The sequence below is a fragment of the Eulemur rufifrons genome, chromosome 4, assembly GCF_041146395.1.
Source record: "Eulemur rufifrons isolate Redbay chromosome 4, OSU_ERuf_1, whole genome shotgun sequence".
Lineage (NCBI taxonomy): Eukaryota > Metazoa > Chordata > Mammalia > Primates > Lemuridae > Eulemur > Eulemur rufifrons.
The window spans coordinates 77661604-77805782 of NC_090986.1; the positions used below are offsets into that span (position 1 = coordinate 77661604).

General features: G+C 40.9%; 1 protein-coding gene across 1 annotated transcript; it reads left to right on the top strand.

Annotated features, from left to right (window-relative positions):
- The first annotated feature begins 25862 nt into the window (after window positions 1–25862).
- Window positions 25863–107304, top strand: USP12 (ubiquitin specific peptidase 12). The gene is made up of 9 exons (XM_069467414.1): window positions 25863–26079; window positions 72931–73011; window positions 80854–81067; window positions 90399–90628; window positions 91246–91322; window positions 91440–91523; window positions 100888–101085; window positions 105134–105212; window positions 106292–107304. Exons 1-9 carry the CDS (start codon window positions 26032–26034, stop codon window positions 106391–106393), a joined length of 1113 nt encoding a protein of 370 aa, XP_069323515.1. The 5' UTR covers window positions 25863–26031; the 3' UTR covers window positions 106394–107304.
- Window positions 107305–144179: the final 36875 nt, after the last annotated feature.

Sequence of the window (144179 nt, forward strand, 5' to 3'; positions counted from 1 at the left end):
GGGCAAGGTGTAAGCATTGACTTTCACTTTTAGAAGGCGATATCCCAACAGGACCACTGGACCCTCAGGAACATCATGGGTGTGGCAGGCCCCTGGCCTTCCACCGGGTTGTCTCAACTCTTTGGCATCTGTGTGTTTTAGCAATGAAAGGTGTTTGCTCTTTCCTGGTCACCAGATTGAATTAGCATACTGCCATCAGTGTGATGGACCAGTGTGATTTTCTGTAGAATATCAAGACAAACAAGATTGTGTTATGACAGGGGGAGTTGACTTAGCCCTGAGGCAGGACAGGTAAGACATACTGCTGTCCTTGACACATGAAGGCACACTGCTTTTAATTAATTTTGCTGATAGAGAAAGAATTTTCTAGGTCATTAGCTGTAAACTAGGTACCAGAAAGTGTTCCTTTGGAGCAGCCAATCCACAGCAACCTGCTGCTGAGAGGAAACAGGGTTAACAGGTATGGCAACCTCACTTTGCTACTGCATTAGTCCAGGTTCTCCAGACACACAGAACTAGAACCAACAGGGTCTGTGTGTGCACGTGTGTGTATGTGATAGATAAATGAGAGGGGATTGATTAGGGGAATTTGCCCATGCATCATGGGGGCTGAGAAGTCCCACAACAGGCTGTCTGCAAGCCGGGGACCCTGGGATGCCAGTAACGTGACTCAAACCAAGTCCCAAAGCATCAGAAGCAGGGAAACGGATGGTGTAACTCTTGGTGGAAGGCTGCTGATATAAACCCAGGAGGCTGCTGATATAAATCCTGGAGTCCAAATGCCAGAAGGCCTGGAGTCTCCATGCCAAGGCAGGAAAAGAAGAGTGTGTCCCAGCTCCCAGAGAAAGAGACCAATTCATCTTTTCTGTTTTTGTTCTACCTGGGCCCCCAGCTGATTGCATGGTGCCCACCCATCCTAAGGCTGATCTGCCCTACTCAGTCCACTCGAGTTGCATGCTCATCTTTTCTGGAAACAGCTTCACTCTAGATGGTCCTTAATCCAGTCAAGTTTATACCTAAAATCAACCGTCATAGTTACCAACCTTCAGTCTCTTGCTGGTGGCCCCAATTAGTCAGGCCCAACGGAAAGCCAATCCTACAGTCAGCCCGTGGGACACAAAGCAGGGTGGAAAGGAGCAGATTGGATCTGGAGGTGCAAATGGAAACCACCCACCATGCTGGCACATGATAACACCGATCTCACTGGATGGATCACGGAGGGAACTTGGCAGACAAGGTACATGAGCATCTCCAGTAGAAGCCCTTTACAGACCAATCCCCTCATCCTTGGAAACACAAATAGCTGGAAAGGGAAAGTCTTCAGTGAGCAGGGTGTGTAGCTATCAGAGGCAGCTTGTTTGGGCCTCTCTTCCATTTGTCTATCCTGTACTATGAGTCAAAGGAAATTTACAGACCTGTCATGTGTCTGGCCACTCTGCCCTGCAGAGACCACAGATTTCACACTCTGTTCCTTCCGGCTGGAAGGCTTTTCCTCTCTCTTTTCTATTCTGACCACACACCTCCTCTTGCCCTAATATAATACCTGTTTGTTCTTCAGGCCTCAGTTTAGACAGCCTTTCCTTTATAGGTGTAATAAGAAATACTTTGGTCTTTGTCCTTGGAACCCTTGGAATTTCCTGAGTGACAAAAGGAATTTCCTTTTGTTATTCATCCTGAGCCCCTTTCCTAATACCTGAGTGTATGCAAATGCAGTGATTTAGGGAGGGGTTTCCACAGAGCCTCAGGATGGGGCCAGTCACCAGAAAGACCCCTGTGAATGGGGGATAAGAGGGTTGGAACTTTCAGCCCCACCCACCAACCTCAAGGAAAGGGGTGGGGCAGGAGATCAAATTCTATCAATATAAAAACTCCTGGCTGAGAAGATTACTTCCAGGTTACTGAGCACATACAGGTGCTGGGGAAGTGGAGCACCCTGAGAGGGCTTGGAAGCTCCAAGCCCTATCCCACATGCCTCCCCCACGCATCTCTTCATCTGGTTGTTTATCTGTAGCCTTGCAATAACCTTTACTTAAAAATAGTAAACATGTTTCCCTGAGTTCTGTGAGCTGCCCTAGCAAATGCATCAAACCCAAGGAGAGAGGGTAGTGGGAACCCCAATTTATAGCCATTAATCAGAGGTACAGATGACAGCCTCCTACTTGGGATTGGCACTGAAGTGGGGACGTAACCACAGCAGACCAATCTGGCTCAACTTTTATGTAACGAAGTTGTGAGTTGTTTTTAGTTGCCATTGACCCCCAGGTTGAAGGTCATATAATATGAGAATGCCCAGATTAACCAAGCATGCAACCATGTGCAGAACCTAAATGCTTGGACCCAGGAGTGGGGACTGAACTAAGAAGTGGACACCACATGGCAGGATCCAGTCAGATCATTGCTCCTGGCATCCACTCATTGCAAGATGCAATGAGATCAGGCCTCATTACCCTTTGTTTATAAAACCAGCCCAACTCTCTTGTTTGGTGACACTGCTTTGGGAACTAGCCCAGTATGCTCCTTAATTGTGGCAAGTAATAAAAAACCCCTTACTATAACCAACTTGTCTGTATCTATTGACTTGATATCCACCAAGGGAATGAACCCCTCTGTTGGAGGTAACAGGCAGTCCTGTGGAACTGAGCCCTCAACCTGTGGGATCTAACTCTGACTCCAGGTAGACAGTGTCAGAATTGAACTATTGTGGGACACCCAGCTGTTGTCCACTGGAGAATTGCTTGGTGTGTGGGGAAAACCCCCACACATCTGGTGTCGGAAGTGTTGTGAGAGTATTGTAGGAGAAAAGGGTGCATTTTCCACACCTATACAGGCCTTTTCCTTCCCACTAAATCTGGTTAGGGAGTCCCTCCTGTAGCACTTACCGCGCTAATACCATGCGTAGTTGTGTGTTCAACTGTCACTGCTTGTTTACTGCTCAAGAACATAAACTCTATAAGGCAAGAGACTGTGTCCACCTTGTTCCCACCCAGAGCTGAGCACAGATCCCAGTGACACAGGAAAGGATATAGAAAAACAGTATAAAGACTTGGGGGCCTTGAAAATAAGAAAGGCGCATGAATATAGTATTGAGGGAAAGAACAAAGAAACAAAGTAAAAGAAAACAAGAAAGGGCACCATCTATGCACAAGACATTTTGAACAATTTATAGAACACAGAAAGCAGATGGGATCATAGCAGAGCTGTAGCCCCAGCCTACCATGGAAGTAGTCGCTGTTTTTCCTGGCAGAGCTCTGGAGAAATTCCAAGACTTGGAGTCAGCGAGTTTGGAGAGAAGGAGTGATGAATGGAAGGCCTATCTATAGAAATGGCTCAGCCAGACTGTCCCTTCCCTTCATTAAATATTTGGAGCAGCTGCAGCCCTGTGAGCCCACCTCCAACTGTGTCTGGGACGGTCTCCTGGTGAAGGTGTGGGGGCCGAGGGGTGAGGCAGAACAGGCACTGAGGGACTTGGGACCCCCACAAGAAGAGGTCCATCCTTTCTTTTTGTAATTTCTTGGTAATAAGCAATTACCCCCCAGAGGATATTCTTATTTATTCTGGCAATTCTACGTGTAAACCCCTCCCAGGTCAGTGCTCCTAAGAGAAGGCTGCTGTGAGGAGGACACACGGACTTGCAGAGAGACTTTCACCCACCTTCTGTTCTGGTAGGGCAGGTGGGAGGCGGGTGAAGGAGAGGGCTTTTGGGTATAGGCTACCCATTTGCAAAGGAGACTCATGCAAGTTGCCTATAAAGATGAATATATTTCATCATTCACAAGCCATGTTAATCAAAGATCTTAAGACATTAAAAAAACAAACCTAATGTTGTGAAAGACCAATTTGAACAAATAGAATACACCATTTCAGAGAATGGGAGATAGATAATACAAGAACTAGCATCTAAAAAAAATTTTCTAATCTAAGCCCCGAAGACATGCCATTTATCTATTGAAAAAAGAACAGAAACAGATGGCCACGAAAAAAGAACACTCAAAAAATAAAAAATTCCCCAAAATTAAAAAGATGATTGCCAATGAAAACTCAAAATAGAGGTACTGAATGAAGTAGAAGATCACATAGTGGTCTAAAAGATGAGGACAAAGAGATATTTCAAAATAGGGAGCTATAATGAGGGAAAGTTAAAAAAAAAATAGAAGATTCAACATCAATCTAACAGCAGTTCCAGGAGGAGAGAATGGTGAATGAAGAAAAATAATTTAAAGAAATAAAGGATAATTTCCCTGAATTGGAGAAAAACTCAAGTGTTCATATGGAAAAAGACAACGAGTATCAAAGATAATGAATGGGAAAAAATATCACACTTAGACATATTCTGGTGAAATTTCCGAATGCCAAGTTTAAAAAGGAAAATGCTAAAGTTTTGCAGAGAGGAAAGAAACGCTTCTCATGTGAAAGTGAAGGACAAATTGGCATCAGATATATCTAAAGCAACATTGGTTCCTAAAAGGCAATGGAATCATGACTCCAAATTTATCAGGAAAAATGATTTCAACCAAGAAAACGACATCCAGTCAAACGAGCAAATGTGAGAATAAAATAAAAATCTTAAACATTCACAAAGTTTATCTCTACATGTTCTCTTTCTGAAAAATTAGCTGAGGATGTACTCCTTCCGAACTGAAAAGGAATCCAAGAAATAGGGAGACAAGGAATCCAAGAAACAAGGGAACGAACCTCGAAAACCATTGAAAAGAAACTGCAGGTGTCGTTTGTCAAACAGTCTTAGAAAGTTGTCAGTTTGTATTAAAACAGGAAGCAAAAGGACTCCGAGAAGAGTATCTTTAAGAAGAAAATTAATTTCATTATATACCTTGAATAATTTAATGACCAGGAAGTACTTAGTAAGTAACTACATACAAATTCACACATACGAAAGGAAATTAGAGGGAAAACAAATGCTTCGTAAGAAAGTCATGATCCAGTTATGAAGCTAACTAAAACATGACATGATTTTGAGCTATATATAGAATTAAAAAAAATATTCTATTGAACGATGGCACAGATTTAACACATGAACTGCCATGAGAGTTGTGTTTACCTCACTCTGGTTTTGATCCTGGGGCCGCGTGAAGCATATCTAAAATCTTGTTGTTCTTATTGTTACAATTAATACTGACAATTTAATTCTAAAAAGGTGGATTAAATGAATAGAAGTCAATAAATTTCATTTTTCTATTTATGTTTACCTTTAAATTACACCTGAAGTTTTTATTCTGTTTTCATAATAAAACACTGTAGCCCCAAGGAAAAGTTTCTGGGTTTTCTTGGTGCAGCAGTCAATGTGTTAATAATAACATAGAATACATCCCTTTTTCTATGGGTTCAGTCATATTACTCATTTCTGCAGTGAACCTATACACAAAGCACAAAAGACTTAATTATAGTTAAAGAGCAGAATGAAGGTGTCAGGCCAGTGGCAGAACTGAGCAGAAATAGGGGAGGGGAAGAGAGGTGGGAAGCCCTGTAGTTGCCCTGAAGTCCTTATCTTACAAAGCGCCTCTCAAGAGAGCTAAAAAGGGAGAGTGTTTCCCGCTGTGGCGAGGGATTGGAGAAGGGAATGGGGGAGAGAAACCTAATCTCTGGCTTCTACAGGAGTCTGGCTTTGGACTCTAGTCCTGGGTAGAGCAGCCCTAGCCATCAGCACCCAGGAGGAGCCAGACTCCAGATGACTACTGCCTGTGTGGGGACCCACAGCCTGGCTTCTGCTTCACTCTGCTTGCTCTTCCCGTTTCTGTTCTGTTTCTGGTTCTCCTAAGTAATTATCTTGTTTCTGAGCCATGCTATATCTTTTTTGTTTTCTCCTTGTACATTGGCTTGGCATTGCTTAGCATTTTCAGCAGATGAAATGTACCTTCCTGTGCCATCTTGACTGAAAAGCTTTTATATTACTTTACAATTTAAAAAAATGATTATCTTAAAATATAGAAAAGACATTGCTCTCTACTTGTAGGATCTCATCTGCAATATACTGACATTGTTTAGTTATTATATTCGACACATATGCAAAACCAGAACTTATCTTTCAAATCAATATAGAATCTCTTTTCTGAACTCCAAAACATAGTTATTCCATGAGGGAAACTGAGGCACGGAGGAGCCCATAGGTGTTCCGGTCGTTTACCCTCTGTCTGTGCCCTGTCCCTCCAATCTCTCAACCTTTGCTTCAGGGAGGAGCACATTCAAACGCGGCAGTGTTCCGCGATGCCAAGGTATAATCTCCACATGCCGTATTTTAACAGCCATCAGTCAGCGTATTTGTCTTGCAGGTCACCCTAAGTCATTCCTGTTCCCGTTTCCTTCTTTTCAGTTTCTGGCGGGGATGATCATCCTCCTGGTCATCCTCCTCCATCTCCCCCTCCCCTCCCTCCTCCGTGCCAGAGTCCCTAAGGCAGGAGATCATTATCCGGCCACCCTACAGCCTCTTTCCCCAGCTGACTCATGCCCTTAACAGTCGTCCTAGGTTTTATTGTTTTGAGCTATTAGTCATCTTGGTGGCTTTTCTTTGAAATCCTCCCCAAATGCCTTCCTGTTCCTTTAAGTTGGAGAGATCAGAATGGGAAGCGCACTCTGCCAAGCACTTCCAGGAGGGCTGAGGACATAATCCTGTTTATGATTCTATCAAACACAATAAAACAAACCATTGGCAATTGTGCCCTAATGAATAAATAAGCAAATAAATAAATCTTGGAGCTACCCTCATGTGTTTGAATATTATCTTTTTGTTTCTTGCTGAGAGCCAGTTTGCTATCCATGAGGCTGTGGCAAAGAATGCTATTTTCCTTTGTAATATCCATTCTCTCCTTTGTGCTAAAACCCTCACTTACTAGTTGGTCACATGACCACCCTGCATAAAGACTGTTTTCTAGCCTATCCATAGCTAGATGAGACCATGAGACCCAGTTCTGGCCAATGGAATGTTAATGGGAAGTGTTGGATATAACTGCTGAGAAGTATTCTTAAATGGTAAGATGCAGGCCCATTTTTGCACCTTCTCGCCGCCTGGAAGAGAGATCAGATGGCAGGAGTCAGGCAACCATCCAGGACCATGTGGCAGCTGGAGCAGGAGGAGAGAGCAGCGCAGTGAAAGAGCCTGGATCCAGATGATCATGTGTCCCTTACAGCAGCCCTGGGCTGCCTACTTTCTGGCTTATTTTATGGGTAAAAGAAATTAGTTTTTCTAAACATCTGGAGTTTTTGTGTGTATCTATGTGTATGAGGGTAGGGTGGTTATTTGATTATTTGATGTAGCTAAACCTAATCCTAACTGACTCAATGGCCCTTACAGTGTGTTTATAGATATTTTTTGTTTTGTTTTGTTTTGTTTTACTTGCACAGGATGTTACAGATGGGAAATGTCTAGCTGGTTATGCTTCTCTTTCCTTTGTGTATAGAATAGCTCAAGGATAACGAATGCTTATGATATACCAGGTATTTAATGCCCTGTCTCATTCAATCTTGACATAAACCTGTGATATTACTATTCTTTCCATTTTAAATGAGAGTAAACTAATGCTCTCAGGTAACGTGTTCAAGTTCACACAGTTGGTAAACAGCAGACCCAAGATTTGCATCTGGGCAGCCTGGCCCCAGAGCACCCCCTCTAGAGTAACTGCATAACTCTTCTTGAACTTTGATTCTAGTCCTCGAGGACCTGCCCCAAAGGTGTTAATAATAGCAACTATATTGAGTCCCTGCTATTTGCACGTGCTGCCCTGTACAGAAAGCAAATCCTAGAAAGGCTGTACTGCACCGAGCATGGGAGAGGATGTAGCTGACGTGGCAAGAGGCTGGAATGGTACCCAGCCTTTACACATTCTGAGCATTTTTCAGCAGGGCTGCTTACTGCAATTTTCTTCTCTTTTCACTGATGTATTTTGAAATTGTGAGTGATAGCTGAGTTCTTTTTGAAGTTCGGTAATCCAGACTCTTTTGTACTTTTGTCTAAATTATTCTCTCAAATTGCTTCATCTGGACCTTCCCTTTGCTTTATGTTGAGAATCTTTGGTGTCATAAAAATCTTATTCATCACATGCGTATGTTAATTCTGTAAAGTAGTTACAATGAGGTACATCTTGTCTTATTGACTCACGTCCAAACTCATTACAAGACAAAGAATATGAGGTATAACAAAAATACAGTAACTCATCAGCTCCAGGCTAACACCTGGATGTAATTATGCATGAGTTAAGTTACAAATAAAGTTAAATAATTAAAAGATTTTTTTAACTGTCACTTCTATGAACAGACTAACATTCAAAAAAAATCATCCCTTTTTAGACTAGAAAACTTTAGAAAATTCAATACTCAATATACTCAATAAACACTATTGATTGATGGCTCATGGAAACCACTGTTCTTATGTGTTCTCCTCACTCTTTAGCTGTTCTTCAACAGGAGAAAATACTTTTCCATTTCCATTTCAAACAATTAGTAGGGTGAATATGCAGTCCAAATTAGACTACCCCCCCCGAAAAATTATATTATAAAATTTTTATGGTCCTTTTATAATTCTTGAATATCAGCCTCACCATTCTTTTAATGGAGTCTTACAGATGAAAACATGACTTAAAACCTAGAATAAATCCTGCATATTATGAATTTTGCAAAATAGATTCTCTAGTTTGCCCAGCCATTTTTTCCCTCTGTTGATTCATTATAATAGCACAAATAACACCAGTTTCAGGATACAAGAACTACTTTTTCAAGGAAAATAAGTCATCCAAATAATAGACTTTGAACTACTCAGCTAGTTCTTGAATATAGAAGCAATATTGTTTCCATAGTACTATGAAGTATTATTAGGAGAAATAGTTAAACATAAAAGCAACTTAAAAAAGAAACAAACTCAATAGCTTTGATCACAAAACAATAAATAAATAAATAAAAATGAGCTTCTCTATGGCAAAAAATGTGGCATATAAAGAAGAAAAAGCATACTACAAAGTTGCAAACATTATTAAGACAGAAATATTTAGAGCTGACAGAAATAACTTTAAAAAGCCCTAACATAACAACAGAAGCCTGAGCAGAGATTAAAGATATATAATTAACAAAAAAGAGAAGGGAAAATTGCTAAGAAACATAAGAAAAGTTACTCTCACAAGCAATCAAAGAAATGCAGTTCATTGAATATAAGTGATATGAGTGGACATCCTTCTTTGTTCCTGATCTTGGGGGAAATCATTGGTCTGTGTTGCTCATAGTTGCTCTTTCTGTTTTTTGTTTTTGAGACAGGGTCTCTCTCTCTCTCTGTCTGGGCTAGAGTGCAGTGGTGTCATCTTAGCTCACTGCAACCTCAGGCTCCTGGGCTCAAGTGATACTCCTGCCCCAGCCTCCCCAGTAGCTGGAACTACAGGCACGCAACCATGCCTGGCTAATTTTTCTATTTTTTGTAGAGAAAGGGTCTCGTTCTTGCTCAGGCTGGTCTCGAACTCCTGGCCTCAAGCAATCCTCCCATCTCGACCTCCCAAAGTGCTATGATTACAGGTGTGAGCCACTGCACCCAGCCATAGATGCTCTTGATCACATTGAGAAAGCTCTTTTCTATTCCTAAATTCCTTTTTGTTCCCTATTTCTAAAATAATACACTATGTTGGCAACAATGCAACAAGACAGACACACTATACTCCCTGGTGGGAGTGTAATTTTGTACATTCTCTAGAAATCGATTTAGCAGTATGTATCAAATATTTTTGTGCTCTATTTTACATCAGTATTTTATTTCTAGGTATACAATGTTAAAAAAGTAATATGATATATAGTTAAAGATTTATGTATAAAGATATTCATCACAATGTTATTCATAATAGTGGCAAATTGAAACTAACATAAGGTCAATATTAGGAGAATGAGTAAGGTAATTATAGTCAAACATAAAAAAGAATAATATGCAACCATTCAATCTCTATTCATAAAGACTTTTTAATGCCATGGGAAAATGTTTATAAGTGGGAACAAAAAGGACTACAAAGATCAGATCTGGTTCAAGAACTTGAGAGCCAAGGAGGTGCGGGGGAAGGAGTTTCAGGCGATAGGTTTCCTTATCCTGAGTAGGGACACATGCTGGAACCAGATATTGGGGTGAAGAAAACTCAGGTAGGGTCACAAGACCAGAACTCTGGGTAAGGGCTGGAATAGGACAGGAAAAAAGAAAGAGAGAGGGTGATCAGTGAGGAAAGGCAGAACAGAGTCGATGAAGATCACGTGATCTTAACGTGAAAAACAAAACATTCTCCTTATGCAGACGTTCCCCCACGCTCAGTGCCACTGTGAGATCCAGCTCTGCAGAGCAGGCCCTTTTCTGTATGCAGAGAAAGAAGACAGGAAGGAAGGAACACCAAATGTTCACGGTGAATTTGTCTGAGTGGTGGATTATGGATGATTCCTTCCTCTGTATATCTTTTTATGCTTTCAGTTTTTAAAAATTCCTTGCACAAGTTCAGAAACATACCATCATGGAACAAGGTAAAAAAGAAGAAAAAGACTTCAAGGTATATCCTTTCACTCTACAGGCCAGTTCCCAGGTGCTTTATAAATGGACTTTCCCCTCAAGTCTTCTCAGGACGTTGCAAATTACCTACGCTGTCTTGAGAATTTCTCAAATACATGTTTTCTTAAACTTTTGGGTCAGGCTTGACAGTTGGTGGGTAATTTTTTTCTTTGATAACTACTCTTAATGTATTCATTCATTGATTCATTCATTCATACTCTGTTCTCATTAGACGTCAAGAGTATTACAAAGATAAATTCTCTCCACAAGTCTCATGCTCAAGTCCTTTCCGCGGTATGTCCTCCAGGAGCAGTGCAAGTGCAGCCAAGCAGGAGGAGAGAACATTCCTGCCTGAAGAGTTAAGGGCCGACTTCGCAGAGGAGACGACATTTGAACTTTCCCTTAAAGCAAATGGAATTCCAACAGGTAGAGAGAGGAGGATGCCATAATCTCCCTGAAGGCGGGAACTGTTAATGTTTCCCTGTTCGCTATTGATTAGCCCTGCTATTAGCATTGTCCCTGACATCTAGTAGATGTTCCACAAATATTTCTTTAATGAACGTTTGTGAGCAGGGTGGAGGCAAGAGACAGCATAACCAAACTCTCAGAGGCAGGGAAACAAGGTTTATTCATGCAAAAGCTAGTTGACTCTTGCAAAAGGATAAGCTGCAGGAAGACGCGAACATTGGACATTTGAACTAGAAAGCTATACTGAATCAAGGCCAAGGAATAGTCAGTAGGTAATCCTGATGGTGGACTGGAAATACCAATCTGGAATCGTTTTCAAAATCAATAGGATAGATCAAAGGTGAAGAAACCAATTATAAATCTTTTAAAAGGGAATTAGGGAAATGTGGACACGGGCCGGATATTTGAAAATGTGGAGGAATTATTGTTCATTTTGGTGTGATAAAAATATTTTGGTAATCTTTTAGAGAAGCACAAGAAAATATTTACCAAGAAAATAATCTGAAGTCTGAATTTTCTTCAAAATCGTCCTGGAGATCTTGGAGTAAGGGAACAGATTGAAACAAGCATGGCCTGTATTGCTAACCGCTAAGCTCAAGGGGTGGCAAAGGAACTTTCTGGGGAGATGGAAATGTTCTATATGTTCATTGGAGTGGCAGTTAAGGAAAAAAATATAAAAAATGTATTTTGATAAACATTTATTAAAAAGTTCATGCATTTTACTATATACAAATGTTATGTGGAAAAACTGGGTGATGGATAGACTGGGTTCATTTTACTATTGTCTTCAATATTTTTTATATGCTTGAAAATTTCCATAATATAAAGCAAAAAAAAGAAAAAAGAAAGAGAAGAAAGAAATTTGCTGTAGTATTGGAAGCAAAAAAATTACTTAAATTACAGTGGTGGCATGGAATAACAGGAGACAGATTAAGAGCGACACCTTTCAGGTTAAAACAGGCAAGAAACCCCCTAATTTGCATTGAGTGGGTTCTGCCTTGCTGGAGCACTAACACAGCATCACGGTATCGCAGAAAAGGGGATGGGTTGCTTCCACTCAGGCATTCAAAGGAGAGAGCACAAAAGAATTTGCTCCATTTTCTTTCTGATCCAGTTGTCATTTTCTCCAGCCAACTTCACTGTCAGCATCATCCAAATGCCCACTTGATATTCTCATCCATAAACTGGCTACTCCATCATCTCTCAAGGAAAAAACAGAGAAGAAATTTTCTTTGATGTGCTTTTGGTTATAGGATTGAGACTTTCTCAGACTACTGAATAATACACCAAGGAGGAAAGCTATTTAGCAGTTTCCAGGGCAGGGCTTAATCCTAAAGGATCTAGCAAGGAGATTAGTGTCCCTGGGTGTCTTGCTCCTATCAGAACTGTATCCACAGAGTAGATCATATTGCCATTTTCCAGTCTGTGATTTTCTGTTTTATTTTAATATTTAAATGGTAGCAATCTCTCTGGGCATATTTTTCTGCAGATTTGGTATTATGATGGGAAAAAAATCACGATTGCTTGATGCAAAAGTTAGGTAGCAGTGATGGTCGAAGAAAGTTTCCGAGACAAGGATCACCGGTCTTGACCGTGTACAAACATAAACAACAGGCTCTAACGTAGTGTGAGCAAGGGAGCCACTGGTCCAAGGTTTACGATAACACGCTGAATTACCAAATATATTCAAATGAGGTTAAACATGCTGTCACAGAGGTACGTTGACAAAGGTCAAAGAGCATTTTACTGGAGGCAGCCCCAACCTAGAGTGAATTGTTCCCCTAGTCTACCTCAAATGGACGTCATGACCCTAGCATCTGTTCCTTGCTACTTCTCTTTTAACAGAATGCTGCTTTGGGTCAGGATGGTCTTCATCCCTCACACAGCCTCCTGCCTACAGGAGAGCTGCCCCTTGCCCAAGCTCCAGCAGTCAGCCTGCTCAGTCAAAGCTCACCTGTTCCCTCACCAGGCATTTCTTCAGAAATTAACTTCTGTCTGTTTCCCCTACTTAAATATAAACTGCATGAGAATGTGGATGTTCATCTCCTTTGCCAGTGACCTAGCAAAGTGCCTGGCACATAGTTCTTACTTAATAACTATTTAATGGATTCATTTTTTCCATAACTCTTCAGCAAACATTAATGGAGCACCTACTACATGTCAGGGACTCTTCTGAGTGCTGGGATGCAAAGATATGTAAGACTCAAGAAATCTGGTGGGGAAGACAGACGTGTAGACAAATGCCCAACACACACCCTAGTAAACACTGTTCTAAGTTATGCATAAGAGGCTGAGAGGACACAGAAGGAGGTATCAATTTTCCCTGCAGGACTTGGGCAAGGCTTCCCAGACTTCAGACTTTGCAGCAGATCAGCAGGGTGAGTAGATTTGACAGGTGAAGGATTAATCTGACCACATAACTTGTTGCCCAAACCAGGACACTTTGGGGAGTGAAGGGGGGGGGAGTATTAATAATTATACCAGGCAACAGGTGTAAATAGAGATTAATAATTACACCAGGCAACAGGTGTAAACCAGGCCACACGATCACGCTCGGCAGCAGGAGCAATGCGGGCGAGGACAGAGGCTGGAGGAAGCACGTGGGAATGGCAGGAACTCCGGCGCGTTGGAGCGTGGAGCTAGCAGCCAGGCAGGCTGCGGGAGGGGCTGAGGCTGCAGCAGTGGGCGCAGGGCCAGTGCGCTGTCCTGGCAAAGAGCCTCAGCTTGGTCCCGGGCCAGGGGAGTACCATGGCCAGAGCGGCCAGAGCTCTGGCAGGCTTGTAGAGAAAGAACTGGAGGGGCACAGACTAGAGGGGAGAGGCCGGCAGAAGGCTGGTGCGGTGGTTATTGGGGGGATGATGGAGACCCCAAACTCAAGCAGTGTGGGGAAGGGGGTTCAGAAGAAAAGACATACCCCAGATACTCCCGAGGTGGATCTGACTGACCAGCAGGTGGGGAGGAGAAGGTGGGGGGGAAGTGAAGAAAGGGATAATGCTTAAGTCTCCAGCCTGGGTGACTGGTGGCATCAGCTCTTTGTCCCCATCTGTGGTGGCAGTAAAAATGACCTCAGCTGCTTGGCTGACTCTGACAGTTGTCCAGGAGCAGATATAGGAAACTGACTCTTGCAGGGGCCAAGTCAAAAGCTGAGTCACTAAATCCACAGGGTCAGCATAGATGGAAAAGAAGGAATCTGAGTGCCTGGGAGTGAGGGTCCAGGGTCGGGGGGAGAGCAGGGAAGTCTGAGGAGGAGAAGCCTGGTTTTATGCTGATTTCCGAGGCCGCTTTGTGCGTTTGCATCCTGTGCACCCAGAGTCATGATTCCGAGTGCAGCCGGGGGTGGCTGGATGGACACAAGGGAGTCAGGGAGCCACGACCCCCAGGGTGGGGGGCAGACTGGGGGGCAGAGGAGGCGGATCTGTAAGCAAAGCAAGGTCGTGGAAGCGATGGGTGTTGGGGTGCCCAGAGGAGGAAGGAGCTCAGTACACATGAACAAATCGGCATTCTGTTTTGTCTATTGAGTCCCTTGTGAGGTGTTTCTTTTTACATTATTTTTTTTATTGTGGTAAAATATGCATAACATAAAATTTATCATTTTAGCCATTTGTAAATGTACAATTCAGTGGCTTTAAATACATCCACAAAGTTGTGCAACTATCACCATTATCTGTACCCCAATTTTTTCATCATCCCCAATAGAAACTCTGTACCCACTAAACAATAACTTGCCATTCTCCCCTGCCCTCAGCCTCTGCTAACCTCTGTTCTACTTTCTATCTCTAGGAATTTGAATATTCTAGCTACCTCATGTAAGTAGAATCATACAATATTAGTCCTTTTGGGCCTGGCTTATTTTACTTAACAAAATGTTCTCCGGGTTCATCTATGTGGTAACGTGTATCAGAATTTTATTTCTTTTTAAGTCTGAAGAATATTCCATGGTGGTATATACCATGTGTTGTTTGTCCATTCATCCATCAGTGGACACTTGGGTTGCTTCCACCTTTTGATTATTGTGAATAACGCTGCTATAAGCATGGGTATACAAATATCTGTTTGATTCCCTGCATTCAAGTATTTTGAATATATACCCAGAAACAGAATTACCGGATCATATGGTAATTTCATGTTCAAGTTTTTGAGGAACTGCCACACTTTTTCCACAGTGCTGCACTGTATTATATTCCCACCAGCCATGTACAAGCATTCTAATTTCTCTACATCTTTGCTGGCACTTACTATTTTCTGGTTTTTTTTTTTTTTTTTTTTTATATAGCCGTCTTAGTAGGTCCTTGTGAGTTAAGAGTAAGATCATCTCCCTCATAGCAAACATGCTCTTTGATGAAGAAAATTGAGTTTCGGGTCTGATGAGTGAGGACTGGACTCTGGGCTCCATGACCCACTCTGTGAGGTCTTGTCTGAGCTGACCTCTCTCTAAGGCTGTGAGTACACACACCAGCAAAGAAATTTACGTGGGAGTTTATATCAATGAGTCTTACAAAACTTTTTACATATTATATGTTGGAAAATTTTTCAGTAGGGCACTAGTGATATTAAGTGGGAGAACTGAGAATAGACCCCCAAAGAGACACTTAATGTAGACCCTATTTCATCATTTTGCAAGGTGGCTCATAGCAGTGTTATGAATGGACCTAAGACAGGTGGCAGCATGGTTTCCAAAGGCCTGGGTGTGCCTGTCACACGATCTATAGCTTAAGGAGCAAAGACAGAGCCTCACGATGCTTCCATGTCATCCAGTCCTAACCAGATCCACAGCTACTGTATCAACGTGAAAACACAACAAGAAGCTACAAGGCTTGTAACCGGTGAACACTATTTTAATTTTATTTTGATTATAAAAGTAATGTCTTTCTTTCTCTATCTCTCTCTTTCTCCCTTCCTTCCTTCCTTCCCTCTCTCTCCCTCTCTCTCTCTCTCTCTCTCTCTCTTTGTTTCTTTGTTTCTTTCTTGTCTTGCTCTGTTTCCCTGGCTAGAGAGTACCGGCATTATCATAGCTCACTGTAACCTCAAATTCCTGGGCTCAAGCAATCCTCCTGTCTCAGCCTCCCAAATAGCTGGCACTACAGGTGTGAGCCACCACACCTGGCTAATTTTTCTATTTTTAGTAGAGACAGGGTCTTGCTCTTGCTCAGGCTGGTCTTGCACTCCTGACCTCAAGTGATCCTCCCGCCTCGGTCTCCCAGGGTGCTAGGATTACAGGTGCGAGCCACCATTCCCAACCAGTAATATATTTTCAGTGAGAAATGTTAAAAATGAAATACAAAGAAGAAAAGGAAAGCCTCTGTAACTATTCCCCAGAGATACTCATCATTAAGCATTTAATTTATAACCTTCCTAATTTTAGGTATAAAATTATACCTATTATCTTACATGTTACCTTGAAATGTGCTTTTCTTTTTTTTTTTTTAACTTAACAATAGATTAAGGATACCTTTCTGGGTCAGGACATATACACCTGTCTTAATCTTTTAGGGGCTTGGGTAATACTGGGCTTGGGTTGTGTGGACGCATCACATTTATTTAACCATTCGCTATGACAATCAGTGCTTCCAGGGAACATCCTTGAACATATTATCTTCATGTTCTTATGTGATAAGCTTAGATTTTAAAAGAATAACAAGACTTAGCAGTGTGATTTAGGAAATGATCTGTGAAAAATCTATTAAAGATACCTACCACTTTTACACGCTTTGGTGCTTCTGCGACACTGTGATGAGACACTGACCTCCAGTTTAAGAAGTAACTGACACGCTGAAAGGGTGAAGGTCTTTCCAGGCCTAGCTCTCTAACCCCTGTTAGTGCCCCAAACTGCCTCTCATCTTCCACTGAGGATTCATATCATAGGTCTTATTATTGTGATTATTATTATTATTTTTTTGAGACACAGTCTCGCTCTGTTGCTCCAGCTAGAGTGCCGTGGCGTCAGTCTAGCTCACAGCAACCTCAAACTCCTGGGCTCAAGCGATCCTCCTGCCTCAGCCTCCCAAGTAGCTGGGACTACAGGCATGTGCCACCATGCCCGACTAATTTTTTTTTCTATTTATTTTTAGTTGTCCAGCTAATTTCTTTCTATTTTTAGTAGAGACGGGGGTCTCGCTCTTTCTCAGGCTGGTCTCGAACTCCTCACCTCGAGTGATCCTCCCACCTCGGCCTCCCAGAGTGCTAGGATTATAGGCATGAGCTACCGCGCCTGGCCTATTATTTAACCATTTTTAAGTGACATTGAGTACATTTCACATTGTTGTGCAACTATTACCACCTTCCACCTCCAGAAGTGTTTTCATCTTGCAAAACTGAAACTCTGTACTCATTAAACAATAATTCCTCATTCCCCTCCCCCCCCAGCCCTGACAACCACCATTCTAATTTCTGTCTTTATGAATTTGACTATTCTAGGTACCTCATGTAGATTGAATCATATAGTATTTTTCATTTTATGACTGGCTTGTTTCATTTAGCATAATGTCCTCAAGGTTCATTCATGTGTAGGTTGGGTGATAATTTTGTTTCTTTTTAAAGCTGAATAATATTCCATTGTATGTTTATACTACATTTTGTTTATCCATTCATCTGTCTATGGACACATGGGTTGCGTTTCCACCTTTTGGTTATTGGTCTGGTGCCCAGACTAGAGTGTAGTGACGTGATCATAGCTCACTGCAACCTCCAATGCCTGGGGTCAACCTCCAACGCCTCAGCCTCCCCAAGTGCCAGGATTACAGGCCTGAGCCCCCACATCAAGCCCACAAGCTATTTTGACTGAATTATCTTGCTAAGAAGAGGAGAGGAAAAAGATTATGGGTGAACAGCTGTGCATTCCTTTTATCTCCTTTGTCCTGTCGGCCTGGTCTGGTGCTGAGAGCTTACGTGCAATATCCTATTTAATCCTTCCAACAAATTGACGAGGTGGGGGTTCTCACCAGTGCACGATGAGGAAACTGGAGCTGAGAGGCTTAAGTGCTGGTTCTGAATCACAAACTGAACATCTTGAGTCTCGGGGAGGGTGGAGGGCACTGGGAGATTCAGTCAAGCCTTCTGGCACCCTAAGCTTTACCCTGAAACCCTCTAGTAATTCAGGGTCAACCACTACTACTCTAGAGCTTTATAAACGTTTACTTTCCCATACTCATTTTTTTGTCATCTATTTCCTATTTCCCAGGAATGATTAACCACAGAATCCTTAAAATGAAGAAGTCCTTGCTGTTTACAGGCAGCAGAAGAGAGGAGGAGGTGGCCCTGAGGACATCATGCACCAGTCCGCCACAGGTTGGACAGAGAAGCAGCCCCGACTTGAGCTGTGAGAGATAGGTGTGCATTTCCCTGTTACCTGAAAGACCTACTTGAAGAAATTCTAGTAAATCTGTCATTTGTGTAAACTCAAGGTTTGTGCCAGGAGGCAGATATGTCTCTGCTCCCGTGTGCAATTTTTGTTTAAAAAAAAAAAGTAAATTTCAGTGCACAATATACCTGGCACAATCGACAAGAAGGAATCGGGGAAGGCTAAAGCAAATTCCCCTAAAAAATAGCCAAACAAACCAGAGAAGGTTGAGATGGAGAGAAGCTCAGAAGGACAAGTGTTCTTCCCCTGCTGAGGAAAAGGTGGCCCCTGCTCTGTGGGCAGGTGATGGGCTGGTGGTCACCGCATCTCTTTTCTGTTTGAGTCTTGAGGATGGAGCGCCAGAAACGTGAGAATAGAGAGAAATTTCTCAGTTCACTTCCCTTCCTCCCACATAACTTTTTCCTTCTGATGGCGGTGCTGGAAAGACAACGCAAGGCTAGCCCTCCTAAAGCAGGCAAAGGAATGCTCGCCCTTTCATTCACGGGGAAAGAGACTGTTGTCTTTCTTTACTAGGAGAGTCAGAGCCAATGAAGGCAGAGGATAAGAGCCCTGAGAGAGTCCTAAAGAAGGAGTGTTGGAGTTGGAGTGTGGATTCTACTTCGGCAGAGAGGAATCATATTTAACCTAGGCTCATGATAAGTTACTTTTAAAAAATAAAAGTTGGCTGGACACGGTGGCTCATGCCTGTAATCCTAGCACTCTGGGATGCTGAGGTGTGAAGATTGCTTGAGGTCAGGAGTTCGAGACCAGCGTGAGCAAGAGTGAGACCCCCCCCTGCCTCTACTAAAAATGAAAAAACTTAGCCGGACGTGGTGGCACACACCTGTAGTACCAGCTCCTTGGGGAACTGAGGCAGTAGGCTCGCTGGAGCCCAGGAGTTTGAGGTTACAGTGAGCTGGATTGTGCCATTGCATTCTAGCCCAGGCAACAGAGTGAGACTCTGTCTCAAAATAAATAAATACATAAAAAAGAAAAGAAAAAATTATAAATTATGCCTCATAATTTAAAAATAATGTCACATAAATTTGTCTTTTAAGTTTTAGAAACACTCAAATTTGCTTAGTTTTTGAAATAGTTATACATTCATCTGGTTCAAAACTCAAAAAAGTGTACAGTAAAAATTCCCTCTTGCACCTTGTCCCCCCCCTCCCATTTCTACTTCCTCAATTTCAGGAAATCACCAGTAACTGTTTTGTGTATCTGACAGGAGAGTTTGTTTATGCTAAATTTATTTTGGAAGTTTTGCTTTTGCTTAACATTGCAATGCTTAGCTATTTCAATAGAGTATTATTTCAAAAAGAAGAAGTGGAAGCCACGTCTACTTCTCTCAACTGAGGCCGCAGCTGGAGCATTACAGGAAACCCCCAGGGTGGCACACTACCCCTTGCTGGGTGCCCTGGGTGGGCTGAAGAAGCTCAAGTGGCAGAGAGGCCCTGTCGGGTGCTAAGATGCAAATTTGAATGTGAAAGTGACAGTAAAATCACAAGTTAAAGCCAAACTTTTACAATGCAAACTTCAAACATAACCTCTGGTAAAGCATATAGAAAAACTACTCTCAGAAATTTGAGAAATAGGAAGTAAAGAGAGCGCAGACACTATATTCATAGAAAAGACTTCAAGGCACAAGTAAAGAAAATCAGAGTTAGGATTGAGGATGTCAGACAAAGGTGCTGGAGGCTTTTTGGAGTCTAGAGGATGTTGCATTTTCTTGTGCTATTTTTTTTTTTTTCTGATGAACTTTCTCGTTAGAGTTGAACAAATGCTAAGGAGAAAATGGCAAACTGCAGCCTGAAGATGAGAGTCCGAGAAGCAGGCAGAATATCGTGTAGTGCTTGAGGAGCCTTCACATTTATGGTGTTGGTTGGAGAAGATAAGTTGCCTCTATGTATCAGAATTATTTTTATTTGCTTTGGAGTTGGAAGCATTTAAAGTGTAGGTATTTATCAGGTGCAGTTCACTCAGTAACAAGTATTTATCGAACACTAACTGTTCTTTCCCAGGCATTGGGAGCAGAGCCACGCAAATGGACACGCTCCTGGTTCTCATGAGTTCACACTCAGAAGAGGGGATCAGGTGTTAGCCCAGGTTTCCTTGAGAAGGTGACATGCGAGTTGAGGTCTGATGCTAGAAGGCTACAGTGCAAAAAAGGAAGGAAAGTGTTCCAGGGAGAAGGAACGGCCAATGCAAAGGCTCAGAGGTGCCACGGACTTGCTGGTGTTTTAGGAACAAAATGGAGGAACACAGTGGATGAAGGGAGAGTGGTGTGAGATAAAGCTGGAAAGATAGGGAGAGAAGGAGAAGGAGGAGGAGGAGGAAAAGAGAAGAAAAAAAGGAGGAAGAGCAGGAGGGAAGACTCTAGTATTGTGGTAGCATTTTTGATGACCTACAGAAGAAACAATGTGTCTTCTCTAAACCCTTGTAATAATATAAATTACACCCTTGGCACTTGTCTAATTTAAAGTTGTTTGTGTACATGTCCTCTTTCTTCAATTAGGTGGCAAACGTTTTGAGGGCAAGACTCTTGTTCCTTAAGTTTCTACCAGAAAGCCTTCACAAGTCAGAGGTACTCAGCTGATATTTACTGACTAAATAAATGGAATCCAGATATACTGTATCTTGCTGAATAGCTGAGCGACCTGAAGGCATCATGTTTGTGTCCAAGGTTGTCAATGTGTTTTACACTTTATGGGGCGTTCTCTCTCTCTCTCTTTCTCTCTCTCTCTCTCTCTTTGCCTCCCTCTTTCCACAGAAGAAAGAGTGGCTAATGAAAGCATTTGAAAAGGCATCCCTCTCTCAAGTTAAGCTCAGCAGCTTTTGAACTTGTTCTAAACACCTGAACTGATTGCCTTATCCTCACCAGCATCTTGTTCCTCTCCTCTAGGCAGACATTGCTTAATGAGGACTTAAGTAGACAAAGAAAATATTCTGGTCTGCATCTGTGTCCACCAGAAGACAAGGTTTCCTCCTCAGCAATGGATCTATTGGTTTGATGTCTCCTTGAAATTCTCTACCATGTTGAGTCTCAACAACAAATTGCAAGACTGGGATTCCAAACTGATATCATGAAGAAAACGGAACAAGTTTTATTTATTTATTTATTTTTTTAAGAGACAGGGTCTTGCTCTGTTGCCAAGCTGGAGTGCAGTGGTGTCATCATAACTCACTGCAGCCTCAAACTACTGGGCTCAAGCGATTCTCCCACCTCAGCCTCCCAAGGAACTGGGACTATAGGCACAGGACATCATGCTTAGCTAATTTTTAAAATCTTGTTTTGTCTTGCTATGCTGCCCAGGCTGGTCTTGAACTCTTGGCCTCAAGTGGTCCTCTCACCTCAGCCTCCCAAAGTGGTAGGATTATAGGCATGAGCCACTGTACCTGGCCTAGGAATAGGTTTTAAGATAGGCAAATTCCACCACTTATTACTGGTGGACAGGACAGTGGAGATCCCAGAGACCATAACATTTGCTGGGTCACTGTAGGTCAGTTTGTCTTCTTGATATTCCACTTAACTCCACAAACTCGCTGCAACACCCCCCAAGCTGCAGCTGTGGGCACATCCCCCTCTCCTTCCGGTTCGTGCTCCTGCAGACAGCTTTCCCTCTCCTGGGAGACCACATCCCCCCACCCCCCATCCTACTCGACCAGAGTGTGAAGCTGTCCTCAGCTTGTCCCACTTCCAGGCAGAGCCGGTTCCACCCTCCTCAGAGCTAACAGGACTTGGTTCTTCATTCTCTCAGCTCATTTTCCATAAAAATTACTTGACTATCCCAATGGACTGTGTCCTTCCTGAGGGCACAGATTTCTCTTATTCATCAGTAGATGATCAATAGATACTTGTTTTAATGAATGAACCCACATTTCACTTTTAAATAGAATATAACAGGGTTGTGCATTCAGCCCTCTTCTTTTAAACTTCTATTTAAATAATGACTAAGTTTTAGATATATTGGCTATGTGCTATCCTGCCCAGCATCTATCAGGCATGTGTCCATTGTGTTGATAACGCAGATTTACTCGTCTGAATGAGAAGTCTGCCTTGAAAAGTAAGTCACTGATTTGTTGATTCAAACTAATAAAAGAACATTACTGATTTGATTGACATCTACTGCTGGACCGCTGGGTGATATTAATTAATGCCACCAAGAAGGCTGATTCATTCAACTGTCAACAGGCCGGAAAGAGAAGGGGAGAGCCTCTGGGAGTGGATCCCAGCCCTGCTCTGGCGAGTAGTGCACTGATGAATGTCATACTCCCTCGTGAACAAAATAAGCATGAAATGACGGAGCTGCAAGGTCGGTGTAAGGGTTACATTGGAAAATGTATCTAAAGTACTAATAAGGTGACTGGCACATAGCAGGGGCTCATTAAATCTGAAGGAGCAAACCGGTGGCCTGAGGGCTGTATTGCCCACCCTGACTTTTAAAATGTTGACTTTGTTCATTCAAAGCTCTCCACTTCGTGTTGAGTGCTGGGCACTATTCTAAACACGTCTCCATGTTTTATTCTCCATCTTTTATCCTTGCAACATAATTACTACCCTTATTTTACAGGTGAGGAAGAGAAGACACATAAGTATTTGAGTGTATGTATTTTGCAGCTTAAACTTGTATGCAAGTCCCAAAGGAGTCAGTGCCTCTCAACCTCATCCTGCCAGAATCAAAATGAGGTACTTTTACAAAAGATGGTCAAGGCCAGGTGAGGGGGCTCACGCCTGTAATCCCAGCGCTTTGGGAGGCTGACATGGGAGGATCCTTGAGCCCAGAAGTTTGAGGTTACAGTGAGTTATGATGGTGCCACTGCACTCCAGGCTGGGTGACAGAGCAAAATCTGTCTCTAAAAACAAAAACAAACAAACAAAAAGCCAGTAGAGCAGAAAGGACACAGGTTTGGTGTCTGGAACCAAGTTTAAATCCTGGTTCCATATCTTACTAATTGCACAACCTTGGAAAAGTTATTTCTGTGCCTGGGTTTCTTCATCTAGAAAGTGAGGATAATCATAACACCTGCTTCTCTGGGTTGTTACGAGGGTTGGATAAAATACTTAGTGCATGGATAAATCCTCGATCCCTGTCATTATGAATGTCTATGACCCTTCTTTCTCTCCTCCCCACCACTTTCCTTCCTACCCCGTCACAGGCAAAGCTTCACTCACTTATGTGAGCTGCTGCAAAGCCACATGCCTTCAGGGAGAAGGGAGGTGGCAGAAATATATTAAGTGACCTGTGGTAAACTGGAGACAGGATGAATGATAGAAAATATGAGGTGGCTTGTAAGGGATTGGAAAGTGCAGGATTATGTGAAGGTATTCAAATGAAAACATTTTAAAATGCTATGCTAGCCAAATGAACTAAGGTTGGCCCTAGTTCATCTACTTGCTTAGTCTCTGGAGGTATCTGGGTATATTTTGCAGCTTACACATTCAGAAAGGCCCAAAAGGAGTCAGTTGTACACAAACTCATCTTTTGCTAGGCACAATGAAGCTCTTTGTAAGGCAGATACAGCTGCAGCTAAAAACAGTCCTCTAAAACCAGATTACCCTTTCTAAGCTCTGGGTGCAAGAGTGTGGAGTCTCAGCCAAATATAATCTCCAACTGCATTACATAGAATAAAGACCACCCTAGTACAACACCTAGCACATAGGAGAACCTTGTTGTTTGTGCCTCTCCAGTCGACTATAGGCATTGTGAGGCTCTGCAGTTAGGTTCTATAACATTACCTGTGAATTTAGATGGCTCTAACATCAACTAGACACAACTCCAGTTAATTCTACCAGCAATCCATTTTTAAGAGGCCTTGGTCTTATATAAACTTATGTGTAAGGCTGTGGCTTCTGTTCCTGTGACGAGCTGGGATATATATACAAGGAGGCATATTGGTGGGCAGTGTGGATGGAGGCAGGGCTCAAATTCTGGCACATCACACCTGTTTGCTGGAGCAGAATAGCAAGTGGAGAGGACAGGATGACAACAGACACTGTTCAAAATGGGCAAGACACATGGCGTTCAGGGGCATGGTGACACTGGGATGAGGCCCAGGAAGGGCCTACAGGTCTGAGAATGTAGAAGCTCACATGCGAACGGGGTGGGACACAGCAGGAAAGAATTCAGGTGGGTGACGCTGGCAAGTACACAGAGGGAAGTGGGTATCAGGGTGGAGAGGAAGGGGCCCCGGTTCCACCGAGGCAGGTGCCTGGAGAACCAGGCTGGCGACCATGGGACTTGGCTATATTCATTCTGCATTTTATTCCCCGAAGCAAGCTTATAATGGAATCACTATGGAAACAGAATTCATGTACCAGAAATCTATTTTTCACCTAAATTTTGCTTGAATGCTTTGCTTTGTTTTTCGAATGCTTTGAATCGGTGAGGTGAAGCATCCCTGAGTTTAGAGCTTTGTCTGAATTCAGACGCTCAGCCCAGAAAAGCACCCCATCACTGCTTTGCCAACCAAAAAGTCTCACGGGCTTTCTAATAGAATTTATGAAGTTATTCTACTGACTTGAACTACTTTTTCAGATGGGAAAAAATAACGCTGAGCCGCCAGACGTGAAGAACAGGGTGCAATGATGAATTTCATAAAAGTGGAAAAGAGGAACTATCCATCAAGCCAGCTAACACTGCTCAAATATTTCTCACGGGACATTTTCTCACTGGTGGGACTTCGTGTCTCCGGTAACATCATCATCACTGCTGGGCTGAGCTCGTCCTCACTTTGCAGCTCCCTGTACAGACATTTAGAAATATATTCTAAATTTACGGCCAACAGGCAGGCAGGATTCGCTCCTCTCCATTACTTGCCTTTCTTCTATAATTCAGAGTCAAACATATATAATTTGTCCTTTACCTCATTTTTATTTAATTACTTTGTGTGCTTCTAAGTTACGGTGTTTGACTCAGGTGAGTCACCCAACATATGCAAAAGAAACAAACCAAGTGCTTGGGACACATGCCCGGGATATCCTAATCGTACAGAAGAAGCAAGTTTCCTTCCACCCCACCCAGAGTTACCCCCCGTTTTCTGTTTCGGAAGCGGGGACTGGCTGTTCCTCCGCCCGTGGCAGGGCGCCGCGAGTCAGTTCCCGCCAGGAGTTACCCAGGTCCCCGCCGTCGCCCTCGCAGCGCCCGGGGCCTCCCCCACCCACGGCGCCCCCTCCGCAGCCAGCGCCTGCGACGCACCCGCTCTAGGACCGCGAGGGACGCGGGCAGGAGCTGCCGCCCGCCCCCGGCCCCGCCCCCGGCCGCGCGCGGGGTGGGGCCGGGCCCGAGCTCCTCACTCGCGCTCCCGGGCCGTGGGGGCGGGCGCCGCGGGGTGGGCGGGGCTGCGCGCGGGGCGGGGCCGCTGGGCAGTGCAGCTGCGGGCAGACCGTGCATTAGGGCCTCGGCGCAGCCGCTTCCCAGCCGCTGGGCGGGGTGCGCGGCGGGAGGCATCGCGGGCAGGCGCGGGCCCCGAGGCAGCGGCTGCGCCCTGCGCCGGGGCGGAGCCGGGGGCGGGCGGGCGGCCGGCAGGCGGGGGCTGGGGCCCGAGGCCGGGAGTGCCTGAGCGCCGGCGGCGACGACGGCAGCGGCAGCCCAGCAGGCCCGGTGCGTGGGTCCGCGGCGGCTCGGGGTCCGCCCGCGGGCTGCGGTGCGAGCGGGCGGCCCGGCTCCCCTCCTCCCCCGCCCGCCGCCGCCGTGATTGGGTGGAAGATGGCGCTGGGCGGATGGAAATCCTAATGACAGTCTCCAAATTCGCCTCCATCTGTACCATGGTAGGTGCTGCGGACGCCTGGCGGGGGCGGCCCGGGACCCCTCCGGCGGCGACACTGTGCTGGTTCCCGCCCCTCACCGCGGGGCTTGGCGCGGGGGCCGGCGGCGGGCGGGGGCGGCTGGACCGCGCGCGGGCCGGGAGCGCGGGGGATTAGCCGCCCCGGCGGCGGGGGAGGGGGAGGCGCCTGGCGGGCCGGGGCGGCGCGAGGTGGCAGTGAGGGGGCGACCGCACTGGACGTGGCGGGTGGCTTCGCTGCTCCAGCCTTCCCGCGGCGCGGGGCCGAGGGCCGAGGCGCGCCCGGCCTGTGGGGGCGCGGGGGTGGGCGCGTGCGGGCCGGAGCGCGGCCCCAGGCTGGGGTCGCGGGGCAGGGGACGCGGAGCGGCGCCGGCTGCATTTCCGTCTGGCCGTGCTCCGAGCGGGGAGGTGTCCCCGGGCAGGCGGGGGTCTGCGGGCAGGAAGGAAGGGTCTCGGACGGGGTGGGCTGGCGCTCATTCCTGCCCCAGGAGAGGACGGAAGTCAAGTGCAGATTTCCTCCTCGCGCCGCTGGCGAGGCCGAGTGCCCGACCCCGCGCTGGGGGAAAGGGGTGTGTGTAAGGGTGGAAACTTTAAATAAGTGCTGTTGAAATTTTCTCCATTTTCTACTCTCTCTCAAAGGCACGAGCTCTCTCGTTTCCAACCATGTGTCCAGGTGGCAGTCTTGTCACTGGGAATCCGCGTTAATCTTGAAAAGCAGCATTAGCTTTCCTGTCATTTGTTTACTTCAATACACCAGACACATCTGTGTGTGGCTTTTCCGTATGTCTGTGCAGGGACTGACTGCAAGGGCGATTGTGTTTGTTTTATTGGGCCTTTTAAATAAGGGAAAAGTGCTAATGCTCGTTGAAAGTCCCGAATTCAGCAAAACGTGGGCGCGTTTAAAACTTGGTGTTTCGTGCTTGGGCAAAAGGACCACAGTTTTCCACATGATGAGACAAATTAGTTTCATTAGCTTCTCATGAGCTTATCTATAGGGATCCTAATTTACGAGTCATCACCGAAAAAAGTTATTCTTTGCAACGTGGGCCTAGTGGTTATGTTACTAAAGACTTCTGAAATCTTCTGTTTCATGTCTCACTGGGCCCTTTAAAAAAATGCAACCGATTTCACATAGGAGATCCCCAAGCAAGCTTCCATCTAAGGGTGGTATATTTTATGTATTTTTCTTTAACGAGTGGTGAATCAGATCAGAAAGATGCTATGAAAGCACATTCTTTACTGCACGCTGGGGAACAGTATAAAACATGGCTGAAATCAGGTGGACTTAAAATCTATGGTCTTAAAGAAATCATACTGAAGGATGAATCATTGAAGAATTTATATCCCCAAATGGATGATTGTTCTTTCTCACAATTTACATTTTAGGAAAGCATTGGTATTAAAGGGACTACATTAAAACGATTTTCCGAGAATTCTTTGCGCTGTCTTCAGATATGCCAATTATTATCTTATTCAATCTCAAAAAATGTGATAATTAGGACTTTTACTGTGATAATTTTTCCATATTGCTGAGCTACACCCATCGTGGAGTCATAGTTCATTGTCAAAGTCTAAGGTTTCAGGAGTGGTTTGATGCTCTTTACTGTTGTTCATTCACTCAAGTATTGTATACATCTGGCATCTGGCACCGACTAAATGCTAGAGACTTGCTTAGTGCTGGGGATACGGTCGTGATCCAAACAGTCCCTGCTTTCATGGTGTTTACATTCCTATTGGTGGAGACAATGTTCAAATAAACATTAATAAATGTCTGCCAAAATAAGATTAGGACAGTGAGACATGGATTTGCCAAGGTCACACATTGAATATGTGGGATTCTGATCTCAAGGATGTCAGATGCTGAAGCTCTTTCTAGAGCATCCACTCAGGTGCATTCATTACATGTATTGTGTGTGTATTGGCAAATACAGAAAGCGCCTGGCCAAATGAGATTGTTCCAAAGGTACTATTATAATTGGGTGTGACTGTATTCATATTTGAATATGTTCTAGTGCATTCCCAAAATAGTGCTAAATATCTCAAAGTAATTTGCAGTCTTTTTAAAATTTTTTTGTACAGATGGTCTTGATATGTTGCCAAGGCTGGTCTGGAACTTTTGGCCTCAAGTGATCCTCCCACGTTGGTCTTCCAAAGTGCTGGGGTTACAGGCATAAGCCACCGCACTTGGCCTTTAGTCCTATTCTTTAAAGAAAGTTGCCATCCATCTTTCTGAGAATTACAAAATTGATGATGAAGAAAAACAAAGATACTTAACCTTTGTGCCTTTGTAGTTGCTGCTTTGCTAGGCTTGAAACACTTTCCCTGTCCTTGTCTGGCAGGTTTGTACCTGTCTCAAGCAGGTAGCCTTACTTGAATAAGCCTACCTCTGTCCAGCCTACCCTCTATCCTCCTCATGTAATTTCATTTTTGTAATCTCGGTGGTACTTAACCATTCCTATTATGTTGTAAAATTCCCCCTCTTCTCTTATTAGATTGTGAGGGCCTTAAGGAGAAGGGCGATCATTTATTTCTGCAGTTTGATCTGGAGCACTCACTTCTGCGTACAATGAACAAGTTTCTCAAAGTCATTCATTCCTCCTACCTGTGTCCTGCAGTGAATTTGGTGAAACATGAGAGTGGGGGTGTGTGAGTGTATTGTTGGAGAGAAGATGGGCTGGACTTAAAGAGAATGGTACTCCTGAGAGAATCAGCAGCTGTGAAAACATTTAGGATGAGTTGAAATTTTATTCTGTAAATACTGAAGTGTATGTATTTTTTTCATTTGTCAAAATAAGGTACCTGGGCAAATCTGTAATACCTTGATTGAGTTAAGTAACTTAAAAACAATTCTTTAGCTGTGTCTTATTTTAGATCACTATTGTTTTGCTTACATATGAAAATTAGTAAAATTTGTTTTTCTTAAGTTAGCATTATAGCCTGTTCCAAATGAGTGATTATGTTTAGATTGCAATGAATAAATTTCCAAAGGTACCTCTAGAAATGCTTTTTTTTGTTTGTCCATAAAATAATGCATTTTCAGTATCACATAGTATTTTGTTTTGCCTTTGAAGTAGTTTCAGACTTAAGGGCCTGGCAAAGAGTAGCTTCCTAATATTTAATATTAATAAGTGTGAAATAATGGGAAAAGTGGCAGAGTACATGTAGAGGGACTCTGTTTTGCAATTGAAGTGGAGGTCACAGAGCAGTATTTGGTGGCTAATCCTGGTGGTCTGGCATGGTTGCTACAAGGAGGCAGATACTACGTAACTGCTAGCTCCATAGATGTTAGCTCTGACTGTTACCATTATTGTCTCTGAAGGGATTGTTGGGAAGGGATTGTCCCAGAAGGGGATTGGGCAAAGGAGAAATTGCTGCAGGGCGTGGGTGGAGTTAGATCCTGGGATGGCACTGGCTTGGCTGCTTGCCCACCCGTAGTCACAAGGGGGTGAGATAGATCCGTTAGAACATGGTGTTAATGAGGCCAAGGCCACAAGTTAGGTGCTAAGTGAGTCTTGCAGGCTTTACTTCTGAGAAAGCCTGTGCCTAGCACAGCACCTTGATCATGGTCAACTTTAAACTACTTATTGAAGAAAAGGCATAGGTAAAGTTGGCTATTTGCTTTTTCTCATTGTCTGGGATTCACTGGGGGTCCAGGTTAGAGTATGTGTGGTCAGTGCGATTTATCGTTGCTCTGGGGAAAAAAAGGAACATGGGGGGAGGGTATCAAAGTCTATGCTTTGTTGGGGATGTGTGCATGTGTCATAATTTCTTTAGGTAGCCAGAATATTACATTAAATAATAAAATTCCTTGTTCCTTCTCAAGAAATAGGGTGGATATAATTCTTTTATTAATAAAATTGTTTTTATTAATATTTTATTAGTAAAAGTGCTTGTATGATAGCAGCATTCAAGTGTGAGTTGCTATTGTTTTATCTAATTTTTGCTGCATATACTATAAATGTTGACTTAAGAAGAAAGAAAGCCTGAAAAATAAGGGGTCTTCTATCATATAAATGATTGGTCAAGCGAAGGTTTGAGCTTAGTAGAGACAGGCCATTTAGAAGAAGTATTGTGAAAGTTTTATTTAAGCCTACTGATCTTTTGAATTTAGCTAAAATACATTTTGGACATTAAAAATGATACATTCTCATTGTAGAAAATCTGGAAAATATAGATAGCAAGAAGAATATAACTTATTTTACCTTCTAGAGCATATTTTGACATTTATAAAACTTGAGTTATATTCCCTAGATACAATTTTATGTTGTTTTCCCATAAGTGACCATCATGTTAGTTTTAAAATTTGCTCAATTTTAGGATAAACTTGGGGAGTTTAATGTTTTCAAATGATGAGATGCAAGATTAACTCGGTAATAGCTTACTAAGTTGTTGACGGGTTACGTGTTTAGTGATTATTAGAGGGTAAAGTTATATGGTTAGTAGAAATGGGATTTTATAAAAGATGGTGAGTTTATTCTAATATTAGGCACTTAGTTATCACAAAGGTAAGACTATTGGGGGTCCTGAAACTTTTAAAATGCTTACAAACTATAGTTTCAAATCCATATTCAGTTATGTATGGTGTGTATAAATATGGTCTTATGTGGCTTTGCTTACCTTCTGGTGGCTTTTTCCTTCCACCTTTGGCTGATTTTATAATAGATCTCAAAGTAGGTTAATTATCTACCCTACTGTGATCCATGTTGGCCAGTTTCAGCCAGACTTTATCACAACATATCTTGTTGTCTTATTTGATTCTAGGCTTTTGACCAAGTCCCCAAAGATAGAGTCTACCTCCTTTTGTCCCTTACTAAGTTCCTTTTTCCCTACCTTTGAAGTCATATTTTAGCTCTTCTGAAACTTTTACTGTCTCTGGAAAGATTATTTGTATACTTTGTATAATTCTTTTCCGTAAACCTTAATTTTTTAGATTGAAATGATCTAATTTTATTTTGGTTTCTCTTTTAGTAGCCCTATTACAGAAACTTAATATAGTATTTCATTATGTGTTTGACAGCATGGTATAATAAAAAGAACAGTTGTACTAGAAGGTAAATTTTAGTCTAGACTTTGACATTTAGATGTGTGTGTAAGGGAAAGTCTTTTAAAACTTTCTGGGTTGATTTTTCTCATCTGTGAAATAAAGGGATTGGACTAGACGATCTTTAATAAATATTCCTTATATAATTGTTTCCTTGTGAATAGAAAATTCTGATCCTTTGAGAGTTTATAAATGATTATTGATATTGTCATCATTTTGGGAGCTCTAGTCATGTTTTAAATAATATAAAGAGAATGGAATTTGACATAGTTAAATATGAATTTTGCCTAGTTTCCAAGTTTTTTTAATGTTGTAGAATTTATGGAAAATTACAGTCTGAAGTAAATATATATATATATATATATACACACATTTTTTTTTTTTTTTTTTTGAGACAGAGTCTCACTTTGTTGCCCAGGCTAGAGTGAGTGCCGTGGCATCAGCCTAGCTCACAGCAACTTCAAACTCCTGGGCTCAAGCGATCCTCCTGTCTCAGCCTCCCGAGTAGCTGGGACTACAGGCATGTGCCACCATGCCCGGCTAATTTTTCTATATATATATTTTTAGTTGTCCATATAATTTCTTTCTATTTTTAGTAGAGACGGAGGTCTCGCTCTTGCTCAGGCTGGTCTCGAACTCCTGACCTTGAGCAATCCACCCGCCTCGGCCTCCCAGAGTGCTAGGATTACAGGCGTGAGCCACCGCGCCCGGCCTGAAGTAAATATATTTTTATTTATAACCATTTACTAGAGGTTAGTGATATCACCATTTTAATCATTGACAGGCTAATTCTCAAAGCTGTTTACTCATTTTTGGCACTTTTTTCTTTGCCAATACCATTTTTTTAGAAAAAAGGATTTGAACTTTTTTGAGATTTCACATTTATTTCCCTAGCTGTGAGTATGACCTTGGATGTTACCTCTCTTTGCCATGGTTTCCTTACCTATAAGCTGGGGGTAAAATAATATCTAGTAGACTAGTACCTGGTCGTGATAATCACTGTGTCATGTTGGCTGTTACTGTTATTAACCTGTGATTTGCTCCCCTCTGTGGTAAGAAGTACTCACTGGCACTACTAATTACTGTTAGCTCAACAAATACTAACCAAAATTGAAATTGGTCTTATGAAATACAATTATGTCAGTTCATTTTCATCATAAGAAACATTAGTTGATTTGTAACATATGCCTCTGAGGAAGCACTAATTTATTTTGAAATTAAGTGGATTAAATTTATAACATTAAAGCTAAGAATATAGATTGTCTTTCCCTGCTTTGAATAGTTTGTAGAAAGAGATTTTATTCCTTTTGTCTGGGAACAAAATTGGCAGGTCTAATTTGTGACAGCCTCAAACATGTTTTAGAAGTTTAGATAAGTTGGGAATACTACTTTTAGAAAAAGAATCTTACGTTATACTAAAAAAAGAAAAAAGCATACCAGCTTTTTGTTATTATTAGAACAAGGTTGTGTGTATTAAAAGTCAGCTTCAGGCCTTACTCCATTTCTGATTTTTCTGTTGTTTTCTGAGGCCATACTGTTATGCTTAATTCCCTTATGCCCCTATCCTTTGCTGGAATAACATCTCTCTTTGGTTTATGATGCACTTAACCCACCTTGTTCTTACATATCTTGTCTGAAACCTGCTCTCCCTCTCTCATGGGCTGGAAGAGGGTAATATATTCACATATCTCTACAGTACTTTAAGATGTTGGGAGAAAATTGTAAGAGCTAGATATTATGAGAGATTATGGATTGCTGAATTGAAAACTCTCAGAGACCCAGGATTGTTGAAAATACCTGTGTATACCATTGGACCATTTACTGTTTTATGCACAGAATTTGTATTGGAAGGAGGTGAGAGTGATGGTTTTATCTAAATTGTTTTGCAAGAAAAACTATTAAGTCTTTGCTTTCATAAAAGCAATCAAGAAGACTTGTGATAGTGTGAAGTGTAAGATGTGTAATGTAGAACATGATTGACTGTGAGGTCCTGTAGCCCTGTGTTCACTGGCTTATCCTTTGCGCCTCTGTAAGAAAGACCATTAGCTTCTTCTAAAAAGTGTGTTGTGTCTAAAGAGGAGATGTATGAGCTTGCCTAGATTCTCCATCTGTAGTAATCCACATGTCTGAAGCTGCCCACCTATAAAAATTTATTTCCAACTTAAAACAAAAGTGGATGTTTATGTCAGTTATAGCTGGCAGACGTTCTTATTGAAATGCTTCATAGGTGCAAGAACCATCCATGCATTCCCTACTCATAAAGAGTGGTTTAATCATAGTATTTTTCGGTGGAGTTAGAGTATTGTTACCTTTGATTTTATTGTAGTACTTTTTATTTTAGTGATCTAATAAACCTCTGCCTGATAGTGATTGAGTTTTTTCATGGTCGGAGGGGAGGAATTTTTTTAAGCTAATAGTGTTCTTTTTGTTTGTTTATTTTTGTTTTTTTGTAGAGAGTGGTTTTTCCTTTGGGAAGTATTCATGGAGACCTACATTATATCAGGGCGTATGTGGGTTCTGAGAATATAAAGGTGACTATGATAAGCTCTGGTCTTACGGAGCTTTCCTTTTAGTGTGTCCTGCATGGGTTACAGTTGTGCTGAGAAAGTAATGGGGGTGGGGGCAGCCAGGAGGTGTAACTGGGTTGGTCAGAGACACTCAGCCAGTCCCAGTCCTGTGAGAGCAGACTTGTCTGTGTATTCTTGGAGGCCCTACAGATACTGTTTTCTGTATTTGCCCCAATGAGAAAAAGATTGGGAACCAGCTTGACTTCTGGTGATACAGAGCAGCAGTCCCCAGCCTTTTGGGCACCAGGGACCTGTTTCATGGAAGATAATTTTTCCATGGATTGAGTGGGGAGGAGGCAGGGCTCAGGTGGTGATGCCGGGGATGGGGAGCAGAGCGGCTGTAAATACAGATGAAGCTTCCCTAGCTTGCCCACTGCTTGCCTCCTGCTGTGCCGCTGGTTCCAAAGTTTCATGGAAGACAGTTTTTCGTGGAAGACAGTTTTTCTGTGGACCAGGAGTCGGGTGGGGTGGGGCGGGGCTCAGGCAGTGATTCACAGCCAGGTTCCTAACAGGCCACCAGTCGGCCACTGCCTCGGGGTTGGGGACCGCAGTTATAGAGGGTAAACATAATAACATGAGTACAATGTGCAACTTTTTATTAGTATAAGTAATGGTAAATATATGTGAAAGAAAAGATTGTTTCTCTCTGCGAGAGAGAAGAGGACTTCAGGAAAATGCTTCATGGAAGAGATTTGGACTTGTTTACAAAATGAACGGTCATGTATTGTGTGGACATGGAGGGATGGGAAACCATGTGTGAGCAAAGCTATAGAGTCATGGGATAATAGGTTACTTTTACGTTCTGTAGGTGGTTTGGCATGAAAAGATCTTATGAGAAACGAAGTAGGAAGGGGGCATATTTAGAAGTACCAAGGGAGTTTACCACCAACTATCGATTCTCATTCAGATAATCATTAAAATTTGTATTTAGCCAGAGGAAATGTAATTCCAGAGGAAAGTTGGGGAGATGTAAGAAACAATGGAATTGACAAAAAGGTGTTGGTAAATTCAGTTATACTGATTGTTAAAAATTGTATCGTTTTAAAAAAGAAAATGACAGCGATAACAAAGATGGGTGGGGCAGAAGGACTCTTCAGTGGGTAGTTAAAACTTGTTAAGGGCCTCATTCTTGTTTAGGAGCCAACAAAATAATCACCATTAGAAAATTTAAAATTATTCATGAATGTTAAAAAATTAAAGATGAACATACACCCACACAAGAAGTGAATTTTCTTGCTTCCAAACCAGCAGAAATTTAAACCTTGTCATTCAGACTCTCAGGGCAGGAAAATAGGAAAAACAACATGAAAAGTAAAAAAAAGAATGATAAACAGAAAACCTAGGTGGAAGAAATAAGCTCTAGTTCTTTAATCATAATGAATCTAAATGAATTAAACTTACCTGCATTATATTAAAGGAACTATCAGATTGGTTAAAAGACAAAATATTGCTTAAGAAGAAACATACCTACAACAAAAGGACAGTCTAATAATAATAGTACAATACTGTTACCACACTTAAGAAAACTAACAATATGTAGATTTCTTTTTGAGATATTTCAAAAGCATTTCAAAATCATTTAGTTATTTTTTTTTGTTAGTCTCATTCTTTATCGTCTGTCATCTTCAAGATCCATTCAGATGTAGGAAAAGTTAGGCAGTATTAGCCTCATTTTCACAAACTGGAATAATAAAGTCATTCCCACAGTAACTAGGGATGAAGTTCAGATTTCTTGACTCCTAAATCCCTTACAATATTTTTAGGACAATATGTTGCAGCTTTGATAGTTGAGACAAAAATTGTTCTTTTAAAACAAGAATTTGGGAATTTTTGTTCCTAACTTCTTAGCTATGTGTGTCTCTGTGTGTGTATGGCTTTGAGTCCTGCGTCCCTTACTAATTATTTGTTCTTGGGTAGGCCACTTAAATGGTTTCAACTATGAAATTGAATAATAATATTTCCGTTAGATCAGATGAGATGACATGTGAAAATCCTTTGTACTATAAATATATATTAAAATCACTGTTATATGATCATTATTGGTAGGATCCCTTGCCTGCTTAAGAAAATGATAGAAGGCACTCGAAGATACCATGGACTGTAGGAGTCATGACAGTGCTCACAAGTTACCTTTGACAAGGTGTCATTTCTAAGTTTGAAAATGAGTAATGATCCTAGTCTTAAGATGCTCAATCAATGAAACAAAGTTTCAGATTACCTTTAAAAAGATATTTTTACTGTTAGAATTTATGGTTCATAGAGCTACTGCCTTCCACCCTCCCCGCCACCCCCCTGCCCCCAGACAGACAGAGTCTCCCTTTTGTCGCCCAGGCTAGAATGCAGTGGCATCATCATAGCTCACTGCAACCTCATACTCCTGGGCTCAAGGGATCTTCCTGCCTCAGCTTCCCAAGTAGTTGGGACTACAGGCGAGTGCCATCACACCTGGCTAATTTTTTCTATTTTTGATAGAGACAGGGTCCTGCTCCTGCTCAGTCAGAGCTCAGGCAATCCTCCTGCCTTGGCCTCCTAGAGTGCTAGGATTACAGGAATGAGCCACTGTGCCCAGCCTTCTCTTTTTTTTTTTTTTTTTTTTTTTTTTAAGGAAGGTATCACTACTGGGTATCTACCTCTACCTAGCTCTATATCAAAAAGATACCTGCACTTGTATGTTTATCATAGCACAATTCATGATCACAAAGATACGGAATCAACCTAAGTGCCCATCAGCCAATGAATGTGTAAAGAGAACATGGTATACATACCCCGTGGTGTATTACTCAGTGATAAGAAAGAGTGAAATTATGTCTTTTGCAGCAAGTTGGGTGGAACTAGAGGCCCTTTTCCTAAGTGAAGTAACTCAGGAACAGAAAAATAAATGCCACATGTTCTCAACAATAAGTGGGAAATAAACTATGGGTATGCAAGGACACATAGAGTGGTGTAATGCAGCGGTCCCCAACGTTTTTGGCACCAGGGACTGGTTTCATGGAAGACAATTTTTCCACACACGGGGGTTGGGAGGGGGGATGGTTTCGGGACGATTCAAGTGCATTACATTTATTGTGCACTTTATTTCTATTATTATTACATTGTAACGTATAATGAAGGAATTATACAACTCACCATAATGCAGAATCGAATGCCACCACTGATCTGACAGGAGGTGGAGCTCAGGCGGTGATGCGACCGGTGACGGGGACCGCAGGCGTAACGGACGTTGGAGATTCCCAAGTGGGCAGGTTGGGAGGGAGTGAGGGATGAACATTGTACCTGTGGGGTACAATGTACACTATTGGGGTGATGGGTACACCAAAAGCCCAGATTTCGCCACCATACTATATATATATATATATATATACATGAAACAATTCAACTTGTACTCCCTAAATCTATTTTTAAAAAAGGAGGAAGTAAGGTATCTGTGGGCTTAGTTTTCTCATTGACGTAAATTCTTTGCCAAATTGTTTGTGCTGTGAGGGAGTAGTTACATTCTGATGTCAGCTAACTCTGCAATTCCCTCCTAGTAACATTTTTTTAAAAGATCTAAAATTAAAATGAGTAAATTGTCTCCATGTCTACAGTATTTGGTCTACCTGGGTTTTTCAGGAATCCCTGAAAAGAGAACTTTTGTGATTCTTTCAAATTATTAAATAGAAAGAGCCCATCTGGGCACGGGTAAAATAAGCAGTAAAGTGTGTAAGTCATAGGGCAAGGAGAGAATAAAATAAAAGCCTTTTGTTCTTTGGAATGGAAAATATGCTTATAATTTGAGATTATATAGATGAATATTTATTCTGCTTTGTATGTGATTATCTTAGCCTAAAAATCTAGGCATTGTAACTTTTAAGAAATTATTTCGACATTTTTTTCCCTAGAATATTGTTTTACAGTTTTTCTTTGCGGATGTTGCAAGGATTCCCTGGTTGTTTAATTTGCTTTATGAAGATACTCATATGCCAGGGTGATTAAGGTGGTACCTTAGTACTTTGAACTTTGCGTGCGGAAGGTGTCTTGAAATAGTAGAGGAAGGGCATTCTCTTGTATGAAACAGGATGTAATGTTTAAAAGGTTTCAGACTTCATGGCCTTGAATAATAAAGCTTTGGTTTTTCTAAGAGCAGGTGAAGAATAGTCATCAAGTGGTTTCACCTTTCATTCCTTGATGGATTTAAGGGCATTTAGGCTGATAATTTCCTCAGACTGGTGTAATCAGGGCTATTTATGTAAAAGTGGACAAAATTTGGAACAATCGTGAAATGTCAAAGTCACAAAACTAAATATAACTGACCAAAAACAAAACCAAAAATATTGTGCTTTGATTCTGGTAGGCAAATTTGTGTGATTATTTTTGTTGTCCTTAGTTGTGTATGTTTCTTTAAAAAGACGGTTCAGCTTTTTTTAGTTCACTGGTTAATTTCCTGTGTTTTTATTGCATTTTTAAAATTTGAGGAGGCTTACATCTCTCCTGCCTGGCACCCAGCCGAACGAGGACCCGTGGTGTTCACCCGACTGATTAAAGCAGATTCCTTGACTTAATCAACTTCGCAAAAGAAAAGCTGACCGGAAACAACTTTCTCTTCTAGTTGTTTTTTCCCTGATGAAAATCAAGCCCTAGCCATACTTGCATACTTGCATCTTCTTAGTTGAAGACATTATAGATTGCCCTTTTTAATTAAAACGATACAAATGAAATCTGTCACCTTTTTTGTTCTCTATTTAGTGTATTTTTTATTGAAGTTTCCCCCGGCTTTATTGAGGTATAATTGACAAAATTGTATATATTTAAGGTATTGTTTTTATTCTTTAAGGATTGAAGAGTGGGTTTTGCTCAGGCTACTGTTCCTTCCAAGTACTTTGTGGTCTGATGTTTCAATAGTTTTTACTTCCTTGTGTCCTTAAAGCCTCTCTTCTGTTTGTTACACATTTTCACCCCAGATGTTAGTTGTTTTAGTAGCCTACTATCTTTCCTTTTCACTTCTGGAAATGGGTTGTAGTTATTCTACTATTTCAGTGCTAACGGCCTGGCTCCATTTTGATGTTCTTGCCATTTTATGTTAATGATGACTTAGGTCATCTTAGCAGACTGTGTAAAGTTGGTTGTGACTTCTGTAATGTTTAGTTTTCTCAAGGAACTTATCTAGCAAGGGGTCTAACATTTCTTCAGTGGCTACTTAGTGGCGCTGTTGCTAGGTACTTCACAAGGCTGAACCTGCACAGTGATCAAAAATACAGGTATAGAAGGGTTTGGGTTTAGGTAAATTTAGATAAATCTAGAAGGATTATTCAACAGAGTTAGAATATTTGGGTTCATTCTTGGTTGACATCAAAGTTAACAAGGCCCTCTACAAATGTTACTGGACATTGGTAGAGAAGGCCGGACTGCATAGGTGTGGCCTAGTTGAGAATTGAAATTTAATGATAGAACACTAGTAAATAAGCCTGGTGCACATGGAATGGTGTTTGGTAAATGTTTCCTATTTTCTTTCTGCCATTTTTGGGAACAGTCTATGTTTAATATTGACTCTGAAATATAATGACATGGTTACTTTTAGAAATGGAGTGGTAGATATGCCCTGGTCATTTAGCAATTAATAAATTGTTTTTGAAGTACCAAAATGAGGAAATAAATAACTCAGGTTTAACTCTACATATTGTTAATATATTGACTGCCACACTAGAAAAAGTTATTTTTCCTTGGGGCCACAGTGTTTTATTAGGAAAATAGAATAAAAACTTCAAAAACAAAATGATCCTTTGCAATTTAATGAAAAATTTGTTATTTTTTATTGTTTTTTGTGTGTGAGTTATATGCCACTTGAAAAATAGTTCTCGCAACTCCGAAGATGAAGAGATGTGAGCTACATATGCTTCACGAGGCTCTGGGCTCAAAACTAGCATGAGTTAACTGCAACTCACATGGCAGTTAATGTGTTAAAAAATAATATGACATCTTATTACCTTGGAAGTAAGAGTTTCTTTTAATTCTGCATTTATGTAAGCTTTTTTTTTTTTTTTTAACTCATTTAAAAAACTACAAAATCACGTAAAGTTAAAAAACATCTACTCCTACAAGGAGGAGGAGGGTCAGCCCCTTTCCCAAGAGGTAATCGCTAGTAAGAATTGTGAGGGGTGTGTGTGTATGTTGCCAGACATTACCTGTGCATATACAAACATACGGTATTGTGTGTGTTCGTATCCTTCCCTTGCAAATAAAATCAACTGTGCAGGTTTATGTGCAACTTCTTGCCTTTTCACTTAACTTATAATGGACATTTTTTGTTGTCGTCATGTTGTTTCATTCTAGGTCAAAACTGTATGCATTTTAATTCTCTGTTATTTTTGACGTCAATCATATTAGCAAGGTTGGGTTATATAATACTATTTGCAAGTTTTCATTTTATTAAACACAAATTGTATTAGTTTCCTAGGGCTGCCATAACAAAGTGTCACAAACTGTGGTTGTCTCGCAGTTCTGGAGGCAAGAAGTCCAAAATCAAGGTGTCAGTAGGGTTGATCCCTTCTGAAAGCTGTGAGGCGAATCTGTTCCAAGCCTTTCTCATAGCTACCGGTGTGCTGGCAGTCCTTGGCATGTGGTTACATCAGTCTCTGCCTTCATTTTCACATGGTGTTGTGCCTGTGTCTCTCTTTACCTTGTCCTCCCTCTTTGCCCAAATTTCCCCTTTTTATAAGGTCACCAGTCATACTGGACTAGGGCCCACCCTAATGACTTCCTTGTAATTTGATTACCGCTGTAAATACCCTATTTCCGTACAAGGTCATATTCTGAGGTTTTGGGGGTTAGGACTTCAACATATCTTTATTAGGGGACACCTTTCATCTCATAATACCAGTGGCACAGTCAGGTCCATTATTACGATCAATGTCAATAAATGTACATTATGTAGGGTTATGTACTAGACACTGCAGATACAAAGATGTTTAAGTTTCAGCCTTTGTCCTCAAAGGACTTGCAGACTATTTGAGGGAGACCAACCTCATCCATCATAAACACTGATACAGACTTGATATGCTACGTGTTCTGATGTTTAGAGGGAGATAGGCTGGCATTGGAGTGAAGCCTGGATCAACCCGAGAAGGCTTTTGGGAGTGGTGGGGAGGGAAGCTTGGTGGGATTTGAAAGGTAATTTGAAGGAACATGAAGAAGGGAAAGGGGTTGGAGAGGACGTGAGAAGTGAATGAAAACAAATAACAAGAAAGAAAGAGAGAGAGTTCAGTAATTAAAATTACTTCAGTAGTTTAATGTTTCAGTATTTTTGTTCTCAAATTTGTTAAATTGATTGGGTTTGTATTGGTTTAGGCAAAAGTCTCCTATAAAGATCTGGTAGTTTAAAAAAAGGCATGTGTTACTTCCTGATCACTAGTTAAAAAGAAAGAAAAATGCATGTGTATGTTGTTAAAAATCATATTTATAGTCTGTAGAACTCACTGTTGCTAAAATGAGTTAACGAAAAGTACTTTTGATACAGTAGGTAAAGGAAAGTGGGAGAGATCAGATACACGCGTAGAACACCCACTTCTTTTTTTCCCAAAGTACTGACGGGGAAAAAAAACCTATATAATCTTAGGTCTATTTCAACTATGGCACTTTTCTGGGTTTTTTTTTTTTTTTTATTTCAGCATATTATGGGGGTACAAAAGTTTAGGTTATGTATATTGCCCTTGGCGCCCCCCCCTCCACTTTTCTGTTTTTTCGCTTAATATATGTAAAACCTATCAAGTGAAAAGGGATCAGAGGAAGTGGTTTACTAGAATATTTATTGGAAAAACAAAACAAAACATGGTTACCGTGGGTCTGTCAGTAGTGAAAATAACTGTTATACAGAATGTATTTTTATAGCCTACCTATTGTGAAGAAACCTCACCAATATCAGTAATTACATTTTGGATAGGTTTATTAATATTGGTTCATTTTCTACAAACAACAATTGTTAAATCTGTGAACTAGGCCTATAAGGAGTAGTCTTTAGTTTTACTGATGAGGAAATGGACAAATGGACAAATAGATTATTTCAGATTACAGTGTCTTGAATTTAGAATTCTGCCTGAGATCTCCCTGTATTCAGCCTGGTGCTTTTGCTACTGCATCATACTGGTGCTAATGTAGGTATAAACACTAATTTCCCCCTGAATACAACAGAATGTCATTCACTCCTTGCTCTACCTTCACACACACACTCATACACACATAGTTTCTTAATACTCTCAAATATCCAATCATGGTTGAAATTACCTGATTGTCTCAAATGGTTTGATATAGATGGGGCCATACATTCATTGCATTTGGTTATTTCAGCTCTTAAAAATGGGTTCCTCCTCCTCTTTTATTACAGTTATGTCTTGAAGAAATCAGATTGTCCCATAGCTTTTCCCATTTTTGCAGGTTGCTGATCGCATCCCCTTCACGATGTTTAACATGTTCTTTCATCCTGGGTATTTTCTGTAAACTCGTAGATCTAGAGGCTTGATCCAGATTCCTTGATTTTTTATTTTATTTTATTTTATTTTTTTGGCAGGGTTGGGACAGGTGGTGGTGAAAAAACATTGGTGATGTGTGTGTACCACCTATGACATCACATTCTGAGCATGGAATGTCTTGTCCCTTCAGGTCCTCACATTGTCAGGATGGCTCTATTGTGCAGCTCCCTGGCAGCATTTCACCTAAGGGTTTTTAGCAACTGTTGATAATCATTGTCTAGATCTAGTATTTCATAAGGGGTTCAGAACAGAGTTTTAACTGCTTTTATACTTTTTAAAAAAAATATTGTAAAAAACAGAGAATATAGATCTAGTCTGTATTGTATTTGAAGCTTTCTTACATTTGCAGAATATTTTCGTAGTTGTACTCCTAAAATAATAAATTTAGACAGGGTAAAACTTAAAAATCTTAAGTTGAACCTTTTCCATACCTAAACATAATTTTGTGATATTACAAGTGAATGAGTGAGGCTCTAATGAAAATTCTTGCATTTGAAATATAATAAGACTTGACTGTACACTAAGACTTGACAGAGTAGCTTTTATTTTCTCTTTTTCGATACGTTCCATTTTGAAGTTATATACTTACTACTCCCATGCTTTTAAAAAAGCTACTTTAAATTCTTAAGCATATGGTTTAGAAAAGTAGATGAACTAACCAGATTCAGATAGTCACTTGAATTTTCAGATTTTAGGGATAATAAAGAACATTTAGTTCTATTCGTAACGTTTAAAATGGACCAAAAAAATTGTTTATTAGTTTCTAAATGAGGCCGTAACAGATTACCACAAATTTAATAGCTTAAAACCACACAAATGTATTGCTCTACAATTCTGGAAGTCAGGAGTTCAAAATGGGTGTGACTGGGCTAAAACCCAGGTGTTGGCAGCTTGTGTTCTTCTCTGGCAGCTGTAGGGGAGATTGTTTCTTTGCCTTTGCTACCTTCTAGAGGCTGTCCTTATTCTTTGGCTCTCGGCCCCTCCTGCATTTTCAAAGCCAGCGGTGACAGGTGGTCTTTCTCACATCACGTCACTCTGACACTGAGTCTCCTGCCTCCCTCTTTCACTTGCCAGGACCCTTGTGATTACGTTGGGCCCAACTGGACAATCCAGGATAATCTCTCCAAGTCAAGGTCGTTTGCTTTTAGCAACCTTGATTCCTTCTGCAACCTGAATGCCCCCTTGCCACATAACGTGACATATCCACAGGTTTGGGGATTAGGGTGTGTACGTTTTGGGGGGCTGCTATTTTTCTGTTACCACAGTGTATATTTTTTTTAACTTTAAAAAATAAACCAGAATTATATTAGATGTGGAGAATTGATTCCTGATACGCCTGTAATGAATTTTGGGCTGTGGTGAAGTTTTAGAGGAAGTTGAGTGGGTTTGTAAACATGTACCTATTGTACTAAGTGAATGTTAAGAGGTGATTATTTTCTGTTGTAGTTATAGGCATAGCAAAATGGGAATTTTTCCTTCAGCTACTGTTAGCACGCCACCAGTTTCAGGAGGAGAAAAATAAAGATATGATGGAACATTGAGGAAAATTAGCTACCAATACTTTTACAACTTTTGATAAGTAAATAAGTATAGGCTTTGTAGCATGAGAGGTTGTGAAAATGGATAAAATGGGTAAAACCTATACTGTATGGCCTTGTACAACAGAGAATATGTAGAAATATATTTTAGGATTTTAAGATCAGATAAAACCTTTTACATTTACAGTATAATAATTCACATCATGATTGGGTTTCATTAAAAGATAATCTTGGAATTTTAGTGAGAAGACTTCAAACAGACTGTGCCTCCTAAGGAAGAAAGGGCATTAATCTACTTCATGTCTTTATGTATTAATATTTCCCTACTTTGGACTTTCACATATGCAGTTGTATAGTTTGTGGTCTTTTGTGATTGGTTCCTTTCACTTAGCATAATGTTTTAAAGGTTCATCTATGTTGTAATATATATCATTACTTTATTACTTTTAATGGACAAATATTGTTCCATTGTGTGGGTATGCCACATTTTATTTATCATGTTCTTTGATGGATATTTGGGTTTCTATATGAATAATGCTGCTGTGAATATTAAGGGTGCATGCTTTTGTATTGACATGTTTTCTTTTCTCTTGGATATATACTTAGGATTGGAATTGCTGGGTCATATGGTGATGTTTAATTGTTTGAGGATCTGCCACATTGTTTTCCAAAAAGGCTGCACCATTTTATGTTCTGTCAATGGTGTACGAGCATTCCAATTTCTCCATACACTCATCAACACTTGTTATCTGACCTTTTGATTCTAGCCATCCTAATGGGTGTGAAGTGGTATCTCATTGTGGTTTTGATTTGCATTTCCTTGATGACTAATGATATTGAGCACCTTTTCATATACTTACTGGCCATCTGTATGTCTTCTGTGGAAAAATATCTATTCCTTTGCCCATTCTTTAATTGTGTTGTTTTTTAATTGTTTAAGAGTTCCTTATATATGCTAGATACAAGTCCCTTATTAGTTAAATAATTTGCTAATATTTCCTCCCATTCTGTGGGTTGTCTTCATTTTCTTGATTGTACCATTTGAAGCACAAAAGTTTTAAATTTTGATAAAGTCTAATTTATGTATTTTTTTTCTTTTGTTGCTCATGCTTTTGGTGTCATGTTTTATAATCCTTTACCAAATCCTACCTCAATCCTTTTTCAAATCCTATGTTTTCTTTTAAGAGTGCTATGATTGATAATTTTATATATAGGTCTTTGATTTATTTGGAGTTAGCTTTTTATATATGGTGTGAGGTAAAGGTGCAGCTCCATTCTTTTGCATGTGACTATTTGTCCCAGCCCCAGTTGCTGAAAAGACTATTCTTTCCCCATGAAGTGGACTTGGCACGCTTGTCAAACATAAGTTGACCATAGATGTATGGGTTTATTTCTGGATCCTCAGTTTTATTTCATTGATCTGTATGTCTGTTCTTCTGCCTGTACCACACTGTCTTAATTACCATTGCTTTGTATTAAGTTGTGAAATCAGAAGTGTGACTTTTCCAACTTCATTCTTTTCAAGATTGTTTTGGCTATTTTGAGTCCTTTGCATTTCCATATGAATTTTAGAGTCAGCTTGTCAATTTCTACAATATTAGCTGAGATTCTGATGGGGATCACATTGAGTCTGTATCTCAGTTTGTGGAGTACTGACATTTTTTTAAAATTTATTTTTTATTTTTATATATTCATGGGGTACAAGTGCAGTTTTGCTACATTGATATAGTGCGTTGTAGTGAAGTCAGGCCCTTCAGTGCATCCACCACTGGAGCAATGCACATTGTACCCTGCAAGCAACCTATCATCCACCCCACTCCTACTCCTCAAGGCTCCATTGTCCATCATTCCACACTCTGCTGTCATGTGTACACATTATTTAGCTCCCACTTAAAATTGAAAACGTGGTATGTATCTTTCTGTGTCTGATTTGTTTCACTTAAGATAATGGCCTCCAGTTCCATCCATGTTGCTGCAAAAGACAAAATTTCATTCTCATTCTTTTTTATGCCTGAATAGTATTCCATTGTGTATATATACCATATTTTGTTTCTTTTTTTTTTTTTTTTTTTCGAGATAGGGTCTTACTCTATTGCCCTGGGTAGAGTGCAGTGGCATTATCATAGCTCGCTGCAACCTCAAACTTATGTGCTCAAGCAATCCTCCTGCCCCAGGCTCCTGAGTAGCTGGGACTACAGGCATGTACCACCATGCCCAGCTAATTTTTCTGTTTTTTGTAGAGATGGGGGCTCGCTGTCTTGCTCAGGCTGGTCTTGAACTCCTGGCCTCAAGCAATCCTCCCACCTCAGGGTCCCAAAGTGCTAGGATTACAGGTGTGAGCCACCACTCCTGGTCTATATATCACATTTTCTTTATCCAGTCCTCTGTTGATGGACACTTAGGTTGACTCCATATCTTTGCTATTGTGAATAATGCTGGGATAATATGCAAGTGCAGGTATCCCTTTAATATATTGGTTTCCTTTCCTTTGGTTACAATCCCAGTAGTGGGATTGCTGGATTGTATGGTAGTTCTATTTCTAGTTCTTTGAAAAATCTTCATATACTACCTGCTGTAGAGGTGGCACTAATTTACATTCCCAGCAACATTCAAGTGTATGAGGGTTCTCTTTTCTCTACATCCTGGCCAACATGTTATGTTTTGTCTTTTTAATAGTGGATATCTCATTGTGGTTTTAATTTGCAGTTCTCTGCTGTTAGTGATGTTGAACATTTCTTCATCTGCTTGTTGGGCATTTGTCTTCTTTTGAAAAACATCTATTCATGTCCTTAGCCCACTTTTTTAATAAGGTTGTTTGTTTTGTTGTTGTTGAATTATTTGAATTTCTTGTAAATTCTGGGTATTAGTCCCCTGTTGGATGCATAGTTTGGAAATATTTTCTCTCATCCCACATGTTATCTGTTCACTCTGTTGATTATTTCTTTTGTTGTTCAAAAGCTTTGTAGTTTACTTAAGTCCCATTTGTTTATTTTTGTTTTTGTTGCTTGTGCTTTTGAGGTCTTAGCCATGAATTCTTTGCCTAGATCAATGTCCAGAAGAGTTTTCTGTAGGTTTTCTTATAGTTTTTGTTTTTTATTTATTTTTATGTTTTCAGGTCTGACATTCACATCTTTAATCCATCTTGGGTTGATTTTTGTATTTGGTGAGAGGTAGGAATTCAGTTTCATTCTTCTGCATGTGGTAATCCAGTTTTCCCAGCACCATGTATTGAAAAGGTTGTCCTTTCCTCTGTATGTTCTTACTGACTTTGGCAAAGATCAGTTGGCTGTAAACATGTGGATTTATTTCTGGGTTCTGTTTTATTCCATTGGTGTGGAATAAGCAGCAGTACCATGCTGCTTTGGTTACTGTAGGCTTGTAGTATAATTTGAAGTCAGGCAACGTGATGCCTCCAGCTTTGTTATTTTTGCTCAAGACTGCTTTGACTATTCTGGCCCTTTGTTGGTTCCAGTGAACTTGAGAATTGTTTTTTATAGTTCTTTGAAAAATAATGTTGGTATTTTGATAGAGATTTTGTTGAACCTGTAGATTGCTTTGGGCAGTATGCTCATTTTAACAATATTCTTCTGTTCCATAAGCATGTGATGTTTTTCCATTTGTTTGTGTCACCTACAGTTTCTTTCATCAGTGTTTTTTAGTTTTCTTTGTAGAGATCTTTCATCTTGGTTACATATATTCCTAGGTGGTTTTCTTGTTTTGTTTTGTTTTTTGTAGCTATTATAAATGGCATTACAGTCTTGATTTGATTCTTGGCTAGGTCATTATTGGTGTATATAAACGCTACGGATTTCTATATGTTGATTTTGTATCCTGCAAGTTTATTGAAATTCATTTATCAAATCAAAAGTTTTTTGGTGGATTCTTTAGGATTTTCTAGATATAAGATCATATATCATCAGTGAACAGGGATAATTTGACTTCCTCTTTTCCAGTTTGGATGTCTTTTATGAATTCTTTCTCTTGCCTGATTGCTGTGGTGAGGAATTCCAGAATAGTGTTGGATAAAAGTGGTGAAAATGGGCATCCTTGTCTTGTTCCAGTTCATAGGGGGAATGCTTTCAACTTTTCCCTTGTTAAGTATGATGTTGGCTGTGGGTTGTTGTATGTGGCCTTTATTATTTTGAGGTATGTTCCTTTTTTGGCTGGTTTGTGAGGATTTTTATCATGAAGGGATACTGAATTTTATCGAATGCTTTTTCTGTGTCTGTTGAGATGATCATATGGTTTTTGTCCTTAGTTCTGGTTATGTGATATATCACATTTATTAATTTGTATATGTTAAACCATCTTTGCCTCCATGGTATAAAACCAACTTAAACATGGTGTATTATCTTTGATGTGCAGTTGGATTCAATTTGCTAGTATTTTGTGGAGGATTTTTGTGTCTCTGTTCATCAGGCATATTGGTTTGTAGTTTTCTTTTTCTGTTGTGTCCTTGTCTGGTTTTGGTATCAGGGTGGTATTGGCCTCATAGAGTGAGTTAGGGAGAATTCCCTCCTCTATTTTTTGGAACAGTTTCAGGAGGATTGGAATTAGTTCTTCTTTGTATGTTTAGTGAATTTGTGTGTATGTGTATGTTTGTATGTATGTATGTGAATCTGTCTGATCCTGGGCTTTTTTGTTGGGAGATTTTTTTTATTACTGATTCAATCTCATTACTCATTATTAGTCTGTTCAGGAGTTTGATTTCTTTCTGGTTCAGTCTCTGGAGGGTCTATGTTTCCAGGAATTTTTCCTTTTCATTTAGGTTTTCTAGTTTGTTGGGCGTATAGTTGTTCATAATAGTCTCTCATGATTTTTTGTATTTCTGTGCTATCAGTTGCAATGTCTCCTTTTTCATTTCTGATTTTGTTTATTTGGATCTTCATTCTTTCATTGGTTAGCCTAGCTCTAGTGGTTTATCAATTTTGTTTATCTTTTTTTTTTTTTTTTTTTTTTTTGAGACAGAGTCTCACTTTGTTGCCCAGGCTAGAGTGAGTGCCGTGGCGTCAGCCTAGCTCACAGCAACCTCAAACTCCTGAGCTCAAGGGATCCTCCTGTCTCAGCCTCCCGAGTAGTTGGGACTACAGGCATGCGCCACCATGCCCGGCTAATTTTTCTATATATATATTTTTAGTTGTCCATATAATTTCTTTCTATTTTTAGTAGAGACGGGGTCTCGCTCTTGCTCAGGCTGGTCTCGAACTCCTGACCTTGAGCGATCCACCCGCCTCGGCCTCCCAGAGTGCTAGGATTACAGGCGTGAGCCACCGCGCCCGGCCTGTTTATCTTTTTGAAGAACCTTTTAGTTTTGTTGATGCTTTGTGTTGTTGTTTTGGTCTCTGTTTCATTTAATTCTGCTCTGATCTTTGTTATTTCTTTTGCTAACTTTGGTTTTGCTTTGTTCTTGCTTTTCTCGTTCCTTGAGGTGTGATGTTAGGTTGTTAATTTGTGATCTTTCTGCTTTTTTGATGTAGACATTTAATGCTATAAACTTCCCTCTTAACACTGCTTTTGCTGTATCACACAGGTTTTGGTATACTGTGTATTCATTTTCTGTCATCTAAACAGTTTTTTAAATTTCCATCTTGATTTCTTCATTAATCCAGTGATGTTCAGGAGCAGATTATTTAATTTCCGTGTATTTATATAGTGTCTGAAGTTCCTCATATTGATTCTTAGTTTTATTCCACTGTGGTCTGAGAAGATACTTGATACGATTTTGATTTTTTAAAAATTTGTTAAGACTTGTTTTGTGGCCTAAGGTGATCTATCTTGGAGAATGTTTCATGTGCTGATGAAAAGAATGCATGTTCTGTAGTTGTTGGGTGGAATGTTCTGTAAATGTCTGAGTCCTTTTGGTCTAGAGTCCAATTTAAGTCCAATATTTCTATGTTGATTTTCTGTCTCGATCTATCTAGCGCTGTGAATGGGGTGTTGAAGTCCCTCACTATTATCATATTGCTGCCTATCTCTTCAGGTGTAGAAATATTTATTTTGTGAATCTGGGAGCTCTGATGTTGGGCACATACATTTTTAGGGTTGTTATATCCTTTTGCTCAATTGATCTCCTTATCATTATGTAATGACCTTCTTTGTCTTTTTTTTTTTTTTTTTTTTTTTTTTTTACTGTTGTTGATTTAAAGTCTTTTATCTGATGTACATATAGCTACCCCTGTTTGCTTTTGGTTTTCCATTTGTGTGGAATGTCTTTTCCCATCCCTTTACTTTCCGTCTACATGTGTCTTTTTGGATAAGGTGAGCTTCTTGTAAGCAGCATATAGTTGGGTCATGTTTTTAAATCCATTCTGCCAGTCTGTATCTTTTAAATGAAGCATTTAACCAATTTATGTTCAAGGTTAATATTGATATGTGAGGCTTTATTCCCGTCATATTGTTAATTGTTTTGTAGTTGTTTTATAAATTCTTTCTTTTTTTCTTTGTTGTTTGATGAAATTCTATCATGTTGCCATTTGATTCCTTTCTCTTCCTTCTTTGTGTGCTGTTTTATAAGACCTTTGAGTTTTATATTTTCCTGTGTTTTTTTGATGGCGAATATTGACGTTTTGTTTCCGTATTTAAGACTCCTTTGAGCCTTTCCTGTAGGGCTGATCTAGTGGTGACAAATTCCCTCAGCATTTGCTTGTCTGGGAAAGACTTTATTTCTTTTTCATTTATGAAGCTTATTCTGGCAACATATAAAATTCTAGGCTGACAGTTTTTTTTTTTTCTTTCAGCACTTTGAAAATGCCATCCCATTCTGTTCTGGTCTGTAAGGAATATTGCCATTTTAACAATGTTTTAAATCTTCCAATCTGTGATCCTGGTATGATTTTCTGTATATTTAGATTTCCTTTAATTTCTTTGAACAATATTTTGTAGTTTTCAGAGTATGTAGTCCCAGCTACCTGGGAGGCTGAGGCAGGAGCAACTCTGGTGTTCAGGAGTTTGAGGCTGCAGTGAGCTTTGATTGTGCCACTACACTCCAGCCTGGGTGACAGAATGAGACCCTGTCTCTTAACAAAAGAAAAAAAATCAGATTTTTTTTTGCTATTCTTCCATTCTCTTACCTCTTGAGAACCAAAATATATTTATTTTCATTGTTTCTCATTTTTTTAATTGACAACAAAAATTTAGTATTAAAGAATTACAGGGTTTTGTTCTTTAAGAAAGGACCTTAGGACAGCTAGCCCTTTATAGTGACAAATAAGTATTGCAGGGGAACTAAATCTGAGATCATGATATTTCACAGTGATGAGCTTCTTCAGCATAGTAATTTAGATTGAAGTTATGTAGGAGCTGGTTTAAGTTATTATTAATTTGACCTTCCTTCTGAAAAGCTACCAAACTGGAATAACAAGCATTAGAAGAAAGTTGTTACGCAGGAAGCCTTCAGCTAACAGATTGATGTCCAAAGATTCTTTTTTTAAGTCAGTTGTTTGGAGCATATTAATTTTTTATAGAAACGATGTTTAAATTCAGTTTCTTAGCCAAATGGGCAAGGTGTGTTTTAGCACTATTGTTACTATAGTTCAACATGAAGAAAATTTGATTCTTAGGGGCTACTGTTGCCATATGGATAAAAATGTGGCTCAGAATTTCACTGTCTTTTGCTACCTGCCATTGTTTAAGAAGAAAACTCACTGGGAAATACCTTACACTTATGTATGTATTTGAAGAGACCCTGCCATTTGGGAGGAAGGGAGGAGGTACAGTGAAGAGGGGGAGGGCTGCCTTTGACACAGAGCACAAGACTTGTGTTTCAGTCCCCTCTGGTGTTTATTTGCTATGGCTGTGGGACAATAACTTTAACCTCTTTGAGTTTGTCTACAAAATGGGCCAGAATTAATGGAGCAGTACTTACTGTGTGCTTACTTACTTACTGCTCAACAATGGAGCAGTACTTACTGTGTGCTTGACATTGTTCTAAGCCCTTTACACATATTGACTCATTTAACACATTGACTGCCACACAAGAAAAAAATATTGTTTCCTCGGAGTCATGGTGTTTTACTACGAAAATAGGATAAAAACTTCGAAAACAAAATGATCTTTTTTATTTTAATGAAAAATTTGTTATTTTCTGTGCATGAGTTATATGCATCTTTAAAAATAGTTCTTGCGGTGAGTTTTTTTTTTTTTTTATATAGAAAGAGATTTATTACAAGGAATTGGCTCATGCAAGTAAGGAGGCTGATGAGTCCAAAGTCTTCAACGTGGGCTAGCAGGCTGGAGATTAAGCAGAATCCACGGGGCAGTTTCAGTCCAAAAGCCAGCAGGCAGAGACCCAAGAGACAAAGATGGCACAGATGAAGGTGGAGGGTGCAGATGTCCAAGGGCAGACTGCTGGAGAATTCCTTCCTGCTTGGAAAGACCCACCCTTTTTTTCTATTCAGGCCTTCAGCTGATTGATTGAGGCCCATCCACATTATGGAGGGAATTTTTTTTTTTTCCTATTTCCAGTTCACTTATTTAAATGGTAACCTTATCCTCAGACACTCTCCAAGTTGACACATAGAATTGACCATCAAAGATGTGAAGCCAGATCTTAAAGGTGTCTTTCCAAGAATTTGGAGCAGAGTATCATGGGTGAGAGAAAGCACATTTCAGTTCTTCAGAAGGTTATAGTAGGAAAGAGGAAGTATTCTGGGGAAGAGAGTCTAACATAGTTGTGTGACATTCAGAAACACAAGCCTTTACGTCAACATCTGGGGAGCTAAGGTCCTGTGGCCACTCTAAGAAGAACTTCCCTGCCTTATTGGAGACTGTGAGGAACAAGATTCAGATCACTCAGTTTTCCTCTTAGTTATAAACTTAGTTATAGCTCAGACCTCAGGACATAGTAGATAATTTTGAGGATTTGTAAACAAGTAATTGCATGTGCATTTTAACAAATCGTTGGAGAGCAAACACCCATGTAATGTACATTACTAACATCCTATCTTGTTTATCCCCACCTGGTCAAAACTTCCTGCCCTCCACGAGTTTTTATTGGATATTCCATAATCCACAACATCTAGGAAGTGTTTGTTAAACTTGTAAAGATCAGTGGGATACAGAATGTGTGTTGATTGTTCCGGCTGTGTTAAGATTTTCCTTCTCAGTCAGATTAATTCTCCTGCATGCAAGGATCTTGTTTTATGCACTTCTGGGGACTTGTAGCTTTAAGCACAGGAAGGATCACCTTGCATTGGGTACCCTGAAGGCGCACACTTGTGGCTGTATGACAAGTGGGCAATGGGAGCAGTCCCAAGGTCAGACAGAAATTTGTCAGGAGGTAAGTCCTGTGAGTTACATATGCTTCATGAGGCCCTGGCCTTAAAACTAGCATGAGTTAAATGGGGCAGTTAATGTGTTAATTCCTACAGCAGCTCTTTGAGGTTGGAACAATTACCATCTTTTATGGGCAGGAATAATTTTAGGAATTTTCCCAAGGTCGTGTAGTAATTATACTAGCAGAGCTAAGATTTGAATCCCTAAGGTCTATTTTTTTTTTTAATTTTCTTTTTTTGACAAATAGCTTTCTCAGGTTGAATGAATTGCTAAGGTCTGTATCCAGAGTCTTTGTTTATACTATTGTACCATCTAACTGCTTGTCCAGAAATACTGCTTTTAGGGTTATTGGGAGGAATAAGTAAAATAGTGTATGTCAAATGCCCAGTTCAGTAATGTTAGTTCCCTTCTTCAGCTCCTTAGGTGTCTGTTAGGAACCCTGTATTTTCATGGCTGACGGTGTACTCATAACCAAATTAGGCATTCCCTGTATCAGCAGAGCAACCTTTAATGACATCATACTTCTCTTGATTTGTCTACACATTGCCTTCTTACTGAAGGTGAAAATCCCCAGTTAAAATTTCGGGCAGTTTTCGGGTGAATGGAAAGGGGAAGGGAAAGACATGGGGAGAGCTCTGAGCAGCACAGTGGCACTTTCACTTGGTGTCAGAGACTTCTCCCATCTGGGAATTGAGGACCTTCTCTTTTTTATTCCTGAGTTTTACTTACCGCATCTCTTCCTTCCTTTAGGTTCTAATGAAACATTTTAACCTTTAGTATGAAAGACAGACACACTTGATGAGGGGATTGGATAGTAAGGAATGAACAAGTAAGCGGTCCTTAGATGCAGCGTATAAAAACAAGGGCATACTTCTACGTAACAAGTCCATTTTCTTACCCAAGAAAAGTAATGGCAATGTCATCTAATATTCAGACCATATTCCAGTTGCCTCGGTTGTTTAAAAAAATGTCTCCTATGTCTTTTTGTTTTGTTTTTTTGAACCATAGTCAAGGTTCATGCTTTTTATTTGGTTGTTGTCTCTTTAGTCTCTTAATCTAGAGCAGTCTGTTATGTATTTTTTTTCCTCTATGACCCTGACTTTTTGAACAGACAAGACTGGCTGTCTCATGGAAAGACCCCATGTGGATTTATCTGAATGTTTCCTTGTGGTGTCTTTTAGTTTGCTCCTCTATCCTTTGTATTTTCTATAAAGTAGTAACTAGGTCTTAAAGGCTTCATTAAACTGAGGGTGAACATTTTTGGGGAAGAATATTAAGTAATTTCATGTACTTCATATTACAGATTATCATGTGGAACATGACGGCAACAGTATCACTATACGATACTGAATTTGATAACTTGATTAAAGTGGAGACTACCAGAAATCTTCATTATTAGGGAAACTTTTCACTTTGTAATTACCAAGTAATCTGAGGGATTTGGCAGTTTGCCAGTATCTTATTCCCCAGTATACCCATTGATTAGGGCAGTTTGAGTTATTTCATTGGGTCTTGCAAAATGGTGTTTTTCTAATTCTGTTTCTCCTATTTGTTTGTAGGCATTCTTCTGTAAAGAACTTTCTCTCATTAACTGGGGTTGAACTATAGTCCCTTCAAAAAAGGCAGAGTAGATGCTTTAAAGTCTTGTGTTATCGCCTGGAGCTCTGACTTGGGGGGAAAGGTGGTACAGAAGCAACGTATGTAAACTGCAATTCTGTATCCCCCATAACAAGATGAAATTAAAAAAAAAAAAAAAGTCTTGTGTTATGAGTGTTTAGAATAAGAAATTGGTGTGATACTTTCCACCAATGCTGTGAATGAATTTCCCCCTTTATTGTTCTCTCTCTTCTTGTTGGTGTCATAATTGATTTTTATTTATTCAGTGTTACAATTGGTTTGATAATCAGTTATAATCATTCTTTTTGATGTCCGGATTATTCCAGATTTGACCAGTGGAACTCCTTCCAAACTGGCTACTATAATTCTTTGATCAATTTTGCATTTACAGAAAAGTTAAAGAATAGTACAAGAAATTCCCAAATATCCTTTAGCCAATTCTGCTAATTGTTTACATTTTGCAAAATTTTCTTGGCAGATGTGTGTGTGTATACACACGATTTCATCTGAACCATATCATGTGTGTGAAACCTCCAAGAAAGAGATTTCCCTTCTGTTTATTTATTCTTGTGTTTACTTATAAAGCATGGATTTTTATTTTGTTCATTATGATCCATTTTCCATTATGGTTGCGATCCATTGTCATTATATTAATTTTGATTCTCAAATCGTCCCTGACTTGGCCAGTAGCTTCAAGCTGAATCCTTTGTTCCTTTGTCATGTTTTTATCATTCTTTGAGCACTTCCTAACTTGGCATAAGACAGATTCATCTTGTTCTTTCCTCTCCCCAGCCTTGCAGGCTAAAGCGTCTTGGTTGCTATTAATGGAGAATGGTGGTGAGAAACCTAGATGGGCTCCAGGTGTACTCATTACTAGCAGGGTGTCATGGTTTTTAGGCTCTTTTAGTGGACAGAGCAAGGAAATTTTTTTTTTTTTTAAAGTGAGTTCACATTGATAGTTTCAAATCAAATTAACATCAGAATTTTTTTCTTTGAATCTTTTTTTTTAAATTGGAATAGCTATAAAAGGCTTTAGAGAAATCCTTGTGTGGTGTTTCTGAACTTTTGTCTAGTTTTAATGTTTTGGTTATTCACTGTCAGCCAACTTGGAAATAATTGTGAACTCTGATCTTTTGTTAGAGCAAAGGAACATTTTACAGTTTGAAAAATTTGAATTTCAAGTTAAAATCTTTTGACTTTATTATATCTAAAAATTGCTTTATTTACATATGAAAAAAGAATAGCATTAAAAAGTTTCCAGTCTGTTTAGGATTCAAAGTGCGCACTTCGCAGGGAAGACTTCAGTTTTTTAATCTATAAAATTAGGATAACATCTGAAAAGGTTATTTTGAAGATAAGACGATGTATGTAAAGTTCCCAGTGTAGTCCTTGGCCTATTCTAGGCATTTAATAAATGGTAGCTAGTCTATTACACTATTGTTATTGTGCCTTACATTGCCTATAGGCATAATAAGCATGAAAAATATTTGTTTGATTAATATTCCTTGTTGATGTAGGTTTAAGATTTCATATTCTAAAACTTTTGACTTTTCTTTGTTTTTATAATTATTTGAAAATGATTTGAAAATGAAAATTTCACAGAAGCGTAACCGTCAGTGAGTTTTCAGACTAAATGCCCCTGTGTGACTAGCTCCAAAATTAAGAAACAGAACTGCCAGCGCTCTTGCAGCCCTGTCCTGCTCCCTGCCCCTGTCACTGCACACCATCTTTGCTCTTGAGGGACAATACATGAATTTTCCTACTTTTGGTCTATTGTGCCCTACCCAAAACGTATGTAATAAAGAAAACCATTTTTGAGATTAGAATTGCATTAGATGAGAAACTTGAAATAGGCTTTGTAAACAGCTTTTTATATTGCATAATTGTGATTTTTAATGTAAATATAGTAATGTATAATATTTTGCAGGTAGGGCGTATAGGGGAATCAATAGAACCTTTTTGAGAGACAAGTTTTGTTAGAATATCTTTGTCACTATCACTAGTCACTAGTTCATTAATCGTCTGTGGATAATAAAGGCAGAGACTCAGTTCGCTTTTCTTTATGGATAAGTCATAACTTTGTATCACCTGTCCTTAGCGTGGTACCTAGCTAAGCACACATAAACCATATAAGAAAATGTTTATAAAATAAATATGTCAACGGTTTAGACAAGTACATGTTAACACTTGTATATGACTTCATCTGCATTTGTTTATATCCTACTTACATGAAAGAATTTAGGGTGGGACTTGCATGTATGAAATTGCTGTAGGAGAGCTCTGTCTTTCTAAAGAAATTTCAAGTATTATCAATTTATGCAAGACTGACTATTATAGAAACAATTTTACACGTTTTCAGCAATATAAAAACTAATCACTCCTTTCAGATGTAAGGTATGAATCTGTGTATAGAAAGTTGTATTAAATGTGTCTGCATCTGAGTTATTGTATCTTCATCTGTATGTTGAATGTCTTTCCCAAAGCAATCTTAAATCTGGGAAAAGTCCAGCAAAATGTTACTGAAATTAGAGGCATGAAGTGGATGCAATAGGAACAAACTGAAAAGAATAAGATAATCTTGCCTGGAAAGGTAACATATAAGATATGATTATAAGGCTAAGTGATCATACGGTTTATCATCTAAACTGGGACACCTTGGGAGTGAAAAGGTGTGCTGTTAATTATGCCATGACAACTAGTGGAAACTGTCTCAGGCAGACTGAGACATTTGGTTGTTCTATTATAGGGTAAAGATGAATTTCTCTGTCATATCCTCGAGTACTAGAATTAATATTTCTAAAAGTCAAAGGAAGTAATAGTAGCATTTAAGAGACAAACACTACACAAAACATGGCAAATGTGGAACTTTCAAACTGAATATATGATTGTATTATTTTTCTATGCTGTGTAACAAATTATCACAAATTTAGCAGCTTAAGCCAACTCACATTTATTATATAGTAATTTCTGTTGGGTAAGCTGTGCCTTCTGCAAGGCTGCAATCAGTGTGTTGGCCAGGGTTCGGTTCTCATCTGCAGACTCAACTGACGGTGGATCTGTTTTCAAGCTCACTTAGGGTGTTGGCAGAATGCTGCCTTGCAGTTGTAAGACTGGGTGAGGGCTCTCGGTTTGGTTGGCCATCCTTGGAGGCCACCTGCAGTTCCTTGCCAGGTGGCCCTCTCCATAAACCCTCTCACAGCACGGCAGCTTCTTCAAAGCCATTAGGGAAGTCAGAGAGCAAGTCTGCTAGCAGAATGGTCTTATGTAATGTCACATAGTCACAGAAGTGACAGCACATCACCTTTGCCATTTTCTGTTGGTTAGAAGCAATTCACAGGTCCCACCCATATTCCAAGGGAGGGAATTATACGAAAGTCTGGATACTAGGAGGTGGGGGTCAGGGGGACGTTGAATTTCTGCCCCTACAGCAATGCCTTCATGGTAGCTTACCAGTGAGAAGTCTCACTCTGACTGAGGGTTAATCCCCCTGTGTGCGGTAAATACCTTACTTGTGGTTGTTCTGTTATGTGAAGTGCGTCTCTTTCTGAACTCATGCAGTAATTCTGTCACTTATTTGGTAGTTAATCATGTATTACAATTTGTTTTAACCAGGTCAATCTTTTTTATTATAGAAAATCTTAAACATACATTGAGGAAGACAAAATGGAAATGGCATTATGTACCGCCATGTACCTGTCACGCTTTAGCTAAACCAAGCAGCTTTTCTTGACCAACTTTGTGTCTTCTTTATTCCCCCTACTTTAACTTTCTCAGATTCTTTGGGGGGCAAATCCCAGGTACCATTTTATTATTTAAATATTGTGTGATTTAACTTTCTATGTGCTTGCTCTAAGTGCTCCTCTTTTATACTGAATGTTCCCTGAGGGTATGAGCCATATATTAAGTTGTGTCCTCGTGGTGTCTGGTGGTGGTCAGTACATATTTGGAAAGCTGTACGTAAGTTGACACTTAGAAGTCAGAAATTCTGTCTTGTCTAATTTAGTTTGAATTGACTCTAACACAGGGTAAGTTATTTATCTACTCTATTCTCTGCATCAAAGAAGAATTTTACTTTGTTAAATTACCCAAAGGGTCTTTATTAAGGTCTGTTTTATTCTAGTTATTCATAAGATTTAAACTTAGGAGCCTTGAAGTTTTTGGTACCTCCCTAGCAGTCATGGTTTTTTATTTAAATGGAGGCAATAGATTGAGCAGAATGTGGAATGCAGTTTATTATAATCATCTTAACTCTCCCACCCTCAGCAGTGTGACAGAAAATTAGGGTCTGCTTAAAATAACTGTTTGATCTCAAGGCAGGAGTCATTTCAAAATCCCACAGCAGAACTCATGCCTTCAGTGGGAAGAGTAAGTGGCAGAAGGTACTGTTGCTGCCTGAATTCTAGACAAAATGAGCCCTGTTAAAACAAAGTTCATATTTTTGGGGATGGGATTTTTTTTTTTTTAATCAAACTTGGGAAGAGAAGGGCTTGTGGTACTTTGGTATTTTACAGTAGACATAGGGGACGGGGGCAGTCCTACCCTCAGAGTACCGCTCTCCTTATTAACTTGCCCACGTGCTCTTCATACATGCCCTACAGGAGGGCTTGCTGGTCAGCCGGCTGCCCTCTTAGACAGAGCTTGCAACCAGCAATCTTTTAGGACAACCAGACCTGTGCAAACGCAGAGGAAACCCATGTGAGTTATTTACACTAACCATTTTTCATTCACAAATCTCAACAGCTAACCAAGGGTTTCCAGACATTTGAGGGAAACCAAGAGCTTGAAACATGAAAGATTCTCCTTTGAGTGGCAGTTGTTTAATGAGTAAGGCCTGAATTTCTGTTCCTTTCCTTTTTTTTTTTTTTGCCTTCCTGTACTGCTTTTTGTTGGAATATTATTTTCTTTACTTTTTTCTAGTTACCTATAAAAATTTTAACATGCGTAACCAAAATTTTCTGAAGTTATTCAATTTCCTTAGCATGCATGAGCTACTCTTCAAGTGTCCTCTCTTTCTAGTTAATTGCCTTTTGAATAAATTGAAGATAAAGCATTGAAGATTTCAGTATAATTATAGATGCAAATATAAGTGTCATAATCCCTGAGTATATAAGGCAGTGATTGGGAGATGGAGGAAACAGAAGGCGGAGAAGGGAAGGTGAATGTGCCCATGTCCTTTTGTTTCATTGCAGGGATTTCCTAAGTGCTGTATGAAATTGGCAAATCTAGCCAAAGATTTAGATACAGCACCAGTAGAAGCCCTAAAACAACGCTATACCCAATCACACCCCCCAAACATTAGGATGTGGCCTAGGGGAAGGAGAATGGGAGGCAGTTTGTGTATACCAGTTTCTCATCTTGCAAAGCACAGAATTAAGAGCTGTGACTGAGGCATGTAATGTATTATTAAAGTTATGATAATAATCGTTAAAGGCTAAAACTATAAATTGGGGTTGTCACAAGGGAGATGAACCTTAAGGGAGAGAGTGGTGAATAATGCTTCAACTTTTAAAATTTTATAACCTCTTTATAAAGGGGTGAATTTTGAATTAATTTTAGAGTGTGAGCTTGTAGTATTTATAAAATAAAGTTTTATACAAAAGTGATTTGGTGCTTGTTTTAGTATTTATAACAACTGTCCGTAGGAAGCTAACTCAGACTTTTACATAGGTTAAAGATTTGTATCTTTTCCTTCTATCTACATAGTAGTTTTTAAAACAAAGTACAGTTGAGTAAAGTACTCTCTCAACTACAATTTTCCATCGTGTTGCTCAGTTTGGTAAAATGATCACTTAGAAAAATTTAGATGACTAATGTTTCCAGTAATACCTTTACTAGTGCTTTAGGTTTTAGAGAACTTTCACATTCACTGTTTGATTTCCATGACAACTCTGTGAGGTAGGCAGAGTGGGTATCTTCCTGTTTTATAAGGTGAGGAAACTAAGACTGATGAAATGAGTCACCTGAAGTCAGATGGCTTGAGAAGTGGTGACAGAGCTAGGACACAGACTCCAGCTCTATTCGTCCACTCGTTCTGTGACGGTTCCATTCCTGCTCAGCGTTCTCTTGCCCTGTGACAGCTGAAGTGTCTCTCTTACCAGTTCTTACCTTTCTCCATTTTGATGTAACCCAAACTCAGGTTTTGACATTGATTGCATTCTTCGTTCTGAAATTTGTATTCAAACTGTTTAAAATATATAAATCTGTGTTTATTTTAAAAAATGCATTTTACTGCAGTTTGAAATGCCACACATAAACATTGGGTATCATTTAGCCTCTTGTTATTTCTGCAGCGAGCCAATGCTTATTCCTTAGCCTGATGAACTCCTCTTTTCTCTGAGACACAGATGCCTTCCAGGATTTTTCTGATACCCTTGTTTTGAACTGTATGGCTTGCTGAAGCAAAGCAGTGGAATTTAAATGTTGTTGCCTTCAAGAATTAACTTATCTTTTTAGACTTGTGATACTGTAGCAACAGCTGGCCCCATTTGAACCCTGCAGATACGGTTCTGATCCAGGAAATTTTGGATTTCAACAAATGACTCATTCTCCAGAAAAACATTAGTGGAGAAGTAAGTGTATTTGGGCTCTTACACCCTACCCTTGATTGTGGGTTTTTAAAAATTGTGATAAAATATATATCACATAAAATTTGCCATTTAACGAACTTTAAGTGTACAATTCAGTGGCATTAATTACATTCACTGTGTTGTGCAACCATCAGCACTATTTCTAAAACGTTTCCATTACCTCAAACAGAAACTCTATAGCCATTCAGTAATAACTCCTCGTTCCTCCCTCTGGAGAATTCCTGCTAACCTCCAGTCTCTTTATTGATATTCTCTATTTGTTCATGCAGCATTCTTCAGGTTTCCTGTGGTTCCTTGTCCATGATTTCCTTTAGTTCATTGAGCATATTGAAGACAGTTGATTTAACACCTTTGACTAGTAATTTCAGCTCAAGGATAGTTTCTCTCAAGTTCTTTTTTCCTGAGAACCCACCATATGTTCCTGTTTCATTGTATGTTTTGTGATTTTTTGGTGAGAACTGGACAGTTTGCATATTATATGGTAACTCTGGAAATCAGATTCTCCCCCTCCCGAGTGATTGCTCATGAGAGCTGCAGTCATCTGTTTGTATAATGTTTTTTCCAAAGTAATTTTATGAGATCTGTATTCCTTGTTGTGTGTAGTCACTGGATTTTCTATTTCATTACCTCTTGTCAGCTTGTGACCTGACAGAGATTTACTTGAATGTCTGGGTCCAAAAAAAAAAAAAAAAAAAAACACCAAAATCCAAGAAAGGGAAGTTGCTGTAGCCCAAGGGGGTGGAAACAAAGGCAAGCATCTACCTTTTCCACCAGGCTACTGCCAAACTGGGCAAAGTGCATAACCCCAAATTTTGCAGGACAAGGCCCCACTGCCAGCCCTGGCACCAGGCAGCTGTTCTAGGAGGCGGTCCTGTTAGCCACCTTTGGGGCTGAGGAGTTAGGGGATAGCTAGTTTGTACACTGCTCTCTTATCTCTGCTTTCATCAACCACTTCCCTGGGTGTTTAATGTCTGATTAGGCACTAGAGTTCAGAATAGTTGACTCTGATGGATTTTTCAGCTTAGTAGTTTTGGTGGAGGAACTGACTCTTAGAGCTTCCTGCTCTTGCCATTTTCCATGATGTCACTCCACCCGAACATTTTGGATGTGACTACACATGGGGCCAGCTATAGCCAGTTGCTTTCTATTTCCCCACAATTTGTCAAAACAGTGTTGCTTTTTTTGTTGTTGTTTTTCAAGGAGACTGAAACTACAGTAATGTCATGAAGTCCTTTGTGGGATTTCCCTAGCATCCTTTATAAAATTTATGCGCACCTTTATTTTTTGTTAGAGACAGGGTCTCACTCTGTTGCCCATGCTGGAGTGCAGAGATGTGATGATAGCTCATTGTAGCCTTAAACTCCTGGGCTCAAGCTTCTTTTGCCTTAGCCTCCCAAGCAGCTGGGACTATAGGTGCATGTCATCACACCCAGTTAATTTTTTATTTTTATTTTTATTTTATGTAGAGACAGGGTTTTGCTATGTTGCCAAGGCTGGTCTTAAACTCCTGGCCTCAAGTGATCCTCCCACCTTGGCCTCCAAAAGTGCTGGGTTATAGGCGTGAGCCACCGTGCCAGGCCCAACTCATGCATACCTTTAGAGTGATACTGTCATATTTTGGGATGATTGCTGAGAATGGTCTTTATTTTTGCAGGATTTAAACATTGGTTTCAGTTCTTTCATAGTTTTATAGCTGGAAAAGTAGTAAGAGATAACCATATTTTATAGGTCAAGGAAATGGAGATCTAGAAAATAGAATCGAAGTGATGATTCTTTGTTCTTTCCACTTTACTCTGGAATATAATATTACTCTGAGACATAACATTTTGGTTGTCTCTTTCAGTGGGAAAGAGAATGACAGAGGTAACTGTTTTGTGGTAAAAATTAAGAACTCTGAGACAGTTGTTTACACTGTGAGTACATTATTTTTTTATTTGAAGCTTATGGAGTATTCTTAGTATTTGACAAAACAGTATTTAAGTTTCATAATTTTACTTTTTAGTAGGGTGAGCTGGAGTTAGCCTTTGGAATCTGGATTATGAACTCTGTTACTATAACCTAAGTTAGTAAAAAATGTATGTTGTCAGTTTTGGTTTCACTTCATTGTAATATAATACTTTGTATGGATATAATGATTTTCTTCTCAGTAGTGTGAGATACTTTACAAATACTTCATTATAATATAATGTAGGAGTTGGGAAAAATAGAAGTGTTCATGTGCTTAAGTGGAAAAGCATTGAACACGGGTTTTCTGATTGAGTACACACGTATCAGTTACCCAAATCAGGTGTCTGAAGCGTATGCTTGGTAGCAATCCTGGGATCTTTTTGTAATTTTTTGTAGAGCTGAAACATATTTGGTGAAATAGGTATAGAAACTCTTAGGAATATGGTAGAAAGAGCTTAACGTGATGAAACATTTGTTGTGATTTGTTGCCAAAGCAGATGAATCCTCGCATTGAAGGCGTTGTAGAGATGCTGTAGAAAACGGATCTTGCCTCCTTTTTTCCCTACTTGAGGTATCAGTAATGGAGTTCAGATATAATTATATTTTAAATGTTTAGCTAAGAGTGTATTTTGTGAATTTTTTTGGAAAGGGTTTTTGTATTAATGGTGGAAGAGTTGGAGCTATAAAGTTTCATCATGCACACTCATTAAGTATGTCATTATGCTAAGCTTAGTCATATTTGAGAATTTTCTTTTTGATGTGATTTTTAAACCAAATGTGAAGGCTTGGTGGAGTAATTCTTGTTAAGTCTGGTATCAGTACTATTACTTTCTGACGGAGATGAAGTAATGAGATTTCTTTGAGTAGCTCATTGTCTCATTGTGAGCATTTACAGATCAAAAGCATTTTTTTTTTTGCACCAGTGTTCTTATGTTTCCATTCCTTGACTGAGTTAAAAGATTTAAGGTGAATCTGAATCTTCTTTTACTCTCTATGTTCTCTATATGTAACACATTTAGCCATGAATTATGTAACAAAACTTTTCATTGAAGAAATGGAATCAATTGGAAGATTGTACCTTTTATTATGTCTGATAGGAACATGGAGTGGATATTTTAACTTTTGGAGGTTAGCATTATATGTCTATTGTGTTCGGTTTGGTTATTTTATCAATGAATTGTAGTTATTCAAATATGTAACTTGTTTCTCACATGATATGTTTGTGTATATATATTATTATTGGATGAAAAGGGTTACATTAGTGGAATCTTCTGAGTAAATTTAAATTTGCAATTATTTGGCCAGTGATTAGTCATAGAATTAGATTTTTCTGAGTTGATTAGATGAGAAATTCACATGTTTAATACGTGCTCCTGTGGTGGCAGTTGAAAGGGAAAGTAAGCTACTTTTAATTTCTTCTGGGTGGGAGGTTGCTTGGTGGGTGCAGTGTGCTTTGCTGCAGCGATGTATGCACCGAAAGCCCTGGCTTCACCACAGTGTAATATATCAACGGAGCAAAACTGCACTTGTACCCCATGAATATATACAAATGAAAAATTAATGAAAAAATAATTTCTTCTGGGATGAATTCTGTTCTTGAAAACTTTGAAAACTTGCCAGAAGTCTTCCCTATTGGGTTGAAGCTTTGTTGGGGTCATATGCAGGGTAGGCGGGAGGCTGAGATGTGCACACAAACACAGGCAGTGTAAACAAATGGCTTTCAGAGGAGTAATAGAGGCAAACGCCCTCCCATAACGTGAATATTGGAGCTTGATCATTGATTGTACAATATTTCGTTTCTTTCAGAGTGAGATGTTTTGACTTCTTCATTAGTGTTAGTGACTGTACCCTCCTACTCCCTTTTGTGTCATTGGTACCATATTCTATCTTACCGAGGGTGGCTTGGCTTTGTGCTGATATCTGATTCTAAGACAGCTTTTGCAACCCTCTGTGATATATGCTGCAATGATGCAATGCCAGTTTTAGGTCTGGACCCATCTAAGAATCCTTTGTACTTTTTATGAAGCACATTTTAGCTTTGAGGGAGTAGTTAAAACCAGAGCAGGCCACTAGACAAGACCTAGACCAGGATTTTTAGGTTGACTGCAGATCAGTGTGGACCCCCAGATACTTTCCCAGTCACTGAAATTATATTGGAATTTGAATTGTTTGAGAGGTTCATCTGAAAGAGGAAGGCGTAATAGGGGGCATTATAGCTGGGATGGAGGAGGAAGGGGCAAAGGAAGTGTTTGCCTCATGCCTCCTGTGCCAGGCATTGTTCTACACATTTTCTGTACATTGTCATAGAAATGGGCCATAATGAGAGTCCTGTTTGCTCTGTTTTGCAGATTAGTAATTTGGAGCTCAAAGGGGTGAAATATGTTGTCCTAAATTTAAACTTTGTGATTCTACGTTGCTGCTAAATATTTTAGAATTGTAGCATTTTGGATTTGCAAAAGATTCCATAATGCCATAAATCTGGTCTCCCTCATCTTGCTGATGAGAAGAAAACTGAAGCAGAGTGTTTTATCGCAGGTGATGCTTTTGTTAGGTAGTTCATATTAGAACTAGGGCAGGGACGCATCCTCCTGATTGGCAGGCTGTCACTCGGTCTCCTGCCCAGCCTGCGGTTGGAATGTTTAAGTGCCTGCTCTTTGAAGTTAAGGGCTTTCATTTTACCAACATGAAAAGCTATCATGAAAACACTCCTGAAGAAAAAGTCAAGGCCTGGCTTATTTAGTTTCATCTGTTAGTGAAGCTTTTCCCAAATTCTCCATCGCTCATTGTTATTCCTGTTCTGACATGCTATGGTACATATTGTGTTGTGACATAGTTTTGACACTTTTTCTCTGATCTCTTTATCTTTAAATTTATTTTTTAATGATTTTCTACCTATATGCAATCACGAAAAGCTACTTTTTATTCACTGTGTATTCCCCAGTTGTAGTGTGATTTTGAAATTTTTGTCTTACACTTTTGCATATCAAAACTTTTTTATTTCAACCTACAGTGAGAAATAGTGTGAGACCCAATATATAACATACTTATATATTGAAACAAAAGTTTCATAAGCCATTGTTTACTCTTAATAGAGAGATGTATACTGTGATCTATTTTACTGAAAAAGAAAATGGTAGTTGTGATCCACTAGATAGACCACTAATGGGTGCTGTGGAAAATCATGTTCTACAAGCTATTATTAGCACAGGACTGGGAAGAAAATAGATATTCAGATACTTACTGAATTTCACATTTCCTGAGGCCTACTGCTTTGATGATATTTTTACGATTACTCAAAACTCATGGTATGGATATGATTTGTTTTGTCATAAATATTTTCATTGCCTGTGTTGCAGTTTCAGGGCACATGGTGTTTTTTAGAACAGGTATGCGAGTTAAGCCTTCTCTTTGATTCTTCACCTTTTTCATATTAAGAGATATAAACTTGTTTCTCACATCATCTTTTACACTTTGGATTCATCTTTTTACTGCTCACATTCACTTCTTTGTTGTGTTTACACCCTCATATCCTTACACTGGCTGCTTCCTGTGCCTCCAGAACTTTTCTTACTTTACCAAGGCCACTTGCTTTTCTCACCTCCAGGAAGCCTTTCCTGCCTGATTTGGCAGTTCTCCTTTGTGTACTAACCTGATCTAACATAAAACAATAAATGCTGGATTCTAAAATAAGATTTGAGACATTAAACTGGAAAAATGTACTGAATTTTCTCTTGTATTAAGCAAAAAGAAAGTTGTGTGGGAACTAATAGTTTGCCATAACTATCTAGTATAAAGTAGGATGTATACTAATAAATACATTTGCTAGTTGATAGGTGTTCATCCTTTTGTGTTTCTGTCATTTTTTATTTCTTGCTTAAGTATATTAAGTTCTCTACTTTCTGAAACAATATCTACAAAGTATAATTAACTTTTCAAAGTGTTATGTCTTCATAGACACCAGTTTTTTTTTTTTTTTTTAAATCATATTCTAGCTTTAGATGTTGATGTTGTGGGCCAGGAGATTTCTAAATTAAGAAAATAATCTAATTCCAAAACAAGTGAATTATTTTCTTGAAAACATTTCTGGTTATCAGTTTACTTTTGTATAATTTGTATTTTTTTTCCTCATAATGGCAGAATGAAGGGTAGTCAATTGTGTTTTCCATGGTTGACGATGTAAAACTTAATTGCAGGGCAGCCATCTCCCAGATTTTCTTTTTTCCTATTTGCAGACGGCATCTGGTTTTTCAGCAACATTTAATATATAGGTAATTTTATTTTATGAAAGTGATAGACTAAAGTTATCTTTGCAATATCAACTTATTCTTTCACTGAAATGGTGATTTCTTGGTGTGAAAAGAACAAGTCCTTGTCTTCTCAAGAATTCATGCCAGGTAGGTTTAAGGAGGTACTTGCTCTTTGGCTTATAAATTCTTAGTGTTGGCTGATTATTTTTGAGGCTGTGACACTACATCTTTTATTCAAGATTTGTTAATGTTTGACCTTTAATAGATTAACCAACGTTTTATTCTTAACGTTAGAAGAGCTGATAGATTCACATGTTGTCAGAAATGTGGGGATGGAATGTCCTGTAGGCATAGAGGTTTTACACGTGAGCAGGCCGAGGTCCAGAGAAGCATTTTGTCTCAAGTCGTTCACCGCTTAGTGTTATGATTGGGACCAGACTGAAGCCCGCAGCTTTGCTACTTCAGTAGCATGGTCTCTACAGCAGTTCCATAATGGATCCATTCTCCCATGAAATCTTTGCTGTCAAAGTAAAACCTTTCGCATTTTTATCGAAACTTTAGTTTCAATTAGTAAGTAACATTATGTTGACAGGAATATTGATTAAAGAATACTACCCAACTTTAACCTTGTTTAATTCTTAAGCACACCATTGAGTTTTTACTTTAACTGTTGCACTGCAACATTTACATTTACAAGTTTTATTTGATTCTTTTTAAAAATCTGCTTAGATTTTAGAGTCTCTTGTTTGATTTTAGAGTCAAGCCAATGTCGTTTCTTGGCACATACTAAGCGTTTGTTTTATATCCTGTATCTGATAGTTCTGATGTTTAATATCTTTATGAGTCTGATTTTGCTATCTGTATTTCTTGTGGCTTTTATTCATGATGCTTTCTTTTTCTGTGTGTTTTTGTACTTTTTAATTGTGAACTCAAATCTCTTGAAATTTTATTTGTAAGGATTCTTTGTGAGTGGATTGAATTTATCTCCTTTCAGAATAAATTTGTAATTCTGCCATTTGTAGCGTGGAAGAGGGCATTCTTAGGATCTCTTTAAATTCTCTGAGATTTTTTTTAAAAAGATCACATAGCTTGTGCAGATTTAGGTCACAAACTTTTATGAGGGCAAACTTGTGGTTATGAATTTTGAAAGGTAATTATCTTCCCCCCTCCCCACCCCCCATGCCAAGGGCAAGCCAGGCAAGTGTCCTGTGGTGTGAGATTATTTCTTCTTCCCTCTTGCACCGAAGATAGAGCCCTTTGGGAATCCCAGCTTTGCTGCTGGGACCTCCTGTTGTGCTCCTTGTCTTGGGTGGGCCCAGAGTTTTAGTACTTGTTTCCTGCACTCCACTCCATTCAGTTGTTAGAAGGGAATCTGAAGGTCCCTAGGGCTGGGAAATACCCTCATTGTGGGGTCTGTCTTTGGTGTTTGCTTATCTCTCGTGGTTCCCCCATCACTTTGTTTTTAGTTTCTGTAAATTCTCCAGAGCAAAAATTCTTTACTCACCACCATTCCTTTCCTTTATCTCAGTAAGGAATCACTGATTTCGTAAGCCATTGTTAGTTTTGGTAGGGTTATATTTCTCAAGTGCAGGGATGGTGCCATTACTATTGAATGTTTACTTGTTTTAGGCTCAATTTAAATCTTGGGGTGCTTGATTGACCATTATTTACCATAATAGAATTTGTCAGCCTTCAACAGAGTCCTCCAGGAATGTCTTAAAGTTAAAAATTATGCAGCAAAATTTTGACTTGACAGTTTTCACCAGTGACATCTAACTTTAGTGTTGCAAACAATTTTAAATTTAAAAACAACTCATCAGAAGCCATATTGCTTAGTATAATTTTTTGCCTTTTTAGTTAATGTTAGGGTAGAGATAGGGTTGTATACTGATCATTTCTACAGAGAAAATCATTAATCCATGCAAGTAGGAGTGCTCCTGCGGCATTTGGAGAGTCTGCTCTATACCGTCATTACCACAGTAAGGCATAGTTTACTATGCTTTGTTTTAGTTTAGAATTACAAGAAAGTGAATGCTATTCTTTCTTTGTACTTTCCTTTCTTTTTTGAGACAGGGTCTTGCTCTGTCTCCCAGGCTAGAGGGCAGCGTCGTCATCATAGCTCACAGCAACCTCAAACTCCTGGGTTCAAGCGATCTTCTTGCCTTAGCCTCTCAAGCAGCTGGGACTACAGGCACCCATCACCATTCCCAGATAATTTTTCTTTTTTTTTTTGTAGAGACGAGTCTCACTCTTGCTTAGGCTGGTGTCGAACTCCTGACCTCAAGTGATCCTCCCAACTAGGCCTCCCAAGGTGCTAGGTTTATAGGCATGAGCCACCGTACCCAGCCTATACTTTCCATTTTGATCTGCTACCCTGTCTCCATCCATAGCCATAATTCCTCAGGCTGTTGAATTGTGTGGCTTAGCATATATTAGTTGGCTTGAACTTCCTGGAGTTTTGTTTTAATACAGTAATGTCTCCAGAAGCATTGATAAAAGCTATTCAACAGAACGTTGAGTTAGAAGGGATTTTTAGAAATCACCTAATCTTTTCATTTCCTGAATAGGTTTAACTGTGAAAATCTTAATTCATGTAAAGGCTTACCTGAAAACCCATCAGATAAATTTAGAGCTGATGGTTTTGAAAAATCACTGAAAATTCTGACCCTTTTTTTTGCAATGAAATTTCTAAAATCCAGAAAGGTTAAATGTCAATGATCTATCTATGGCTCTTTCCGCTTTATTGCATCACTGTTGGCCAGCTCTTCCCAGACTTCTGAATTGGATTATGGTTCTGCTTTGTTGTTAGGCTTTTGGGGGTGGGGGAAGCACGATGATGATACCTCTGGGGCCAGCTGTGCAGAATTGGCTCTTGCCTGCCAAACTGAGGAGAGGGTTTGTTTTTGTTTTTCTTTTGTATTACAGCTGTCTCTTTTTTCCTCCTGACTCTTGTTTCTTTCTTTTGTCATTTCTTAGCTTTTGCATAGAGCAGGTCACATTCATTACCCTGACTGGTTAATGAGAGTAGTTTATTTTCTTTGTGATTGAAGGGAAAAGAAGACCACCACCAGCATTTATGGGACACCTGCTTATGTGCCAGGCACTGCCAGCTGCCTTAAAAGTTAAAACTGTTAATTTGTAGTCACTCTATAACGTAGTTGCTGATGTTTTCCATTTATGGTTAGGAAACTGAGGCACAGCGGGGCTAATATGTGACCCCTAGTTGAAACTACTGTGAGGACAAGAAGTTGGGGAAGGGCTTTCTAAGAAGGCGTGAAAGTACATGGTCTCTATGGGGCCAAGTGGGCATCTGGGGTGGTTAGAATACAGGGTGAGTGGCATGTGATTGCTCTAACTGTGGGGAGAGAATGTTCACATGCTGTTCTTTTCCTAGTTCATCTCAAGGGCCAGAAATGCTTTCCTAAAGTGTGTGTGTGCTAGAATTTTATTGTTCTAGATAGGTAGGTGTTTGAGGTAGTATCTTTTCTCCTGTTTTTGTGGGGAAGTGGTTATACTCATTTGAATAAACCAATATCAGTTTGAATTTTTACAAGTGGTAAAAATCTGGGCTTATTGATTATTTTTAACATACATGGGAAGTTTTGTGACAAGGTACTTGAGCTGGCAGGGGTAGGGGAGAGGGCTTGCAGCATTCCCACTAGTTTTCTGTGGGTCTTGAAGTTGCTTTAATAATTGAATTTGCTGTTGTCACGACATGTTAATTGATGTGTAAATTAAGAAATGAATTATATCAAGATTTTATATAAAACCTAAAATAATTGTTACATCAAAACAATGAAGGCAGTATCATGTATACAGAAGTGCTGGCTGGCTGGAGGACATAAGAGGAAATGTTTTGGTGGAAGTTGACTACCAGCTTGCCGAGTGCCTTTTTCATCAGTCTTCATTTTCAGTCTTGGCCTATCAGGAAGTTGAGGATGCAGTGTCCAACGAAGGTTCTGCGCCTCCCAGGTTGGGGAATGGAGCTCAGTAAAGAAACAGCAGGTGTGGGACCCTGAGCACTGATGTGTTGTTGACCCTGTGCCCAGTATAGTTGCGAAGGCGCATTGTCTCTGTGCAGTTCTTCAAAGTGACAGTTGGGTATGTTTTTGAGTAATATCCTATTAGTTATATTTATCAGATAGTTTTTTTTTTTTTTTTTTTGGAGACAGAGTGTCACTCTGTTGCTCTGAGTAGAGTGCCGTGACATCAGCCTAGCTCACAGCAACCTCAAACTCTTTGGCTCAAGCAATCCTCCTGCCTCAGCCTCCTGAGTGGCTGGGACTACAGGTGCATGCCTCAACACCCAGTTAATTTTTCTATTTTTAGTAGAGACGAGGTCTCACTCTTTCTCAGGCTGGTCTCGAACTCCTGACCTCAAGCAATCCTCCTGCCTTAGCCTCCCATCAAGTATATAGTATATTTGATGTATATTCTTACAACCTACTTTTTGTGTGCCATTTTACACATACACACACACTCTCTCACTCATATATATATATATATATATATATGGTGGTGTTTTGTGTTAATCTAATTTCTCTCTTTTTCATTTAACATGCTTTTGAGATTTATCCATGTTTCTGTATGTAAATCTAGTTCATTTACTCTGACCCTACTATGTAGTATGTTGTCACATTTTATGTATCCATTTCCCCAATGCTGATCTCTCTAGACTGCTCTCAGCTGCAGTCATGAATGATACTGCAGTAAATGTTCTTGTCACCTTCAATTCTATGTGAAAATTTCAGGTATATACCCCAGAATTGCTAGGCCACTGCATATGTGCAGATTTATATTTAGTTTCACACAATTTCAGCTCTCAGAGATGGCAGCTGTCAGATTACACTCCTGTTAGAGTGTATGGTACAGCAGGTGCTTTCATTCGTTACTTAGAAAGAAGGTACATGTTATGGATGTAATTCCTTGATCTAGGCTTTGGTTCCATGAGAAAGTTCCTATAAACTAATTTTTAGTCATATTATTAAAAGCTTGTACGCTTCAATATCATCCTTTATTTTCTTTCAATAATGTTAGGTAGCAATAGGTTCGTAGATACTTTTTAAAAGGATGTCTCTGTAATGCCTATATTGTGATGACATTATAAAAATATAGTCATGTGTCACTTAACAGCTGGGATATGTTATGAGAAGTGTGTCATTAGGTGATTTTGTCATTGTGTAGACATCATGGAGTGTGCTTACCCAAACCTAGATGAGCTTACCCATCTAGGCTATATGGTTTGTTGCTTCTTGGCTACAAACCTGTACAGCATGTTACTGTACGGAATACTATAGGCAATTGTAACAGAATGGTAAGTATTTGTGTATCTAACCTAGAAAAGGTTCAGTAAAAATACAGTGTAAAAGATTTTTAAAAAATGATACACCCGTATAGGGCAGCTCTATTATAATCTTATGGGACCACCATTGTATATGAGGTCCGTTATTAACCAAATGTCATTATGTGTTGCCTGACTGACTGTACTGTACATACTAAGATTTTTGTTTCTCATTTTATAGGGCGCCAATGCTTCGGCATTAGAGAAAGAGATTGGTCCAGAACAGTTTCCAGTCAATGAGCACTATTTTGGATTAGTCAATGTAAGTATCTATTGTGACTTAGCTTTCAGAATCATGTTTGGAAACAGTTTGAAAAATGATGAATGCATTTCATAATTTATTAGGGAAACATTGTTCATTTGTATCAGTAGAATTAAATGCCAATGGACTTAATTTGGAATTATAAAATGATCTTTAATGGAAGAGAAAAACAGTTGTCTGAAGTCTTAAGAGTCTTAGAGATAGAACCGTTTCTAATTTGTCAGCCTGATTTTTCTCATTTTGTGTCAAAAATTTCTCATAGCCAAAATTTCATCACCTAGTCTTGATTAGTTGAGAATTATTTGTCTAAATATAAGTGGTACAAATATAACTATGTAAATGCCTCCATGTGTCGATAGGATCTTTGTCAATTTACTTCTGGCATTGTACTGGTACCATAGATACATTAAATAAAAGTGGGAAATACAGGAAAAAATAAATACCAGTCCTTGTGGAGGTAATTCTAGTAATTATATATTTTTAAATCCTTGGAAAAACTTTAGAAGTTTTAACTGAATGTTATCTGTTCTGATTCGTTGGAGAATACCACGGATCTGTGTTAAATAATGGTTGTGGTAGTTTATATTATTGTACTGTACTGTTAGATGAATCTATGGTAGGTGTTTTAAAAAACATAATATTGATAAAACAGGTAACACAGTAAGTTATGTTGAACAAATTAGTGCATCACTAAATACTAATATGTAATTGGATGTATGAGATGGATTTCTCATGGGATTTGAGAAAAGTAGTTGAAGTGATTTGTGTGTCTCCCTCGCTTTGGGAATAGTCTGTGTGTGCACCATGCTTGAAGCTTGAAGCGTATAACAGAATCAGCAATTCGCTACCCTCTCAGCCCCTCCCCACAACAGGCTACCCATTACTCTCTAGCTATTATTTTGGCATTTACTCTTACATTCTAATTATAATCCTTATGCTGCTGGTTCTTTAAGAAATCCATTGACTTCCTGTTGTGGTAGAAAAGAGACTCTTCTTCCTCTACCACCAACCCCTGCCTAACTTCACTTTCTCCCCTTCTCCCAATATGCTTATATCACAATGTGTAGTTTAATTAATGTCCCGTCTCCAGACATTGATGTCACTGCTCTCCTCTCCTGGATCCCGTCTTCTTTCTGCCTTGCTCTGTGGATCACTTTCTGTAGTAGCTTCTTTAGGCAATGTGCATTGGAGATAAACTTTGAGACATTATATATCTAAAAATGTTTTGGTGGTGGTTACAGCTAAATACAGGTCCTAGCTTGCATTACCTTCCTTCAGATTTTTTAAGGCATTACTCTGTTGCCTCCTGGCTTCCGTTGCCTCTTTTGTAAGAGAGGTCTGATGCCATTCTTATTTTTGATCTCTTCTGTGTGTGACGTTTTTCCTTTTTTGTTTTAAAATTTCTGGGGGCCTTTAGCATTTTCTCTATTCATAATGTTTAGAGATTTGACGATGTGTCTTAATCTCCCCTCCCCATTACGGTGTTGGGTGTTTATGGGCCCATTCTCACTGAGGACTCATTTTCCTTAGTTCAGGACATTTCTGATACTGTTTTTTGAATAATTTCCTTCCATCAATGTAATTGCTCTCTTCCATCTTTTTTGATATCCTACTAGTTGCATATTGAAACACTTTGACTGATTTCTCTAATTTTCTTTGGTTTTTCTCCCATTTTTGATCATCTGCCTTTTTATTCTACATTTTAGACTATTTCTTTGACTTTTTTTGTCCAGCTCTTTTTATTTCTTCAGATGTTACTTTTATTTTTTAATCTTTCACGTAGGCAGCATCTTTTGTTATTTTTCTCAGGATAGTATTTATATTTTTTGTTGTTGCTGAGATTTTCTTATGGTTGCTGGAATGTTTCTGAGACCTCTGAGTTAATTTTTTCCCGTTTTAAAACTCCGTCTTTCTTGTTGGAAGCTTTCCTGAAATGTCATTCGTTTATAAAAGTGACATTCTCAGAGCTGATGGTGGCTTTGTGTGCGGTGGGTGGAGTTTGCCCACCGTGGGATTCACTCTAGGGTGTCTCTGGCAAACCAGCTTAAAAATAGCTCCTGAGGGTCCCTCCCCCTTGGCATTTCGGTAGCTAGAGGCCACTGAAGCTGTGCCTCCCCCAACCCCCACCCAGGACTCCTCCAGTCTCTGACTAGGGGTGGCTTAATCCAGGGTTTTATTTAATCCTGTTTCCTGTTGCTGTCTCACTGCTATCCTCTGCTTGACCCAAGGATCCTGGAACCCCCAGTTTCTCTTGCTCGACCTCTGTGGAGACTGAGCCTATAGTCATCTTCTGCAGGATGGGAGAAAACTTAAGCACCTGGGTGTCTACATGGGCCTTTAGACTTACAACCAGAGTTGTGTTTTTAGATTCTCTCCACCTCAATTCCTGAGCCTTCAAGAGTGAATCAGCTTTTTTCCTCACTTGTCTCTCCCTTCCAGGCACTTGGGCTTCTACTTTTTTCTCCATCCACCTTCTATCTTCTGTAAGTTTGCTGACCTCTCTGGTCTGTCGTTGACTTCTTTAATACACTGTTTGACCTTTTGAGTTTTCACCTAATCTCTTCCTTTACTGTCATTTTACTGGGGTTTCACAGGGAGTAGAGTTAGATGAAGATATTTAATTTCCCTTATTTAACAAGAGGTCTGGCCTCTACTTCTAATGTCTAAAATGTTTATGCTTACAAACAGTCGTTTAGTGATCAAAAACCTCATTTAAATTCTGGGATGGCAAAAACCTAGTTTCTCCAATCTTGTTACTATTTCCCTGTGACTTTCACCCTTATTAGATTCAGACTCCAGAGCAAATGTGTCTTGAACTATAGTAAAGTTGTTCCCATTGATAGTGTCCCAGAAGAACCCATTTTCTTCAGAACAGTAGTGTACCTTATATATTGATACTGTTTACCGTCAACCTTTTTCCATATAAATATTTCAGTTTCTCCATTTTATATTGAACTTTTTTGTAGATACCCTCAGAACAAGTAAAATAATATCCTATATAAATATATGAAATGAGTTCTATAGCTCTATAATATTGTCTTCTGCTGTTACGTTGTTTTTAATTTAATATGATCTCAGTATCACTGCCACTCAGTAAGTCTAGTGTCAGTTGTATTAAAAAGCAGTTTCTAAGAAAGCTTCATTTCTGTTAATCCCCATGGATCAGTTTAAATTCAAAAGGTAGTATTTGAATTTCTCCCTGAAGCTGAACAACAGTAAAATCAAGAGAAGTTGGAGGGGATAAAGTTAGTAAGAGACCATAAGAGGAAGTCTTGTTTTTATCCCCTGGGGAGATTCATTTGATGAGTAGAAAATAGTTTCTGGTCTCTATGCCTTCTTATTATACAAAAAAATTGGGATCTCTGCAGGGGCCAGAGCTCCAACTATTAAAGGCCGATGAATGCCTTAAATTAAATGCAGAAATAAATCCTGTTTCCTGTTGGTGTCTCCCTGCTAGCCTCTGTTTGACCCAAGGGTCCTGGAACCCTCAGCTTCTCCTGCTCGACCTCTGTGGTGGTCAGACTAGATGCAGCAAAACTAGTAGAGCGATTAGATTAACCTTTTCTGTGATTTATGCTTCCAGGCTACTTTGCAACTGTGTTTTATGCCTTCAGCCTTTTTTCTATGTCTTATTTTTCAGCTCCTATGTTGGCATCATTCTTGTTTCTCTCTTGTTCTTTTCCCCCTTTTTAATTTGTAGAGTTATCACACTATTTACTTGTATGTACATGTCCCTTAAAAGTTAAAGTTGAGGCCGGGCGCGGTGGCTCACGCCTGTAATCCTAGCACTCTGGGAGGCCGAGGCGGGTGGATCGCTCAAGGTCAGGAGTTTGAGACCAGCCTGAGCAAGAGTGAGACCCCCCCCCCCCCCCGCCCCGTCTCTACTAAAAATAGAAAGAAATTATCTGGCCAACTAAAAAAAAAAAAAAAAAAAAAATATATATATATATATATATATATATTAGCTGGGCATGGTGGCGCATGCCTGTAATCCCAGCTACTCAGGAGGCTGAGGCAGGAGGATCGTTTAAGCCCAGGAGTTTGAGGTTGCTGTGAGCTAGGCTGACACCACGGCACTCACTCTAGCCCGGGCAACAAAGCAAGACTCTGTCTCAAAAAAAAAAAAAAAAAAAAAAAGAAAAAAAAAAAAGTTAAAGTTGGACCTTTTTTGGGGGACAGGTGGCTTAGTCAACAGGCTTAGTTAATTCAGAGGTCAACATTTTAAAATCTTTTTCCCTGTCCCTGTCCCCCCATTCCAACACTTCTGGAATGTAGCTGCTTTAGAAAAGCTTTGTGGTTAATTTTTTCTAACAATTGGATTTTGTTAAAATGAGGCACCACATACATTTTCATCAGTGTGTTGTTAGCTAAATGTGTATTTTCAGGTTTATTTTAATTGCTTTTACAAAAAAGTGTATACTAAAAGGATTCCTATTAGATCTGCCTGATTGTATAACTTTTTTTTGACCAGTGAATGTGGTAGGATCACTCAGAAGCACTTTTCCTTTGGGAAATAGTACATGTATGTGGGCAGTTTTGTTTTGTTTTTTAATGGAAAGAAAAATAACCGTAGTTTAACCTAGCAGAAAATTAAACAGAGTGGTTACTCTCAATAATGTTAATGGCAACCTAGTTTTTGTTATTTTTAAATTGCAGATATTTTTGTCTTGGAAGTATATTTTCACAAATAATAGCTTTTATAGCAGTTTATTCTTAATAATTCCCGTGTCTATCACTATAATTTGTGTAATACATAGAGTGGGGATTTCCTCATGGCTTGTCTCCTGTAGATACATTAATATTCCTAGTATTATTGGAAGTCAGAGAGGAGAAATAATAGCGTGGCTTAGGAACTTTGGATAGGCAAAGGAGGCTTTGGAAACTTTTTTTTTTTTTTGCTGTAAAATATCCCACTTACGTGCCAGCTGTACACATGGTCAGCTAAATTCTTTGAAAACAGTTTTAATCTGATATATCAAGTTGCCTTTTTTCCTTTTGTCTCGTAGATGGTTAGTACTTATTTTAGTAGAGCTGATAATAGAGAGTGATTGAACCTCCTAGTAGTATGTCATTCTTTTTATGCAGTCTGCATTTTTTTGAATAGCTTTCTTTCCTTGTTTTATTTTTATGGTTCTTTATTAGTTTTCTAACACAGGTAGGCCCCAGCGCACAAGTAGGTTGAGCTCAGTAAATCCATTTGTGAGGACTGTGGAATCTTCATTATAAACTTATGGTCGCATTCCTAGACCATGTTACAAAAAGCTATTTAGCCTGAATTGCTAGTTGGAGCTGGGTGCATTTTGAAGGAGAGAAAGAAATAAAAATGAAACCTTTTCTCCATTTGTGGGTTATAAAGTTGATTAGGCAAATGTCTCTTGGTTCTGTTTTCTTTTCTATTGATTTCATTTTCATCCATTTATTCTCCCTGATGACCATAGTGTACTTGAGGTTTGCACTCTTGGAGAGCCCAGAGAGTATCCATATCAAACCTGGCAGAAGAGCCCTCGCCCAGATACTCTGGCTGGACCAGATCAAGTTTCCTGCCCTGTTACAGAGTCCATGAAAGGGCTTGTGATTGACAACCCAACAGAATGTGCATAGAGAAGAGAAGTCAGTTTCTACAAGGAAGCATGGGGCAGTGGAGAAGGGTGTGGGGTGAGGAACGGACGTCCGCTAGAGTATAGAAAGCCTGCTCCTGGATTGGGTACTCTACTCTGGTGCAGTTGGCCAGAGTGAGGGTGATGGGGTAGGGGAATGTGGAGGTAAAATGTTCTGAAACATGGCCACCTAAATAAAAATGTTTGGCGGAAGAGAGCCTTCACTTAGAAGGGGATGTTCATAGGACAGGGACCATCACCCAGGTCCAGCATGGGGGACAACATAAGAAGTTGCGCTTCTTTAAAAGTAATTCATTTTCAACATTCTTAAAAGGTAATACTATTGACATTATGGTGGTTAAAGCCAGTAGTCTCCAAATGAAGTATGCAAGGTATCTATTAGGCATAGGAAGAAAATATTAGAATTTCTAATGTTTATTTTAATCTAAGAATGATAGATTAAGTTTTACTAATTCTTAACATATGGATAATACTGATGCCCATCTTTATCCACGTATGGTATGGTGTGTATCACTTTAGGTTTCATGGTGCCAGAGGATTGACAGTATCACCCTCTCTTACTTAGTTCTGCTATTGCAAATCTATAATTTAAATATAGATTCAGAGATTTACAGGATCTAATATTATTTGATTTAAAAGGTTGTTTTAAAAGTGACTATAAAGTGATGAAGTGCCAAGAACTGTTGTAAATGCTTTATGTTGGGTGATTCATTTAATCCTTTAAAAATTCTAAGAGGTAGGTGCTATTATTGCCCTTTTACAGATGAAGAAACTGATAGAGTGGTTTAGTAATTTCCGAGGTCAAATAGTGGAAACAGACTTGAACCCAGACAGTTTGGTTTCAGATGCTGTGTACTTAATTACTGTGCTGTGCTGCCCTCAAGGCAGACATTCATTCACTAAATGAATTCAAACACATTCGGTAGATAGGGCTGAAAATTGAATAACTGTGATCTAGAGTGTAAAGGTAATCAATGAGACTCTTCTTCACTTGGACTTATGTATCTTTATGAAGATAACTTTTTCAGTTCCGATAGCCATTAAAACCATATATCCAAATAACTGAACATAAACCCAGACTTAAATCACTGTTTTAAAGTCTAAAACCCATGGTTTACAAAAAGGCATACTCAGTCTCATTGCTCTCACTTAAATGTTAATAATTTTTAGTGAAAAAAAAATTTTGTGTAATAAGACAAAATTTAAAATGTACATTTTCTTAATTATATTCTTTTATATTTTAATGTGTATAATGTAGTATAGGTAGTTTATAAATAAACGTGTGTGAACTCAAAATGATCTTATTGGTGGGGATATAAAGAATATTTGTGTTGGGGGATTTTTTAAGACTTGAGAAAAAGGTGTTAGAGAAAGCAGTTTAAAGGCAAGAATGGGTCATTTTGTTTACTAAGCAATTGAAAAGTCAACGACCAGACCTTGAGAAAGGTGGCAACTTTTAAAATTTGTTTCCTCTGATTTTAAACGTGGTCAGAAACTTGGATCTTCAGAACCAGGTGAGGTAACACAAGGCAGGTTTCAACCCTAAAGTGCTGTTTTTTGGTTTGTTTTTAAGAAATTGAACATTCAGAAACAAGAGCATGGAGGAAATCATCCTAGACAACCTATTTTGTGCATGTTTCATTAGCCAACTTTTAGAGGCAATGTTTATTACTGAGAAGGGAAAAGGAAGGCAATAAATAATTATCAAACTATGTGTCATTTACTTACTCTATAAGGTAGGATTATTTCCCCCTCCCCCTTAATAGAGAGGAGGAAATTGAAGTTTAGTGAGATGCAATGACATACTCCCAGTCACATGGCCAGTAAGAGAGAGAACCGTAGTTCAGGATTTTACTTTGACTCTGAAGTCTATGTCTTCCTGATACATTGGGGATAATGTGACTGGGCAATTCAGCATTTCAGTGGTTGTTAGACTGTCATACCAGTGACTTTTTGATCTAACATTTTAGGGATCTTGTTTTTTGTTTTTTTTGATGCACTTAAGAACTTGATAGAAAACCTCACCTTTGTGGTTTTTAAAGAATTTTTGAGAGTTGTATTAATATTTTAAAATGTATAATATATAAAATGTGGTTAGTATTATAATAACGATGGGAATTGATTGTCATCTCTTTTAGTTCTCTCCATTCTACACAGGGAAATTCTTTCTCTTGAAAATGTGTTGCCTTAAATTTAACAAAACTTTTTTTTTTTAATCTTGTAGTTTGGGAATACCTGCTACTGCAATTCAGTTCTTCAAGCACTTTATTTTTGTCGTCCATTTCGGGAAAAAGTTCTAGCCTACAAGAGTCAACCTAGGAAGAAGGAGAACCTTCTTACGTGCTTAGCAGATCTCTTCCATAGCATAGCCACTCAGAAGAAAAAGGTCGGAGTAATACCTCCTAAGAAGTTCATAACAAGGTTACGGAAAGAAAATGGTAATTCTTCTACTTCCCAGTGTATGGATTACATAACAGGAAGGTTAAATACAGCGTACTGTAAGTCAAGCATTTGTTGAGCATCATCTTTACACCTAATAGCATGTTAGCTGTTGAAAAAACAAAGATGAATGTCTTCAAGGAGGTACTAGTTTAGTGGAGGAGATAGTCTCACAGTAATTAACGTGAGGTATGGTTACTGTTTAAAGTGTGTTATACAGACATAAAATTCTATGTTCCAGAAGATGAAAACTTACAATTTTTCTCTTTGCTTGCTTGGCTTTTTGCATGATCATGCATTTGTTGTTTTCATAATGCTTTCATGTGTGTTAACTCATTTGATCCTTACGGTAGCCTTAGATAGAGAGCATGTTTCTTCCTCCATTTTGGCCATGAAAAAACCAAAAGCTAAAAACTTGCCAGGAGTCACCCCTCAGAGAAAGGAAAGAGCCAGACTAAGAACTTGGACCTTCTGGTTTAGGGTAGATAAGTTTTAATCCCCTGTCCATTTTTAAAAGTAGCTACTGAGTAAGTTCCACCTCTCTTTCCTCTTTTGAAATGTTTTTCATTTAATTTTCACAACAGGCCAGTAAGTTAGATATTATCACCTCAGTTTACATGAAATAACCGAGGCTCAGAGAAGTTAATTTTTCTGAGGTCACACAGAGTGATGGCAGAGCTTGGCATACAGACTTGCTTCTCCCTGATCCCGAAGCCCAGGGTTTGTTCCAATGTGGTATACTGCCTCAGAAATTCAAATGGAATTTAAATAACATGGAATTCTGGGTTTTGTTTGATGTAGGCATTTCAGTCATTGTAGAAATAAAATTGAATGGCATTTTTAGTTTTATTTGTTACCTATTAAGTAGAAGGATGCCCACAAACACGATTCGGGTTGTTTATTAAGTACGCTAATGTATAATCCTGCCCTTAAAGTAGTTGACACTGTTCATTATCACATTGACTGAGATAAGCCTGGATCATATCTGGTTCCCTGAAATATAAGAAGACCCTGAAATAGCACAGCGTGGCTGTAGGCTATTATTCTTGAATCTGATACACAGGTTAAAGATTTGTTCATTTCCCCCTCGTACACATGTAGAATAGTTGATTTTAGAAAACCAAATATAGCCTATTAGAATGTGGATTGAGCGATCAAGTCTTTTCAATCTTTTTGTCTGTGTCAGTATGAAACTTTAAAAGTTTTGTCTTGGTGGAAAATTGATGAGCGTGGTTATTGAACATGCCATGCTTTCTCAGTGACTTCGTTAGGATTTTAGAAATGTTCAGTGTCAAAAGTATGCAACACACACAGGGTACACGTTATTTTCCTTTTCATTTAATAGTACATTTTTCTTGGCCTTATTAATCTAGCACATGTGCTCTTTATGTATGTAATTTTTTTTAAGTTAGATTGATTCATGCTGAACAGAATTCAAGTTACTGTGTTTTGAAAGTTCAGTGTGGTTATACACCTATGGCTTTATGTGTTTGCTTGTCAAATCTGGGATTTTTTATAGTGTTCATTAATTTTTAATTGTTCAATATTTTCTGAAATTTTATTTAGGCAGAGGAAGTTGATAACACAATAGACTTCTTAAATATTTCTTTGAATGAGAATGATTTCAGAATAGATATTTATTCTAAGCCTGTCCTCTCATAAGTTTTGTTTCATTTTCCTAAATTTCAGAAATAATATCTAATAGAAAAGCTTTTTTTTTTTTAACAGATAGGAAGGTATTTTTATTATTTGATATTGCTGGCATTTATAAATATGTTTTGGAATATATTTTTGGCTTTTGAATTTTTCCCTGATAATTATGGCGAGAAGAGTATACAAATCAAAGGGGATTTAACATATTAATATATTATTTATATATCTTTCCTTCTGAAATTTTGTTTGTTTTAAATCTCTGAAAATATGTTATCCATTTCAGTATTTCTACTAACTTTCACTGTTGGACAGTTCTTCGTAAATCAGTTTCCTTCCATACTATATTAAAAACTTCATGTTTTATTCCAGTAGATATTAGCCTCATACTGTTTTAACCAGTGTTGCTTTACATTACTGATGTTTTTGATATCCCTTGGAAAGAACTGGTTTTAATTTCTATTCATTGAGTTTTTGTTTTTAAAATTTAAATCATTTTACCTAATCATAGCATAAGAGGACTGTTGGACAGTGCTCCCACGTACTGTGCAACAGCACTAACTCCATAAATGTTATCTTAGATGATGGGGTGGATGCCAGCTGAATGTCTGAATTGATCAATTGTGTATATATAATATATATATATGTTTCCTGTTGTGTGCCAGGCACTCCCTGGGAATTGGACATACACATAAGCCTTCAGGGATCTGACAGTCCAGTGGGGAAGACAGGTCAACAGTAATGATGTTGTATGGTATGTCACCGCCCTGAAGAAAAAGAAGGCAGGGAAAGGGGACAGAAAATGAGGGAGTTACTTGTTTAGATCTCAGTGGTTGGAGGAGGTGTTTCATAAGGTGATGTTAGTCAGAAATTTGAAGAGAGAAATAAACCATTTGAAGGATGGCAAGAAAACTAGCACAGCAAGAGTGGAGTAAAATAAAGTTAGAGAAAAAGGCAAGGGCCTAGAGCTCAGGTGTTACTTGAAAGGCATGGGAAGTCATTGGAGGGTTCTGGGCAGGTGGGTGATATGTTCTGATTTGCATCAGAAGATCCGCTGGCTACTGGGTGGGACTGGGTGGGCACTGGCGGCAGGAGAGTAGAGGCAGGAGACCAGCCCGGAGGCCGTTGCAGTACCGAGGTTCAGCAGTGAAGTCATCTCTTCACAGTTACTGCCTGTGCATAGGCTCTCTGCGGTCATTTTGGAAGAAATAAAACACAGGTTGGTAATCTAATTGTGTTAGCTAGGGCTGACTCTCAACTGGGCTGTTTGGGATCTTTAAAGGTGGCTCGAGGGACCCATCAGCTGGCATCTGTAGCTGTGTGCTCCCGCTCACGGAATGTTAGCAATATACACCATTCAAGTTGTTGTTTTGGGACAAATCTACTTTTCTGATATCATCTTAGCTGTTTCAACCCCTGTTGTTCATTCTTTCTCTTCATTCATTCGTTCATTCAAAAAATGGGAAGCACATCTAATATGTGGCAGGTGCTGTTGTAAGTGCTAGGACATAGCAGGGAATGAGATAGAAAGGTCCTCATTCTCAAGAAACCTGCATGGACATAGCAACGTTTCAGGTGCCATGGAGAGATACAAAAACATATGTGCATATATATATATATATATATATATATTTAAGTCTTATTCTTCCTCAAGTGAGGAGATATTAGTTGTTCATAAGTAACACCTATTAAATAGATTTGAATAATTTCTTATATTTATTTCAAATACTTCTCTTTCTCCAAGACAGCATACAAGGTATTTTGTGTAATGAAAGCTGTAGCTATTTTTGATTATGCAGAAAACATAACCTATTTTTAAGCAGTGATTTAGTTTTTCTTCTTTTTGTTTTTGCATTAATGTTGCAGCTATATCAGGACTATAATAGTTTATAATCATACATTTATTTAATAATGAAATTGTCTGTCTCTCCCACTAGACTGTCAGTTCCATGATGGAGGGAAACCATTTGTTTTTGCTCACCATTGTATTCCCAGCACATAATCCAGTTCCTGGCACATAGTAGGTGCTTACTAAATATTTGTTGAATGAATGAATGAATGAATGAATTTGTTTAATTTACCAAAGTTTAAAGTTCACCTTTCCCATTATGCTAGTTAGCAAAGAAGAAGGCAACCCGTGAGAAAACCTGGGTTTTAAGAATTAAATCTAATGGGTTCACAGGGATTGTCATTCTGAAGTCATTCCATTGATGATGTCTTGATATTTATGCAGTCCTGGTTGATGTTTTTAAAACTATAGTGACTGCTTTCAGGCACTGCAAGATTCTGGCATATTCAGTATATTATGTGTGTGTGTATGTATGTGTATATCTATCTATCTATAAATAAAATATATAAAAATTATTTTAGAAATATCTCAACAAAAGTTTAAGAGTATTTTTTGGTTTACTTTGCTTCTCATTTCCAGAACATTCCAGTCATTGAGGTATTTTTGTAAATATGGAGTCATTGTTCTGTGTTAAAAGAGCATCCAAAAAAGATGTTGTAAATTTTTAAAAAGCAAACACATTTGCATATTTTTGCTAAAATAATTGTTTGAAAAGCATACATGCTAAAATAATTTTTTTAACAGGGAAAAATTAGACTACTTTAGATTGTGGCATTGAGCCAGCATGGAGTTACCCACTGTAGTGAATTGATCACCTCCAGCCTTCCCTGGGCCCTCAGCAGTGCTCATAAGATCTTTTCACTAGTCTTCCCTCGTTGTCCTTCTTGTCAGATTCCTCCATGACTTTTCCAGTTCGTTTTTACTTTTCTTAAGCACTCATGCCCCCATCAACTGTAGCGTAATCAACTTCCAGTCCTTGTCTTTGTGAACCGTTTTGAAGTGGGTGCTTGGTTCTAGACTTGTGACCTGGGGGTAGGTGAGTGAGTGAGAGATGAAGGTTCTTGTGTTTAAGGGGTTCAAGTGCACTTAAGGAAGCTGCCTAGACACTAGACATGAAGTGTCGAGGTTAGTGCAGGAGGGGGGTGGAGAAAGAAGCCGTGAACCAGGGCATCAGGGGGTGAGGGGGGTCGGCAGTTGGCCTCAGAGAGAGGAGAGTCAAGGGTCATGGTATGGCCAGATCTTATGTACTTTTTTGATTGAGGGAAAGTTTTGATATTTAAGTGAAAATGTAATAGTTTAGAAGTGGCAGCAGGGAGCTAGAAAATGCCAAAGATTAAGGAGATGGGGAATTTGTTTAGAATAGAATGTGGTTCCTAGAAGGAGCGGAAGAAAGGATTGGGAATGAAAAAAAATCCTAAGGAGAAGGAAGGAAATAAGATACAATAAGCAAATAAGGGTAGTAGAGGATAGGGACTGAGGGGTGAAGTATTTATTATTTTCAGAGATGAAGGACTGTTACCTTGAGAGCCAAAGTTAAATTGACTTCAGTTAGCTCAGCTTTGGTCTCTAGACCTTTCCGTGGCGGAACCATCTGAGGCTTCTCAGTATGACTGGGTCTGGCCTTGGAGAGGTAGCGTGGACTAGAGAGGGCTTGAGAGCCGCAGGCTGCCTCACAGCGGTGGGGGACGCTGCGGTGACTAATGTGTGAGTGGGGAATAGTGTCACAGTGCTTTGGGTCTGCTGTCCCTCGTGGGCAAAACCCCCCACAGAATACCATACCAAAGATCAATTAGATGTTAAGTCCACATAGGCTAATGCTGTAATTTTTAGAACTCATGGCTTTCATTATTCTTAAACATAACATGGGGAGTTTGTTTAAGGTGAATGGAATCTCTCAGCCTAAACTTACAGCAGAGAAATGAAACTTACAGCTCCAAGTACATTCTTTTTTCTTTTTTTCTTTTGAGATAGGGTCTCGCTCTGTCACCCAGGCTGGTCTCAAACTCCTGGGCTCAAGTGATCCTTGCACCTTAGCCTCGGGAGTGGCTGGGATTATAGGTGCGAGCCACTGCACCCAGTCCCATGTTCTTAATATTATTCTGTTTGATTTGAGATCCAAATTTGTAGAATGCATTTAGGTATGTGAAAACAACTAAATAATGAACATGAAAGATTTAATGTGAATTTTACCATATGATGCTGGAGATATCAGGGAAAATTCTTAGGTAGAAAGATTCAGTGTCTGTGAATCAAGCTTGTGTGTGTGCAGTGTGAAACTGATGGAAAGGAGGCTGTTAGTGGGCTGAGGGGAGCGACGTGTACCAGAGAGATCACAATAGAAATGGAACAGACTAGACAGGCAGGAAATGGGTTTTAAAAACTTAAAGGGCTTGGGAAGAAATTGGATATGAAGGATGTACAACAGGCAGTGATGGGGAGCAGGGAAGTGGGCTTTTTGTATGGAAAGCTCTGTTTTGTTTTTAAGTAGACAAATAATACAATCTTACAGTAAAATTTCAGTTAAGAAAAAATAGAAATTTCCATGGACACTTTGCCCACTCTCCAGCCCCTCAATCTTACCTTGCTTAAAAATAACTTGATTTAACAAACCCCTTTCTATGCATTTAAACAGATATGTCCAAATAGAAAGCTATAGTCACATTCTGTGGGGTCTTCTGGATGTTGTTTGTTTTTCATAACTGGGATCCACGACACACATTCAGCATCCTTGTTGGACTTAATATCTTGGCAGTTTTGCCATGTAAGTCCGTATGGAACGACTTCCTTTTTAACTGTTGCCCAGTGCTCCATGAGAAAATGATACCATAATTTAAATAAACCATTCTCCTATTGATAAACATTTAGGATATTTTCAGACTTTTGCTGTTATAGATAAGCAGGCACATTTATGCTTGTTTCAGTACACGCACAGGTATTTACCTGATACTGATACCGGGAACTAGGTTACATTCTTTTAAAGGCATTACCAAAATTGTCCTTTACAACGTGCCATGTCAATTTCCACACTCAAGCCAACACTGGCCACAAGTCATTCTCTATGTTGCCAAAGTGATGGGCAAAAATGAATTTCTGTCATTGTTTTAATTTTTATTTCCCAGCCGCTTGTCATGTATTGTTTAGGCACTTGTATTTTTACTGTGAATTGCCCATTATTTCCCTTTGCCAGTTTTTTGGTTGGTTTTCCTTTTCTTGTTTTGTAAAGGAGTTTTTTTTTTGAATACCCAGGATATTGAGCTTTTACATACTCTGAACATTAAGATGCAAATACGTTCTCCCGTTTGTCAGTTGTCTTCATTTATGTTGACTTTTCCATATAGTTCTTAATTTTTATGCAGTCAGTCTTGGATGGGTTTGTATTCTGTTCAGTAGCAAGAACAATAATACAGGTTGAGAATCCCTAATCTGAAAATTCAAAATCTGAAATCTGAAACTTTTTGAGTGCCACAAAGCCACATGGATGGCTGAGACAGTGATATATTTGCTTTCTTTTGGTTCAGTGTACACAAACTTTGTTTCCTATACAAAATTATTAAAAATACTATATAAAATTACCTTTAGGCTGTATGTAAGGTATAGGTGAAACAAATGAATTTCATATTTAGACTTGGGTCCCACCCCCAAGATATCTCATTATGTTTATGTAAATATTGTAAAATCTGAAACAGTCCAAAACCCAAAAACATTTCTGGTCCCAGGCATTTTGGGACCAGAATATTCAACCTATAATAATGTTGCTATTATTACCATTGTTATTTCTATTGAATGGTATACAAAACCAGTAAAACCCATTGCTATGTTCTAAGCAGTTTTAATTTTCCTAACAACCTTGTGAGGCAGGTACTGTTATGAACCCTGTTTTTCAGATGAGGAACTGTGGTGCAGGGAGGTTAGGTAAATTGCCTTTGACACAGGTAGAGTTAGAGGTAGGACCATAACACCAACCCAAACAGTCCCACTCTGGCAGCTGCATCTGAAATTGAGACTTTTAAGGGTCCTTTTGATACCAAGATTAAAATAATTATTTATTTTGAATATATCTCCACAATAAATATCTTCACTTATTCCCATTTTATTATATTTTTATAATAACTTTGTAGGCCGGGCGCGGTGGCTCACGCCTGTAATCCTAGCACTCTGGGAGGCCGAGGCGGGTGGATTGCTCAAGGTCAGGAGTTCGAGACCAGCCTGAGCGAGACCCCGTCTCTACTAAAAACAGAAAGACATTATATGGACACCTAAAAATCTATATAGAAAAAATTAGCCGGGCATAGTGGCGCATGCCTGTAGTCCCAGCTACTCGGGAGGCTGAGGCAGTAGGATCGCTTGAGCCCAGGAGTTTGAGGTTGCTGTGAGCTAAGCTGACGCCACGGCACTCACTCTAGCCTGGGCAACAAAGTGAGACTCTGTCTCAACAACAAAAAAAAAAAAAAAATAACTTTGCAATGGAAGATGGTATTGCATTTTATGGACTGGACAATCAAGACCTTTTTTTATTACCATAGGGTTGAACATTTTCTTGTGTTTCTTAGCCTTTTGAAATTTTTTTCTATAAATTGTTAATTTCAAGTCCTTTGCCTATTTTGGTTTTCTTTTATATGACATCTTTATATGCTAAAAATGTTAATTTTCAGGTTTTGCTGTTTTTTAAACTTTTTAAAAGTTTTCTAATACATAGACCTTAATTTTATGTAGTCATATCTGTATCTCTTCTAAAATGTAATTTTTCATTCCATTTATCTTAAAAAAAACTTTCCCTAAATTTTTTTCTCAATTTGTATGCATTCATTTTTAAAATGCAAAACCTTTCTGAAATGTATTAAATGTATATTGAAGATCTATACATGATTTCCTAAATAGGTAATTCTTCTCAGTATATTTTATTGAATAATCTATATATGTGTGTGTGTAGGCTCACACTAGACATTACTTTATATGTAGCACGGGGAGTCTGGCTGCCTGGTGTGACTCCTGGCTCTGCTGTTTCCTGGCAGTGTGACTTCACCCTCTCTCATCCTGTTTTCTCATTTAAAATTAAAGTTAATAACAATATCACACAGTTGTTGAGAGCATCGAATGAGATACTGCCTCTGAAGTCCTCACTGTCCTGTGGTAGAGCTGGGCGATGCCAAGGACAGGCAAAGCGCTTGGTGTTAGCACTGTCAGTATTTCCATTATACTCACTTGTTTGTGTAACTGCAGGGAACATTTTCTGGAATTATAAAATCTCACATTTGGAAGAGACTTTAGAGATTACTTAGATTACATAGATAATTCTTATATCCATTATTCCTAAATCTGACTGCACATCAGTCACCTGGGTGAGTTTCAAAAAACCCCAGGTTTTGGGCTTCACCTAAACCAGAAGCTCTAGGATGTATGTTCCAGTAATTTATTTTTAATAAACTTTGTGGTTCTTAAGCAGTTGGCTTGGCATTGGCAAGTGGTTGTCCAGCTTCTGCTTTAAAGCTTGCCGTGTTATAATATTTATGGAATAATGGATGAGAGGAGCTAATAAAAGCATAATTGCTTCTTATCTTCCTAGTATCTATTATGGAAATGTATGAGGAGAGGTTTGGCCCTCTTCTCATGGATTAGTTAGTATTTTTTTAAGATTTTTATTCATCTTAACTTTATTTTCCCCAAATTCAGTCAACATTTTTAGATGTGAACGTTACCTATTTCTTATGCGTTACAAATAATATGAAGCATTTATACTTTTAGTTCTGATAGAATACTTTTCTTTTTAAAATTTGTTTTTATGAAGTTATTAATTCTGAAATAATTCTCTAATATTATGTTTTTGTTTTTAGAGCTTTTTGACAACTACATGCAACAAGATGCCCATGAATTCTTAAATTATCTACTAAATACAATTGCTGATATTTTACAAGAAGAGAGAAAGCAGGAAAAACAAAATGGCCGCTTACCGAATGGTAATATTGATAGTGAAAATAACAACAGCACACCAGACCCAACGTGGGTTCATGAGATTTTTCAGGGAACATTAACTAATGAAACCAGATGTCTTACTTGTGAAACTGTAAGTATATCATAAAATTTTACATAGAAAAATTTAATTCACTACTTTAAAAGTTCTTTGAGGATAAGAAGATGGGAAGTGAACTTGAAAGTTGTAATTCTTAGACTTAGTATAAAAGTTAAAGATGTATTTTTTAGTTGAAAGGAATTTATCAGTACTTTAATGTTAATGCTGCTTATTGACAGTGAATACTGGAGGTGGTCACCAAGCAGAGCAGTGTGTCACTTTCAAGGTGGTTGTGAGCACATCTGGTTGCTGTTGGGCTAATATGTCCTAGTGTCATGCCATGCCCGGTATGACATGATAGGAGATAGCGGACTAAAACTCAGGGAAGAAGTCCAGGCTGGAGAGCTGTATTTGGGACACATGAGCACATGTGAAAATAAAAAGGGACACACTCCTCCCAGCACAGAGTGAGAAGCAACCTACAATGAAACCCTAGTGAACAATCGTATCTAAAGAATAAATGAGAAGGAGCACTCACATACAGAGAATGCCACATTAGTAATGCCTAGTTACTACTGCTAAGGGTAATAGAATGCATTTAATTCTGTTAATTGGGAACCATGGTTTACCAACATTTGAAAAAAATTAAAGACAATTTATTATTTTCACAGATAAGCAGTAAAGATGAAGATTTTTTAGACCTTTCTGTTGACGTGGAACAAAACACATCAATTACTCACTGCTTAAGGTATATGTAGAATTATTTATTTTGAAATTTCATGATTGTTACTGGTTTAGAATATTTTTAAATAGATACATAATTTTCTGGTATATACGAAATAAATTTATTTTGACTTTTACACAGGGGTTTTAGCAACACAGAAACTCTCTGCAGTGAATACAAATATTACTGTGAAGAGTGTCGCAGCAAACAGGAAGCACACAAACGGTAACTTGGTGCTTTGTGAATTTCCAAGTCATGTTTTGGGGGAGGGTAATGGATGTTGTAGATCGGCTTAGAAAAGTGATCTGTGAAAATTTACATTGAGTGAAAATTCTTGATTTTATCACTAACATTTAAGGCTCACTAAGTATTACTAGATAAATGATACTCTGCTTGATACTTTTATTATAAAAACTCTGTAAATCAAGTGATTTTCTATGTTTAGCGATTATTTAATAATCATAAATCAGTACAGTTAAAATATTGGGCTTCAAAGCTTTCCTGATTCGGTAGACCTTTTTCTTGGTGAGAAAAAGTGCTCCCCTCACCACTCTCAGTTTCTGTTCTTCCTACGTAGGATGTTGTATGTCCCTTAGTGTGGTACTTGAGACTGGTTTGGTGCCAAGGAATGGAATCATCATCATCGCTTTACTTTTTATTTTGAAACAGTCTCAAACTGGGAGAAAAATTGCATGGATAGTACCAAGAATGCTTCTTTGCCTTAAGCCATTTGAAAGTCAGTTACTAATATGATGCCCCATGGCCCCTGGCACTTTAGCAGGTATTTCCTGTTAACAAGGAGGTTTTTCCAAATCAGGAAAGTGACACTGACATCCTACTGTTATCTCAGACCTTATTTTGATATTACCAGATGTGCCAATAGTGTCCTTTATAGAAGAAGAATCCAGTCCGGAACCACGCATTACATTTAGCATTCAGTCTGTATAGTCTGTTTCAATTTGAAACAGTTCCTCTGTCTTTTCTTGACTTTAATGATCTTGAATCTTTTGAACATCACAAGTTATTAATAGTTGTTCAGTAGAATGTCCCTCAGTTGGGTTTGTTTCATGTTTTTCTCCTGATTAGATTCAGGTTATGCTTGGACAGAAACCTTACAGAAGTGATGCTGCGTTTTTCTCATTGTATCCTATTGTGTATCCCGAGATTTGATTTGTCCCATGTGTTGGGGCATCCCCAAAACCACCCTCAGGTTTGGTGATTTCCTAGAAGAAGTCACAGTACTTGGCATATACTCCTGCTCACAGCTAAGACTTATTACAGGGAAAGGATGCAAAACACAGTCAGCAAAGGGGAAAGCCAGGCAAGCTTCCAAGAGTCACTGTCCCATTGGAGTCACACAAGACTTAATTCTCTTAGCATCCAATTGTAACAACACAAGGAGCTCATTACAAACTCAGTAATGAAAGAAAGCAGGTGTTCAGCATAAACCGTATTGTTCAAACAATTTAGGCACAGTGAGACACCCTTACCAGTTAGGGAATGGTGAGAATATTCCCCAGTCCAAGTTGCCAGATACTAAGAACCATTGTTGTAAGCAAACCGTTCGGAGGATAGTTTGAAGCCATGTTAACACTTTTCTGAATATCCCATGACTGGTGATGTTATTGTTGAACACTTGATTAAGTGTTCCCCAGTTGTTTTCCAGAGTTCTCCACTGTTTAGCTATACTTTTTCCCATTGTAATTTATAAGTATTTTGTATGGAGGTATTTCGAGATTGTAAATATCCCATTCTTCATTAAATTTTCAATTTGTCCATTTTTTTAAATCTCAGAGTAGACTCAAGGGTTCTAGTTTTATTGAGTGAGTTAAAATCCATTACCATTTTTATTTATTTTCATGCTCAAATTATCCGCAGTTTGGCCAGTGGGAGTCCCTTCAAGCTGGCTCCTATGTTTTTTGGATATGTCCCCTCGTTCTGGAGCACTTCTTTACTTTCTGGCACAAAATGTTCCAGGCTCATTTTGTACTTTCTTGCGCCTTCCCTGGAACCAGCCCTTTCTCCAACGAGCTCTGGTTCCTTTTAGGGGAGAATGATGTTTAAGAACCAGGACCTTGTATAGTGCTCATTGCTCTTCCTGAGCCCCCTTAATGAAAAGAGCTATCTTCTGTAAACAGACATTTACATCTGTATTTATTTTCTTATCTACATGTTCATTGAAAACCATGAATTCACAGTGATATCTCCAATTACAGCTACCACCATAATATTTGTAATTCATTTCTCTGAGAATAAAATTAGCTCCTATTATCCTTACTATATCTACTTACTTGGTCAGTGTACCTGTAGAAAACCAATCTCACTCTCCCTGCCTGCCCCTTCCCGTGCTCGTGTACACACCATGCACACACACGCACACACATACACAGAGTCCATGCAGACCCTCCGACTCCACTCGAGCTTCCCCCTCCCCTGCCTACATAGATGTCTATCTTATTTGGCCTCTTCTAATGGTTACTCTGAATTGTTCATTAAGGGGATGAGGAAGAGCTTAGATTTTTAAATGATTCTATTCTTGTTTTTATTTTGGACATCTGCTAGGGAGGGAAGTGTTTTTGATAATGGATCAGGTAATGAAAACTGATTATTCACTGTTCCCATCCATTAGTGCAGACAATGAAGAGTACCTTGGATAAGTTTGATCAGAGGCATGGGGGCTGATGTATTAGATTCATCCTGAAAATGTCATAGAAAGTGCCTAAGACTTGATTAAGGAAAATAGAGTCAAGGACTAAATGTAGCTAAGAGGAATACAACTTGCAAACTCTGCTGACTACAGGGAGGAAGGCCCATCTGTGAGCATAAGCTGCCCTTCACATAGGGTGATGGTTATACCAGTGATCATACATGAGAGATCGAAAATTGTCTGTGAAGTCGTTCTGTTTGTTTTGAAGACATCCACGAGAATTTAATATATTAGAAAATTACATTAGGAGTATATTTTGTAAAGAAATCAGAAAATACAGAGGAGTAGAAATCAATTAAGAATCACTATAAAAGCATTGCTAACATTTTATATATATCCTAGATTTTTTATTTTTTTATTTTTATTTTTTTTGAGACAGTCTTACTCTGTTGCCTGGGTTAGAGTGCCGTGGCGTCAGCCTAGCTCACAGCAACCTCAAACTCCTGGGCTCAAGCAATCCTGCTGCCTCAGCCTCCTGAGTAGCTGGGACTACAGGCATGTGCCACCATGCCCGGCTAACTTTTTTCTATATATTTTTAGTTGTCTGGTTAATTTCTTTCGATTTTTTTACTAGAGATGGGGTCTTACTCTTGCTCAGGCTGGTCTCGAACTCCTGACCTTGAGCAATCCTCCCACCTTGGCCTCCCAGAGTGCTAGGCTTATAGGCGTGAGCCACCGCGCCTGGCCTATATCTTAGATTTTAAGTGTGTGCGTATGTACACACATAATCCCTAAAGTGGGTCAAACTTTGTATATAGTTTTGCAGTTTTTTCACTTAATAAATCATGGCCGTGTCAATGAAAATATATTTTTACATCATTCTCAGGAGGTGCTGCATAGTAATTTTTTGTATAGACATACCATGTATATACCAATTCTCTAAACCAAACAATTTAGGTTTCTTCTTTCACTATTATAAACAGTGCTTTGATGAACACTTTTGTGTATATATATATGCCCCCCCACCCCCGTATCCATGTATTTTTGGACATTTTTTAGCATCTTTTTGTAGGCTAAATTGTGCATGAGTTCCTGAAAAGACGATTGTGCAGAAATTATTTCTCACTAGGATCTAGTGTGAACCCCCTGATAATTTACTGTGTGCTATTGGGTAAGTCATTTACTCTCTTTCAGCCTCTTTTGGATTAGTCCACTTCTAAGGTTCCTACCATCTTTAAAAGTCTTTAGTTTCTAATCTCAGAATAACAGAATAAGCTTATGTTGCATATACAGACCATAGTACTTCCTAAGAAAACAAAAAACAATTTGACTTTAAAAGGTTTCAATCTGGATGAAGGGCAAAACCCAATGATCATCTCAGTGAATGCAAAAAAGCATTTGATAAAATTCAACACAGTTTTGTGATAAAAAACACTCAGCAAACTAGGAATGGAAGGAAATTACCTCAACATAATAAAGGCCATTTATGAAAAGCCCACAGCAAATGTCATACTCAGCAGTGAAAAACTGAAAGCTGCTTCTCCTAAGATCAGGAACAAATCAAGGATGCTCACTCTCACCACTTCTATTCAGCATACTACTGAAAGTCTTGGAGTAATTAGGCAAGAAAATGAAATAAAAGGCATCTATCCAAATTGAAAAGAAAGAAGTAAAATTATCTCCTTTCCCAGAAGGCATGATCTTGTATTTAGAAAACCCTATAGATTCCACACAAAAACTGTTAGAACTAATAAACATATTCAGCAAAGTTTCAGGATACAAAATCACACAAAAATCAGTTGTATTTCTATACACCAAGAATTAACTGATCCTAAAAGACAATTAAGAAAACATCCTGTTTATTATAATAGCATCAAAAGTAATCAAATACTTAAATTTAATTCAACCAACAAGGTGAAAGACGTGTACACAGAAAACTAATAAATACTGCTGAAAGACATTAAAGAAGATACAAATAAATGGAAAGACATCCTGTGTTCATGTGTTGGAAGATTTAATGTTAAAATGTCCATACTTCCCAAAGCAATCTACAAATTTAGTGCAATCCCTGTCAAAATCTCAGTGGCATTTTTTGCAGAAATAAAAAAAAAAAAAATCCTAAAATTCATATGGAACCATGAAAGACTCCAAGGAACAATGCAACCTCCCGAGAGAAGAACAAAGCTGGAGGCATCACACTTCTTGATTTCAAAATATATTAAAAAACTACAGTAATTAAAATGGTATAGTACTAGCCTAAACACATGCAGACCAGTGGGACAAAATAGAGAGCCCAGAAATAAACCCACACAGACATAGTCAACTGATCTTCAGTGGTGCCAAGAATACACAATGGGGAAAGTATAATCTCTTCAACAAACAATGTCGGGAAAACTGAATATTCACATGCAAAAGAATAAAGTTGGACCCTTACCTAACATCATATACAAAAATTAGCTGAAAATGGATTAAAGACCTAAAAGTAAAACCTGAAACTATGAAACTCATAGAAGAAAACATAGAAGAAAAGCCTCATGACACTGGATTAGGCAGTGATTTCTTGGAGATAAATTCAAAAGCACGGGCAACAAAAACAAAAACAGACAGGACTGCATCAGACTTAAAAACCTCCACAAAGCAACGGAAACAGCAAGTGAAGAGGCAGCCTATGGAACAGTAGAAAGTATTGGCACACTATTATCTTATAAGAGATTAATATCCAGAAATATAAAGAACTGCTTAACAAAAACAAAATAATTATTCAGTTTAAAAATGGGCAGAAGACTCTAATAGACATTCTCCATAGAGGGTATACAAATGGCCAACATGCATATGAAAAAATGCTCAACAGCACTAATCATTAGAGAAATGCAAATCAAAACCACATGAGATATCACCTCATATCTGTTAGGATGACCACTATCAGAAAAGCAAAATAACAAGTGTTGGCAAGAATATGGAAAAATTTGAAGCCTTGTATACCATTGGCAGGAATGTAAAATCGTGCAGCTGCTGTGGAAAACAGTATGAAGGTTCCTTAAAATATTAAAAAGAGAATTATCATATGATTCAGTATTCCTACTTTTGGGTATGTATCCAAAAGAATTGAAAGCAGGATCTTGAAGAGATGTTTGCACGCCTATGTTCATTGCAGCATTATTCACAATGCCAAGAGGTGGAAGCACCTCAAGTGTCTGTGTATAGATGAATGGATAAAAAAAACGTAGTATATGCATTCAGTGGAATATTATTCAGCCTTTAAACAGAAGGAAATCCTGTCATATGCACAACATGCATGAATTTTGAAGAAATTATGTTAAATGAAATAAGCCAGCCAAAAAACACAAATAGTGCATGATTCCACTTACATGTGCTATCTACAGTAGTCAAACTTTTAGAAACACAAAGTAGAGTGATGGTCACAGGGGCTGGAGGGAGGGTTAGGTTAATGGGGATAGTTTTTCAATGGGTACAGAGTTTCAGTTTGGGAAGATGAAAAAATTCTAGAGATTTGTTGTACAATAATGTTCATATAGTTAACACTACCTTATTGTACACTTAAATGATTACAATTATAAATTTTATTTTTTTGACCACAGTAAAAATATGTACTTGAAGTTTGTAACTCATATGTCCATGTTTGCATTAATATAAAAACACTTCATAGAAGATTCGATCTAGGAACAGTGAAAAATGATTTCTGGAAATGGTAATAAATGTGTCACAAAATAAGTATTCCATGAGCAAATAAATTTGCTGTATAATAAAATTTTCTCTTAGATATTTATGCTTTATATTGTAGACTCTAAGAAGACTCATAGAATAGAAGAAATTAACTTTTTTTTAATCTTTTCCAGAATTTGTTTGCACATAGACTCCTTTTATATAGCATGCCTATTGAGCTGTATATATTAGGTCATTAAATATGAAATGTCTGATTTCTAATCAAAAGTATAGTTTATTATATCTCAAACAAGAAGCAGTATAATTAATCAAAGTGTGCACCTAAACTGTCAACACAGTTTTGCCATCTTAACAGTAGCTTTTTTATGCCAGCAGCGAAGAAGCCTAGACAGTGAGTGGCAATGAAATTGCAAAAGACGTTTTTCACAGCTTGTTGAGAATTGAGTATTTTTCCTTGTAAGAAGTGATCCAAAGCCTGGAAGAAGTGGTAGTCAAGTTGGTGGGAGGTCTGATGAATACAGTGGATGACAGAGAGTTTCCAAGTCCAGCCTCTGTAGTTTGAGCAGCGTTGTTTGTGTGACAACCTGTAGTTTGAGCAGGTTGAGTGTTGTCTTGCAAAGGATTGGCCTGTCTCTATTGACCAGTCTCGGCTGCTTAATCTCAAGCATCCTCATCATTTCATCCGACTGGTTGTGGTAGACATCCACTGTAATTGATTGACCAGGTTTCATGAGGCTGGACTGGATAATACCAGCACTGGGCCACCAGACAGATACCGTCAACTTTTTTTGATGAATATTCAGTTTAGACTGTGTTTTGACCTTTCACCTTTATCCAACCATTGTGCTGAATGCTTCTGATTGTCAAAAAGTATCTGGTTTTCATCACAGGTAACAATACAGTGTAGAAATTGTTCACCTTTATGTCGTGACAGCAAAGAAAGGCAAGCTCTCAGACGACTTCTCTTCTGATGCCTGTTTAATTTATGCAGAACCCATGTATCCAGCTTCTTTACCTTGCCCATTTGTTTCCACTGGTCCAATATTATTGGAATAGTAGAACAGCAATGATCAAGAGCTTCCTAATGTAATCTTTCTATACAAGTGTGAATGGAAGGAAAACCAGAATCCTATAACTTCTTTGGTGTATTGTTGGAATCAGTATTTTGATCAGGAAATCAACTACTTTTTTCTTCCTTCTGCTGCAAAATATACATAATGAATTTCATTCTCCTTACATGTATGTGCAAGCAGTTTTCTCTTTTTCTTCTGGAAACACTTCACTATGTGGGAAATTTTATAAACTAGTCTTTCATCATCATTAAAATATGGCTCTGCACATATTTTTGTTTGACAGTCTCATGTTTATTTCCATGGGCATTTGTTTCTCTATGGTAGCCAACAGTTCTCCTGTGGGAGGACTCTGCCTGCTAGGATCCCTATTCTTCATGTGTTATATCTGATCAAACATATTTTATCCTCTGTTATGTAGATTTGTTTTCTCTTTTCTCCATTTGGACTCTCCACTCCCACCCCTTGTTAATTTCTAAAAGCACATTTTTCCCATATCCATTCTCTTTCCTCTTCTTAACCTGACTGCCATCTAGTACTGATACTTGTTTTATACTGAGAAAATTATTCTTTTACATTTATATTCCACTGGAAATTTTCAAAGGATACCTTGTTTTATAAAGATTTTGTTTTAACAGTGCTACATGGGTTTAATTAAAGATCTGATATTTAATAGTTGAATTGTATGTATAATTTTATATCTTGACTTTTTTACTTATAAGTATTTTATCATGCCACTTAGAAACTTTCATCAGCATTGTTTTAAGTTGTATAATAACTGATATGTTTGTATTGTAATTTATTTCAACATTTACTGTTGTTAGTATTTTCTGAACTATAGAAATGATCCCTGAAGGCATAGTCAATGTAATATAACTACAAGTAGAGTTTTCTCATAGGTGATGTATTTGAGATGATACATTTAATTTATATTTCTAGAAATAGGATTACTGAGACAAAAATCATAAAGGCTTTTAATTTGTATTGCTGGATTGCTTTCCAGGAATGACTAGGTGTTTACCTTTTCTTCAGTTAATGTTTTTCAAAGCCCAAGTTAGTTGAATAGTAAATATTTTGGGAATAATAAACTACCTGCCACATTTAAGATCTGTGGAATGCAATGCAGATTTAGTATAATGCTATAAAATGACATTTTTTTTTACCGTTTTAGAGGCAGTGGCTTAGTATATTTTATTTTTCTAAATTATGAAACATATTTTGTTTCATTGTACCCATATAAACTTTAGTTCTTCAACACTTGGCAAGTGTCTGTCATATGCCAGGCATGTTGCTATAATAGTGGAGAAATAAAAATGAAAGAAATGGTTTCTACTTGTTAAGAGTTCAGAGCTTAGAAGAAAAGACCCATAATCACCTAATTTTTTTTTTTTTTAACCAGGTAATAAGCTTGACATATATAAAATGAACCTGTAAGGTGCTGATGGGGAATTGAAGAGAGCAGTTATTTGTGCCAGAGGGTGTGACATTTGAGCTGATCCTTTAAAAGAAGAATAGACTATTTTGGGTGAAGTAGGAGTGCAAAGGCAATCTCAGGGAGAAATATTTAAGGGCATAATAAAGATTATTTAGAATATGAACTGCCTGTGTTTTACAATTAAAAACTTCACTCCTAAGTTTCCAGGTTATTTTGGTCCCTTCCCAGGATATATGTAGTCATCATTCTTAATATAGGGTTATTTCTTACCTCTGGCAAACACCCTTAGTTAAGTGGTCTTTAGTGCTTTTCTTATGTTGGTCTCCTATTAGTCTGTTCTTGCATTGCATAGATTGATAGAACAAACAGATTTCAGTTGACACTCAAGTCCAAAGGAAGTGGCAGCTTCAAGAAACCCATTTTTCCTCCACCACTCGTGGGCATCACATGCATTTAGCCTTATTGTAAGGGATCTGTGTTTGAAAACACAGTTCCTTCTGTTTTGGAGCCATATCGAATGCTGCTTCTTGTTATGTGTGGTGTGGGGGTAATTGGGGGAGGGGTGGTCTTCAGATGTTCAGAATGTTGCTTTGCCATATAAAAATAATTGGTAGAAATATGCAAAACTGGGCAGTAATGGGGTATTAAAGCTGACCATTAACTATCTGTTAATTGGATACTATAAGGTTTGATAATTCAGGGACGTGGTAGATGTCTTTTGTGAAATTTTGTTTTCATCTTTATTTTTAATAGGATGAAAGTTAAAAAACTGCCCATGATTCTAGCTCTACACCTGAAGAGATTTAAATATATGGATCAGCTTCATCGATATACAAAACTTTCTTACCGGGTAGTTTTTCCTTTAGAACTTCGTCTATTTAACACTTCAGGCGATGCAACCAATCCAGACAGAATGTATGACCTTGTTGCTGTTGTGGTTCACTGTGGAAGGTAATTGCAAGTCTGGGGACATAGTAGTGAAATTTCTAGGTTAGTAGAGCAGTGCACTTTCAGGATGTTCACGAGTGATTCACATGTAGAGCTCTTAGAAATTCTTTATGCTCAAGTTTATTTCAAAGTGGATTTTTTAGATATGTATTTTATCATTTTTTCCTTAAAATTTTTGTATATTAAAATATTGTTGCCTCAGTTTTTACTGTTATCATTTAAATATTAACTCTAAGAGTACTATCTGATTTCCTAAAACTTTAAGGTCTGTTAGTTTTTCTTTTCCTTTGTGTGTGTGTTGGGGGGCAGGGTTGTTGGTTAAAATGCTGCCTAAATAAATTTTGCAAAATAAATCATTTCTTAGGTTAATTGGATATGTTCTATATTCATGGCAGTGAAAAGCTTTTAAAATGGCTTTGAAAATAATCTTCAAAGATCAGTGTTCTGATTTTACTAGTATGTGTGTTTATCATTTCTAATTAGCCGGTTTAGTGTGCTTATCTCATTCTCATCCTCTTTGCCAACATGGTATGCATGTCTTCTCTGTATGAACATATATAAGTTAATTTATAAAGTGACAAAAAATTCTCAAACTGAAAGAACATCATATAATCAAAAGTTATATTTGTAACTTACAATCTTCATTGACTGCTTAGAATTCCTTAATGATTTTAAAATAGGGCGCTCATCTTCTTTCCCTTGGTTTTGGAAAGCTTGTACTAACAGCCTGTTATATCCCAATAAAAAAATCCCAGCTTTCTCATCTTTAGCTCTACTCCCGGCTCTCAGAAAATGCAGGGACAGCTGGGAGGGAGTAGGTGCTCTGTAATGTCATCCTGTCCTCTCCTCCACTGCCTGGGCCAGTCTGGACTCCCTGTCTTCTGTCCTCAGCAGGAATCTTTCTTTTCTACTTTTGGAGCATTCTGCCTCTAAAGTAAGGACAATGACATCTGAGAGGAGTCAGACGGTATCAGATCACTTAGAGAACCCCGACGTGGTGATTCAGACCAGAGGTTTTAAGAGTCAGAGAAACCCGGGTCTCAGTAGCATTTCTGTCATTTGTGGGCAGTGTGACTTAATACACAGCTTCCTGAAAAATCTTCAGTTTTCTCTTCCAGAAAATGTAAATAAAAATAACCACCTCGTTGCATTGTTAGTATTCAAAGGGAAATGTAAATCACTTAACTACTGCTACTGTTTTAATAACAAAAATATAGTAATGACATTACCCTCTAACACCCTAATTGTACCATTCTTTAGCCTCTTCAAATTTAGTGACAGTCTTACTCTACTAAGATTATGGTATATCTTTTGAGATTCTTCTACTCAAAGGTCTTAAGCTCTGAGATTCCTGATTCAGATCACAGCCTGGCCCCCTCCCTTCTCCGGTCTCCTTTTAAATGACCCCTACCTTTTCCCCCATAGCAGCCAGTCTCTACCTCTTTAACCCTTTCCTTGGCTTCACTTGCTTCTCCTCCCAACGTGAGCACCAGTTATTTAAAGCATGTTCTCACTTTTCTTGCCAACTATCCGAATCCTCTCTGTTGAGTCCCCTCTGTCGGAATTGCTGCAGGAAATTGCATGGAGATGCTTATTGACTTTCCTCACAACTCTGGCTATTTTCAGTGGGAATTCATTCCTGGTTGGAACCCTGCCCCCACCCCAATTCCTTACTCTTCTTCCTATCTTAGTCATTGCCTCATGCCTTCCTGTCCCTCCTCTCTGGAAGTCTGTCTCATGCTCTTCTGTCCAGCCTCAGTCTCCATGCGGTGCTGTTCCTCTGTATTCACATAAATGCTAGCTGCTCATTGCTGGCCCTAACTTACTGCCTTCCTATTATATTTATCAGATTGTATGTCTTTTTTCCTTATGAAAACAGGCACTTCTTAAAACAGGAAATAATATGCTCATTGATAAAAGGCTAATAATATTTTTAAATATTTTTCCATCAGACTTATTTGTAGATATGGTTTTATATTAGAGTATGGAGGGTTTACATTTACCTGCATCCTTCAACTGTTGAGAACTCTCATTTTTAGCACGTCAGTGCCGTGAGCAAGTAGCTGTCAACTTACTCCTTCTCTACCCCAGTGCCTGGCACATACAGACTTCCAGCACGTGTTTGCTGACTGATCACCTTGAAACTCGATGGGGCCCTGACTCCACCTTTCCTGATTCCTCGGCCCTCTCCCTTCCACCTCCTCTCTTCACTGGGTGAAGTCTTTCCTTGTGGCTGCACTTGTATATCGTATTCTGCCTTGGACTGTGCTTTTGGAGTAGTTATCTACTGTACTGAAGTGTGTTCAGGGCAGGAAGTTGTTCGTGGCTCTCTCATCTCCACAGCAACCAGCACAGTGTTTTGCTCACATTGGTGTTCAGAATGCAAATCCCTAACAACTTCCTTAGGTGTGCATTTATTAGTCTTGGCCCCTCATCTCTCAGATCAGTATTAGTTTGTGAAATTAACTTCTGTCTGCTGTTCTTCATACTAGCTCTTTGCCAAAGGAAAAAGTTACCTTTTTCCAGTCCTGAAACTACCCACCTCCTTCCCTTCCACCCTGTGTTCCTCAACCTTTTTGTGATTTTTATTTCACCCCTTAATATTTTTTTCTCATTTCCTAACCTCTCTCCATCAAACATAAGACCCTTCAGGTGAATCCTAAGGAAATGTAGAACATAGACTTTGTTCTACTATTTTATTTTCTTATACTTTCATTAAAAAAAAGTTTTGCAGTGTCATCCTCTGTAGTAAAAGAAAGTACACTTGTTTGTGTCATACTGTCAGCTAAGATATTTATCTCACCTACAGGATCAAAGGATCTGAGAAACACGAGGCATTGTAGGAGGTAGCTTATTCTAATCCTTGGTTGCTACTTTTAAAATAGTGTTCACCACAGAGAATAATTTGTGTTGAAAATAATTTCCAATTCTATATCAATTATAGAATTACAATTTAACTAAAAAATTACATGTAAGCCTTTATATTGAATCGTACTTAAACTGGGAGAGGTTAAAATCTTTGTTATGTTCTTTTATAAATGAAAGAATGTCTTTTAAAAGAAATAATGCCTTTATTTTTATGCATATTTAGATTTTTGTCTTTGAGGTTTGCTTAAAATGACATGCAGAGGCAGTCATAATGATAGTTATAATGGTGTTAAGAATTAGGCACTTAACAATAGCACTAATAATAACTTACCATTGAGCAAAGGTCGTTTACTTTTAAAGATGTTTATGAAGTTCAGGATTGATTTCAGAACCATGGATTTGCTATCTTTGCCTATTACAAGCATCATGTTGGATCTTTGTTCAAGGAGAAAAACAATTGTCAAGGGAATGAGATTTAGAAATAATTCTATATGGTGCTGGGCGTGGTGGTTCATGCATATAATCCTAGCACTTTGGGAGTCGAGGCGGCAGGATTGCTTGAGGCCAGGATTCTGAGAGATCAGCCTCAGCAAGAGCGAGACCCCATCTCTACAAAAAATAGAAAAATTGGCCGGGCATGTTGGTGTGCACCTGTAGTCCCAGCTACTTGGGAGGCTGAGGCAGGAGAGTTCCCTGAGCCCATGAGTTTGAGGTTGCAGTGAGCTATGATGATGCCACTGCACTTTAGCCCAGGCAACAGAGCTATACTCTGTCTTGAAAGAAAGAGAAAGAGAGAGAGAAAAGAAAGAAATAATTCTTTATGCATCATTTTGTAGTTTAACTCAACTACCCTTCCAAGAAAGCTAGAAAAATTTATTTCTTCTATAGAAGCAAGTTTGAAAATTATTATAAAAATAAAAAAATTTCAGTAGCATAGCTTTATATAAATGGAATACTGGTTATATCTCTCACAGTTAAAGTACTAATTATTTGACTTTAAAATTGAATGCCTAATCAAATAAAAAAAGAAAGCGTAGCTTTATCTTTTTTTGGAAAGAATAGGCAAGGAGTATTTTTATCTGTTTCAGTTTCTTTATAAAACATGAGATTTAGGACATGAAAGAGCAATATTAAGAAACATTGTATAAAATTAACATTTCTTTGTTTTGTTTCTTTGTTTTAGTGGTCCCAATCGAGGCCATTATATTGCAATAGTTAAGAGTCATGATTTTTGGTTGTTGTTCGATGACGACATTGTAGAAGTAAGTAGTTTTCTTAATTTCTTACTTTTCTTTAAGGCTGTGTGTGTGTGTGTGTATGTTGCTCTTCATTTTTTTCTCATGGTTTCTCATTCATATATGATTAGTGATGAACATTAGACAGATGTCTGGGTCTTTAATAGCTAGTGGTCTAATTCCTACTTCTCACTCCCTCACGTGCAAGCCCAACACCTGAGTGGCCAACTAACACTTACACAACTAGAATAAAACAAGGGAAAGCTTTCAACAGTGTTTGTTATTTAGAAGACTTAATTGAGCTATATAGTAAAAACATACAGATAGTAAAGTACACAAATCTTAAACAGCTTGAATTTTTACACGCGTTTACACCTCCCCACCCCAACGCACACATATACACACACTACCGTCCAGATGCAGATGTGTAGGGCATTTGCACCACCCGACAGGTGCTTGTTCCCCTTGCTGGTACCCTCAGCTCTCCTCACCTCTACCCTCCATCCTCCATTTGGACATTTATCATTTTGAATAATTTTGCCTACGCTTGAATGTAAATGGACTCATATAATTTATTTTGTGTCTGGCTTTTTTCACTTACCAGGATATTTGTGAGATTCATTCTTGTTACCTGTAGTAGTAGTAGTTCTTTTTTATTGCTTTGTAATTTTCTATTGTATGAATATACCAAGTTAAAGATTTGACTTTTTGTCAAGTATTGACTACTGTGAATAAAAATGCCTTGATCATCCTGTATTTCTGTTGCTGGACATGTATGTAGGCTCATTTTCCTTGGGTGTATATCAAGTTGGAGCATTGGAAATTGTATTTTGTAGGTCCAAAATGGTTGTTAACTAGTGGTTTCATATAGTTCAGCCTATACAGAGAAGCAGAATTGCTGGATCTGTAGTTTTATGTTCAGCTTCAGAAAATCCTGCCAAACGTTTCTAAATTGTCAGTTTCATTTTACATTCCCACCAGCCATCCATGAGAGTTCCTTTTGCCTCACGTTCTCACCAATACTTGGTATTGTCATCGTTTTGATTTAAGCTGTTCTGGTTGTGCAGAGCTCATTTATATACTGATGCTTACATTTTGCCTCACAGAAAATAGATGCACAAGCTATTGAAGAATTCTACGGGTTGACATCAGACATCTCCAAGAACTCTGAGTCTGGTTACATCCTTTTCTACCAGTCTCGGGACTGAGGGGGAATCACGATGAAGAGATACTTTCTGCCTCATTTCTTCTCTGGTTATTTTGGAAAGGATCAAGCACTGTTTTTTCAAGAAAAGAGAAATGCAGGAAGCTCAGGGGGCAGTAGCACACTTTGCACACAATGAAGCAAAGACGATGGATGAACAAGCCCTTCCGATCATGGTAGTCGATTTATTTGCTCAGGTATCATGCTGTCTGTGCGGTTCCATATGACAAGGAGGTGAAAGCAGAGATACCAGCTCCTCTTGTAAAACAGCCTTCCAGTTATTGACACGCATTTTCTCTTTATTAATTGCACCAATAATGATTTGAATGCCTTGGGGGTGCAGTAGAAGGAATCGGAATCTGTGCTAGCTTGTATTGATAATTTAAGGAGGTGATATTGAACACACTGCATAAATTCGTCTGTGTTCAGTCATGCATAAGAGCATATTTAGTGGTCTTTTCAAGAGTAAACCAGAAATACTTTTGGGCCCAACACTTGCAGTTGCCTTCCTGATGTAAAAAACTAACAGATGCTAGATAATCCAGTGTCAGGAAGACAAATATGTTTTGCTTCTCTGAAGAAGCTTATAATAATATACAGTATATGTATATGCAGGGAACAATTGGTCAAAAGTGGCTTTTTGTTTCCCCAAGGGGAAAGACTGGCTTTGTAATTATAACTTTTTCCTTATTTATTTTACTTAAAACTGGTAGAGTCTAAGTATTGTATGAAGTGCCCATGATTCTGTCAGTAAATTTGAGCATATTTTTATTAGTTTATGTCAGTTTAACTAGTCCTTTTGTTTGTTCTATTTTTATGGTGAATTTTAAATTCTATCTAAAATTGGTAAGATACCTTGAAAAATTGCAATGAGAGGAGGTGAATATTCTTTTTCAGGAGGAACTGATATCTCTGGCTAAATATTTGTCCTTTTACTATAGTTTATAAGTCAGTTATGTATTGAGCTTTAATTTCAGTAAAATAAAAAACTATCAAAAAGTTCCCTGTAGTAGTTGGAATAATAAAAGAAATTCTGATGCAGTGATGATATACCAATCTTTAGAATTCTTTAGTATTCAAAATTTTAAGTTGAGGCCATGCTTGGAAAATATATGTCATAGCAGGTATGTTATTTTCAAATGTCATTTTTTACTCTGGAAAAAAGTAATATGGTCGTCATAATCCTAGCAACCTGGATAGCAAGCTAAAAACCCCTTTGAAGATTAAATTTTAATGAAGTAGACCAGTAATACAAAAAACAAGTCTTTTTCCCCGCTGCCTTTAGAAATCTTACTGGAAGAGTATTTAGAAATTAAAATTTGTATTTAAGACTTCATTCTGTTGGGGGTTTTAAGAAGTAATATATTTAATGTAAAATGTATGTAAACCATTGCAATTGACATTTTTCCATGCACCAGTAAGTTAGCTGACAGTGGCCGAATGTAACTTGCAGAAATAACTGAGAATTATATTCAGAATAATAGCAATCAGGCCTTTGATGTTCTCTATCAAACTCTTTTTGAGGCAGTAATTTTTTAAAATATTCTGTTATTTTGCTAAAACTGTTAACTATGGAAAACAAACAACAAAAAAGAATATTTTTTGTCTGCTGCTATTATTAACATTTTTATCTGTATCTTTTAGCTCAGGAAATGACTTCACCTATTCATTTCATAAACAGATCTTTAACAGGGTCATTTAGCTAACTGGGCTGCTTAAACAGATGTGCTGGGAGAAAATTATAATATTTGGTATTTGTACTAAATATCAAAAATATGTTGACAAATTGCTTTTTAAGAACCAGTTTCTGAAGCCTTACCCTGGCTGGAGTTGTTTTGTACAAATTATACATAGCCTGCCTGGTCTGCCAACACTGCACAGAGAATCCCAACCAAGAATGTGGGCAAAGTCAGAGCAGTAGAAGTGGATGTACACTTTTTTATTTTGAAGGCTTAAACCAAATTGTTTTGGAATTTAAAGCTGTATTTTTTTCAGCTTTCAGTACAGAGAAAAAGAGTAAAGTGAAGCTGAGTCGTTTCAATTAACATCAGCTAGACCACAGCATGTTTAAGAAAGATAGATGAAGTCATTTGCATAAAGGTACAGCATTGAAATACTATGTTGTGTTTTTTTTATATTTTTGCATTTTAAAAAACCACGCAGTAAAAGCCAAGTTCAATTTCATATTGAAGCAAGTGCTAGCGTTTGTATTGAGTTCCATGGTAGTTGCACACTTTGTTCACATCTACACTGTACTTATAGTATGATTTGTCAGGGGAGGGACTGTGGGGTGATGGTTTTAAATTTACTTTTTACTCTTAGTGCAGCTGGATCTAAGTAAAATGTTTTGAAGCTTATCAGAAACTCAGTATACTTTTAAAACATATAGGTTCAGGGTTTGGGAGAAAAAAATACAGGTCTAGTAAGTAAGCAAAGTGACCCATAAAGCAAGCATTGTGAGGTTGTGTGCTGGTTGACTGTGACTGAGCGAGGGGCAGGTGTAAGTTGTAGATGGCGGCTGATTGCTTTGTAACTATGTATATGTTTGTTGGGATGACTGTCCCATATTTTGTATATTGGAATAAAAATTTCTATAAATTATCGTGACTAAAAGTAAATATTCTAAATTAAGTCCCACTTCTAAGCCACGTGGCTTCTGTCTTGGAAACTTTACCTTTGGAAGATTAGTTAAGACGGGAACCAGGAGGCTTTGGGAAAAAGGGAAAGAAGGAAATGTACTATATGGGTCTTGTGGCCTCTAACCATCAGTATAGGGTTTTTTTCTTTCCTTGATGGCAGTAGAAAGACCTCATTTTCATAACATACTACTCTTGATACTTTCTTTAAAGATACTTTTTATTAAAGGTTCTCTCATGAGGTATTTGGCTGGGAGCCGGGAGGCTAAAGCGCTCAGGTCCTGGCTCTTCAGTGAACTTAACTGTGTGACCTTGGGCAAGTCACTTAACCTCTCTGTGCTTCAGTCTCCCTGTCTTGTAAAATGGGAGTAATACCTACCTCACAGGGTTGTTGTGGGGATTAATTAGAGATAATGTCTGTAAAGCATTTAAGGTTCTTGAAGAAGGCGCTATATAAATACAAAATAATATCTATTAAAGTTGGTTTATTTGTGCTTGTGGGTTTTTAAGTGTGTTTTTTTTTTTTTCCGTTTTTGCCTAAAATGTATTTGCAAATTAGAAGTAGACACTTTGGAAATTGTGTTACTACTTTTGCTCAAGTTACTATTGTTGTTATTCAAAGAGGTAACAAAAGAGATTTCCCCTAGAACAGCATTGTGTGCGTGTAGAACAGCACTTTCCATGTGCCTGTGTTTCGCCCATAGCTTGCATTTATCTTTATGTGGTAGCATGTCTTTTGAAAAATCCAAAGTTTTAATTTAGAAACATAGAATCTTAGATGGTAAGTACCTTTTTTTAAAATGTCAAAAACTAGTTTATTAATTTTATCATTGCCCCCATCAGTATTATCATTATAAACTTGTGGATTCAGACGTATTTAATGTCTTCAGTCCATTGCGGTTGTCATCGTTACCAAATGGCAAGTTTCCCTTCTTTGGTCATGGTCCCAGTTGACTGTGGTATCTTTCCTGCCCTCTGTGATAAAATATTCCAAGAGCACCTTGTACACCTGCTGTGAACCTAGAATCAGCCAATTCTCCCAGGGCTTCTGGTTCATTTTAATGGGAAATGACATTTAGCAAACACAACTTGGGCACTTGGAGCGCTCACTCCTACAGAACTGATCTCTCTCCACTCCGTATGTTTGGAATAAATCTCAGTATTGTAATTGTAAAAGTCGTAATTACTTTTTCCCAAGGAAACACTGTAATCTTTCAATATTTAGGTTCAAGTCATTTTTTTTAATTCAGAGTTTTTGTGAATTAAGGTTATTGGTATTTGTTCTGTTCCATTGCTTTGAATTTCTCCTTTAGTGACTCTTAAAATATGTACATTAGTTCTTCTTTACCTGTATTCTCTATTACACAAATCCTTTTAACCTATTTTTCTAATTTTTCTTTTTTAATTTGTTCTTTTCCATCTAATTTTACTAAGAAATTATCTTTTATATCTACTCATTTTTTTTTTCTAGTTTATTTCCAGTTTTTCTGCTTTTATTTTGTATTGTTTTCTGAGTTCTACAGTCTCTTGATCCAATCTTTCTTTTCTCTGGTCATCTCATTTCAAAGTTTAGATCATTCTGATTTATGGGTTTTTTTCCATAGCTTCTATAACTTTGTTAATTTCTTCTGCCTCCATTTTGAATATTAACTTTCAACTTTGACAATTAGGTAGAAGTTAAATACCTTAAAGGTTGCTATTTCTACTGCGCCCTCCCTTCCAGTGTAGTCATTGCTCCTGTAAACTCTGTCTCACGAGGGGTTAGCCAACCCGCACTTGAGTACTTAAAGCCTCTTCCACTGCTGAGTAACTTGAATTATTTATGTTGCCATTATTTTTAGTCCATCCATCATTCTCCCAGTGAGCCTTCTGTTCTGAAGACTGATCTTTGTATCTTACGGCTTTTGAAGACTTCATCATTCTTGGGAGCCGTATCCTAGAAGCACTCTTATTTATTCACATCTCTGAAAGAGTGTTCTTAGAATAAGCACAGTAACAGGTGGACCAGCCTGCCGATGGGGCTCCAAGGTTGCATTCTCTTTTCTGAGAATCCGTATCACACTCTTCATATCGAGCTTGCAGTAAATGAAATCCTCTATATCCAAGAGTTTTTCATGAACTACTGAAAAGCCAAGGCTGCCCCCAACCTCTTTTTTCAAGTTCCCTTGTTACCTGGTGCCGCGTGTTAACATTTTAAAGCTTTTTCCATCTCTCTTCTTTCATGTTTTCTGCGATTACTTATTACCTTTCTGTTCTGTCTGCAGAGCTGCCAAAAAAACAACCCACTGTTTTTGAGTGATAGCCCTGCTGTTTGATGGGCCCTGTGCTTGGGCATTTAGCTGCTTTTAATGTTAGTCTCGACATCTGTGAGGTAGTGAGATCCTCATTTTATCAAAGAAGAATCCAAGGCTCTTTAGAGGTCAAGTCATTTTCTCAGAGCTACTCAAGCTGGAAAGCAGCAGATCCAGGTTTTAAACAGATACACCTTTGGTGTCCAAGCCTTTAACATAGCTGTCCTTAGCAAAAGATTTTTTTTATTGTGAAATAACTTAAAAAGTACCACTTTAGCCATTTTAAGTGTCCAGTTAAGTGACAGTGGGTACATTGACAATGTTTTTATCTCTGAACTTGACGGCTCTAGGTGTCTCATATAGGTGGGAATTATGCAGTATTTGTCCTTTTCCATCTAACTGCACTTATTTTCAGGGTTCATCCATGTTGTAGCAGGTGCCGGAATTTCCTTTCTTCTTAAGGCTGAATAATATGTATATAACATACTTTGTTTACCCGTTCACCCATTAATGGACATTTGGGGTTGTTTCCGCCGTTTGACAATTGTGACTGACACTGCTGTGAACATTGGTGTGCAAGTGTCTGTCTGAGCCCCTGACTTCAGGTCTTGCGAGTATAGACCTGGGCACTGCTGGATCACATGGAGTTCTATGTTTAACTTGTTGAGAAACAGCTAAACTGGTTTCCACGGTGGCTGCACCCTTTTACATCCCTATCAACAATGCACCGTTGTTCTAGTTTCTCTACATTCTTGCCAACGCTTGTTATTTTCTGGGTTTTTTTTTTTTTATAGTAACCATCGTAATAGATGTGAAGTGTTATCTCCTTGTGATTTGATTTCATTTCCCTAATGACTAGTGGGTAAGCATCTTTTCATGTTCTTATTATCTCCAAAGAAATGGCTGTTCAAGTTCTTAGTCTGTGTTTTAATTGAATTGTTTGGGGCTTTTTGTTGTTGAGTTGTAGTTCTTTATAAATTCTGGATATCAATCCCTTAGCATACAGTTGATTTGGCAATACTGTTCCCATTTTGTGGGTTGTCTCTTCACTCTGTTATAGGTAGTATCCCTTGATACACACAAGTTTGTAATTTTGATGCAGTCCCATTTAATTTTTCTTTTGGTGTCATACCCAGAAATTACTGCCAAAGCCAATGTCATGAAGCTTTTGCCCTTTGTTTTCTTTTAAGAGTTTCATAGTTTCAGATCTTACTTTTAGGTCTTTGATCCATTTTGAATTAATTTTAGTGTGTGGTATAAGGTAAAGGTCAACTTTATTCTTTTAAATGCGGATATCCAGTTTTCCCAGGATCACTTGTTGTCAGACTTTTCTTTTTCTCGCTGAATGCTCTTGGCACAGACCTTACATGGGGAGGAGAGTTGAGCATAGGTTGGAGCCACCATTCTAGACAGACAAGAGGTCCAATGAAAATGGGTGAGGCTTGAGGTTGGACAGAACTGTGAAAATTGGCCCCATCGTGTACTAGCTATGTGTACTCTGGGGTGCAGTTTCCTCATTTGGGAATTGTGAGATTTATGTTACAGAAGATGAATGCAGCCCATGTATAAAAAGTCCCTACCAAAGTGCTGGGGCTACACCGCCTCCTTCCCCCACCTCCCTCATTTACTCAGCAAATATGTATGAACCTCCGTATGATGCCTGAGGCACAGTGCTAAACACTGCATTTATCAGTAGTTTCTATGGAATGGCATTTCGGGGTTCAGGCTGGGGGCACCCTAAGAGCACCAGAATGAAGAGATCATCACAGACTTGTAAAGCTGAGCAAAACGCCCATCTGCATGGTTCTGGGGACTCTTCCTGCACGTGTGCTATGGAAGACACTGTCCCCCAACACCATTCATCCTTGACCTTGACTGCTGAAGGCTAATTCTTCAGCTTACAACAGGACGTTAACTTCATAAGCAATGTGTGATTTTATCAGGGTTCCAGGTGACGGGGTGTTTGGATAACTCAGCCAAATTCTTTGGTCTCCAGCAGTCGTTATGGAACCAGGAGCTCTGGGCCAGTCCTTAGGTGACTAAGTCACAGGGTCATCAGTCTTGGGGTGCGAGGAGAGAGGTGGCTTCTCTCCATAAGCACTGTTAGGGTGTTGCCATGGCTTCTTCACACCTGGAGCTGCTTCTGCAATTAGAGGGACTCTCTCCATTTTGATGCTTTATGCATCTAATTCCACTATTCTGTGCATGAGTCTTGCTGGATTCAGGCTCAAAAATCAGGGTCAGAGTGGGTTTAATGAGGGAAATTATTGTTTTTGCAAGAATGCAAATAAGCAGAGAGAATGGATTATTACATAATCAATAACTCTGGCCCCTGGATTAAAACACAAATTCAATTTAGCTCAAAATTATCCTCTAGTTTGCTGTTCTGCAAAATTAGATTATGATAATAAATGAGTTGGACCTCTTGAATGAGGCAAATATCCTGGCATCCGTGTGCCCTAGAGGAACAGTCTTCTCAACCCAGATTTCACGGATGAAATTTTAGAAAAATGTGTTGCTAATCCCAACATTTGAATCATAGTTCCTACGGTCACGAAAGGCCAAGAGAAAACATAGCATCGTGGAAAAAGCTTGGATTTTTGGAATCAGATACTGGATTTAGATACTGGCTTCCCTACTTAACCAGCTGTGGAAATTTTGTTTATGTCACTTAACCTTTCCGAGACTGTTTTCTTGCCTAAAAAAATGGAAAACATTTAAAAATGGGGATAACAATAGCTACCATTACAGGGTTGTTTTTGGGTTGTCAGGTACTGTATGTGAAAGTACATAACAGTACTGAGCACACGTTATGCCCTCAGTATGTGGTAACTAACATTCCAAGTGCTTAGTATGATGCAGATCAGAAGACTGTGCACATTGGTTCCAGAATCTGAGGGCTCGGTCTTCATCGTGGAAAGAGAGATGCACAAAGCCAGTGGTTCTCAACTTCCACTGCACATTAGAATCTGAGACGCTTTTAAAGAAAAGCTGTGGACGTCGTGCGTGCTCAGAAGCCCGGTTCTGGGTGGCCCCCAGCCGGGGCCGGCCCGCAGCCTGCATGACAACTCCCAGAGACATTACCACGGTCGGGGAGCGGGGCGGGGAGAGGGGGACCTTCAGATTTATTAGTCAGAAACCTCGTGAGAGCCCGCAAGGTGATTGGTCTCTGAGAGACTGACACACGCTGAAAGTGAATGTCATCTTGTTAATTTATAATGAAAAGTATAGCTGTCGAACAGACCACGGATTGGTGCTGGCCTAGACGCATATTCTCCCATTAAGCGAACTCCAGAGGATTCAGAATGACTCAGAACAGAGGCTGTGGTTTTGTGTTTGCCTGTTGCCCGGCATCTGGTGTGACAGCCCATAAAGGGGACATGCCCTTCGGGCAGGCCGGATGACCCCGTGCTCCCTTTGCACCCGTGAACGGAGTCTGCATGGGCACGTCCAGGGTTTGCTGCTAGGACGGCCCTTTCTGTGTGCTTTGGGGTCTCGGCGTCTGGCCCCCTTCCTGACCAGCATGGTCATGTCATGTCAGAAACTTCATTCAAGTCACAGCCACATCTCCCAGGCCTGGAAAACCTTTGACCCCTTAGAGTGATTGGGTCTCTCAGCAGATCCCACCCACGTCTGCGTCCTGCGGTTCGTGTACATGCCCCAGTGGCCTGGGTCTTCATCCCTCCCATTCCAGGGGGGACTCACGGCCTTGAAAGCTGTAGCTACAATGTCTGCAGGATCATAAACACCTGGCCCATCTGGGCTGAGGTGCAGCACCGTGGACCAGGGCACAGCGGAGAGGAGGTGCTGGCTTCTCAAGCCCGTGCATCTGAGAGGGAGGGGTGATGATGGTGACAATGGGAATGTCCTGGGACCAATGTGTGCATGAGGGTCAGGGCCCGAGCAGTGGGGGTCTTAGGAAGATGGTCTCGATGTGAGACGGGAGGAGGAGTGTTGCTGGGACGAGATCACGGATGGGGCCAGCATCCTCCATCAGGGCCTGAGTAACACATGGACGGAAGAACACGGTGATGTGCAAACAAGTTCGCTTTGCCATCCAATAACACAGGCCGGTTCTAGGTCTAGAAACCCCACATTCATTGCGGCTGTTATATCGACTTCAGCTCCTTCACAGGCAGGGACTGTTCTTGGCCGGGAGGGGCGGGGGAAATCTCTTGCCTAGGTGCTGCGAGGAGCCTCCTCTCATCTAGCTGACCTCATTCTGCTTTTCCCATTCTCTTCTGTGGGTTCCATGCCAGTTCCCGTCAGAATGGCCTCGTGCTGGTGTCAGGATTTTCATTCTACAGGAGCCGCTCCGTGTTCCAGCCTCTTCCATGCTGACTCCCGGGGGCACATTCCCTGGCGGGTGCCCACGGCCCGGCGACCGCGGGCGGCTCTCAGCTCGCTCACGCCTTCGAGTTGAGCGGTGTTTGTCCCTAAACCGGTCTGTGCCTGTGGGACACGTTATGATAGTTAAGTCATATAATTACATACCATGTAAACAAATTAAATATTATGTAAACCCATGTAATAAGTGCAAAAAGAAAGTTGTTTTTTGAAAACTAAGTTGAATGATTTGGAAAGAGTAAAGGCAAGTCGACTTAAAAATTTGCTTTAAATTAAGTGTAGGGGAGATTAGGGGAAAATAATAAAAATATGGAAAGACTGTGCCGAAATTGCTTTTCATGAGTCTTTAAGATCTCATCCTGCTTTAAAGAAATTAAGATTTAAAATCGTAGCTAATGCTTTCCACGTATGCAAGGAAGGAGACCATGTCCCCGAAGAGGGCGCCACACTCAGAGAAAAGGCTTTGGCCCTGCATCAAGATGTTGGCAAATGAATTGTGTTTTAAGTTAGAATAAAATGTTTAAAGTATTTTTATAATATTTTTTATCTTTGATTCATTCGTCTGACATATGTTTATTGTGTGCCCACTGTGTGCTGGTATTCTAGGCTCTGGGAAGGAATTCAAATAAAAGTGGGAATTATAAGGAAAGACAGGGAAATCTCTTAGGAGCCAGTTTAGAAAGTAGAGGTACTGTGTACCCTGGAAATACGTACATCGACTACGCATCCATTTAAAAATAAATAAATAAACAACAAAAACAAAAAGAAATTGTTTGGCGAGTTAACAGCCTTAGGCCTGATTCGTAGTCATGAATTTATAGACAAAGTACCTAAACTCCCCTAGGCCGACGTCAAACAACAAACCCGTTTCAGCTTTGTGGGTGCACAGACCGGTCTGCAGGGGGCTCCACAAACAGGGCAGGGCAAATGCTGGAAGGCATGTCCAGGCCTGAGGGCTGCTGCTGGTCACGGCAGGAGACAGTTTTGACAGATGCTTATAAAACAAGAGCAGAAAAACAGGTTGTGAGAGTTCGTAGGCCAATGAGGCAGAACATGTAATCTCATTCCCTGTGTGGTTTTCCCAGGGATATGGAACTCGTTTTTCCTCCACGGGTCACGTGCATCTCCTGGGACACAGGGTGGAGTGTGGGGGACCGAGAGGAGGTGCCAGTGCTTGCCTTCAGGATGGTCACACCCTGGCACAAGCCTGGATTGGGCAGCAGCAATTCCTGCTTTTTAAAAACGTCGGGGCAGCGGCCCCAGCAGTCGCCTGTTTCTGAAGTGCAGTGCGTGGAGGACACGCACTTCCCGGACACATTCCCTAAGCGGTAGCAATGCAGCTCAATTTTCACATCGAAAGTGAAATTGGTGAATATTGGTGCTCCTCAAAGTGACATAACTCCAGGAGGCTAATTTAAGGCTGAAATTCTTTTTTAATTTTGAGAGCAGCTCTGGGGATAGAAGTGGAAATGCCCCCAGCCCAAACCTCCGCTGTCTGCTGGGATTTCTCCTGAATTCTTGGCTACGTGGCTGAGCACGTTCGGCACCGCTGTGCGGGAGGGAACTCCAAGGTGGGGTTGAAATCAGTTACTTTTAAGCTCGAAGTCAATAAATTCTTGGGGAATTCCTCACCCACCGTGGCCTAGGCAGACACGGAACCTGGGGCTCTCTGCGTCTCTCGGGACAAGTCCCCTCCATGTGTCTCTTTGGGGTCAGGCCGGTTGCGCATGTGGCTCCCTCCTAGGCAAGCAGGTGCTTTTTACGGCTGAGGAAATCGGAGCCTGAAGGATCCTGCCAGGCCCCCTAGCTGGAGAGTTAAACCTGGTGTTTCTGCCCCCAAGGCAGGTGATGGCTCCATGCCCCCACCTGACATCTTTCTTGTGACTCTGTTGCTCTCAGAGAAACCGTCAAGAAGAGACTGTTGTTTGCTTAGAGGGTTACTTTCCTGGAAGTCCTGGAACACCTGTCAAATGCCCCTGAGGTTTAAGGTCTCTTTAGGTGCCTTTGACCACCCCGCCCCGCCGCCCCGAATTTCCCGTCTGTGCACCACGTCGGGGCCTGGGCTGTGGCGCTGCTGGTTGGCAGAGGCTGCGAGTCATTCGTCTTTGCGTTCTGGAGCTGGGCCCCAACCGCGATACCGCAAGTGTTCAGTATGGACAGAGCCTCCCTCCTCCTCCCCTCCCACCATTCCCGCCGGCCCTTCTTCCCACCTCCCAGCTCTTGACCGGCCCTGGCCCCTGACCTGGCCTTCTGCAATACCCCACGCTCTTTCCAGCCACCAGGTCTTTGCAGACACTGCTCCCCCGTGAGGGAAGCTCCCCTGCCCACCCTCCCACACATCTGGGTCGTGAGCCCTCTGTGCTCCGGCGCCCTGGGCAGACTGTGCTCAGACGACACCCTATTTCTCCTCTGCATTTACCACTGCTAGACCTTGACCCTGGAGACACTGAACATTTGGCGAGTACCACATGCCCGGCTGGGAATGCAAAAGTGAACGAGAAACTGTTCTTGTCCTTGGGAGCTCCCGGGCTATTGGACTAGAGTTGGTTAAAACTTTGGTGTTTTGTGGCCAAGACAGACAGATAAGGCGGGAAAGTGTCCACTGGCCTCAGCAGTTGCCGGTGCCAAGATGGGGGCCGTGCAGTGAGTGAGGCGCTGACTGCAGGGGACCAGGAGCGAGTGGCGTGTGGGGTGTCGGGACGGGGGAGGTGGGCACAGCTGCAACAAGCTTGGCACCAAGGCAGGGAAAGTAAGAGCAGTGATCTATTAAAAGCTGTTGTTGCTTTGGTTGTTTGTTGTTAACAATGGGAGATTTGACCACGTTAAAAGGTGGCAGAGAAAAGATATCACAGGAGAGACCAAAGGGTAGAGGAGGGGCAGTAGCTGGCGAAATGAAGTTGCTGTGTTAGTTTCCTGTGGCTGCTGTAGCAAATGACCACAAAACGACAGCAATTTACTCTCTCGCAATTCTGGACGTCAGGAGTTTGAAGTCAGGGAGTTTGCAGGACCACACTCCCTCCGAAGGCTCTAGAGGCGAGTCTGACTCTGCCTCTTCCAGTGTCTGGTGACTCCAGGTGTTCCTGGGCTGTGGCCGCATCGCTCCAGTCTCTGCCTCTGGCCACACAGCCTCTCCTCCTCCCTCTGATGGGGACCCTGGTGATGACCTGTGGGACCCACCCAGATAACCCAGGATAATGCCCTCATCTCATGGCCCTTAATCACACTTGCAAAGACCTTTTTTCTAAATAAAGTAACATTTTCAGTTTCCAGTGATGACAAGGACTCGATATCCCCGGGGACTCTTATTCAGTCTCCTGTAGTCCTTGGAGATTGGGAAGGAAGGGACGGATCCCCAGCGCGGGCAGCGCGGAGCTGGGTGGTAGGCGGGACCCTGCACCGCTGGGAGGGGGAAGAGGGGAGGCCGTCCGGGGAGTCCTGTCCGGAACAAGCGGCAAGGGACTTGGGGCTGGAGCAGGCAGGTGGGGCGTTGGTAGGAAGGGCTCCTGAGAAGATGGAAGACTGTGAAATGACTTCTGAGAGGTTCAAAGAGGTGACTAGAGACAGCGAGGAGAACTGCAGGCCGTGCGGGGGCCACTTCTGGCTGGAGGCCATAGATTGTTGGTGGCACCAAACCCATGCTAGGGAGAACTCCTCTGGTAGTTTAAGCAACGTGTGTGTGTGTGTGTGTGTGTGTGTGTGTGTGTGTGTGTGTGAACATGAGGCAGAGAGTTGACTCTATTTCAAGTCAGAGTTCAGCAGGGTGCGTTTGCAAGGAGGACACGGAGGGATCTAGAGTCCCGGTGACCTCATGGTTTAAATGACAGCATGGCAGGTTTAGGCTGCACAGGAGGAGCCTGGACTGATTAAGGGACCAGCCATCTCAGTGTTGTCAAAGAGCAAGTATGGTGGCTGTTGCTGGAATGAGTTTAAAATTCCAGAATTGCCAGAGCTCGAGGGGCAGGTTTGGCTCCTTGGTCTGTTCCTAGGTGTCCGTGGCTGCGAGGAGAGTATGATGAGCCCCGAGGCCTGCCTGTCGGGTGCACCTCCCAAGTGGTGGAAGAAACCTGCCAGGACCACGGCAGGACTTTCGGGAGGAGGGAGAACGGGCACCGGGACCTGTGGCCTTGCGTGACCACAGAACGGAGCAAGGTTTCAGACATGACTCTGGTTTCTTCAACACAGACTTCTGTGGAGGCCCCAGATGGTATGGGAAGTTGGCATTTATGCTAGCTTCAGTGCCACGTTGGCTGGCAGTTTGTTCTGTGTTTGAAAGAGGTAGGTAAAAGTTAGCGAGAGCCAAAGAGAGGCAGTTTCAGGACAAAGGAAGAAGAAATGGCCTATTGATCAGTTCAGGCTGATGTGTGGTTCTGTTGCATAGGATGGATGTTTATTTGTGCAAGTTTAGTCTGGGTATCTGATGGGATCCCCTGCAGTCAAGGTGAAAAGAAACGCAAGGCAAGGGGCTGGCCAGGGATGGTTGGGGAACTGCCCACTAGAACCTCCTCGTGACCGCACAGGCGGGGTCTCCTCTCCTACAGCAAACCCACCAGGGCAGGGTGAGGCTTCAGGCTCTTCTGCCCACTGCGAACAAGGGAAGGCTTCAAAACCTGTGGTATTAGTACAAGGTGGTCATGCTCTAGACCGATGTTCCCACAGAAATAAATATTATGCAAAGTAGCAAGGCAATGACTTCTTAAAGCACATAAGTCTTTAACCATTATTATATATTTTTGCCTTGAAGTTGCTTTATATTTCTCTGCCATGGCTCTAATATTTTATAGTCTTTTCCCCGAAATTAACAGGGTGGAGGCTCAGGGTGCAATTTGGTGTGCTTCTTGGTCACATCTAATTTCTGCTCCAAAGTTAATGATTCCCAGGCAAAGTTTATACCACTTGCATTAGTGAGTACTTGGATGACATTTTTGTAGGCACCCAAAATATTTTAAATTACAATGTTAGTGAATAATAAAATAATAGCACACTATTCACCCAGATGGCTCATAGGATTTCTGAGGCTCAAGAACAGCCTGGCTCACGGTGTCATGAATCCAGGGTTTTCAGCTACAACGAGGCCACCCTGGACACCAGCATAAGCTCAGTGGATAATTGCCCTGTCCCACCAGCTTTGAAATGGTGTGATTTTTGATGAATTCTTAAAATCTGGAAACATTTGAATAACTTCAAATTTTGCAAACTGAGGCCTTATTCATATTATACATGGCACCATTTGAACTTCACATAACTCACATTGGCATGACATACATCCATGTAGGACTCTACAGCCTCATAGGGAGACTGACAATAAGGAAATAATAGATACACGATATGACATCAGGTCTGTGACCAAAGGGATGAGGGAAGATGGAGGAAGAGGTGTAGTTTCAGATGGGGCACCAGAGATCAGAGGGAGAACATTCTAGGCAGAGGGGGCAGCAAGCAGTAGGCGCATCTTTGTGACCAGTTAGTTCGTAAGGGACTGGGTCTGGCATTGACACAGAAGAGGAGTTGAACCCACTAGTGATAGAATCAAAATCCTGCTACCACCTATTAACTGTATGTCTTCGAGCACATGATTTATTAAAATAATTAATCCTTCCAAGTCTATGTTTGTTTATCCATTGAATCAGGAGAATATAGTAATACTCGGCTCATTGGGGTTGTGGTAAGTATAAAATCCAATAATATCTAAAAAGCCCCTCTCTCTGAGCCTAACACAGAGGATGTACCCCAAACAAGACAGCTATCACTACTCATATAATTACAACCACCAGGAATAGGAAACCCTTTGAAAGCAACATTTGTGCGGCTGCTCCTGCCAGCGCCCAAAACGCGGCCCAGTACAAAGGTTGGTTTCTCCCGGTAAATGTCTCCAGCATGTCAACGTGTCTGCAGACGTCCACACACACTTAGCCCCTCCCGGCAGGTGCTGCTGAGGGCTGAGGGAACACGGCTCAGCTCAGAACTACACGGAGCGGCCGGGCGCGGTGGCTCACGCCTGTAATCCTAGCACTCTGGGAGGCCGAGGTGGGCAGATCATTTGAGCTCAGGAGTTCGAGACCAGCCTGAGCAAGAGCGAGACCCCATCTCTACTAAAAATAGAAAGGAATTATATGGACAGCTAAAAATATATATGGAAAAAATTAGCCGGGCATGGTGGCACATGCCTGTAGTCCCAGCTACTCGGGAGGCTGAGGCAGTAGGATCGCTTGAGCTCAGGAGTCTGAGGTTGCTGTGAGCTAGGCTGACGCCACGGCACTCACTCTAGCCCAGGCAACAGAGTGAGACTCTGTCTCAAAAAAAAAAAAAAAAAAAGAGAACTACACGGAGAGTGGATAGTGGGGACGGGCCCTGGTGTTAGAGGGTGTGCGCGTCGCTGTGCGCGTGGGGGCCCCTCCCCGGCAGGGCCTCGAGCTGGCAGATGGGTCCCATCTAGGCGCCGCTGCTGGGGAGCAGAGCACACGCCCCAGAGCCTCTGGCCCATGAGGGCAGGGAGTCAGACGTCGGCCCCAGGTGGAGCAGCTACCGAGGGCAAAGCAGAGAACTGAGCTTGGCAAAGGGAGCGCTTTCATCCTGCCTTACTCCTGTCGGTGCCGACAAGCTGTGTCACAGTGGCCTAGGAGCTTGCCTGTCCCTTCCATCAGGATGTGAGCGCCTGAGGGCAGACGCTGTGTTCTCATGTCCCCAGTGCCAGAAACCTCATAGACGCTTAAGAATGAATGACTGACTCAGATGTCATGAAAAGGATTCACTATAATAATTGGCCTTAATGTGACTGCGGATTTACTTTGCACTTTACAGAACACTTTCGATTAAATTATCATTCTTGGCCTTCACTCCCCACCTGTGAGATGGGTGTTCTTGGTCTTCCTGCAGATGAGGAAACTGAGGCACAGGGACCATATTCATAGGTTTAGTTAGATAATCGGTGGGGGAACGGAATGGCTGGGGAACCTTCCACGAGACCACACAGCCGCCTGGTAAGGCGCCACAAGCGACTTTACAAAGATACAAGCTTCATCCACCCACCCACCCATCCCTGCATTTGTTTATTGACCAACATTTACCAAGAATTTTCTTTAAACATATCTTGGGAGCAGCACAAAGGAATGGCAGGAGCTCAAGTTCTGGGGGCACAACAGACCTGGGTTTGAGTCCAGACCCTTTCTGTTCCTCACCAGATGTTCTGGGGCATGTTGTGGAGCCCCTCTCTGGGCCTCAGCTGCGCCCCGGCTGGAGCAGCTACCACAGTGTCTGCCGACGAGGCCATGCAAGGTAGGTGGCAGCCGCTGCATCTTAGCTACGGAGCTGCTAGTCTGAGTAAGGAGAAGAACCCAAAGTAAATCGTCGTAGCAAGTGTGGTACGACGCGTGGGTGGATCAGACCTTGCTGGGAAGGAGGGTCAGAGAAGTTTGCAGATGACGGTTAAGCCAAGCGTCATCAGGCAGACCCAGGAAAGGAAAAGATCATTCTCAAGAGAGGAAATGCATGTTCTGGTTTCACCTCAAATAACGTTAGACATTTTTTATTAATGCCTTTCTAAAAATCAATTTCAAATTTCCTCGAGTTATGCCAGAGAGCAGGAAAAGCAGCTTGTGCCCTCAGCCCCGTCTGCAAATCCCTCCGGCCTCTGGTAGCTGCTTGGGCCGCGCTGAGCGCCCGGCCGCCCTTCTTCCCCTCTGGTGCCTCTTCACTGTCCCCGGGCCCAGTTTCTCCCCACCCGGCCCCTCTCGGAGTCCTGCTCTCCGCCCCTCGGATCTCTCTGGCCGTACCCGCCGGGTGTGTCTCTCTGACACGGGTGGACTATTGTTCACGTCTCTTCTCTGCACCTTTCCTCCTTCCCGCCCCTGTGCTTGTCGACTCTGTCCTTGAAAACACAACAAAGCGTGGACAGCCGCACTCAGTCAATGGTAGCCTCCCCATTTCCTGCTTGGTGAGTTGAATCATGTCTTCACACCTCTCTCGCCCTTCAGGTGTGCACAGGTGTGTTATGGCTATTCACCTGGGAAGGTTTTTTTCCATGGGATCAGGTTTGTGGGTGTCTGTGAGATCCTGGGTGTGTGGTTGACAGTGGTGCCTAGAGAATTTGGGAGGTAGAACAGAGGGAAGGCAGCGTGATTTGAGGGGTGCTTGGAAAACCTTGGCGTAAAGAGAATCTGGAGCCAGAGTGTGTCAGAGAGGAGGGCCCTGGTGCACCCCAGGCAGCTGGAAGAGCCACCGAGGGGTTCTGGTAGGGGAGGGATTGTCTTGGCTGTAGGGAAACGGGTCCTTTTTGGGACTGGTCAGCGAGTGCTATAGCCTCCCGGGAGGGCTCGGGGGAAGCCCGCTCTGCCCGCTATTTGCAGGGTCAGCAGATGTTTTCAGTAATGGGCCAGGTGGTAAATATTTTAGGTTTTGTGGGCCGTACAGTCTCTGTCACAATTACTCAACTGCTGTTTGGGGAAAAAGCAGCCATAGACGGAACATAAATGGGCCTGGCTGTGTTCTGGGAAAACGTTATTTACAAACCAAGCTGAAGCCGGGTTTGACTCAGGAGTTTGCTCTGTGCGATGGTGGCCCCGACTGTCCCGGTAAATGCCACACACTCCCAGCCCCTGCCATTGCAGCAGAAGTCACAGCGATGACGATGGCAGTGGTAACACCTAACAGCTGCCATTTCCTGGGTGTTCACTTTGAAACAAGCACTGGGAGAAGAAATTTATCTTATTGCATCTTCTCAGTAACCTGATGTGGGTGTTATTATTATTGCTGTGATTTTTACAGATTACGAAGCAGGTTTCAGGGAGGTTAGGTGACGGGCCAGGCCCCTCGTCTAGGTGTAGTGGATGAAGCCGCCTGGTGGGCACAGACTTGACCTTCACAGCTAATCACCACAACCAGCCCCTCACACCCACGTCTTATCTGAGAGATATTTTTCTTAACCATAAGAACACACTCAGCCACTTTCTAGTCTGTGATGTTGGGCAACTTACTTCATTTTTCTGTGCCTTTGTTTCCCCAGCTGTGAAATGACAGGAGGGGTCCAGCCAGTTCACCGTGGGACTCTCAGTGCTCAGCGTGGGCCTGGCCTGCAGTGGACACTCAGTGCACGTCTGTTCCCTCTCTGGGCCTCTCCCGATGGCCCTGACTCTCCCCTTATGTCAATCACCGCTACTCTTCCTTCCTCTTGTACTGGCCCTCTCCCTGTCACCCTCCTTGCCACCATGACCATCATGGGATTCATCCACGCTGACTATTTTCTCCACTGTCAAATGGCCAGAGTGTAGAGCTGGCCTAATCTGAACGACTGCTCGGAAGCAGCTTTCTGAGGAGAGGGGCTGGTTATGGAAAGTGAGTCAGCAGGGGAAGGCTCGTCATGGAAGAAGAGGGCTGCGGCTATGTGCTCTGGCACCGAGCGCTCTGACGCCAGCAGGTGCTGTCCCTGGAGCCAGAATGCAGCCCACATCTGTGCACAGCTGGCCTCCCTCCAGTGAGGGTGTGTGGGCGGAGCTCTCAGCCTCTGCACAAACCAGCCCGCATTTCCCAAATGCTGTATCTGTCTTGGGTGCATGGATTTTATCTGGAGCCACTGTGATTTTGTCTTGACTTCCCAGCATTGTTGGGATGGTAACTTTAGGGCTGAAATTGAATATGACTTTAGAAGAATTCTTAACCTGATATAAAAGAATGTAATCCAGATACCACTAATGCAGGTCTTTAATATTTTTATGTGTTCTATTGATATGAAAGAACATGTCCTAAGGTCCTATGGCCCCCCTGGTATTAGGCTCAGATATGTTAAGACACGCACGAGTGCACACACCTCAACATTTACCAGCTACCAGGAAAGACATGGCTCCTCCTCCTCACGCTTCCTCTTTTCTCCTTTTTAAAGTTTTTTTTTTAATGTCCACTTTTTTTGTAGTTGATGAAACCTATTCAGAAATGTTATAAGTGTTTGTGAAATAAAGTATATCAAGATAAATCAATACTATATTGCAGATAAAGAGAACATTCAGCAGAGAGGACCTCTCCGAGAAAACAGCAGTTTTGCTTGTGGCCAGTTCTGCCACAACACTTGTGTTTAAAATGTGAATTTGTTTTAAAGCAATTGACACGTTAGGGAACAATTTGAGCATAACATAAATTTTGCATTTGCCTGTGCTCACCAAACTTCACCTATCTGAGTTGAGCTGGGTAGGAACACACGAAACACACACACACACACGTCACACATCCACCAGCTACCTCAGTTCACCACGTATGTTATCCTGCAAAGTTGTGTTTTGCTATACTTTTGCAAATAAGAGATTTTCTATATTGAAAACCCACTTATTCAACATCCCAAACACATCTAATCCTCCTGGTTCAAAATACCAAAGAGTGGGTGCAACGAGGAAGGCAGTAACTATATGCGAAGCCCTTGAATGGGCGTTGCCAAGTCCTGCAGAACGGACTCCTCTCAGCAGCAGTAATGGCGGTCTCAAGCATTTCCACAGTTTGCAAAGCCATCAGTGTAGACGAGAAAGCTGCAGATGCATTTCCAGCAGTGACATGGAAGTTAATTGAAAAAGTCTATATATTGGATCAGATTTTCAACTTTTTCATAAACACATGCCTTTGGGACCTACATCTCAAAGTCAGAAAAACATGCCCTAGGATTTAAGGGTTTGAATTTGAATTTCAGATATACAATGAACAATTTTTATAATAAGTATGTACTTTGCAATATTTGGAACCTATCTATACTAATAAGACATTACTCATTGTGTATCTGAATTTAAGTTCTACTGGGCGCTCTGCCTTTGGTCTGACAGCCTCTGCTCAATCCTGCGTGGGCTTCTTAAAGGTGACTTTGACACCCCTCCCATGAAGAGGTGAGGGCTCTCTCCCTCACTTGAATCCGGTGGGGGTGGGCTTGAAACTGCTTTGGCTGATAGTGTGCAGGGCAAGTGGTGCCACGTGACTTCCAAGGCAGGGGCTGAGAGGCAACACGGCTCCTGCCTGGTGGGCTGGAATTTGCATGCCTGGAGCCATGTCGCCCCGTGAGTCTGACTCTGCGATGAGTCGCCGGACTCTGCGACGTCGTGCCACATGAAGGTGCCATGTGTAAGCCCTGCAGGAGGCCAGCCTAGTTTTTGTGTTCAGCAAGAACCCAGAACTGTGGAGCAGTGGCACCTGTACACTTGCCTTGTCTACATTTCTCACCCCTGGAATCCATACGAATGAGAAAATGGTTGTTTTAAGCCCCTAAGTGTTGGGCAATTTTTTTCTTTTTTGCCTGATGGGAGTAGACTCACAACTCGTGTGTATTGAGTGAACAAGTTTTTGTTGTTGCATTGTGTGCATTAAATTGGTGCAGTTATTGGTGTGTGCATTAAAAAAGTGCAGTCAAAACATCTTCTCATTACACATCAACAGCAGTAGGAAAGCCGGCAGCCAGTCCCTTCTCAGCCCAGAGAAGACAGAAAGCAGTTTCCTTTCGCTTGTTTCCACCTCTGCTCACTCTCCTTCAGCCTTAAAGTCTGAGCGAGGCTGGCACCTCCGTTTCCCCAGGTGTGTGGTCAGCAGGGCGGCCGTTAAGCCTGTCCTCGCTCCTCCAGGGAAGCTGGCTGAGCTGTGCCTTGTCAGTTGTCGGCCACCTTCCTCCAAGGCACAAACAAGTGCACGTGGTTGTTCTGGGATTCGTGGTTGCTTGGTTACAGGGAGCCCAACGTGGGTTTGCATCTTGTTGTGGTCATTTCTTCTTGGTGCTTGCCACGCTGGTGGGCCTGGGTGCCCTGGGATCGCCAGAATGAAACAGAAGCCCTGGCCTGGCACGGTGGCTCATGCCTGTAATCCCAGCACTTTGGGAGGCTGAGTTGGGAGGATCACTTGAAGCCAGGAGTTTGAAACCAGACTGGGCAACATAGTGAGACCCCATAATTAGCCAGGTGTGGTGGCACGTGCCTGTAGTCCCAGCTATTCAGGAGGCTGAGGCAGGAGGATCGCTCGAGCCCAGGAGTTCAAGGATATAGGGAGCTATGCTTGAGCCACTGCACTTCAGCCTCTCACAAAGTGAGATCGTGTTTCAAAAAAAAAAAAAAAAGAAAGAAAACAGAAGTTCTGAGTGGTAACAGCCCAGCCCCTGATTGCGCCTGGTGCAACTGACAGCCAGGCCGCATCTGAAAGCCAAGTTTGCCTGTTTAGAGAGGATGTAGATAGCCTCATTTCGTGTAAAATATGTGTTCTTTGGCTTTGGAATCAGCCGGATAAGAGTCTGAGTTAGGATGAAGACCTTTAATCTCTCCCAGTTGCTCCTTCTGTAAATATACCCACCTCCTCAAATTGTTAGGAGATTAAGTGTGATGACAGTAAAGTTAGCCCTCTGTTGCTTCCCTTCCAACATTCACGTGAGAGAAAATGATAATTGATGATCTCCTTTCTACCCTTTGAAACAAACAAGCCAACTTGTCTGGCTATCACATCTGTCTTCATTACAGGCCCTTGATAATGACTTGATAATGAAACTGAATGTTTCCTGTCTTATATTTCACACAGGGACACCACCGGCTAATTTTTTACACAGTAATAGTCACTGGAAAAAGCTAATATTATTACTATATCCTCTGTCTCTTATCCCTCTCTCTCCTTCTCCAAATTAAACTTAGCCACTTGTAGACCTTTATTCTTCCATATGAATTTTAGAATGAGTATGTATAATCCCATCCCCACCTCCAAATCCAGCTACAAACATAACTTTTCAGATAAAAGATTATTTCAAGTGATTTTTGAAAACTGTTGACTGTGGGATATATTTTAAGGTTAAAAAGAACAGCAAAGAAATTTTAAATTTCTTTCAGTTTTATATCCGTAGTAATGTTCAGTGTAGTAATTTTGAAACTAACATAATTGTAGGATAAAATAAATAGGTAAATGTGTTGATACGATATGAACCAAGATTTTCAAGGTGAGAGAAAAGTGATACAAATATAAAATCAAGGAAGTCAAGGAAAAAAACCTTTAGCATTAATTTTGAGTTGATAATATTGATGTGAATTCGTAATTTAAAAAAAAAAGGTATTTCCTAGCTCTGTCCACCGGAATGCCTAGAAACAGTGACACACAATGCCAAGGAGCACACTTAGGATCCAGACCTCGGTTTCTGACATTAGGTTGAAACATGAAATTGCTGTTTTTGTATGGTAAAGATGGTTAAATGTCAGCAATTTTGTATAGTTAAGTCTCATATTGCTCCTCACTAAAGGAACCAGGGCTTTTGGAGAAATGACTGATTCCAGATATGGACAAAGTATAAGCTGAGTCTGGTGCATTATATGCTCAAAAATGAGGAAGCTGTCACAGATGGATGGGCAGTATCAAGAAGACCTAGCGACAACTTGAAGGGCCTCCTACTGGACATATTTGGGACAGTTCAAACATTAAAGAAATGACTACAATTGATTACAAATAAATAATAATTAGATAAATAAAAAATCCATGGATCCATAGTTTTACTGAGAAAGAGAGGGAATCATTTACCATCATGAGATATGACAGTTATGCTAATTTCTCTCCAAAAATTTGTAATTAAAGATGAATAAACACTTACCCTAACTTTTAAAGAGAAAGTGGGCCGGGCGCGGTGGCTCACGCCTGTAATCCTAGCACTCTGGGAGGCCGAGGTGGGCGGATCGTTTGAGCTCAGGAGTTCGAGACCAGTCTGAGCAAGAGCGAGACCCCATCTCTACTAAAAATAGAAAGAAATTATATGGACAGCTAAAAATATATATAGAAAAAATTAGCCGGGCATGGTGGCGCATGCCTGTAGTCCCAGCTACTCGGGAGGCTGAGACAGGAGGATCGCTTGAGCTCAGGAGTTTGAGGTTGCTGTGAGCTAGGCTGACGCCACGGCACTCACTCTAGCCTGGGCAACAGAGTGAGACTCTGTCTCCAAAAAAAAAAAAAAAAAAAAAAATAAAGAGAAAGTGCAGTTTTTTCCTAATGGATGAGAAGCAGCTCTTTACAGAAGAATATCAGCTAACATATGTGGAAAGAATGATAGAATTGGAAAATTACCATTTTGCAAACCTCAATAAAATAATTAATTTAGGCAAGTATCACAAATGGATTCTATAAACCAGGAGTCCGCAAAGTACAGCCCACTAGCCAAATCTAGCCCACTGTCTGATTTTGTACATCCCATGTGCTAAAAATTTTTTTACATTTTTAAATAGTTGAAAAAATCAAAAGGAGCACAACATTTCATATGTGATATTTATATAAAATTGAGATTTCAGCGTCATAAACAAGGTTTTATTGGAACACAGCCCTCGTCATTCATTTACATATTATCTATGACTGTGTTTGCACTACAATGGCAGCTTTGAGTGAGTGCTCCAGACACAATAATAATGGCCCACAAAGCCTGAATTGTTAATATTTAGCATTTGGAACTTTACAAAAATACTTTGCTGACCCTGCTATAAACCATTTGGTGAAAAGAAGAGGATATTTGCAAGATACCAGTGTGTCACCCTCTGAATTACTCACTACTTGCAAAAAAAATTGCATTTAGTTGTATTTTTATAATGGAAAGATCAGGCAGGCACCACTTTACCAAGTTATCGAAATTTAGCATCACCAAAACAGGGACAACCTGATGCTGCCTACCTGCGGGTGTGAGACAATGCACCACCCTGAAGTGTTCTTGCCAAACATGTTGCACCTGAAATTATAAATAGTTTCTCTGAGGCATAGTTGATATGCAATAAGCTGCACTCATTAAAGTGCACAATTTGGTCCATTTTGACATGTGTATACAGCTGTGAAATCATCACCACAGTCAAGATAATGAACGCGTCGTGTCTATCACCCTCCCAATTTCACTGTGCCCCTTTTTAGTTCCTCCCTCCCTCCCTCTCTTTCTACCCCCAACCCCGTTTCATTGATCTGCTTTCTTCCACTATCAGTTAGTTTGTATTTTGTACCATTTTAAATAAATGTGTTACAGGCTGAATTTTGTGTCCTTCCAAAAGTCATATTTTGAAATCCTAATCCTCAAGGTGATGGTAGTAGGAGGTGGGGCCTCGGGAGTTGATTAGGTCACAGGAGATGGGATTAGGGTTAGGGTTAGGGTTAGGGTTGGAGCTGGGTTAGGGTTAGGGTTAGAGTTGGAGATGGGTTAGGGTTAGGTTGGGAATGGAGATTAGAGTCTGTAAAAGAAGGGATGTAACAGCTTGCTCCCTCCTCTCTTACATTTATTTCCGGCGGTCTCAAAGGAGTGGCCTTTATTTCCTCATACGCAGCCCAGGGAGCCACCCCTGCCCCTCCCCCCCGTGGTGCCCAACTATGCAGCCTCCTCTGCTCCGGGCTGCAGATCTCTGCTGATGGACCCCAGACGTCATGGTGGACCCTGAGAAGTGAGACTGAGAACAGCTCCCATGTCAGGGGTGCGTGGCTGGGAAGTGCTGGGTTTAGGGTTTGTCCTATGGGTTAGCATTCAGGGTCCTTTTCTCTTCTTGGCACACATGTCAACCCCAGGCCTGGGGCAGAGCAGGCTTACGTCAGCCTCCAGACGGCTCCCACAGACACCACTCCCCTCTGGACTCCGTCCCCCGTTCCCCTGCAGCGCCCTTGGTGAATCTGCTCAAACTTCTGGGAGCCCTTCCCGTGTGGCTCTCCTCCGTCAGCCCGTGCTCCACCCGGGCCCCAGCCTCCCTAACATGCGTGGAGACCAATCTTGGATATAATTTGAATGTTTCCCACAGGGAGCTTCTCAGCCTTCCTTTAAATTGATAACCATAAACAGATACTTGGGGGAGGGGGAAGAACAGATACCATGTACCCCGTGGGCCAGATACACCTAATCTCAGCTGCCTCACAATGACGTGTTCAGTTATATGTGCGTATGTAGTATTTTTTAGAGTGGGGAAAGGTAGGGGCTCTCTGCTCTCCACCATGTGAGCACAGTGAGGAGGGGGGCTCGTGGGAGAGGTGGGAGCTGAGAACCACAGTTGTCTGGGTCTTAACTGTATGGCACTGTGGCTGCCGACCCAACAGCCACTCTTCCTCTTCTTCCCTGCTGAAGAACCCTGTCTTATTTAACCCGACGCTGGTGGCGGTAAGCACACAGAAGTCAGCTCCAACCCCCGGGGATTGGTCAGGACACTTTGAGGAGTCCAACACCACTTTTCTTGATCAGCAGTTGGCTTGGGAGAGGACACATGACTCAGTTTGGCCGATGACTGTCAGGGATGTGGTGGTTAATTTTATGTGTCAATGTGCTTGAGCCAAAGGGCGCCCAGGTATTTGGTCAAATATTATTCTGGGTATTTCTGTGAGGCTGGTTTTGGATGAGATTAACATTTAAATCCGTAGGCGGAGTAAAGACGATCACCCTCCCTAATGTGGGGGTGGGGTCTCATCCAATCATTTGAAGACCTGAATAAAGCAAAAATGCTGACCCCCGAGTCAGAGAGAATTCCTCCTGCCTGATGCTTTTGAACTGGGACATTGGCTTTTTCTGCCTTCGGACTTGAACCAAAACTTTGGCTCTTCCTGAGTCTCGAGCCTGCTGGCTTTTGGGGCGGGAACATGCCGTTGGCGCTTCTGGGCCTGCAGCTTGCGGACTCACCCTGCAGATCTCGGGACTCGTCAGCCTCCATAACACGGGAGCCAATTCCTTGTAATAAATCTCCTTATATGTATTGGTTCTGCTTCTCGGGACAACCCTGGCTAATACAGAGCTTCTGAGAAAGACTTTTCTTCCCAATGAAAAGAAAGACCCCACAAATACAAGCTCCTGGAGCTGGAAGCCCTTCTCCAGTACCCTGTGGAGAGAAGCATCCTTCGCTCCTGTCCGTGATTCCGCTATGGGAGGGTGAGATGTCTACAGCCGTAGCAGCTGATTTTGAGTGTAGGAACATGAGACGAGGATGGCAGAATAGAAAGATGAAAGAGCATGAACCCTTGGCGACATCGCTGAGCCACCGAATCCACCGTGGAACAGCCTGGTCCGGGCATCTTGCTATGTGAGAAACTTCCCCTTGATGTTTCATCCTTGCTACCCACAGTGTGACTCACGGCTCACATCGATTGTACTATCAATTATATCGGCCAAGTATGTCACCAGTTAGTTTCCACATTTCTAACAAGCTTGTACAGAATCTCAGGCTCCCCCCTTGTCTTTCCAGTCAGGGTCTTTATTTTAACAAGATCGCTGGGGGATTTGTATCACACTGAAGTTTGAAAAGTACCAGCTTGAGTGACTTTTAGCTGGGTGTTCTGGCTTTGCATCGGAGAACATCCTAATGTAATTGGTGTGACCTCGTGAGGACCTATAGGCTGAGGTTTGAGGATATTTAGCTTATGTAATTTCTTGGCTGCACAATGCCCCTCTGGTCCCTTCTCTCGCTTCCTCCTGCTTTTTCATGTGGCTGACACGTATTTCCTTCAAGACCCAGCCAAGGCACCACCTCCACCAGGAAGCCCACCTGACTCCCTCCAGGTTGAATCAGGTGCAGTGTGTCACATTTTATTTGCCTCGTTACTTAGCGACTCTTCGGCGAGAACCCAAGTGCCATAAGGAAACTATTTTTACTCCACGTCTATCCACTGTCTGGCACATGCTAACAGCTGAGTGTCTTGGAAGACAGAATGAATGCCGCTTTGCCGACCTGCTCCTTGCTGCCGTGGCTTCCCCTGCAAGGGCTCCAGGCATCTGAGGCGCTGAAGTGGCAGAGAGCCAGGGAGGGACCAGGGACTTAGGAAGCCTGCTGGCCGGGCAGCTGTCTCTCCCTCCCACCCCACCCCTCGCCCTCTGAGAGCACTCATTTCTAAGGCAGCTGCAGGGCCCCCTCCCCTTCCCTCCTCCCCTCTCCTCTGTGTCTCTCCCAGGAACAAATGTCACAAACCCCCAACAGCCGATGAAGAAATAAATGTGCGGCAAAGAGAAGACCCCACAAAGACAAGCCCCTGGAGCTGGAAGCCCTTCTCCAGCCTCCCCCTGAACCAGAGCCATCTGCGAATCCACCCAACAGCTCGGTGCTGGCCGTCCTTCCAGAAGCAATGTGCCGTGGTGACAACACTAACCCAGGGCCGGGCCATGCCGGCACTTGACGGTACTTGACTGTTAGCATCATCACAGCCTGTGCAGTTAATGGCACCTTCTCCTTAAGAAGCAACTACAAATGGGACAGTTCTCCCTTACCGGATGCTATGCCCCAAGATTTTCAGGGACACTGAGCGGGCTTCAGTCTGGGACACGTGTGGGCTGTTGCTGGGAGCAGCTGTCCAAGCCTGCTCGAGGGCCTCCGTGGGAAGGCAGGGGTGGGCGAGCGTGTTCCTGGTGTTCCCTCATTAGCAGGAGTGCTCCCTGCGGCACTCGCACGTGCTGGGCTGTGCTCAGACGCTCCGCTCCGCTGGTGCCTGCGCGGCGAGGTGCACAGGTGCTAATGGCTTGGCCTGACTTCACGCAAAGGGAAGCAGAGAGGACTCGGATGTGGCAGCAGGAGGTCTGTCTCCAGAGGGGCTGCATGGGACACTCCTTTGGGAGGCAGTGGAAATGGCCGAGCCTTGGCCCATTCATGTACTGCGCAGATGTCTGCGGAGCAAGGCCCTGGAACCAGGGTCTGTGGTTGGCCCTCGGGACTCAGATCTGGAGGACCTGCTCCTGCCCTCAAATAGAGCTGCCTGTCCAGCGGGAGAGATGGACGGACAGACGCCAAGTCTGTCTGTCTGGTGTGGCCTGGGGGGAGCAGAGCACCCAGACCAAGGGGCAGACGGGCGTCCCAGAGAAGGAGCAGCTGAGCTGTTTCTTGGAAGGACACAGGTGGAGGGGAGGACACTAACGTTCACTTCGTGCCGACTACATGCCATGCACGGTGCTGGGCCCATGACCCGCCCTACAGATGGGAGCTGAGGCTCAGAGAGGTTAACAGGCCACCGTGGGGGCTGCTGGCAGCACAGGCCGTGCCCACCGCCGGCCACTCCCGCCAGCGATGGCGGAGGCGCGCCCGCCCCGGCCGCGGGCCGCGTGTTCTGGTCTCCGTCCCGGGTGCCCTGGCGTCTGGGGCTGTGCTGACCTGGGGGGGCTGTGCTGACCTGGGGGGGCTGTGCTGACCTGGGGGCGCTGCCGCTGCCGGGTGCGCCGACGCCTGGAGAAGGCAAATCGCTGGGCACGGAGCTCGCTGGAGCTTTCTCCTGCCGGGCGCTGTCCCCTGCCTCATCAGCCCAGTGTCGGCGCCCCGGGCTGCGGCCGGAGGGCGGGCAGAGGCCGGGCACGCTGAGGGGGCGGCCCCATCCCGCATCCCGCATCCCGCATCCCGCATCCCGCATCCCGCATCCCGCATCCCGCATCCCGCAGGCGCTGAGGGCTCGCGAGGCTGGAAGAGGTCTGGGTCCCGCACGGTCCGTCTCATGGCGCGGGGAGAACAGGCAGATGGGAGAGGGACAGGGGTCCTCTGTAGTAATCCCGAGACCAAACTGAGGCAGCGTCTGTGGGGGTGGAGCGGAGGGGACTGAGATGACGAAGTCTGGCGACGGGTCTCATGAGGAGGTGGAGTGAAAGGGAGGAAGGGGGCTTCGGCGGCAAATGTGCTGGCGGCGGCCGCTCCCCGATGCGTGACCTGCCCCCGGGACCGGCTGTGGGGGATGAGCCATTAGACTGCGGGGTTTGGGATCCGGGCCCAGCGGGGCAGACTGCAGGGGGGGATGGGCCTTACCGCCCTTTTCAATAACCGCGGTAGACTCATTCGCCTTTTCTAATTGGTTATTGTCAAACACGGCTCACGAAAGGTCAAGGCCGGACCTAACTGCGAACAACCGTGCGCTAGAGAACCGGCACCGTTCGTGTGGAAGGGCTTCTGCTTGGGGCGCTCCGAGATGCTCTTTGTCTGTGTCCCTTACAAATGACCACCGCCCGTCAAAGGACCTGGGAGGGATCTGCAACGAGGAGTTTGAAATGAGTTTTGATCTGAAATCTGAGGCGGGTTGGGCAGGCATCCAACATTCTGGCTTGGAGATGGCCGTCGTCCTGCCCATGTGGTGTTCTCCCCGTGTCTGTGTCTCTGCGTCCCCTCTTCTTGTAAGGGCACCAGTCCTATTGGATCAGGGCTCAGCTGATGACCTCGTCTTAACTAACTCCATCTGCAATGAACCTATTTACAAAATCTAATTCTACCTTGAGGTACTGGGCGTTAGGACTTCAACAGAGGAATTTTGCAGGAGGACACAGTTCAGCTCATAACAGTTATAACCTCTCTTCAAACTGTACTTTCTTGTCAAAACAGTCAGTTCGGTGTGTGATGGTCCGGCCATTGGTTGTTTGATGTCTGTTCCTGACAGCTAGACCAGGAGCCCCGTCAGCCCGGGGGACTGTGTCTCCTCTGTTGAGCCTGGGGAAGAGCAAGTGCTCACGAAGTATTCGTGGAATTTGTGAATGAATGAGTTGAAGGATAAAGATTATTTGTAATAGCTAAGGAAAGACCTAAAAGGCCAATGATAGGCGAGTGGTCCAAGCAACCAAGACACAGTGGTTTACTACGCAGCTGTTAAAATCTGTCTCTGAAGAGTCTTTAACAATGTGGGGAAATGCTTACGATTTGGCACTGAGTGACACGGTAGAATATAACTGTTTATGCAATATCATCTGAAAAAAGAACAGAAACACGAGATGAGTCCAGCATTCAACTCGCAATAACTAAAATCTGATGTAAACTAAGATCAAGTTTGGAATTTTCCACGTTGAATTTATTTAATTCTTCTGATTCATTAGCTCAGGGCCCCCGTGTCAAGGCTAAAGAAGAACTAGCACCTCTAGGAATCAGCGTCCTATTAACTATCCTACATTCTTTTTGGAATTAAAGATGATGATGTGAGGAAATAAATAAGGCCGAGTTTATACTTCTTTGGGGCTAAGATTATCTTATTTTTAGTAACTCACTCTGCCATTAACAAAACCATGTCTGATCATATGTTAAAATGATGTGTTTGAACTTCTTATTTTGCATATTTGTTCTTTTTAAAAAAAAAAACACCTTTTTTTCTGATTTCAGAACTGGTGCATGCTCATGATCAAAAAATTAAATATCAAAGTAAAACAAAAACTGAAAGCACCCTAACATTGTGCCGTGAGGCAATAATCATTAATTACATTTTGGTAATATTCCTCCAGAATTTAGTCTAAACATACAGATATGTGTACGTTCCCACATACAAGTATCGTACAGAAATGAATCTGCAACACATGACAGTCTATAAACTTGCTTCTTCGTTTTAAGAATTTCTTGCCCATGTCCGCGGCAGTCCCCATTTACCTTCCCTGTTCTTTTTATCCCACACTCAGAATCAGCCACTTAGGGTCTGAGAGGAGCAGCCAGACACAGGAGGGGCCTGGCCGTCTTCCCGGGGGGCAGAGTGAGCAGGGTCCAGACCCCCAGCTGCATCCCACTCTGCTGTTGCTGTACGGTGGCTGCTTTTGTTTGCCAGAGATCAAGTGCACCATCCACGTGTGCTGGTGTGGCTGGATGTGGCGTCCTGTTTGTGTGGAAGCTGCCACATGAATAGCAAAGAGACAGAAGCAGGGCTGTCCTGCGCTTACTGGGTTAAAGTCCCACCACTTTTGCAGATTCTTGAAAGCTTTCGAAGGTGAGTGCAGTTATTTCTCCATCATTCGGAGCTGTGACCGAGTATGTGAAATTGTGGAGTATGGCTAAAAATACAGATTAAATATCTTTTAAGTGGCAGTGGCGAAGATATGGGGTGTGGGCTCTGTGCGTGCGTGTGTGTGTGTGTGTGTGTGATGTGTGCTTTACTAGCAATCTAGTAGATCTGGGTTTCCGCATTTTGTTGTAAACCCATAGTCTTCATGTGTCCTCAAATTTTCTGAATGATTTGTAGACATTGTTTTCTGTTTGGTGAGTAAAAAATTTCATCTTTGAGAATTTTGATATATCAATATATCTGAAATATCAGGATTATATTTTGAGTTATTTGATGAAAAGTAGAGGTTACTGTAGAGTTTGTAAATGTCTCCCCCCCCCCACCTGCCCCCGATTTGGAATAACATAGAACCTGGGTTTTAATAAATGTTTCAAGACTGTTTTTTCCAAGTGAACCCTTCTCTGCTCCTTCTGTTTCTCAGCCTCCTCTCTGGGTAACGGCCTGTTCCGGAAGGAAATAATGTCACAGTCCTAGGGAATGATGAATCCCGCCACACTGAAGGTGAACAAGGACACCAGGCTCCCAGAAGCAGGAAAATAAATCTCTACGGCAAGGAAATTTGAAGTTATTTTTACAATTTTGAAGTTACTTTAAAAAATGATTTCAGTGTCTTGTATTATAGAAGACAAACTATTAATTATCTCATACCTAGGACAGTTTTTTCATCAATTTAACAGAGCAACTCTGTGCACATTCTTTCAAACGTAGCAGCCAGTAATTATCAGGGCTCAGAGACCGTTATTCCCGTCCACACTGTACGTATCCTCGGTGTTTATTGACTTCACCTTTGAGACAGAGCAAGGCACAAACGCGTCCTTGTATGTCAGAATCAGGAGATTTGTTTCCACGAACAGAGATCACACATTATTTCACAGAGAAGGTGGCTTAGGTGGAGCAAGTGAAGAGGAAACGCGAAGAACCTTGAGCTTGAAACTTTGACCTTGAACTGTCACTGGTGCATTAGGATGTTATTCTTCCTGCAGAACGTCTGGGCAGCAGAGAGGGGACCTGCTGGCAGTTAGCCTCCTGCCCCTCCCCGGGGCCTTCCCCAACAATCCGCAATCGCGTGCGGTCCTCCACCCAGTAGGAGCATGCCTGGCAAACTTGTGGGTTGCTCTATCATTTGGACCTAAGTCACTTGGAAATTTTTGTCTGTTTCTAATGTTCTTTCTGAAAGAAGCTCAGGAAGCAGAAGCCGATCGAGGCTGGCATTAGATCCAGCTCCAGCTCCACTGCGTTCATCTGTATTGTATTTTTGTTCTTATCTGTCTTCCCATGTGACAGGGAGTTCTGGTGGGCACCAACCTGGATGGCAGACCCTCAATAACTACTTCCTGATGAACACATAAAAGAAGAAGTCCATACATGAACCCTGGGGTGGATCTGTGCCAGCTTGCAGAGCACCACGGTCTTCAGATGCCTGGCTGAGCCACTGCGTGGTGACCACTGGATGTGGTGGTCAATTCCCCAAGCCCAATGGACTTGGCGCTTCCTCTGGGTGGGATGTGGTGTGGTTTTGCCCCAGTTTGGGGGATTTTATTCTTGTTTCTTTAAAGAGAAAGTGAATTCTCTGTATCAGAAATGAAAGGGGACAAGGAAAAATGGGTGAGAAAGAAGGAAACATTTATTTTGTGCTTACTATGTGCAAGATGTGGAGCTAGCGCTTTGCATATACATTAAATCATTTTATCCTCACCTGTCCCCATCTCAAAAGACTCTGAGGACAGTATCATTATGCCCATTTCAATATAAAAAAAAAAAGCACAGAGAGTGAGCGTCTCACCCTAGGGCACAGCTATCATGTGGCGGAGCTGTGGTTTGAACACTAGTGTGACTACGCGGTCTAGAGTTGTTCATGCTGAGACAGGACCAGTACATACTGGGAGACAGATGACATCCTAGACGAGTCTTCCTGAAGATGTAGTGTCATGAAAGATACAACACAGTTGCTACTTTGGAAGAGGCAATAATTCATTAAAGGATATTTATATCATTTTACAGTAATGGCAATTTTAATATGTTATTCCAGGCAAAGTGCTAAGTGTTTTATACATCTTACCTGATTTAATACACACACACACACGTGATCCAATGAAGCAGGTGAAAGTATCATCCCAATTTTGCAGGGGGTGAAATTTAGTATTAAGTTAGAATTAATACACAGCCAAGAAAATCTTAAAAAAGAACAAAGTTGGAGGACTCACACTTCTTGATTTCAAAACTTACTACAAAACTATAGTAATCAAAACAGTGTGGTACTGTTATAAAGACAGACATATAGACCAATGGAAAACAATAGAGAGCGCAGAAATAAACCATATGTGGTCTATTTGGCATATATGGTCAAAAGATTAAAACAAGGGTGCCAAGACAATTCAATGGGGAAAGGACAGTCTTTTCAACAAGTGGTGCTGGGGAAACTGAATATCCACATGTAAAAGAATGAAATTGGACCCTTAACTTACACCATGAACAAAAATTAACTCAAAATGAATCAAAGACCTAAATGTGAGCTAATAGTATAAACCTCTTAGAAGAAAACACAAGGTAAAAGCTTCTCAATATTGGATTTGGCAATTATAATATTTCCTGGATATGACACCAAAGGCACAGACAACAAAAGAAAAACAATTGGGCTTCATGAAAATTAAAAACTTTTGTGCATCGAAAGACACTATCAATAGTGTAAAAAGATAACCCACAGAATGGGAGAAAATATTTGCAAATTTTATACCTGACAAGGGTTCGCTATCCAGAATATATAGAGAACTAAAACTCAACAACAACAACAACAAAAACCCAACAACCCAATTCAAATATGGGCAAGGGACTTGCGTAGACATTTCTCCAAAGAAGAAGTACAAATTGCCAGTAAGCACATGAAAAGATGGTCAACATCACTAATCATTAGGGAAATGCAAGTCAAAACTTCAATGAGATCAAAACCACACACCCATTGGGATGGCTACTATCAAAAAAACAGAAAATAACAAGTGTCGGTGAGGATGTGGAGAAATCGGAACACTTGTGCACTGTTGGTGGGATTATAAAATGGTGCAGCTGCTATGGAAAACAGTATGGTGGTTCCTGAAAAAAATTAAGCATAGAATTACCATTTGATCCAGCAATCCCACTTCTGGGTGAAAGCAGGGTCTTGCAGAGATATTTAAACACCCATGTTTATAGCAACAGTAAGCACAGTAGCCAAAAAGGGGAAGCAACTCAAGTTTCCACCAATAGATGGATGGATAAGCCAAGTGTGGTACACACACGCAATGGAATATTATTCAGCTTTGAAAAGGAAGGAAATTCTGACACATGCTACAACATAGATGAACCTTGAGGGCGTGACGCTAAGTGAAATAAGCCAGTCGCAAAATGACAAATATTGTATGATTCCACTTCTATGAGGCACTTAACATAGTCATGTTCCTAGAGGCAGAAACAGAGGTAGAATGGTGGTGGTCAGGGGTGGAAGGGAGAAGGGAATGGGGAGTTATTGTTTAATGGGTGTAGAGTTTAGTTTTGCAAGGTGGAAAGAGCTCTGGAGGTGGATGGTGGTGATGGTTGCACGATAAGGTGAATGTACTTAATGCCATTGAATTGTACACTTAAAAATGGGTGAGATGGTAACTTTTATGTAATATGCATTTTTTCAAAATGAGAAAATTGGGGGGTGGGAATACAGATAGTACATAATTTGCTCTAAGTAATCAACTAATTAATGACGGAGTTAGGATTTCACTACTTCCGCAGGAAACACTGCACAGTGTGTCTGTCTGCCTGAGCCGGATCACACATGGCTTTATTGAATATTTTGCTTTCCAGGTGGCTCTGTGTGTGGTATGTGGCCCTGAGGTCCCTAGAAAACAATCACCCGCAGCTGCAGGCAATGCTACATGCAGAGGGAGAGCAGGGGACCTCTAGGAAGAGCCCGGAGAAGCCCCAGACAGGAAGGCACGGGGCTGACAAACATGACGGGACGTGGGCTCGTCATTATCTCTGTGCTCATGTCACATCTGTGGGCTCCGTGGCCACAGCGGGCGAGGGGAAGGGCTCCTCTCCACAGCCCAGCCTGGGCGCCTCCTCTCCTGCTGCGGAGCAAGTCAGAGGCTCTGGCTGGAAAAATCAAACAAATGAGATAGAATAAATCCCTCAGCATGCCTGGAAAATTCCACTGGCTAATAAATACTAAGGATGCTAAGAAAGCAGATGCAAAGTTCACAAATGTGGCAAAATTCTTTCTGTCTATATTTAAAACCCCTTTCCCCCCCAGATACAGATGCTGGGGTAGATGCAAGTATTACTAGCTTATAAGTGATAGCAGCTGACATGTAAGGAACACTAACTGTGTGCCAGGCACTGGGGTAAGCTTGCTATTTGTCCTTTCCCTAATCTTCCCTCGTTCTCATGAGGTAGCGCTGTAGACTACTGAGCCTTCCTTGGCTCAACTCTTCCTTGGGTTCCATGACATACCACAAAATCCCCTCAATAAATTACCTTCCTTTCTTTCTTGGCTTAAGCCAATGCCAGTTCAAATGGGTTTCTGTTAGTTTCAACCAAGAACCCATGACTGAAGTGGTTATACCCATTTTACAGATGGTGAAACTGAGGCTCAGAGAAGTTCAATGGTATGTGCAAAACTAGCAAATGGGGGCATCAGGATTTGACCGCAAGTGTGTTTGGCACAAAAACCAGTCCTCTCTGCCACTGCTGCCTCCCTAGGTGTTGTCCCAAGTGGGTGAAGGCACTGGTCAAGTGGACAAACATTGCCACTGGTCTAAGTGGAAGAAAGAGAGAGGGACCCAGTAGGGACCTGAGGTTGGTGGCTAGACAGGCCTGCAGGGGGAGCATTAGCTAGGGAGTGCGGGTGCACAAGGGCCACGCAGGGGAACACTCACCTGAGCCTCTTGAACACAGACCTTTGGCTCCTGGCGTGCTGAGAACATTCACAATCAGCCCAGCCCCTTCAGCCCCTAGAGGAGGCTCCCATTCCAGGTTATTAACATCACAGGTACTGACACAGGTCCTGGTGATGTAGACTTTTAAAGTAGGATTGCCAGTCAATATTTTATTTTGAAAACCATTAGCTTAAAGGCAGATTTGGCTGGAAAGCCCTGGGGTGGATTTTGGTCTTTTCCCTGCCTGTTCCCTGCCCTGCCCCAATCACACACCCACACTTGCCCATGCACACCTGGTTGCAGAGGCCCGGCGTGCTGGGGAGGGCAGGGGTGAGGTCGGGGAGCCGGGTGCTGGGGGCAGGGCCCGACGAGAGGAGACGGGAGACACGCGGGTTGCAGCTCGGCAACCGGCGCAGGGGAGCAGGCTCTGGCGAGACCGGGAGCTCCCCTAGACCGTGTGGTGGGCCTGGTGACCCTCATGTTCCCACACAGACACTCGTGGGGTCTGGGGGCTCCACAGATGGGGCTGGACTGGAGACACGATTTTCGAGTTATTGGCAATTGAAGCCATGTGGGGACGGATGGGGTCAGGTGGGGCGAGTAAAAGACCAGGAAGACGACCTCAGTGAGGTGACCCTGGGGGCTGGTGAGCCGCCAGAGGAGCTCCAGGAAGTGGCAGCAGCTTGTGGCCGGGATTGGGGGGCGCCGTGTCTGCTGGGTCCCGCTGTGCCCCTCCTCCTCCTGTTCGTGTTTCCAGCAATACTGGTGGGGTTTAGGGAGTTGCACGGAAGCATCTGAGACGGCTTATTGCTCGATCCATGTTTTCCTCGTTACAGTGGTTGATAATGAAATGTAAATCCGGTGCCTTGGAAGTCTCAGCAGCCCCTAAGAGCTAGTCTTTTCGTTGCAAGCTCATTTCAAAGGCAAAGTGGGATGCACAGGGAGACAGAGAGGGGACAGCCTGCCCAGGGAGTGGGTCCTCCTGGATGTGCAGCCCCGCAGCGTGGGCATGGGATGAGCTGCATGTCAAGGTTGGAGCCGTCCCTGGGAGTGGGTGGTTCCTGACAGGTCCTCCAGGACAGGGTGCTCAACCTTGCACTACTGGCTCTTGGGGCTGGATTCTTTGTTTGGGGGCTGTCCTGGCCGTTGTGGGATGTTCAGCAGCAACCCTGGCCTCTGCCCACTAGATGCCAGTAGCACTTTGCAGCCCCGGCTGTGACAACCAAAACTGTCTGCAGACATTGCCAAATGTCTTGGGGGAGGGGGAGCTAAATCACGCCAGGCTGAGGCCCCCTGCACACAGTCAGGGGAGATGGTGGCCTGTCTGCCCACCTCCTGCCCCCACTCCATGCTCTGGCTGTGCCAACCTAGTCTCCTGTTGCTGCCACTCCATCTTCTAGAAATAGTTTGCATCCAGTTACCCACTGCTCAAAGTCTTCCATGGTTCCTCAAGGTCTGCAGACTCAAGCACAAGCTCCTTGGTAGGGCATAAGCAGCCTTCCGTCTTCCACTGGACCTGCCAAGCCCCACTCCTGGCACGCCAGGGCCACTCTCCTGCGGGGGCCTCTCGAGGTGGCCAGGTGGCCCACCTGTTGCACCCCCTCAGAGACTCGAGCCATTCACTCCGTTGGCTCATCCGTGCTCTGAGTGAATGGACGACGTGCTTTTGAATGGACGACGGCATAAGCACCTCTTGCTGTCACAGGCCCCTGCCTCGGCCTCGCCTTACTGAATGTGCACCCTTGAAGGTTTCATTCAGAGGCCACCTCCTTTGCGGGGCCACCTCCCCTGCGGGGCCACCTCCCCTTCTGTCCCCGCATGTGGCTCTGCCCGCAGCACCTCGAGTTTTCGCCAGAGCTCTTGTTCCGTTTTATGTGATCATCCACTGGGCCGTGCACACATCTCACCTGAGAGTAAGGTGGGAATATCTTTGCATC

What these genes read in the sequence shown, in the direction of transcription:
- USP12 (XM_069467414.1), top strand. Translation starts at nt 26,032, where the DNA reads ATGGAAATCCTAATGACAGTCTCCAAATTCGCCTCCATCTGTACCATG. An exon ending in ACTATTTTGGATTAGTCAAT is followed by an intron (nt 73,012 to 80,853) that starts GTAAGTATCTAT and finishes TTAATCTTGTAG; the next exon opens with TTTGGGAATACCTGCTACTG. An exon ending in TCGATGACGACATTGTAGAA is followed by an intron (nt 105,213 to 106,291) that starts GTAAGTAGTTTT and finishes TTTGCCTCACAG; the next exon opens with AAAATAGATGCACAAGCTAT.